Below are 127,014 nucleotides of genomic sequence, written 5' to 3'. Positions count from 1 at the left end.
AGTAAATGCTTGCTGACGGGGTGGCGCATGTGAGGCCGTGCTGTCCATGAGGTAACGCAGGTAGTGAGGCAATGCTGGCCTCTTCAAGTGCAGTTTTTGTTCCCAGCTGTCTTGCTTGGCTGTTGAGCTCAGATGAACACATGCATTCCCAATGGCTTGGCAGTATGGAATTCCATTAATTTATTCTAACTTGTTAGGGAAGGAGATTATAAATTTAAAGGAGAATCTCATTAAAAATCACTTATGACTTAACGACCTTCTGTACTGCAGAAGCCTGACTGGAGAATAAGCTACCCCATCACATCTCCTTTGGCCAAAGGAAACAGGAACACATCTGACCTTGTACACTTTAGTGTTGCCTTCATTTTTTCAACTAATATTTTGTGAACACTCATGAGTTGGCCAGTCCCATCACTTCATGGCATAGATGGAGAAACAGTGGAAACAGTGGCTGACTATTTTCCTGGGCTCCAAAATCACTGCAGATGGTGACTGCAGCCATGAAATTAAAAGACGCTTACTCCTTGAAAGAAAAGTTATGACCAACCTAGACAGCATATTAAAAATCAGAGACATTACTTTGTCAACAAAGGTCCGTCTAGTCAAGGTTATGGTTTTTCCAGTTCTTGTATGGATGTGAGAGTTGGACTATAAAGAAAGCTGAATGCCGAAGAATTGATGCTTTTGAACTGTGGTGTTGGAGAAGACTCTTGAGAGTCCCTTGGACTGCAAGGAGATCCAACCAGTCCATCCTAAAGGAGATCAGTCCTGGGTGTTCATTGGAAGGACTGAGGTTGAAGCTGAAACTCCAATAGTTTAGCCACCTGATGTGAAGAGCTGACTCATTTGAAAAGACCCTGATGCTGGGAAAGATTGAGAGCAGGAGGAGAAGGGGATGACAGAGGATGAGATGGTTGGATGGCATCACCGACTCAATGGACATGGGTTTGGCTGGACTCCGGGAGTTGGCGATGGACAGGGAGGCCTGGCGTTCTGCGGTTCATGGGGTCACAAAGAGTCGGACATGACTGAGTGACTGAACTGAACTGAACATGAAAGTGAAAAGTGAAAGTGAAGTTGCTCAGTCGTTTCCAACTCTTTGTGACCCCATGGACTGTAGCCTACCAGGCTCCTCAGTCCATGGAATTTTCCAGGCAAGAGTACTGGAATGGGTTGCCATTTCCTTCTCCAGGGCATCTTCCCAACCCAGGGATCGAACCTGGGTCTCCCACATTGCAGGCAGACGCTTTACCGTCTGAGCCACCAGGTTGGCACTAAAGTCAATCAGCCTGTGCTCCTCACTGTGCTCCAAGACCACTGTTCAGCTGGAAGAGTAGAGCCCTGACAATGGTATGAAGTGATAGCTGTTCCCTGAAAAGCATAAATATGTCTTATTTAAATTCTTCACTAATAGTTTCAGATTCTAAATCCAAAATCCAGTGAGGTAACAATTCTTCCAGATTAGAACTGTCTGCTATCCCCTAAATCCTACTGGAACTATCAAGAGAGGTATGATATGTCTAAGGTTATTCCTGGTGATGTTCCCCATGAAGAACACTTTGTTCCACTAAACATGGTCAGGCAAGGATTTTTACCCAGTTTGACAGGAGAAAATTGAGATCACAGGTTAACTGGCAGCCACGTGGCATATGAGTATCTCGCATGAGGGGTGGGGGCAGCACACAGATGGATTATCTAACTGTGTGGTGAGACTGCAGACCACAGGTCAAGTACCTGAGCATGGGGCTTTAAACCCCAAGCTAAAACCATTTCAGAGCCCTCTGGGATACCTGCTGGCAAGTAAGCTGAGGATGTACACAGCAAATGTGCTTGGTAACAGTCCAGCTGGGGAGTGGTTAAAGTGCATTTATTTTCTTCTATATGTGTTTCTCTCTTTACAAAAAAAAGGAAAAGGAGAAAAAGCCTCCTGCCTTCCAGCACCCGATGTCCACTGGGCTTAGAGAGGGTAGAGCCGGGGCTGGTGCCCTAGGAGAAGGTATAGGAGTAGAAAGCAATGGCATTGGCGCTGTAGTCCATGGGGAGGAGGTGCCCAACGTGCCTGGCCCCAAGGCTGGCTGCGCCCAGGGCGGAGGAATGTTCAAGCTTCAACAGGGTGAAGCCTGAGAAGGAGTTCTGAGCCTGGATCTCTCTGCCTTGGGTCAGCGCCAAAAGGAAACCTGGAGGAAGGAATGCAGAAGACAGAGCTAAGAGACCAGGAAAAAGGTGGGGCAGAGGGAGGCAAAGAAAAGAGCCAGGCTCAGAGGCCTCCTGCGGGGACCCATGTGCCAAACCCCTCACAGATGGCGCAGCAGGCAGCGGAGGCCCAGGGATGGCTGTGGGAGACTGGAGCCCACGGCCGCCCTGCCACCTGGGGGTTCCATCGGGTCCCAGAGCTACTGCAGTGTCATGAAAACCACACAGCCACCTAACACAAGCCACCCTCTGCCCTTCGAGGTAGGGTTATAATGACTGGGCTGTCACGACATGCTGGTCAGAAGCTCCGACTTCAAGTTAGATCTGTCTTTAGTTTTTAAAAGGCGGGGCTTATTTACTAAGTCCTAAAAGAGTTCGAGGAAGCTGGATGGGACAGTGAAAAAAGGCTCCCTGGAAGAGTGAAGGCTGAGGGTCTTGGCCTGAGACATCAGTAGCCTGCCCAGGCTTCAGGGCCCAGGTCTCAAGTCCTCCCCAAGGCAGGCAGTTTGCCCAGGCCACCCACTTTCCTGCCCCATCCCTCGCCCTTGCTCATCCCCACAGGGCCCCCCAGCCTATGCTCACCTTCCTTCAGCAGCTCCCAGCTCTTCCACACAGAGCCCACACACAGGATGGGAAGGCCCATCTCTCCCTGGAACAAGACCTGGCGGAAAGCAGAAATAGAAACTGGGGGCGACCAAGCCTCACCAGTGCCAGAGGGGGCAGTTTTTTAGAACCAACCCAACCTACCCTAGACACTCTCCCTCTAGCTGAGAGCCAGAAGGTGGACTGGAGGAAAAGGAAAAAAGGGAGGAAAACAAACTCATAAAGGCAAGGGAAAGAAGGGAAAGGAATAATGGGTTGAGGAGCAACAGAGAGCAAGGAAAGAAGGGAGGGGAAGGGACAGAAGCAGGACTGAACTAGTCACAACAGCACAGACCCCACAGTCGGCCAATCTGTTACATATACACACACCACGGGACCAGCCTTGAAGGGCAGGCACCAAGCCAAACCATTGTTTGGTTACAGACTTCCCACAGAATTTTCCGCATACCCTACATTACTTTAGAGTTGTATCCAGTTTACACAGAGTTTGATGGGACAACCTCATCCTAACAGGAAAGAGCCAGATCCGGGTCAGCAGCTTCCCAACCTCCGATTCCCCCCTTAACTCACCGGGTCAATCTCAGGCAACACTGCCACCACATGTCTGCCCAGCATCTCCCCAGCCTTCCTGAAGATGTAACGGGAAAGGGGGTCTCCCTGCTGAGCACCTGGGTGGGAAGAAGAAAGGCAGTGGGTGAGCATCGAGGGGGCTGCCACCTTGTTCACCCACCTTCTCCGCGGCAGGGCAGCCACTGGGGGAGAGCCGATGGCTAGCAGAGGCTCAGTCAGGAGTCGGGGCTCGCCTGCTGACCGGTGGTAAGCCAGCCTCAGGCGGGCCTCTCGTCCTCACTGCCCCTGCCCCGTCCAGGGACTTCCACCCTAGAAGAGTGTCCTGCACAGAGGTGGCTCACTCCAGGCACTCAAGAAAGGGTACCCCCCCCCGCCCCCGCCCCGGGCAAAACACTGGTGCCTGGTCTGTGCTCTTAACTTCACCGAGTCATTCAATCTGTCCCTGCGGGTTTCTCAGCTCTGGGAAGCCAGAACTTGAACAGCCAGCTGCTACTGCTCTCGGGGCCCCCCACCCACCTCCAACAGTCTGCTGTTGGTCAGCCCAGCCCCTTCCTGGCTCTGCTCTGAAAGGGCCTCAGGCCAGCAGGATCTAAGGGGGCCCTACAATGCCCTGAGGCTGCAGGAATCAGCCTCGAGGAAATGAAGGCAGTGTGGACCGTACAGGGGAGAAAAAGCAATGTGCAGACACATGAGACCTCGCTTAACTTCCCCTGATAACCAAGCAAATATGCCTAACCTCTGTGTGCTCCCCTAGTACTCTGGGTATCACTGGTTAAAAAACAAAGTTATAGATTTTCCCAAAGGATAACTGCTTCATGAATGTCTCAGATACAGACATCCAGCCTGCACAAGCCCTGACAGCTGTCAGGAAGAGAAACAGGCAACATAGAACAACTGTCCACACAACCTGAGCGTCCTTCTGCTTCCACCCTGTGGCCTACCAGAGCCAAGGCCCATGGCGGCAGAAAATAAGGTCACTTGGTCAAAGGCACACGGACTTCCAATCCCCATCTGAATCCTACTCCATCCTCCAAATAGGGAAGTCTTTGCAGAACAAAATCAGATAAAACCCTGCCCCATCTCCAGTACCTTCTGCAACTTTCCGGCAAAACCCAGCAAACCTGCATTTATCAAAGTCCCTGTACAGGTGGGTGAGGATTCCTAGCCGATCTGGCACCTGGGAGACAGAGAGGGCACAAGACAGTCAGCAGAGGCAAAGGGAAATTCCCAGCTGGCCCGCCCAGGTGGCCTTCCTGCTGTCTCTCCTGTTAGAAGAGCTGGAGTAATATCTGCTTAAGCTTGAGAGAGTAGGATTGGAGCTGCGTCGTTTGAGAAAAGTTCTGTCTTCCCCAGCACGGCCTCTACTCTCTTTAGGGGTCGCCTGAACACGACGCAGAGCAGCCTGGTCTCACCAAAGAGTGCTCTGTAGTTCTTCAGGTGCTGACGACTACTGCTCACCACACCTCTCCCTTAAATGGCACAGGGCAGATCAAAAAGAAACTGATTTCTTTTCCCCACATGTATTTCACCACAGGTCCATCTTCTATCACAACAAACTTACACACCTGTGACGCCTTTGAAGGTCCCAAAGAATGAGGGACTCCCTGGACAACATTACTAAAACGGAAGGGGGGGGCACTAAAATTTGAGCATGTTAAGCATGTTACACGCCCTCGGTCAGTTAATCTTTGTAACGACTTAATGACTAAAGGATGAGGGAGGGAGGAGCAGACATATTAGTGGAGTTCAGAACCAATCTGCTGGGTCAGGTGAGACCCCTGCTTGCTCATAGGGCCCTCAGCCAGAGAGATGTCTAGCAAATAAACTGATTTCCCTTCTCCTCTCCCCACCTCCACCTCTAGTGCAGCTAAAGGCAGCTGCTTCCTAACCCACTGCAAACGAGCACAGCCCAGACAAGGGCAGTCAATCCTGCCGCCCTGGGTGGGAGGCTGTACCTTCCCAAGAACTCTTCCTGCCCACCTCTTTAACAGGCTCTCCTCCCTGACCACACAGGCCAGAGGTGGCTCACGGTCCAGTGGACCTGATCAGACTGAATCTGCTGCCCCGGGTCTGTGTGCGCTGGCTCCCAATCTCACCCTGCACCTCTCCTTGCAGCCTAAAATGGCATCTGCCTTCACCTCCCCACAGAGTCTAGCTGCCCAAGGATGAAGTCTAGCTTGGCCCCACTCCTCATGCCTGACACCCTCGGGGAAAGCAGCACCCACCTCATTCTGAATCCTGTCCCCACTGACGACTTCTCCATCCTCCAGCTCTGACCCACAGTTCACCCCGACTTCCCCTGGCCCACCCAGTCCCTCTCCCGAACCCACTCCTGCTCCGTCTCCCACTGTCCTATCCACACGGGCATGTTTACTGGGTGCAAGTACCTGGAAATAGTTGAACATGGCTTGTTTGACATAGCCAATGTCATGAGGAGCCGCCTCTAGGTTGTCGATGGAATCAAACACTATTTTCACTGCTTGGTGTGCAATCCAATAGGCTGCAGAGAGCAGAGAGGACTAAGAAGACAGGGCAGTCTCCCCAAGTTCACAGGGAAGGTCAGTCAGACCTAGACAGGGTTGGGTATTACAGAGAATTAGGTGCCCCGATTCCCAGCCTGGGGTCCTCTAATTAAACTGTATCTGATCCATAGAAGGGAAAGCTGGGGTGGGGGAGACAGAACAGGTTAAGCTGTGTCACTTCCGCTCCCATCCCCAAATAAAGACCGGTCAGCCAGCTGCCCCTCAAACCACTGTCGTCACTGCCAGGAACTAGACCCTAACGGCCTTCATGAACACGTTCACCTGCTACCTATAAAGAGGTGACGGTGGAAGGAGTTCCCATACCCCTTTCCCGCTAGCAGACTAGCATGCATCTCGTGACTTCCACGGCCTTAACCTTCATCGTGTCAGTTCCCTCCAAAGAACTCCAAAGGTCAACGTAGGTAAGCAACAGCTGTTATGCTGAGGCATGGATCTGAGTCCAGGGTGCAAGTTACTGCTGAAGAGCAGGGCCTGCCACTAACCCAGCATTTGTATCTCTACGATCTTCGTCATTACCCTGTGCTCAGATTCAGGCGCTGTTCCCCCAAGAGTCCCCAGGGGTCTTCAGGCTGAGGGGAGAGGAAGATGGGGAGTGGTAGGGAGGGAAGGTCCAGGACCCTGGACAGGCCCAGTCGGCGGGAGCTCACCTGAGCCCTCATCTCCCATCATGTGGCCCCAGCCGCCACAGCCGCTTTCAGAGCCATCGGGGTTGATGAGCCTGCAGTTGGAGCCTGTCCCAGAGATGAGCACAATCCCACCTGGAAAGGGCACAGGAGGCTCAGTGTGGCTGACTCTGCACAGAGCTCAGAGCTTCCGACTGACGAAAGGACAGACAGAAACCAGCCCAAGCAAAGGGATCACCACCCAACTTTGGGGAGAAAACCCAGCCCAGCTAGTTTCCTGCCTGAAGATGGTGGGCCTAGGTCTCAAAAGAACTCCAGTCACATAGAGCCCTTCTCCAAAGAGGAATCCAAGTCTGTGTCTCCATGCCCAGCCAGCCTTCAAGTGACTACCTGCTTTACTGAGTCCCTGCCATGTGCCAGGGGTTGTGTGAGACCCTGTTCACACAGTGCTACCCATTCAAGGCCCTAAACCACCTTAAGAATACAATTATCCCCATTTTCTAGATGAGGAAATTGAAATTCAGAGAGTTCTGTAACTTCTCCAAGATGGTACAGCTGGCAAAACAGGCCATCTCATGATCCCATAGCTTTTACATTCCCAACAGAGTGCCTCCCAGTCTTTTCAGCACTGGCTGCTGTCCCCAGCCAGCTTCATCACTGCATGGCCCATTCCTCCTCTGCAGTGGACTCCTGTGTTTGACTCCTGTCTCACTTCCTATGAAGATACCCTTCCTGCCCTCCCTCCTCTGCCCAGTCCTTGCTCTAGCAAGCTTCTGCTAATGAAAGGAGTGGGGGCCATGGTGGAGGCTGCTCCCCAGACATTTGCAAGTCAAGTTCTGCCAGCTAAAGGGGCTTCCCCAAGAAAACCAGTTTTCAACCTCACCCCTCCCTCCACCTCCTCACCATCCGGCGTAGCTGTGGCGATGGAGCCGGCGGCATCGGTGGTGATTAAGTAGCTTTCACTCACGTAGGGAAATCGGTCCCTCAGCTCCTCCTTCAGCATCCTCACCGCGTCCTCCTGATCCCCACCGCTCAGGGATAGGCCCTAGGCCACGCGGGAGGTGAGCGAGCAAGCATAGGCCCAGACCCAGCTCCTTTCTCAGCCCCCTCCCCTCCTGATGACTGCCCCTGCTTGCTACAGCTGGGCCTTCCCTGTTCACGCAGCCCAGTTCTCCTTCCTCCTTCCTCAGAAGGCTGAGGCTGCAAGAACCGGGACTGAGCATGGACAAGCCAAGGGATTCAACACCGCCAGGTTTGGAGCTGGGAAGGACAACAGCACCCTTAGAAAAACCAGGCAGAGGACCAAGCGGAGAAGAGAGGAGCTTGGTTTGGAATGTGTGGCATTTGGCCAAGCCTGCAGGACATCTCACGAACACGTCCAGGGACAAGCCAGAGCTACAGTGACCTGAAAGTAAGCTCTGAGCCAGGAATATTAGCTAACATTTAATCAGCGCTCATGCATTAGGCTCTGTGCGAACCACTTTGGGATGTATCATGTCATTTTACTTTCCCAGCAACTGAGGTAGCTACTGTTATTTGCATTTCCCAAATGAGGAAACTGGAGGCTTAGAGAAGATAAGTAACGTGCTGAGGGTCACCCAGATGTTAAGTGACAAAGCTGGGGTTCAAACCAAGGCCTCAAGGCTTTCCAAAGCCCTGTGCTCTTCCAATCCTGTGGCTTGTAGGTGACAATGCAGCCACAAGAATGTACGTGTTTTTCCCTCTGCAGTCACCAGACTCCTCAAGTTCACTCACTGTCTCAGCGTCGCTGTGACCTAATTCCCAAGCGCTACCCAGACTCACCAAGCTTCGGAGAGGAACCAGAGGATCCACCCCTGCTTTCCGTTTGGCCCTGTTCACCATCTCGTTGATCCTCTCCACGCACTTGTCTGTCCCGATCAGCTGGCCCCAATCAAGGGAAGGAGGCGTTACAAAGGCAGGCGTGACCTGTGTTGCCCCAAAGGCTGCTAAGTGAGCCCCCAGCCACCACCTTAACAGGAGTTACAGAGAATAAAACCACAATCCAGCCCACTGGTCCCCTCAGTGTGGCCTTTACCCAGTGGTTTGTGCTGAGTCCATCTGCTTCTGCCAGGATCTGCCCATCCTCTGAGAGTAAAAGGACCTTGGATCGTGTGCCTCCCCTAGAGAACACAAGGGGGCACTCAGTCTTAACTCAGAAAAACCTGCAGTTAACAGCTAAACCTGTGCAGTCCTTGTCACAGGCAGAGCCCAGTGTAAGGGAGATAGTTTCAGCAAACCCAGTTACCACTCCCAAACCTCCCTCTGTGGCTGAGTGACTGCTATGCTCTTGGACTTCCGAAATGCAGTTCCCATTCAGCTTCCCTCCGGGGCATCCTACATATCCTCCAAGACCCTTTGCCTTGAAACCCCTGATGTGTGGCCAGCCACCACAGCTCCATTAGCTCAGCCGTGTCAGTGCTCCCCACCCCACCCACCCCGGGCTCCTCTGTATTAGTGGGTTAAGCTGTTTTCCTGTTTGCCTCTCACTAGACTACAAGTTCCACGGGGTCAAACTCTGGATCATTTATCTACCCTCAACTTGGCACAGGTAGATAAAAGGAACGGCAAGTCTCTCTACTTCTCTCACAATAGCTAAAGGTTGCCTTTAGCAGCTTCAGCTGCCAAGGTCTTTAAGTCACCCTTGTGAGAGACACTGACAGATGGGAAAGAGAGTTAATACCTGCTTAAGCAACTAAATGGTCAAATGCTGGGACATGGTAGTTTGGAGGGAGGTCTGTGGTGGTGTGATGTATGTTTCTTTATTGATCAGTACTTTTTCAGACTATCAGAAGAGGACACTGAAGACCTGCTGATCAAACTCAAAGATAACACCAAGTTTCAAGGGGTAGTTAATGCATGAGGTGGCACATTGTCCCCAAAGAACTTAGCAAACTGGAAAAAAGGTTTAATACGTTACATATTAATAAGACCAGGATGAACACAAACTTCTGTACTTAGTTTAAAAAACTGCAATAGACACAGGGCAGGAGAGATTGATCATAACCACGCATGTGAAAGAGAAGACTCTGGGGTCCATGTGTCTGCAGTGAGATGTGACTGCTATAGAAGCAGTTCAAGCTCAGATTAAAAAATGCTCTAGCTCAGACAACAGCCACTCTCTGCTCTGATCTGACACACCCAGATTCGTAGAACTTGTCACTGGCAGGGGATTTTGGCGATCATTCTGTTCATTGCTCTTCTCACTTCACACATGTGGTAACTGAAGCCCAGACAGGGCAAAAGTCTTACCCATGGTGATACCAAGGAGAAAAGTTATTACAAAAGTCTGGCAGACAAGCTTCCCAGCAGGAAATATGCAAGAACAAGAGGGCTGGATCTAGTGTGAGGAGCCTTAAGTGACAGTAAGAACGGGGAGGATTAAAAAAAAAAAAAAAAGAAAAGAATGGAGGGTTTCAGACATCAGTACAGGCTAGCACTCCGACCGCCCCAGCTTTAGTCCCCGAGCGCAGTCCGTCTCTTTGCAACCCTATGGACTGTAGCCCACCAGGCTCCTCTGTCCATGGGATTCTCCAAGCAAGAATACTAGAGTGGACTGCCATTTTCTCCTCCAGGGAATCTTCCCAACTCAGGGATCCAATGCGTCTCCTGCAGCAGCAAGTGGATTCTTCACCACTGCGCCACCTGTGATGACCCTTAGATACCAGATACCTTCTGGCAAAGCTCACTGTTCCGGATTCCACCACACTCCCGCTCCCCACCCCCACTCCAACAACTTCACACCTGACACCTGCTCTGCAAAACTCTCGGGAGCAGGAATGGAAAAAAAAGAGAGCTGCTCCAGCGGAACTCCGGTGGAGTGGGTCTTTCGTGCGAGAAAGGGGCGTGTTTCCTCACAAAACACAAAGGACCCACCCCGGCGTGTGGCCGTGGCAAACAGTGCCTGCAAAGTACTTGACCGCGCACCCAAGGGCACCGCTGCGCCTGCACACACTCCTTCTCCGCAAGGCCCCAAAGCCCCAAAGCCCAGGTGAGGCATGGACCGAAGCCTCACTGAGGCGGGAGGTCACCAGCCTGCCGGCCCGGCTACGGCCTTCCTTTCGCCCCCTCTCCTCGTGCCAGAGTGGCCCAGGACGCCCCTCCCGGCCTCCCCGCTCCGGACCGCACTCACCCCTCTACGCCCCCGTACAGCGTAACCATGCTGCTGCTACCGCCACCGCGGAGCCCGCCGTTCGCTTCCCTCCCGGCTGCGATTCGCTCCCTCCAGTCCGCAGGGCACCACTCCGCGTCACGTGAACGCCGCTGCGGGCCAGCTGACTCCCGGCGCGCGTGCGCGGGGCGTGGCGCCGCGGCCCGCCCTCAGCCCCGGAGCGGCAGGTCCCGCTGGTGCACCCGGCGGGACAGTGCAGTCAGCGGCGGCGGCTGCAGCTTCCGTCCCCACCTCCTGGGCTCTGCTTCTGGAGACGGATACGGGATCCCAAGTGCAAGAGCCCGAAAAGGGTATTCAGGCCAGACCCCACCCCCAGCCCCAACCCAGACCCGTCCCCGCCTCGCTCGCCCCTCGCTGCCCGGAAGGTGGTGGCAGCTCCGCCTCGCGCATGCGCAAAGCTTGGGAGCCACGTAGACTGGAGGTGAAACTGATCTTGACGCCGGTCGGCAGAGCACCTTCGCGGTGTGGGGTCGCGGATCCCTGGAAGTCTTAAAGAATTATCGCACTGGTCAACTCAACACATGCCCAACGATGGCAGAGTCACACCATGCGCCCATGAGTACCCACGCAGACTTTACACTTCACTTGTGTGAATATTCGTAACCAAGAGTAACTAGAAGCTGCCTGGAGACCGAGAAAGCCTTCCAGGTTGTCCTTGTAAGCCGAGAAGGGAGCGTTCAGCGTTTGCTGTCTTACAGAGAAAGTTGGGTTCTTTGTGGAGGCTACTTGGAGGCTGTAGTCTGCCAGGCAAACTAGCAGATTTGGTAGTTTTATCTGCCCTTTGGCCTCCTCTCCCCCACCTGTTGTGCGTTGTGTATCTGCGTTAGGCAGGGACCTAGCCTCCGTGAACCTCCCCTTCGGCAGAAATACCTGCTTAACCATGAAGAGCAAAATTCTGGCATCAGTAAGACGACTCCTTAAAGATAACACTTATTCTTGATAGGGGGGTCACATGTCACTTAGATCTGGATTCCGTAAACTGTCAATAATATGTCATTTAATGTACAGCTGTCTTACAAAAAATTTGTATTATTGTGCTTCGACTTCTAACAGGTGAAACAATTCTTAGAGCTTTCTGAGATGCTCTTCTTGAGTTATAATCGTCAAATTTGGCTCGAATAAAATTTTCCATTTCTTTCTTAGATCGACTGATTGTTTTTTTGTTGTTGACAGGTTTTTAGAAGCCTTTTGTTACCTTCCAGCCACCACTGAGCTCTCTCTCTTTATAGGGGTGGAGACAGAGAAAGGGAGGTCGGACGGGGACAATACCAGTCAGGTCTGGGAGTCAAGCCGGAGCACCTGCGCACCTCCGTGGGAACCTCCAGGCGGTTCTGGGCAGCAGCTTGGGCTAGGAAGGCAGTCAGCTGCCACTGGCATCTCTTCAGGAACATCAGTCTAGGGAGAGGAGCTTTGCAGGGCAATTCTCAAGCTGCTGCTTCTGCTGCTAAGTTGCTTCAGTCGTGTCCGACTCTGTGCGACCCCATAGACAGCAGCCCACCAGGCTCCCTCATCCCTGGGATTCTCCAGGCAAGAACACTGGAGTGGGTTGCCATTTCCTTCGCCAATGCATGAAAGTGAAAAGTGAAAGTGAAGTCTCTCAGTGGTGTCCCACTGTTAGCGACCGCATGGACTGCAGCCCACCAGGCTCCTCCGTCCATGGGATTTTCCAGGCAAGAGTACTGGAGTGGGGTGCCATTGCCTTCTCCAATTCTCAGGCTAGCCTGCCCCAATTCTCCACCCCCATCTCCCGGATATGCCTGCTGAGCACTAGGCGCCTCTTCCCCTGACAGCCAACTGGATCTGTTTATGCTTTGAACATTTGGGGCATATGTGCTTTTTAAACTGGAAAAGAGGAGTCTTTTCATTTCTTACCTAGATGGGACTCTGAAACACTTCAGTTTAACCCCTAAGAGTAATTAAAAGTAGAGTCCTATATCATAGAGCATATCAGAGATGGGTAGGATTTTTTTAAGCCCACCTGTATCACTTACATCCATAGTACTTCAGACCTGGAAAGTGTTTATTCAAAGCACACATTTTTAGAATAATGGAAGTAAAATATTCCGGTGAGATTAAACTGGCAGGATTTTTGAAGAGGAAAGTGTAGATAGATTTTGAAAGAACTGTTCCTTTTCATGCCTTGGATCTAGAGCCTTCAGATCTATGTATATTATAATGTTAAAGTTTCCCTTTGTATTTCTTGTTAGAAAAGGAAGCACAAGAAAGGTTTGAATGTAAGAATTGAGTTCACCATTTGCTAGTGGATGACCTTGAGCAAAGTACACAGAATTGCTTATGCTTTTCCTCTGTGAAATGGAGATGTTAAACAGCAACCTACTCAGACTTACACGGGATTTATATATCAAAAGGGTTGTGGAAATCATAACGTACTACATAGATCTTAACTAATTTTTATTGGCATTGCTAACTAGGGTCTGCTGTCCAACAAAGTAGCCGCATGTGACTATTAAGCACTTGAAATGTGGCTAGTCCAAATGAGATGCACAGTGAGCGTAAAATACGGGACAGCCAAGATTTAGTACCAAGACAGAATATAAAAGTATCTCCTGTAATTTTTACACAAGTGACATACTGATATTATTTTGAGATAGTGAATTAAAATGATTTGTTATTAAAATAAATTTTGCCAGTCTGTTTTATCTTTTTTTAATATAGGTACTAGAAATTTTAAAAATTACATATGTGACTCACATTTCTACTGTGTGTGCATGAATGTTGCTTCAATCAATTCAATCATGAATGTTAAGTTGCTTCCAACTCTTTGCAACCTGATGAACTGTAGCCCACCAGACTCCTCTGTCCATGGGATTCTCCAGACAAGAATACTGGAGTGGGTTGCCATGCCCTCCTCCATGGAATCTTCCCGACCCAGGGATCGAACCCACATCTCTTACGTCTCCTGTGTTGGCAGAAAGACTCTTTAACACTCAGTTCAGTTCAGTCACTCAGTCGTGTCCAACTCTTTGTGACCCCATGAATTGCAGCACGCCAGGCCTCCCTGTCCATCACCAACTCCCGCAGTTTACCCAAACTCATGTCCATCGAGTCGGTGATGCCATCCAGCCATCTCATCCTCTGTCATCCCCTTCTCCTCCTGCCCCCAATCCCTCCCAGCATCAGAGTCTTTTCCAATGAGTCAGCTCTTCGCATGAGGTGGCCAAAGTTTTGGAGTTTCAGCTTTAGCAGCATTCTTTCCAATGAACACCCAGGACTGGTCTCCTTCAGAATGGACTGGTTGGATCTCCTTTCAGTCCAAGGGACTCTCAAGAGTCTTCTCCAGCACCACAGTTCAAAAGCATCAATTCTTCGGCGCTCAGCTTTCTTCACAGTCCAACTCTCACATCCATACATGACCACAGGAAAAACCATAGCCTTGACTAGACAGACCTTTGTTGACAAAGTAATGTCTCTGCTTTTGAATATGCTATCTATGTTGGTCATAACTTTTCTTCCATGGAGTAAGCATCTTTTAATTTCATAGCTGCAGTCACCATCTGCAGTGATTTTGGAGCCCCCCAAAACAAAGTCTGACACTGTTTCCACTGTTTTCCCATCTATTTGCTATGAAGTGATGGGACTGGATGCCATGATCTTTGTTTTCTGAATGGTGAGCTTTAAGCCAACTTTTTCGCTCTCCTCTTTCACTTTCATCAAGAGGCTTTTGAGCTCCTCTTCACTTTCTGCCATAAGGGTGGTGTCATCTGCATATCTGAGGTTATTGATATTCCTCTTGGCGATCTTGATTCCAGCTTGTGCTTCTTCTAGCTCAGCGTTTCTCATGATTCACTCTGCATAAAAGATAAATAAACAGGGTGACAATATACAGCCTTGACGTACTCCTTTTCCTATTTGGAACCAGTCTGTTGTTCCATGTCCAGTTCTAACTGTTGCTTCCTGACCTGCATACAAATTTCTCAAGAGGCAGGTCAGGTGGTCTGGTATTCCCATCTCTTGAGGAATTTTCCACAGTTTATTGTGATCCACACAGTCAAAGGCTTTGGCATAGTCTTCACCACTAGCATTGTGCTATTCTATATCCTGTCTCCTAGCCATCCAGGCCAGAGTATTTCAAAGTTGTTAAGTACCTATTTATGAAATAGGATTGATTTAAAGAAGAAAACTGTGTTGAATAAATGACTATACGTTTGTGTTGTACATTAAAGTTCTATAAAGTTGTTTTATGTATCTTTATCTCATTTGATCATTCCAACAACCCCATGAAAATAGCAGATTTCTAACCACATATTAAAAATGAGGAAACTGTGAAATCAAAGTAATTAGCCTAGGCTCACACAAATAAAAGATGTTGCTTAAAATGGGTGTGGGTAGTTACTGTAATGGGAGGGAAATAAAGATGTTGCAATGCAGACAAGTGTTAAGGACTGTATAGCTTTGCAAAGGTTTAGTACCCCTGTGTACTGGCCTTGCAATGCCCCAGCAGCTGCTCCTGTGATGCTCACAAGATTGGTAAAGTCCTCTAAGAATCTGCAAGCCAGTTTCATTCTCTGTCTTCTCTACTTAATCCCCATGACTCCAGGGAGGCCATATTTCCTGAGGAGTGGGGGAGGGTTCAGGTAAAATACATAGTGGAAAAATATCTTACCTCCCAAATCCACTTACGATTTTGGAGCAGGGGGTTTGAGGATCCAAGATACTCAAAAGGGTATGTTGACTGGGTTCATAAAAGCACAACCACATCTGTTTTCACTCAGCTTTGTATTTCCTGGCTAACCTCAGTATCAGGCATATAATATAGAAGGTCCATGAATGGTTTCCAGAGTACTTATAAACTATAAAGCACTGTACCACAAATATGAGAGGTAGTGAATACTACTGTGAACTAAAGACGGAAGCAAGCAGATTCTGCAGCAGAGATGTTTTGCAGAACAAACTGGGGAGAGGAAGACATTTGGAGAAAACAGAAGTGAAATTGTGAAGTGGGGAAGTGGGCGCTGGACAAGTAGTCAGGGGGCCTCAGAGAGATCGAGCCCTAATGTGTCCTACATGGGGAAGTTACCAGGGCATGTGTGACCTTCAGCACTGTGCTTTAGGATAATAAATCTGGCAGATTCCTTATAGCAGGACAAGTGGGAGGGAAAAGCCTGGAGCAGGAAGATAATCAGAAAGCTGTAGCAGTGACTCAGTCAAGAGATGAACAAGGAAGTGATGAGGAGCAGTGATGAGGAGCAGGGCAGAAGTCATGGGGAGGGATTGAAGTTAGGGTGGGGATCATGCTGACCTTGTCCTTTGTTGTTCTAGGATGAGAGCAGAGACAGGCTGGAGTTGGCTTACAGGGAAAGAGAGAGGGGTGAAGGGCTGCCTTACTAAGGGCGGAGGTGGGACTCTGAGGCTGGTAACTGGAAAGCAAGAGCTCTTCGACACCTGTCGGTCCACCAGGAACAATCCAGAAGGGGTGAGGTGTCCAAAGAAGCAAGTGTGGATGATTGTACACAGTCTGCCCTTCAAGCCTCTTCTGCCTTGATCTGAAGCGGTTCTGAAAGGGGGGCCTTAGGTCAAGCCAGCTACCCCAGAAAATCAGGTTGGTTTTCTCCCTCTTCCTAGGCATAAGGGTGTTTATATATGTGTTTATATGCATGTTTTGGCTTGTATTGATCTATATGTAGATATGTATACATTTACATATTTGTATTACTTACTTGTACATGTTCTAAGTGACTAAATTCATCTACAAGGGCATGTATTTGAAATTGTATCTGTATGCATGTTTCTGTATTAGTGTATGTACAGAATTAGCATTTCAGTTCTCAAAGGAACCTAAGCAGTCCTGCACATCTAGGTCCCTCTGAGTAGCTGCATAGATGCACAAGTGTAACTTTGCCCGTTGTGCTGGAGCTGGCCCGCACTAGCTCACAAAGAGCTAATTGTGCATATTTCTCTAACTGTTCAGTGATATGGCATTGATAGCTCTCAGTTACCACGGTGGGAGTATTTACAGCACAGAAATCAGCAAGTTGTACCAATCACATTGTTGTTATTTTTATTTCCCAGAAAGCTGGCTGTTAGACTGTTAGCAGCACACACTGGATAGATGTTTGCCGTGTGTGAGAGCAACGGTGGTCTCTGGCCTGTGTACCCCAGTATACAAGTACATACATGAAAGCATGTCCTGGGTAATGGGTCCATTTTTTTATAGACTACAGACTTAAGGGTTCAAAATGCACCTGTTTTCCTACAACTAAGCATAATTTCTGTCTCAACCCTCCGCTCTTAATCAAGCCGCTTACGGGAGAACTCAGTGATTTCAGGTTTTGGTTTAGACTGACTGACCTCTCGTCCTTCCTCCTCTTGGTTTCCCACACTTGTGTCTAAGGGCCAGGGGGGCTGTGGGTAAGGGCAGCTCCAGGCATCTGCTGAGATCTGAGGTTTTCCCATCAGGGTCTTTCCTCATTTGCATCCGGTCTCCTAACAGCTCCTGAGATTCCCTCGGCCCAGGAAGCATTCAGTTTCCCAGAGCACACTGCCATTTTTGAAACCTATCCTCTTGGCAGGTGTCAGGGCAGGCTCCCTTCTCCTGGCACCTGGACTCTCCCTGCAATCTGCTGCATACAGGAATCCCAGGAGAAGAGAAGCAGCATCGCATCCCCTAACCACAAAGTCCCTGATAAGAAAAACCTTACCGAGGCGGAAACTCCAGAGGTCCGGGGCCAAGATTTGAACCAGTTTGAACCAGTTCTCTCTGACGCCAAAGGCTTTTCCATTCTACCAGATGGTCCAAATTCTCTGTGGATTAGGAGCACTTGGTACCTGCTTTCGGTCATGAAATGAAGTGTTAGTCACTCAGTCGCGTCCAATGAAATGGATTGTAGCCTGCCAGGCTCCTCTGTCCATGGGATTTCCCAGGCAAGAATACTAGAGTGGGTTGCCATTCCATTCCCCAGGGGATCTTCCCAACCCAGGTATCGAACCTGGGTCATGATGGGTGCTCAAATAATTATAGAATTCCCAGGTTCATCATTCGACTTTGCAGCAGCTGGTTCCTCTCCCGACACTATGGTACAACAGGAACCCCAGAAATAAGTGTGTGTGAAGGGAGGGCTGTGAGCTGAACTTCTTCTAGGAAATCTGTCACATATAAAGCCAGTGGTAAACATTCACCAACTCCTGTTTCCCAGTGTGTCCCACTCCTTTATCAGGGTTTGTTCTTTCTGAGCATTCCTAGTTTTCACTTGTTCCTAATCTCTGCTGCTGCTGCTGCTAAGTCGCTTCAGTTGTGTCCGACTCTGTGCGACCCCATAGACGGCAGCCCACCAGGCTTCCCCCGTCCCTGGGATTCTCCAGGCAAGAACACTGGAGTGGGTTGCCATTTCCTTCTCCAATGCATGAAAGTGAAAAGTCAAAGTGAAGTCACTCAGACATGTCCGACTCTTCGCAACCCCATGGACTGCAGCCTATCAGGTTCCTCCGTCCACGGGATTTTCCAGGCAAGAGTACTGGAGTGGGGTGCCATTGCCTTCTCCGCCCTAATCTCTAGTCTGTTACTGTTTTTTTTTTTCTGCCCCTAACTCTGAATGAACTACCTTCTGCACCTATTATCCTTTGACTCTATGCTAATCACATCCTGTATCTGGTGCTTACCTGTACAGCAGTCTCATCACAGCCCACCACTCTTAGTTTTCTCCTTTTGAATTATAAAGAGAAGGCTGCAGGCCCACCAGACTGCCAGACTCAATTACTGAGTTACTGACTCCAGCCTACGACTGTGTTGGAAACAATGCAATAGGAAGAATGCAAGATCCTTACGCCTTTGTTCCTCATCAGACCCCGGACTGCAAGCCCTCATCTTATATACAGCCCCTAGACTCCTTATGGAAAGGGGGCCCACAGTCCTTGAGGCATGAGCCTCCTCCACCGGCTGAGGATTAAAGGCACCTTTCTATTTCCTTCAAACTTTGTCTTTTTATTTGGCTTCCGTGGGCAGAGAAAGCCAAAATTTTGGTGGGCAACAGAGGCAGTGACAGATTTCATTGTTTTGGGCTCCAAAATCACTGCAGACAGTGACTGCAGCCATGAAATTAAAAGATGCTTGCCCTGTGGAAGAAAAGCTATGACCAATCTAGACAGCATATTAAAATGCAGAGACATCACTTTGCTGACGAAGGTCCCTCTAGTTAAAGCTATGGTTTTTCCAGTAGTCATGTACAGATGTGAGAGCTGGACCATAAAGAAGGCTGAGTGCCAAAGAATTATTGCTTTCAAACTGTGGTGCTGGAGAAGACTCTTGAGGGTCCCTTGGACACCAAGGAGATCAAATCAATCAATCCTAAATGAAATCAACCCTGAATATTCATTGGAAGGACTGATGCTGAAGCTGAAGTTCCAATACTTTGGCCATATGATGCAAAGATCCAGTTCATTGGAAAAGACCGTGATGCTGGGAAAGATTCAAGGCAAAAGGAGAAGAAGGCAGCAGAGGATGAGATGGTTAGGTAACACTACTGACTCAATTGACATGAATTTGAGCCAACTCCAGGAGATAGTGAAGGACAGGGGAGTCCGGTGTGCTGCAGTCCATGGGGTTTCAAAGAGTCAGACACCGCCAAGAGACCAAACCACAGCAGTAACAAATCATCCCACTCATTAGCCTATGCAATCACCCAGCCTGTAAAAACTCACCACCTCGTGTTTCCAGGCCTCTTTCATCTTCTGAGATGGCCCACATTCTGTCTGCAGAATGTGTATCTCCCCCAAATAAACCTTCTTTCTCTTTACTGTGGCTTGTTCTTGAATTCTTTCCTGTGCAAAGCCAAGAACCTAGTCCCAGGGACTCATTTGAGACCTGGGAAGTGACCATCCTCTCATGCCCCACACTCTTTCCTGCAAGAGCTTAATCAGTTAAAACAGTCCCTTTCATGATGCCCTGCCTGCCAATCTCAAAGGGCTTCAACTGGAGCCAATCCCTGCTATTTCAATACCTGTTAAGAAATTGGGAGACCAATGGTCTGGTTTGCTCAGGACTGAGGGACTTCATCTTATTTAAAAATAGGATGAGTTAGTCACTCTGTGAAAAAAAAAATCACTCCTGGAGAAGAGTCCTGGGCAACTCTGTCAGTTGCCCCAGTGACCCATGACAGATTATATGGCTCAGGTGTCTTTAGGAGGAGAAATGTTGAGTTTTCAGTTCTATAAAATTGTCTTCCAATAATTTAAGAGAGCCGGATTTACATATCACTGCAATAAGAGAATGAGGTATTATTCCACAGATCAATTCAGCATTGTTTCCCAAATGATGTTTCCTCGAGAGATGTTCATTGGTACTTCCAGAACAGTGTTCCTGTGGTCTTCAAAATATTGAGTCCTCTTTAGTCTTCCTGCCCCACCCTTATCCCGGAGAGTCCTGCTGCCTGTCGATACACTAAGGCTCCGAAAAGCCCCAAAGGAGAACAACCAGTTTCATCCTGTTTAATGGCTCAATAAGCAAGGATAGTTGTGCTGACTTTAAAAAAAAAAAAAAGGCACAACGTGAGAGTTACGAGTTTCTTTATTTCAGGCAAAATGAGGACTGCAGTCCAGGAGATAGACCTTAGATAGATTTGGGAAACTGCTCCAAAGAGGCAGGGGTGGGGTGGTGGGAAGGTCAGTATATATGTGTGATTTTGGGCAAAGGTGGAATACAGGCAATCAAGCATGTATTCTTCCAGAAGATTTCTGCTAGTCCCATGAACCCTTCACTAGCCACGAGGAGCAGTGTCGCCATGATGGATTTTGGAGCTTATCTAGATATGAGGAGACACAAAAGTTGGGCTCATAAAATCAGTCCTAAGAATATCTATCCGAAGATCTGCTCTGCCAGTTTTCCTGGAGAACAGAGTGCCTCATTTCAGCTCTCCACCATGAACTCTTTCAAGGGGGTGTTGAAGGTCAGCAACAACACACGACTTAACCCTTATAGAGGTAGATGGCAGGCACCCACGGCAAGTGCCAATTTGTAGTTGACACTTGTACCAAGGAAGTCTTATCTCACAAGAGGTATTAGGTGCCTAATGTCTCTGCCCCTCCAACACACACACACACACACACACACACACACACACACACACACTCTCTCTCTCTCTCTCTCTCTCTCTCTCTCTCTCTCTCTCTTAATTCCAGTTTGAAAACTCTGGAAGAGAATATTGATCTACAGGGCCATCTATTTTATGGTTCTGGAGGCCTTTTCCAGCTCAGTGATCTCATAGGGTAACCCAGCTGGAAGTGTATTTTCTATTATTCACTTTCTTTCTTTCTCTCTCTAATCATCCGCTGGCATTTGAAAGTTGGGCTTTTCAGCTCTCCAAGCTGCCTCATCCTAGACTCCCAGGTGTACACTGTTTCCCTCTGGGTTGGAACCCCCAGCAGCCCAGGACCATTGCCCAGAGTCTGGTCATCTCTGCTGGAGACCCAAGGCCTGGAGAAGATGGACAAAGCCATGGGCCAGCCAGATGGGCCTTGCCTTCCTCCACGCCTTCCCTTCCTCTTACCTCCTTCTCTGGGGCAGCCCAGAATCTTCCCCCAAATACTGGCTCAGGAAGACCTTGGCTGGCCCCAGCCTTTTCTGAGTCCTAAGGAGGAAGGGCAATGTGACTTTCAGCTCTCCAGACATAGAGCAAGGGCATGACCGGCTTAGGAAGTGTTGCCCAGAGCCTCTTTTGGTCCTTCCCCAACATCTTGCCTCTCTCTGAGTGGTGGAATATATCAAAGGAGGCCATTGGAGTGGATGACCAGATGGGATTTTGTTGCTGTGTTTTTGCAATCATGAACCCCTGAGCTGGCGCACTGAGGGGTGAAATGCAGGAGAGGCATGCTATCACCCAAATATGCCCAGAGTTGTGCAATCCCCTGAGTAGGATAGGTGGGGCAAGGATGTAGACAAAGGTTGTAAGATCTGGCCAGAGTAGCAGGAGGGTCCCTCCTGAAGGAGGCAGGATTTGGGGACGGATTACAGAGTGGAAGGTATTCTAATCCCAAACTGATGGGAGACTTTGGGTCCTGGTGAAAGTGTGAAGGGGTCCAAGATGGGCTCTGGAGGCATGAAAGGTGGGCATGAGGTAGGTACCCCTTTCAGGAGGCCAAGTCTTAAGCTTTCTCATGGCCTGGGCACTGCCCTAGTCTCTACCATCAAGCCTCATTGAGAGGAACATTGTAAACCAGCTCCCACTAAGGATTCCAGTCACTGAGGAAAAGCCACTTCATCTTCCCTAGAACCCTAATGCTGGGGATGGCAAGAAGCTGGGCAACTGCCTCTACTCAATCCCTGGAAAATCCCTAGAAAATCCCTGGAAATGGAGTGCCAGGGACATCTGTATGAACCCTGATAGATGCACGTCAGCAGAGATTGACTGTAGTATTCCAGTTTGCAGGGCTTCCTCTCCCCACCCACTCCCATTAGGGGATGTGCACTTTAAGAGAAACCATGAAGGAGAGCCTCACTGAGCGCTGAAGAATTGATGCTTTTGAACTGTGGTGTTGGAGAAGACGCTTGAGGGTCCCTTGGACTGCAAGGAGATCCAGCCAGTCCATTCTAAAGGAAATCAGTCCTGAATGTTCATTGGAAGGACTGATACTGAAGCTGAAACTCCAATACTTTGGCCACCTGATGCGAAGAACTGACTCATTTGGAAAGACCCTGATGCTGGGAAAGATTAAAGGTGGGAGGAGAGGGGACGACAGAGGATGAGATGGCTGGATGGCATCACCGACTCGATGGACATGAGTTTCAGCAAGCCCCGGGATTTGGTGATGGACAGGGAATCCTGGCATGGTGCAGTCCATGGGGTCGCAAAGCTTCGGACATAACTGAGTGACTGAACTGAACAGGTGAGGAAGAGCAAAGATGGACCTAGAGATCTGTCCCTCTAACAGGGGCTTTTCAGACATTGAACAGGTCATCCTTCACAGATATTTGGGCTTGGAGCCTTCCTCACACCCTTGTCATCACGCCACATGCCCCCAGGCCAGTCCTGTGTGCTGAGCCATCTCTGCACTCTCCCAGGAGTGCGAGGAGTGGGAGCCACCATCAGCAGGGCCGCTGGCCCGGCCGGTCCCCCGTGGCCGGGCATGTGCGGTTCAGCGGCTGTCTGAGGCCTAAGCAGAGGGGACAGCAGCGCCTTTCCTGAGACAAGCGGGAAGAAGGTATCAGCCATGGCTGACCGAGCGGTGACCCAGGGCTCAACAGAGAGCCAATTAGCAGCCACCGCAGTGGCAGTGGGCTTGCCGCGGCTTCCACGAGAAGCCCCATGTGCCACCGGCGTGTCAGCCTGAGTTAGCACCAGGAGGGCTGAGTGGAGTCTGGCTGGAGGCTGCCTGCACTGCGGAGTGTGGGTTATAACACTTCCTCTGGGCTCAGGGCAGCTGGGCCAAGTGAGACGCAGGCGTACGCGTGCCTCTGCCAGAGAGTTAGTGTGTGTGTGTACACGCGTGTGGTGCCTGTGTACACATGTGCGGTGAGTGTACACGCGTGTGGTGTGTGTACACACGTGTGCCGTGTGCAGGCACGTGTGGGGTGTGTACACGTGTGTGGTGCATGTTACCCGTTCATCATCCAGGACTTATGTGTCAGTGTGCATGGCACACCTGCTCACGTCCCTTCAGCATGTTTAGCTCGCGCTTTCTGTGTTTGCGAGAGTTGAGAATTCTAGGATTGAGCAGGGCAAAGTCCCTGCCCTCAAGGGGCTTATGTTCTAGTGGGAGGGACCAAAAAGAAACAAGTAAACAACTACTCTGTGGCCGGTAGAGGAAAAGTGCTAAGAGGAAAGGCAAACAGGAAATGGGATGGTTCCAGTTCAGTCTGAGATCAAGGAGGGCCCCTTGGGGGAGGTGATCTTGATCTACTCGACCAGGAGGCAGCTCCTGACTATTCGGAGCAGAGGGCTGTAGACAGAATGGAGCAATAGGGCCAGAGTGAAGGAGCTGGGGTTCCACTGTGCGTGATGTGGATGGGAGGAAAGGGGAGACCCCACAGCTGGGGGGATATCTGACAGGCCAGACCTGGGAACAGCCCTCAGTGAGAACCTACTTGTCCAACTCAGCTTGCTAAATCCACCCCCACTGTCCAGCACAGCCAGGCCTCCCCGGGTGGACCCCTCAGCTCAGCCGATGTGTCAACAGGGTGGCCAGAAACCAGAGAAGCCACTGCCCACGGAGAGAGAAGAGGGCCCCGAACTGGCCTGGAAGCTGCATCCTTGAGGCCAGAGGCGAGGCTGCTTGTGAGTGCTCTGGCGTAAGGAACCACTGGCAGATGGTGTGAGGGGACTGCAAAGAGGCTGGTGGGGATAGTGGGTGCCCTGCTCTCTCAGCCCAGACTTGGGAGGCCTGGCAGGGCGGGGCCTGGGGAGAGCTGGAGGCCTCCCCGCTCTGCGCACCACCTCCCTGTGGGAAGGGCAGGCTCTAGACCCCAGCAAAGGCGCCAGAGCTGGCTTCAGACCTTGTCTTTCATTCCCCAAACCCAGAAGCCCTGGACGGGAGCCTCGCAGGCCCAGGAGGGGAAGCTGAGTGGGCTCCGCCACAGGTGGCCTCTGGGAGAGGTTGGGTGGACGAAAGGAAAGGGAGGAGGTCGGGGAGCAAAACTGTCACCACAGCAACCCAGCGAAAGGCTTGCTTCGGCTGGGCGGCCTGGCTGGGGTGTCTCAGGGTGACGGCAGGCACGGGGCCTGTGTCTGTCTCCCCGTGAAGCTTTGTCTGCGAGTCTGTGTGTGTATACTAGTGTGTATCCGGTGACTATGTCAGCTTGGGTCCTTCCTGGTTGTTTGTGTGTCTGTGAGTGAGCCCCCCATGCCTGTATGTCTGCAGGTGGGCGCCTCTGTGGACCCTGCAGGTGCCGGCTGTGTGGGGGCCTCTCCGGGTGTGAGTGCCTTTCTGGGTGTGAGCGCATGAGGTGTCTTGCGGTCCATCGCCTGTTAGCCTCTGTTCCCTGGCATGACCCCGAGGCTCTCGGGGAGAAGCTGCCTCCTCCACTCTCGTCAAGGCGGCGAAGACAGCAGCCCTGGGGGCGCGGGACTGCGGGGCTGGCCGGCAGAGACCTGCACTTTAGCTCTGCCATTGCTGTTGCTGTCAGTGACACCCGCTGCTGCGTGGCTGCCAGCCCGGCAGCCCCCACACCAGGCCTGCACTCATCCTGGCCTCTTACTCGCCTCTGGCTGTGGTCTCAGACTCCCGTCCCGGCTGCTGCCTACCCTGAAGGGGCATGGAGTGTGGTGGTGGGGCACGGAGGCGGGTTGGCTAGATGGCAGCTCAGCTGTGTGGGGGGCTCAGAGACTTAAATTTGGGAGGAGGTTAAGAAGTAATCTAACGCTCTGCTCAGTGTATCCATCCCAGTGGCCGCAGCTGCATCTTTCTGCGTTCCCGTTGAACCTGACTCTCTCTGGCCCCTCCTAAGAGTGGCCCCTCACTGAAACTTGGGAGTGGGGAGGGGAGAAGGTGGAGCTGGGAGGGGCAGCGAGGGCCCTGGATTCAGAACCTCTCTAAGTGCCTCGCCCAGGTTTTGACCAGACTGGGTGAGGGCAAGGGGTCGGGGCGGGGGAGAGGCAGGCATGGGTTTCACAGACTGGCGGGGAGGGAAGGCGTCACCAGGAGGCAGTAAATGAGCCCGGTGAGGACAACAGACTCCAAGTGTGAACAGGAGGACAGAGAAGATGGGAGCTAGAATGGGCTGGAGCACTCAGGAAGGCTTCCTGGAGGAGGAATAGTAAACGGGTCTTGAAAGACTGGTAGAAACTGGATGGGCAGAGAGGAGGGGCAGGAAGAACGCTGTGAGTTGAGAGAGGAGGGTCTGTGCAGGGCAGGGGGGCCGGGAGAAGTAGGGTTCCGGGGCTATGACTCAGTGTCTTCTGTGGGAGTGGGGGTAGGGCCAAGAAAACTTCAGGGAGAAGCCCTTTGCTGCGTAGGAGCTGGAAGAAAGGGGAGGAGGAAGAAGGACTGGGCGGCTTGCCTTACATGCAGGCCCCTCCTCGGCCAACATGGCCGCTGGACTACCTGAGCGGGGCGGGGCCTCAAGGCTGCAGCGCCCTGCGCTCTCCTGGGCACCTCTCCCCACCGGGGGCAGCGGCTCCCATCCTGGCTGCCCTGCGGAAGCCTTGTGCAAACAGTGGGGTCTCCTGCGCCATGGGAGCACTTCAGAAACTGCCACGGCCTGGGCCCCGGCCCGGAGTCTAATTCCAGTGGTCTGAGAAGTTGTTAGGCTGTGCAAGTGAAATGGAGAAGCCCCTGACTCTCCATTCAGAGAGTAACCCACCAGGGGGTCGTGGATGCAGCTGCTGTTGGGGAACCTGGGGGCCTGGTAGCCTCCCCCGCTCCACACCCGGGGGGCAGTTAGGACTCTTGAAACCCTGTGTGCCTCCTACCACTAGACGGTGGGGAGGAAGCAGGGATGGGAAGGGTTTTGGGGTCTGGAAACACCAAGTCACGCCCTGCTGACCATACACCCTGTTTTATTTGAGAAGCAGGGCACATCGCTGCTCTAAGCAAAACAGAAGGTCTGTTAGGAAGGATAAGGGGCGATTGGCAGCAGGCCCTCTGCCTTCAGATCTCCATTCCCTTGGACTGGAAGCACCTGGCTCTGCCCATGGCAGGAGGTGACGACATGCAGACCGCAGAAAGTGTGCGGAAGCGGAGGAGGCTGGCATGGGAGGCGAAAGTGTCCCATGTGAGAACGACGGGAAGGAGAGGGCTTGGTGGGGGTAGCGGGGCATGTGTGTGTGAGAGAGAGAGAGAGAAATATCTGGAGAGGCGGTATCCAGAGGCAGCATGTCTGGTGGGAAAGGCATTTTCTTGTACAGCCTTTCTACCCTCCCTGGGCCAGAGAACAGGCCTTGGGCCCAGAACACTTCCTCCCCCAGAGATAGAAAGCCCACGCGGCCTATGCCGAGCTTATCGCCTCATGCGGGAACATCTTTTCCTGCTGGCAGTTCAGTTTGTGCTCCTTTTTTCTGCTTTTACTTACATCCATGCCCTCCTGCAAACCCCCAGCTTTCATTATTTCAAACTCCAGGAAGGAGGGGCTGGGGTCCTTCTACTTCCACGCAAGAGGGGCACACAGAGGCCAACTGGCCTGCATCGGCTGCACCATCACGAGGGCCACCTGCGGTCTGTGAGGGGCCAAGGCCCACTGCTGAAGCTGCCCTTGCTCTTTCTCCACCTGAGAAAAGGCCACTCGGGGCTCGACTGTGTTGTGATTTCCTTGGCGACTCCAGCACCAAGATTCAGGGGACAGAAGTGTTTGGACTTCTGTTCTGGTGGCTGATGCCATGATGATCTTTGCTATCCTCCTCTTAATTGGAGCTCCTCCTGGCACTAACTGGGCTTCCCTAGTGGCTCACACAGTAAAAGAATCTGTCTGCAATGCAAGGAGACCCAGGTTCGATCCCTGGGTGGGGAAGATGCCCGGGAGAAGGGAATGGCAACCCACTCCAGTATTCTTGCCTAGAGAATCCCATGGACAGAGGAGCCATGGCATTGAGTCAGACTCGACTAAGTGACTAACACTTTCACTTTTCCTGGTCCTGGTTACCAGTCCAGGATGATCTGTGGTGAAGCGTGTGGTGCCAGGAAGGCTAGGGAGACACTCAGCCCAGTTTGCCTGTGACTGGGAGGGGAGGAGAGCTGGCTCGTCAGAGAGCTGTCCCTTTTCTTCTAGTCAGGACTCTCTGTCATGGGAGACCACTTGGAGCTGCTTGAGTCACAAGAGGAAGACACTCTGCCTGCAACTCCAGGGCTTTGTAATGAGTAAGGGCCAAGCGAGCGGGGATGGCTGTCTGCTGTCTGGGCTCACGGGGCTGCCTCCTCTTCTTGGAGAGAGCTCCCAGCCCTGACTGGACCTCCATCAACCAGCTGCTTCCCCACAACCCTGCTCAGGAGCTCTTGTGTGTGTGCATGACACAGACAGACAGACATCCACAAGGGTATCAGGTGATGCTTGCCAAGTCCCAGAGTGCTTCCCTCTCCCTGACTTATTCTTTCCTGTCATTCCCCAGCCTCACACCCTTACACATCTCCCTCCCTCAGCCCCGACCAGGCCCTCTCAGTTCTGGTGGCTTAGCGGAAGACAAGGCTGAGGCAATTAATAGAGCCTATTGAAGACTTGTCACTAGAAAGCTCCTTAACTCAGCCACCTGAGTTGGGGCCCCAGGCATGTGACAGGGATGGGGGAGGAGTTCCAGGAACACCAGGGCAGCTGCTTGGGTGGGAAAGGGTTGGGGGGTGCAGCGGTGGGGGTGGCGCATGGGGCAGACGCAGAGCAGGGAAACAGGGTCAGGAGGCCTAGATTATATGAGCCTGTAGATTGTGCGGACGTGGAGTGGCCGTTGTTTTCCACTGTCTGTGGTTTCTCTCTTCCTAGAGTTTTGCTCTGGCTGATCTGCTGCAGAACCAAGGCCCGAGAGATGCGGTGCCAAAGAATAAACCTCCTGACTACCGGGACCATCCCAGGAAAAGTTTTCTTCTTGGGTGTGGGCACCCTAAAGAGGGTGCCCACGTGGAGACCCTGTATGTAACACATAGAGTGGAATGGGGTACCACATGTCCTTAAATCGCTCCATCCCTGACTCCGTGCTCCTCTGGGGTGGGGGAGCTGGCCAGGAAAGACAAGAGCCCACCGCCGGGTGAGAGGACGAGGAGGGAAGAGGGGCCTGGGTCTCCAGCCTGTCCCTGCCTATCCCTGACTTCATGGTGTCCCTCACACAACAACCATTGTAGCCAAGCCAGGCAGGGGCAGCAGAGGCCCGGATGCTGATGTAGCCCCTGTCTCCAATTGTGTGTAGTGTGTTTTGAACTGGCTCTCGATTGAACTAGCCCTGACTTTGGTCCGCTTCAGCTCCTCTGGCTGCCACTAGAGGGCGGCAGTGAACACAGCCAGGCCCGGGGAACTCGCGCTGCACTCCCCAGCCTTTTCACTCCGCGTTTCCTCACCCTTCCCCGCGCGGAGGGATGATCAGGCCCCAGCCACACAACCGCTCGGACCGCAGAACCCACTAAAGGCAGTCCCTTGCCCTGGGTGCGGTGAAGGTGTAATGGTATGAGAGTGTGAGGTTAGTGAAGACGCTGGAAGGGACCAGAGGTGAACAGAGGTGGTCAAAATCAGAACCCCGCTTTGTATTCATTACCTCCTATAAGGATAAAGTAGAGGGACAAGAGGCAGAGCCAAGGCACCAGGCAGCCTGCACGGAGACAGGCAGGGCCCAGCCCATGACCGGGCAGGAGAATCACCCTGAGAGCAAGGGCAGGTTACTGTAAGAGACCAGAGCAAACCACGTGGCTCCGGAGCCACTGTCCAGATTCAAACACCAGCTCCTCAGGTACTAGCCGTGAGACGTTAGGTGAGGTACTGAGCCTCCCTCGGTTTCTCATCTGTAAAATGGAGATGGCAATAGTATTACATCCTAAGCCAGATGTCAGTGTTAGGCGGGTTAAAATATACAAATCACCTAGAACAGTGTCTGGCACAGAGTAAGAACACTATATATGCACTAGAGTGCATTTATAGAAACTACAAAAAGAAACAAAAAGCAGTGATGGTTTTCCGAGAGGAGATCCACCTGCTGTCTAGTTTCCCTAGGGCATCCTCATGAGATATATGGGAATGGATTCCCATACTCCCAGGCATCAAATGGTAACATATGGGTTAGCGAATCAGTAAAAGTTACAGGAGTATGTGTAACATTGGTAAAAATGTATGGCGTTATCAAGGTCTGTCAATATGTAAATCGATAAACCTTTGACTCGACAAATATTTTCACTCTTGGGTTCCTTGAATTGAGCATGAGAGCCCTTCTGCTTCCTCCCATTCCTACTTCAAGAGGCTGGGTTGTTCTTTGTTTTTGTTTTTTTACATCCTGGTGATCTCCCGCCTAAGCACAGGTCCCAAAGAGCCTCCTTGAGCCCTGCCCTGCCTTGTTGGGAAATCAGTTTCTTCCTGCTATCCAGAGGAAATGTGAGTCCTCAACCTTGGTTCCCAGGGCAAGTTTTGGCTTTAAGACGGTGGGGAAGTAAAAATGCCCCGCTGTGGAATAACAGTCCTGGATCAGTCATCTGAATGCCCTTAACCTTTCCCAGCCTCATGTTTCCCTTATCCACAATTCTGGGGAGGAATGGGGGGATACTTTTATTATATTTTCCTCCTTCCTTGGGAGGATAATGCTCAGGAAAATAAAAACTAAGATCAGTTGAGATTTTATTGTACTTCTACTCACTGATACTTCTTTGTCTCAAATACAAAGTATCCAACAGAAAAAACTTGACCAGGAAGTTCCCCTACTGGGCCCATCAGGAGGCCAGATCACGTGATCCAAGGCTAGCTGACTGACTTGTAAGGCACCGTATGCTTTTCTCACAAAAAGACTGAGCAAGGACAAACAATTTGAGGCATCCTAGGAGAAGGCAATGGCAGCCCACTCCAGTGTTCTTGCCTGGAGAATCCCAGGGACAGGGGAGCCTGGTGGGCTGCCATCTATGGGGTCGCACAGAGTCGGACACGACTGAAGTGACTTAGCAGCAGCAGCAGCAGCAGGTCCAGCATACTACAAACATTTACATTTTAAATTTAATTTATAAATAGGTGATATATTTACATATATTTACATAGTTCTGTACTTTAAGGATATACAAAACATACAGGAAACGCCCTCTCTGACTCTTGAACCCAGCTCCTCTCTCTCTGTCTAGGAAGCAAGCAAAGTGACCATTTTCAAGTGGACTCTTCCAGAGATAGCCCATATAAAGAAATATCTATGCAGATTCTTTCTCCTTATTTTTTGGCTTTTTTTGAAAGGGGATCCTCCGATATGGGTACATAGAGAACACTCTCGATTGCTTCTATGGCTGTGCTTCAGAATGCACCAAAACGTACTTGTCCAGTTTCCTATTAATGAACATTTAGGTTGTTCTGGGTCTTTCCCAGTGCTCTTGTGAAGAGCCTTGTAAATAAACACACAGTTATTTAAGGTCACATTTCTTATACACAGCCTTCAGAAATTCTTAACCAGGGGTGTGGGGACTCCTTAGAAGTCAGCAGATATAAAATTCAGGGAGACAAAACTGAAGGACTCTAGAAACCTGGAAGGGTAAAAACTCCCTTTATTTACACTAAGGTCTAACAGAAATTTAACATTTCCTTCCGTTATGAATGCAGCCAACACACTCAGAATAATTGGCAGTGTCTGTGACTTTCTCATCTTACACGATTGAAGGTGTTTTGAAAATATTTATACTCATCCCTTCTTTGTCACTGTGGTAATAAAGGAAAACGGTTTCTTTACTCACCACACTCTGACACCAAATGTGTGGGTTTTTTCCGCACATCAATTTTGTAACTCTCTGGACACAAACTGGGTGCCCTACAATTGCATTCATTTCTGAGACTATCTACCTGGAGTTATTGTCAGACTCCACAGCTTTAAGACCTCGGTCCCACAGCACTTCTTTCAGTTCAGATTCAACCACAGTCCTGGGTCCCTGTGGTACCACACTTCTGTTCCATTTGGCTGCAAAACTAAGGGTCCCACATACCCCACCTCAGATTGGATAATTTCCTACAATGGCTCAGCAAACCCAGAAACATTTACTTATGTTTACCAGTTTATCATAAAGGACATTATACAGGACAGAGATGAACAGCCATACAAAGAGGTGAGGTCTGAAGGGACTGAGTCCAGGAACTTCTGTCCTCAGGGAGTTGGGGTGCACCCCCCTCCCCTCAGGTGGATGTGTTCACCATTCCGAACCCTATACTTTAGAGATTTTTATGGAGGCTTCCTCATGATTATTAACTCAATCTCCAGCCCCTCTCCCCTTCCTGCCGGACAGAGGATAGGATTCAAAGTTCCAAGCTTCTAGGGAATTCCCTCGAGGTCCGAGCTCTCACTGCAGAGGGCCCTGGCTCGATCTTTTTAGTTGGGGAACTAAAATCCCACCAAGTCAAGCAGCGTGGTCAAAAAAATTTAAAAAGTTCCAAACTTCTAATCTGGTGACCAGCCCCCATCCTGAAGCTAACCAGGAGCTCACCAAGAGTCCCTCATTAGAACAAAAGATGCTTCTATCACTCAGGACATTCCAAGGAACTTAGGAGTTCTGTGTCAGGAACTGTGGGAAGAGACTGAATATATATCTATTTCTTATTCACAGGCAGGTAGTTACTAGACTTTCTGTTAGAATGGGTTATGTTATTCATTCATAAAGAGGCATATGTGTGTGTGTGTGCTGTGTGCTAAGTCACTTCAGTTGTGTCTGACTCTTTGTGACCCTATAAACTGTAACCCACCAGGTCCCTTTGTCCATGGGATTCTCTAGGCAAGAATACTGGAGTGGGCTACCATTCCCTTCTCCAGGCATTTTCCTAACCCAGGGATCAAACCTGCATCTCCTGTGGCTCCTGCATTACAGGCAGATTCTTTGCCACTGCGCCATCAGGGAAGTCATATACATATGACTATATCACACCGTTCTCTAAAAATTTTTTGATATCTGTATTTCAGTGAATTTTTTTTTGCTTTGTAATCTTATGTATTTTTTAATTCATGGTAAACTATATATAACACAAAATTTACCATTTGAACCATGTTAAGTGTACAGATCAGGGGCATTAGGTATATTCACAATGTTATGCAGGCATCACTACCAGTCGTTTCCAGAACTTTTTCATCTTCCCAAACAGAAGTTCGGTACCATCAAACAGTAACTCCCTATCACCCACTGTCCCTTCCCCCTCCAAGCAACCACCATTCTACTTTCTGCCTCTATGAATTTGGTTACTTTAGACACCTCAGATAAGTGGAATCGTACAATATTTGTCTGTTTGTGGCTGGCTTATTTCCCTTAGCATAATGTCCTCAAGATTCCCTCATACTGTAGTATGTGTCAGAATTCCCTGTTTTTTAAGGCTGAGTAATATTCCATTGTATGCATGTACCATTTTATCCATTCATCTGTTGAACTGTTTTCTTTCCATCTTTCAACTATAGTGAATAACACTGTTATGAACATGAGTGTGCAAATATTCCTTTGGATTTCTACCTTGAATCAGTTCAGTTCACTTCAGTCGCTCAGTCGTGTCTGATTCTTTGTGACCCCATGGACTGCAGCATGCCAGGATTTCCTGTTCATCACTTATTCCCGGAGCTTGCTCAAACTCATGTCCATCAAGTCGGTGATGCCATCCAACCATCTCATCCTCTGTCATCCCCTTCTCCTCCTGCCTTCGATCTTTCCCAGCATCTGGGTCTTTTCTAAGGAGCCAATTCTTTGCATCATGCGGCCAAAGTATTGGAGCTTCAGCTTCAGTGTCATTCCTTCCAGTGAATATTCAGGACTGGTTTCCTTTAGGATGGACTGGTTTCATCTCCTCCTAGTCCCAGGGACTCTCAAGAGTACTTTCAGTACTTCTGGGTATATACCCTGGAGTGAAATTTCTTGATAACATGGTAATTCTGTTTAATTTTTTGAGGAATCTATATTTATTTTTATGCATGAAAAATGTTCTGAGATAAGAAACATACCAGAGAAGGCAATGGCACCCCACTCCAGTACTCTTGCCTGGAAAATCCCATGGACAGAGGAGCCTGGTGGGCTGCAGTCCATGGGGTCACGAACAGTCGGATACGGCTGAGCGACTTCACTTTCACTTTTCACTTTCATGCATTGGAGAAGGAACTGGCAACCCAGTCCAATGTTCTTGCCTGGAGAATCCCAGGGACGGGGGAGCCTGGTGGGCTGCCGTCAATGGGGTCGCACAGAGTCGGACACGACTGAAGCGACTTAGCAGCAGCAGCAGCAGAGGCCCCTTATACATTCCTTATTCTTTGCATGCCTGTCTCCGCCACCAGATGGGGGCCTTCTTGATGGGCTGCCCTGCTCTTTGCGGCCGCTCAGTTAGCCCTTCCAGAGGTGGAGTAAATTCAGCACCTAATGGATGAAGTCAACAGAGAGGGAGAGAAGAGTTAGGCTTCAGGATGGCTAATCAAAGATGCCCCAGTTTCCATCTGTTCCACTTGTAGAGGTACAACCTGAGGCAAGTAACTTTCCTGGGATCGGATTAAATTCCATCCTGAACCTACAGCCTAGCCTTCAGCATCCTGCCTGGCCCTTGAGAATTTTGTTCCTTTTACCTCCAGGAACAAAAGAAAACCCTGGGCAACCTGCCTGGAGGCTTCTGGTCCGAGGCTGCTGGGGAGGGGTTGGGAGGCCCGGGATCACGCTCCAGGCTGAAGCAGGAGTGCACAGGGAGGGGCCGGAGGTTACCTTTCAAGCTCCGGTACTAGCGCCAAGTTCCGGCCCACCGGCTGTCCCGCCTCCCCGGGGAGCATTGCGGATCTTCTCGGTGCAGGCCGGGGAGCCCGGCGGTCCGCGGGCGCGCGCCGCTGGGGGCAGCAGCGGTCGGCCCTCCGCGCCGGCAGGCGGCGCTAGTCTTGACCCGACCGAGGGCGGCTCTCGGGCCCGGCTGCTCTCGGCGGCGGCGCACGACCGTCCTCGGGGCGGGGACGCGGCGACGGTGGCGGCGGCTCCTTGTCGCCCGAACCGGAGCGCGCAGGCCCGTCCCGGTGGTCGGGGGGCGGGGGCGCCATGTGGTTCATGTACGTGCTGAGCTGGCTGTCGCTCTTCATCCAGGTGGCCTTCATCACGCTGGCCGTCGGTGAGAGTGCGCGACCCGGCCCCGCGCGGGCTCCCGCTCCGGCTTCTGTGCCTGCCGGGGGTCACATCACGAGGGCGCCGGGGCGACCGGCGAGACCCCCGCCCGGCCCTCCCGCCTTCGCAGCCCCCCTCCTGTCCCGCCTGGTCCTGCTTCTCCTGGCCTCAGCAGCCTAGCTGACCGCGGGTCCTTCCAGGAGTCACAAAGTCCACCCCAGCGGTGCCCGGGAGAGGCTGCCTCAGATGCCGCTTGCCCGCGCACCGCCAACCGCTGTCGCGCCCGTCCTCGCACAGCCGGCCGCGCCGAACTTTCCCCGACCCCTACCGCCGCCCTTTCGCCTCTGGCCCTTCGTGCTTCCTACTCTCTCTGATACCCTTTCCCCTCCTGGCTAGTTCCTACTGTTGATCCCAGCTGAGATCTCACCTCCTCTGAGAAGCCCTCCTTATGAGGTTTGATGGTCCGGCGCGCCCTGTTCTTCCCCTAAAGTAGCACCTGTCACACTGGGGTCATCTGACTCCATTACTACTCAGCAGCCCCCGCCCGGCCCCCGCTCAGAGTTGGGTCAGGGAAGGGACCTTGTCTGTCTTGTAGTGTGCTCAGCTCTCAGCCCAGCACCTGGCATATTTGTTGGATGAATGAAAGAAGTTCCCTTTTATTGGCCAGAGGTTAGGTTTGTGCTGAGGCATCAAATACAGGTTTCCATTCACTTTTATGAAATCTCTTCTTGGTTGCCTTGACAGAGTTTTACTTGTGACTTTGGAGGGTAACACACGGGTTGTTTGGTTTGTTCCTTACCTCATGGACTCATGAAAGGTTGGGTGGGACCCAGCTGCAGATAGAGGACTGATCAGGATGGTGGGAGTGACCCTGGCTAACGTTCTCCCTGCTTGCCTTGCTCTCCTCCCCGCTCCAGCCGCCGGACTTTATTACCTGGCCGAATTGATAGAAGAATACACAGTTGCAACCAGCAGGATCATAAAATACATGATCTGGGTAAGTGACAGCTTTCCCCAGGTTCTCCCTCACTCTTGACCTGCCTCAAAAGGAGGAAGTGGGGGAAGTTTGGCCTGGGTGATGAGACCCCTGATCTTGCCGTTTCCTGAGGGTACCATCCCCCACCTCCCTGCCCTGTACCTGGTGCCCTGTGTCTGCTGTCCTGGTCCTAGGTCTTCCGGAGCTTCCTTCCCCAGTGGCATCACTTCACTGCAGGCCTTGTTCTTGGTTCCTTAAGGTGAAGGCCAAGTGCCTGCTCTGTGTTGACAGGACCATGGCTTTGCCTTTGTTTGATTATCTTCAGTGGTCTTAGCCCCTTGCTCTGTTCACAGCATTTAGAACTGAGAGGAACCTTAAGGACAGTTTTGAGTACTTGTTGGACCAAGTGACTTGTTCTAAGAGGGAGACACCGTCCCTGGCACAGTCCCTGCCCTGCTCAGGGCTCATGGAAGGCTTCTCTTCCTGAAGATACAATCCTTGCCATCGGTGTCAAAGCCACAGGAGAGACTGCTGGTGGTTTCTGCAGGTGGAGGAGAGGCTGGGGAGGGGCTGGAGGCACATTTGAACAGGAGGGGTCCACTGCCTCTCAAATCCCCTGCTGTCAGCAGCCGCTTTCTCTCTGGCATGACCTGGGGTAGGGAGTCAATGGTGGAAACAAGACCACAGCTGTCAGCCCTGGGTTCAGGGACCCAGCTCATAGGTGTTGGTACAAGAGTCAGTCTTTCATTCAGCTAACTGCCTGCCATTTGTTATGCACTGACAGCTATAAGTCCCTCAGAACTGTGGTTTTCAAACTGCAGGTGTGATTCATTATTGGGTTGTGCAATCAATTCAGTAGGTCATTATCAGCATTAAAGAAAGGAGGGGATGGAAAAGACTAGAACTGAAATCTGAACTTTGATCACATATATGTGTGTGTCTTGGGGTCACAGTGTAAGCTGTTTTTCTTACTGTGGGGTGCTGTCAGACAAACTTTGGGATTAAAAAGCGCTGCCCTTTGGGAGCCGAAAGGCTGGTTGGGGAGGTCAGATCTGTGGCTGTGAAACAAGGAAAGACTCAAGCGTGAAAAGAGTGTTGCCTGAGTAGCCCAGGGGTTAGTGAGTCCAGGAAGGCTGCCTGGAAGCAGCTCCCTGCACTGTGCACCTCCGTTGTTCAGTTCTCCACAGCTGTGCTGATTGGCCTCTACGTTTTTGAGCGCTTCCCTACCTACATGATTGGCGTGGGCCTCTTCACCAACCTTGTCTACTTTGGCCTCCTCCAGACCTTCCCCTTCATCATGCTGACCTCGCCTAACTTCATCCTGTCATGCGGTGAGAGGGGACGGAGTGGGAGGGACAGCTGAGGTGGGATGTGCCCAGCTCCGTCTATGGCACCGAAGGGGGAGGCAAACCCCTGAGGTCCTCCAGGAGGCCAGGCCGGTTGGAGGTTGGGGCTCTCACATGTGAGGAACCGAGAGCCCACGCTGGCTCTAGTGACTAGAATTTGGAGGGCTGGGATGATCAGAGAGGAATGGCTTTCCTGGGGCAGGTGGGGTTTGGAAGATTCGAGAAGGGAAAAGAAGTGGGTCGGCTGAGTAGTTACAGCCCTAAGAAACCACTTGGCCAGGAAAAGCCCAGAGCCTTTCCCCGGCCTGCAGGCAGCGCCCCATCCAGTCGTCTGGCCGTAAGTCATGATTCAGGTGAGCTTCATGGGGCTGCGGGTCTTCCTGCAGACAGCTGCCTTGGGGTTGACAAACGTGTTTGGAGGACCCTGGCCTTCCTGCCTTTGCTCTGCCACCAGTTTCTGACCTTAGCGTCTCCATCTGTTCAGTGATATTTGGGAAAGTCATTCAGCACATAGATGCTCTAGTTATTTCTGGAAAAGGTTCTAGACAGAATCTGGTTACCAGGATTGCCTTTTCTCCCTTCAATTGTTACTGGTCATCATACCCTTTTGTCAAGATGTCAGATGGAATCGGGGTTTCTTAGAGCTACTTTTCTATTTCTGTGAGAGAACCTGGAAAGAAACTGTCATTCATAGGAGGGCATGGTGTTCAAGCCAGGACTGAGTGCCTTGGTTTGATTCCACTGAAAGATTTGTTCTGTGGGGGTTGGTGTGAGGTGTCCTTTCTTGGACACTACGCCCCTCTTGCATCTTCCTAGGTGGGAGGGTGCTCTCCACTCCCCCCACACCCCACCTACAATGGCATGCTTCCTTGGCTTCCCCTTGTCACTCCCTCAACTTGCCCACTGGATGCCTGGGGGAGTTGTTCTGAAGGCCTGGGGGCGTGGGGCACCCTGTCTTCCCGCAAGCCCTTGCCCTAGAGCATGGCTAGGCCTGGCAGAGCTGTTGTCCCTGCTGTAGAAGGGGAGTGGCAAGAGAGGAGAAAAGAGGAAGAGCCCGTGCTGTTGCCAGCGAGCTGTATGTGAGGGGTGTTGGGTTTGAGGGATGTCTACCCTTCACTTCACCACAGTAGGAACGCCTGTGTCTGAGCAGTGGGTCCCCAGGATCTCTCTCTGTCTGAATTCGGCTGCACACGAAGGAGGTGTGTGGGGCTGCAGAACATACCAGTTCAGATCAGCCAGCCTTACCCTGGGGCAGGATGAGGAGAGACCCCCGTTCCCGGAACTTTGAGGAACCCTGAGACTGCACCGCAAAGCATCCAGCAGATGGTGCCCTTTATTCCTGAGGAGTGGGCGCCTCTGTCTGCGGAGCCTCCTCCTGTCTGGGGGGGACGCAGGAGCAAGTGCTCGGCCGTGACTTCCTCCTCCCCCACCGCCCAGGCAGAGCTCTCTTCAGGACTTAGGGCCGCTCTAGACCAAGTCATTTGGCACGGTGCTTTGGGCTGTGTAGCACTGAAGTCTCATTTTTATAATTCAAGGAGTTTTTTTAATCTACTTCTAATTTAACTCATACACATTTGGCAGTGGGCAGATGGGGGCTCGTTCTTTCATTTTAACAGATGGGACCCTGAGTGCTGGAGAGTAGTGTGCTTGGCCCAAGCTGTACTCTGGGTCGTGTGTAAAGTCGGGACCAAGACTTGGCTTCCTACCTCCGGGGCCTTGTGAAGGCTAAAAGTCTATTTATGTCCTCCCTGAGACTGACTGTGACTCTTCATTCCCTCAACAGGGCTAGTGGTGGTGAATCATTACCTAGCGTTTCAGTTTTTTGCAGAGGAATATTATCCTTTCTCAGAGGTAAGAAGTCTTCAGTATGTCCTCAGACTACTAACAGACACAGCAGGGGTAAAGGGGATTTGTGTGATTTCTTTGTGAATTCGGCTGTGATTTGAAACTGAGACTGTTCAGGGATAGCACATTAAAAAATAATAATATAGATGATTTTAGAAAGCTGTGTGAGGAGCAGGGACTGTTTGGCTGAGGAAGAAGGGCACTGCTGTCTCCCAGTGAGTCCCTTGGGTCTCTCAGGATCCCAGCCTGCCATCCTAAGGTCAGGAAGGGGGATGGGGTGACCTGGTCTGATGCAAACCTCACAGGGCAGGGCTGGGCCACAACCTTGAACCCTGCTGCTCTAGTTTGCACCCTGGAGAAGAACAGGGTCGCTTCTCCAGGAGATACAGGTCGGTCACGGTTTTGCCTTCCATGTACTTCCTTCGGTTCAGAGGAGTTGCTGGTCCTGGTGACCAGGGTTCAGGGATTTGGGCCTGAATCGTGGTCATCTTCAGTCTCCACTTTTCCCACTGAGTCTTCTCCATGTCTGGGGCTGTCCTGTCTCTGCTTCCTGGGCCCTGGTCCCCTTGAGAGATCCCATGTGGGGGCATCAGTGTGGACTTGACCAGCTTTCCAAGATACACAGTGACCGCTCCTGGACTGGCCTTGGCACCTCCAGGAGCAGCATCTTCTCAGTGTCTTTGTTGCCAGGTCCTGGCCTATTTCACTTTCTGTCTGTGGATAATCCCGTTTGCATTCTTCGTGTCGCTATCAGCTGGGGAGAACGTCCTGCCCTCCACCATGCAGCCAGGAGGTGAGAAGAGGGTGGTGGGAAGGGGTCATGGTGGGAGGACACCAGCAAGGCCTGAGCTGCTGGGGGAGCTAGAGCCCACCCTGTGATACAGACAGTTGAATTCTGGGTGGGCAGCACTGTGTTCACACACACACACGTACACACATTCATCTCCCTGCCTATGTCTCCACAGATGACGTGGTCTCCAATTACTTCACCAAAGGCAAGCGGGGCAAACGCTTAGGGATCCTGGTTGTCTTCTCATTCATCAAAGAGGCCATTCTACCCAGTCGGCAGAAGATATACTGACCCCCTGGGGAGGGGATGCTGGCGCAGGAGTCGGAGAGTCAGGCCCCTGGGCCTTTGCACTGGGTGGGGGCCGGGAGTTGGAAGGCACCTTCCCCCAGCCCTGGCCCTCCTTCCCGCCACTCCCCTGGAAGCCCTCATCCCCACCCTCCTCAGGAGGCTCAGCTCAGGTCAAATCTGATACTGCTGGAGGCTGAGACCTCAGAGGCTGCCAGGGAGGAGTCAGGGCCTGCTTAGCCAGGAGGCCGCCACCCACCTGGGTGCACAGAAGCCGAGCCCCTGTGGCCCTCCTGCTCCCTCCTGTGATCGGTCAGGAGTTCTGGCTCAGCCCGGGCAGGTAGTGCCAGGGCCATGAAGCTGAAGGGCAGACAGTGATAACTGCCAGTGGGCAGATGGCCGTGGGAGGGGCTGTGACTTAGCACTCGCAAGAGAAAGTTTTTGCTGGTGAACTGTGATTTCTGTCCAAGTGCTGATTCCCATTTGAATAAAGATTCTAGGTGGCACTGTTTGCCTTAATACCCTGAAAGTTCATCTTCCTTTCTTCCTGCGCACCTTCCACCTGGACTGGCTTTGCTGCACCAGGGCTCTTTTTCCATGTTTGGGTCTTGCCCTTCCGAAGGGACCGTTCTTGTGGCCCATAGTGGGAAGGTGACAGAGATGAAGAGCCGAACCTGCTCGGGGGATGGGGAGTGGAAGTGGAGGCAACCTTTCTTAATCCCCTTCTCTCTTCTTCCGTCTCTTCTTTCCCTGGGGCTCTGTGACTGCCAGGCTGGGGGCAGAGAGGGGATAGTGTGGGACTGGGTTAGATTTTTCAGGAGAACATGTATAATATCCTATTTGTAAGTCTCATCCTAGGGAAGAGGAGTGGTTTCTGGCTGATTTCTATCTCGGGCTTGAGAAGAGACAATAAAAATTGGCTTCTAGGCAGCCTGGACTAAAGCCTGTTGTGTAAGAAACTGGTGGTGGGAGAACCTGTTTGTTAATCTAAGAGCACACAGGGCCGGCCCTCTCTTCTGAGTGGTCATGGCTCCTAGGAGGTGATTGTCTTCTAAGAAGACAGGCCAGGTCCTGGGCATAGGGCAGCATTTGTCGACCTTGCACTCCAACTCTAGTGCCTTCCAAGTACTCAGCAGTATGTATGGGAATGAAGTCCCCATGGGAGCCATTACCGGCATGTCCTATACCTCACAGCAGAGCAGGCAGGTGCAGAGATGGGCAGCACACCTCTGGTACCTTTCAGCCACTGGGAAGACCTCTGTGCTTGAAAACCTTATTTCTACCTCCTGCCTCCAGTCCCACCATAGCCCTTCATTTCCTTGGCTTTTGTATTCCCTTTCTCTTAAAAATAATCAACCTTCCCCTTTCCTGGGGAGGAGCAGCCATTCTGGCCTCCTCTCTGGCGCTGAGCCTGCCAGGCCCTTCTGTCCTCTGCAGACGAGGCTGGCCAGCAGCTGGCCTTGCTGTCTCTTGCTGGCTGTTTCTCTCTCACTCCAGTGGCGGCTTTGCCCTTCCACTCCACTGCTCGTGTTCCAGGGGTTGCCAGCAGCCTTGTGCTAAGTCCAGCCGACCCTTTTCACATCTCTTTCTGCATCTCTGCAGCGTTGGGCAGATTTCATCACTGCCAGCTTCCCAAGCCCTTTTGTGGCTGGTTCTCCCTCTCTGCTCCCCTCCGGGCCAGTGCAGACTGCCCCCCTCGCCCTGTGCACACAGTTCTGTCATGGGTTCCCTGGAGGAGCCCGTCCCTGCTCATGGCTTCAAGGAATTGAGAGCTGACCTCCAGCCCCGGTATCCCTTTTGGTCCTCTCAACCACAGTTCTGCTGCCTTTGGGCACGCAGACAAATCTTGTGGCCCAGATAGCATTTGCTGCTGTCCTCTGCAAACCTGCCTTTTTTGGGTACCTGCTTTGGCCCGAAGATCACTCAGGAGCCCAGCCAGACACCTGGTTTCTCTTTCTGCCCAGACATCTAACAGCTGTCAAGTTTACCTTCCTAACCTCTCTATTTGAGCCACTCCCACGGTCATCAGCTTTCACCTAGATTATTGTGACAGCTTCCTTTGGCTTCTCTGTCCCACAGCTGGAGTTGTCTTTCTAATGCATAGTTGATCCAGTCACTCTCTGGCTTACAACCTTCCATGGCTCTCCACTGCCCTCAGGATAAAGTCCAGACCCCGTAGCATGGCTTTTGAGACTCGTGGTGTCTTGGTTCCTGCTTGCCTCTCTGGCCTTGTCACTAGCCACTTTGCACTCTGAATTTCAGCCTCCTGTATCCAGAAATGCCCTGTTGCTTCTCCTTCATTCTACTCACCTGGGTACCTTCTCTGTCAGTTCTCAACTTAAGACTTCACTTCCTCCAAGGAACTCTGAATGTCCCGTCTCCCTCCAGCACACCACACAGATGACTGGTCTTACTTGCCTGCTGACTGCTCTGTCTCCCCACTAGACTGTAAGCTCCTTGAGGGCAGGGACTGTCCAGTTTTTGTATCAACAGCGCCTAGCTTGGCACCTGGCACATAGAAAGTACTCAATAAATGTTTGTTTAATGAGTGATTTGCAGTGTCGTGTACAGGGGCTAGCAGAGGATCCAGGCGAGCTTCCTGGAAGAAGTACAGGTGCCTTCAGTTTCCACCTGAAGCCACAGGACCTCCCTCCGTCCTCCATATAGAGACTGCCTCTATTTCTTTGAACTGCAGAGACCCCAGTGGCAACTGGGATGAAGGAAGACCAGCGTGGCAGGAAAGCCATCGGCAGGGTGATGCTCTAGCCTTCCTCCTCCCTGTTCTGGAAAATTTAGAATGAGGCTTAGAACCTGCAGCTGCTGCTGCTAAGTCACTTCAGTCGTGTCCAACTCTGTGCGACCCCATAGACGGCAGCCCACCAGGCTATCCCGTCCCTGGGATTCTCCAGGCAAGAACACTGGAGTGGGTTGCCATTTCCTTCTCCAATGCATCAAAGTGAAAAGTGAAAGTGAAGTCGCTCAGTCGTGTCCAACCCTCAGCGACCCCATGGACTGCAGCCTTCCAGGCTCCTCCGTCCCTGGGATTTTCCAGGCAAGAGTACTAGAGTGGGGTGCCATTGCCTTCTCTGAGAACCTGCAGACTTAATATGAACAAGAGGCAGAATTTCGAAGTGGTCCCTCATCCTGGGATCCTCACCCCTGGTGAGCTCTTTGGGGTGGGTGGGGGAGATGGGGACACCAAGGTGTCACTTTTCCAATGCCAGGGCCCAGGACAGAGGGACCCCCACGCTGAGCCTTGGGATACTGCCCTAACTTCATCTCCTGGGGGAGATTCCTTTGTGGAGAGAAGGGGATCTGGGGTCTGTGGGGGAGGAGGCTGCCAGCCTTGAGCTTGAGAGTGGGCAGCCTGTGGGCACTCCCCCTTCCTCTGCATCCACACAGAATCACCACACCTCAACCTTCACTGATCAGTCTCCAGTGGAGAGGCTACCAAAGTAAGTTTAAGGGAGGGGTGGTTTAGGGGAAGGCAGAGCAGGGAGTCCTTGATGGGCTCGCACAGCCGCCAGGAAGGCCTCGTCGAATGTCTCTCGCAGGTTCATGCTCAGCGTGTCGGTCCAGAAGCTGCCGTCACCCAAGTGCCGCTTCCGGGGCACCTCTTCCATAGTGACAGAGCAGAAGCCCTGGGGCACCTTCATTCTGTAGGGCCTTACCGAAGGGTATAGCTCGCGGATTACCACTTGGAAAGGCAGCTGGGGCACAGGCGCCACCTGGCGGCCGGCCACTGTGCGGAGGTCCGCGCCACCGTGCCCGTTGGACCTCACCTCCACGAAGCAGCGGAAGTCGCGTTCTGGCCTGGGGTCGGGATGCACGCCCAGGCGGACACCCTGTGGGTAGCCAATCTGGGCAGTGGGGGACCTGGCGGGGTTGCTGCTAAGATTCCACACCTTGGGCCGCCTGACCGTGGGCGGCTTGTAGGTGGGCGCAGGCCTCACCAAGGGCAGATTGGGCTGCTGTATCTGTTGCAGGCGCGCCTCCGGGGAGGGGTGGAAGCTCGTGGGAGGCCACAGTACCCCGTCCTTGCAGGTCTTGGAGAGGGCAGTGGCCCGGGGCGGAGCACGGGGCTCTCGCTGAGCGCTGGGTATTAGGGACTGGTCTTGGAGTAGCAACTTGTGATGGAGCCACTTCTTGAAGTCAGCTTCTCTCAGAATTTGGTGCTCCTTCTGCAACATCAGAAAGCACAAGATACTTCTGGACAGCTGCTCCCCCTGTGTTTCTGTGAAAGCAGGCCCTGTGGCTGTAGCCCTGGAAACCTCGGGTCTAATTGAGCAGATACCTTGCTGCCCTTTGCGAGCCCAGAGTCTGATGAGAGAAATCCCTGCTTTGTGGGAGCCCTTGTTCTGATGAGGAAAATACTGCCTGGAGGGGCCCCTGGCTCATGTGACAGGAGAGCCTTTCCCACAGGGGAGACCTCCAATCAGATGGAGACTCGGCCTCTGCCCTAGGTGAGGTCTCTAGCTTGAGTGGGGAGACCCAATCCCTGCCCTATGGAAACGCTTGAGGCTCCTGCATCCCCCATAAAGGAGTTCCCAGCCTGCCTTAAAAGTTTCTGGTTTGATGGGGGGAAAAGGCAAATGAGTGGTACAAACTTATCCTTGACCCTGGAAGGAGAGAACAGAAAAGTCTGGAAGGCCAGCAACTGGATGGAGCGAATCTGAGCAGGCTTCTTGGAAGTGGAGGCCTTGAGCAGTCAGGGTAGAGAGAGAGACAGTTGGCTGGTGCTCCAGACTGGATGGCGATGCTCTCTGTCCTTGCTTCCACTAGAGCTGAACCTTCACCTTGTCACAGAACCACCCCCTTCCCCCTTCCCTGTCTCAGTGTCTCAGTTCCCAGACTGTTGCTAAGCAGTCAGGTGGTTTGGAGACTGACCCAGCTTCAGAGGTAGGCCCCCTGATTAGGCTAAGCCAATCATCATAATTCCATCAGCCTTGCCCCAGACTTCAGTCAGTCAGCACATGGCTTTCCTTGAGCTGTAGGGATTGGAACAAGAATGCACAGGTGATCCAGTTGAGGCCAATAAGAGATAAGGGGAAATCTTCAAGGGGCTTCGGGGAAATTTTAGAGACACAGGAACAGATGGGCTTTGCCTCCTCTGGATACACACATAACTGTGAGAGCTGGGTGAACCAACAGAGGGTATGACAGGGAAAACGAGAGGAATGCAGCTGGGACAGAGCTGAAATACCCGAGTTTGCCAGCCCCAAAGCCCTCCCCACCCCTGGATCTGCTTAGGAGTCCCAGCATCTTCTTTTGGAGTTTCCTGGTTCTTGCATTCTGTGTAGCTATACCTAGTATTAAAATCCTTTACTCTCCTTTTCTGCCCCAGTCAGGGTCTGACATTGATCTGGGCCCCTGCCAAGTCTCTAGCTTGTCAGCCTCCAGCTCACATCTGATTCCTCGTCTGTTCTGAATTTGCACTTCCTGACGTATACCATGCTCTCATGGGCCCCCATGCCCCTCCACAGGGCTGTCTGTTCCTTCTACCAGGTCAGCTCTTCCCCGATTGTTCATATGGCCAACTGCGCCCACCTATATAGACTCTTCAGCCTTATCCCTCCGGCACCCTCCTGGGCTCCCTCCTCAGAGGAGGGGGAGGCTCTTTCCGGATGGGACCGCTTCTAGCCACTGTTCTAACTAACCGCACACGGGAGTCATGCTCACACACCTGGGTCACAGCTGATGCCCGGCGCCCCTGCCCGCCCTCCCCCTTACTTGATACTCAGTCAGGTAGTCCTCCTCCATGAGGGCCAGCTGGTCCTTGAGCCTCCTCAGTTTCCTCATCTCATGGGCAAAGTCCTTCTTGTCCCGCTTCCACATGGCATCTTTCAAGAACCTGGTGCCAGGGCGGGGTGTGCCATTCCTTCAGCTTTCCCCTGGGCTGGGAAGACTGGCTGCTGCTGAGGGCCGGGGCGAGGGTAGGGGCGCCACCAGAGATGAGGTGAGCGAGACGGACCACCCCCCCGTCTGGCCAACTACTTCCCTGGCGGTGAGAGAGGAAAGTGATCACCACCTTTCTGCTGAAGGGCTAGGACCTCGAGGTAACGCTAAACCCCAGGGATGAGGCCCTGTGGAGAGCCCCAGGAATAGCATCTTGGAGAGGGGTTCCCCTCCACACACTCATCCTTGGGTGAGGGCCCTGGGGAAGGGTGGCAGATGGGGGCAGTTCTCACCCCTCACCGGGCACAGACTCGGTGGTTCCATATTTTGCAGTAGTCAATGGGCTTGCAGCCTGTGGCATCTTGTGCGTGGACGTTGGCACCTTTCTGCACCAGGACTTTGACACAGCTCAGCAGGCCCTCGCGGGCTGCCAGATGCAGAGGTGTGGAGCCATTGCACGTCTGACTGGAGGGCCCCGCCAGGGAGAAGAGGGGAGAAAGGATGAAGGGCATCAGATGGGCAAACCAGCTCCTAGGTCTGCCATGCCGCTAGTCCACTGGGTGACCCTGGCATGTCCTTTCTCTCTGTACCTCAGTTTCAGCTGTTGAAGGAGGGTTTGGACTAAGTGAACAGCAAAAGTCTGATTATGGAGTATGTGACCATGAGGACCTTACCAAAAGGAGAGCTGGGTTGGCTGGAGTGCAGAGACCATGAACCTCATCTCCTCTTTAACCACCCAGGCCTCCTCCCCCTTCCCCAAGCCTGGCCGTGGCCCACAAGGCCTGCGTGACCAGGGCCCTCTTCCCCCTCAACTTCGTCTTCTGACCTTGCCCCATTCTCTCCCAACATGGCCTTGGCACCTCTGCCTGGAATACTTTGCCCCGGCTCTTCACCTGGCCGGCTCCTCTCAGTCCTTTCCTTAGAGGTAACTGCCCGTTCCCAAATAGGTCTTCTTCTTGTCCCCTTTACTCGCAGCTCCATTACCCTTCATAACTGCTTACCACTCTCTGTCATTTTGTTCATCTGCTTGCTAGTTGACTAGCCACCCCTACATTAGTATGTCTCCTTTAGGAGGGCAGGGACCGTGGCTGTTACAGTCACTGTATTCCTCAATTCTGGCCCAGTGCTCAGCACATTAGATGCTGGGTAAATATTTTGAATGAATGCAGTCTCTCTAAGCCATCCGTTCACTTTCTCAATGATCACAGTAGTCTCATGTGATAGGCATTGTCATCCACCCAAATTTCAGTTGAAGAAACTGGGGCAGTAGTTCGTAAACGCTGCTGCCAAATGAGAAACAGCTGGGGCTCTTTTGCACCTTCAAAGCCCGGGCCACATCCCAGGCCAATTAAATGACAGACTCCTTTGGGTTGAAACACAGGCATTGGTATTTTTGAAGCTCCCCAGGTGATTCCAGTGTACAGACAGGTTTGGGAACCAGAGCACTGAGACTTAGGCTTGAGTGACTTGCCTGAGGTTTTTCTGTCTGCTGGCAGGCAGTGAAACCAGGACATGAAGTAGGTCTGCCCTCTTTCAAAGACTCCCAGCCACTACCACGTGACTGCTTCGTGTGGGAACGAGTTCCTGGCACCCCACAGCTCCTCTCTCTCCGCCTTGACTCCTCCTGCCTGGATGTGGGGTTCTTATCTGCCCAGCCTGCCAGCCCCTCTCCCTACACAGGCTGGACTCACGTGTTGAGGGCCGCCCCTTGCTTAATCAGATAGTGAATGCAGGGGAGGGCCATGGTCTTGTTGTCACCATGGATGACAAGGTGCAGAGGTGTCTGGCCATTGTTGGTGGGCAGGTTTACGGGAAACTTGTACTCCTCCACCAAGACCTGCAGGCATGCAAGCTTGCCGCTCTGGGCTGCAAAGTGGATGGCAGTGAAACCCTGCGGGGGCCAGAGGAGATGGAAGTGGTTGAGCAGGACTGGGCCCTGGGTCCCACAACCTAACCTAGAGAGGATTTCTTGGGATTACCCTCACCTCTTCTCTGCGCCCACGGGAATCCCACGGTTCCCTTTCCCACTCCCTTATCTCGCTCCCCACAAATTGCCCTACAGACGGTACGAAGGTGAATTAGAACCTTCCACCCAGAAGCTCCACTGTCACTCCTTGCCAGGTAACCACTGTGTGCGGAGCTCTTTGTAGGGTGGAGAAGACTTCGGTTGCTGCCCCTGCACTCCAAGGCCTTACCTTGTCATCGGCCACGATTTCGCCACAATGCCGATTTAGACAGAACCGCAACCATTCCAGGTTGCCCAATGAGGCGGCGAACAGCTCGTAGTAGCTTCCTCCGATCGCCCTCTGTTCCCACTCCTCGGTTAGACTCATGGAACTGGAGCCGGCGCGGGGAGGAAGGTGGGCGTGAGCCTAGAGGCCGGCCCAGGGCGCGCCGGGCGGCAGGGCGATGGGGAAGTGACAGTCGTCAGGGGCCCCGGGCACCTCTTGGGAGGTCAGCCCGGCCCGGCCTGAGCCCTCCCCTCCCCGCCCCGACGCCCGCGCATCACGCCCGCGCCCACCTGCGCCGCCGGACAGCCGACTCTTTGCGGGTGGTTGAGCCCTTCTTCGCCAGTTGCAGGTGTACGTCGCCGGAGAGGTACCGCCGCCTGATAGGTGCCGCCGCCCACCTGACGAAATGCCAGCTCGCGCTACGGGCGGAGGCCGGCAGGCGCTCCAGGACTAGGGTCGTGGTGGAGGGGCGGGACCTGGGCGCCTCCCTGGCCGGGTCACCGACCAGCTGGTTACCCCCCGCCGCGGCCCCCGCGTCCTGGAGACTCGGCATCTCAGCACCCCACACGGAAAGACGAGTAGCTTTTGTTTCTGATTATAAAATTAATAAGTGCTGATTGTAACAAAACAGGAGGGCAATGAAGATATTAAAAATCACAACCCCATTACCCACAGAAATCATGATCTATTTCGCTATATGTATGCATATCCTATCCGTGTTCCTGCCTCTTTTCATTCAGCCTTATACAATGAATTAGCTTCCGTTGTCAGTCCACATACTAAACGTGAATTATGACGCAACCATAGACCGGCATCATAATGGATGCGCTGCCATTTCACTTGTGATATCTGGGGCTTCCTGGTGGCCCAGTGGTAAAGAATCTGCCAGCAATGCAGGAGACGTAGGAGACGCAAGTTCGATCCCTGGGTCAGGAAGATCCCCTGGAGGAGGGCATGGAAACCCTCTCCAGTATTCTTGCCTGAAGAATTTCATGGAGAGGACCCTGGTGGGCTACAGCGCATGAAGTCGCAAAGAGTCGGACTTGACTGAAGTGACTTAGCATGCACCCTGGATATCCAATTGTAGCTGTAGAGGTAAACACTCCCATCAAGGGGGAAAAGGAAGCCTGAAAGACCCATTCTCAGGAGATAGGAGAGAGAATGCCTGCATCTTGAGAACAGATTTAGAGAAAAGCAGGAATCTGAGTGCTTTATCACATTGTGGGGGTGGAGATGAGTCTGCACCGGCAGGTCAGAGAGCAGGTCATGTCTCTTCACCAGATTTCCAAGTTGTGTGCCCATTGTCTTATCTGTTCTCCAAAGTACTCTCAGGGAATGGGCCAAATTTGAATGAATCCTTTGCTTCAGTCTCAAAGCAGTTCCAAAGGATCAACAGAACTGTAGCTGATCTGGTGTTCTCACCTATCCAATCCACTGCATCTCTCAGAGATTGGAGGTTACATGAAGCTTTCAGCACCAGGGAGATGATTTAATCAGGCTAGCACCTGAGTATCGTGCTTAATTTCAATGATCCCATAAGGGATCTAAAATGTAATTCCAATGTCTCTTGAACTGCTGAGAGCTGGAGTGAGTTTATCTTAAATCTCTATGCCTGGCTTTCACTTCTGGAATGGAGCACTCTGTTGACCTATTGTCCTACATTATCAGTGAAGATTATTTTACAAACCAGTTGTCAAAGTCTCTGACATTTTCCTAAGGGCATACAGCAAATAAAGAAACTTATTCAAGAAAATCTACTCAATCTCAGCCAGAACAGTGCGAGTCTGTAGCACTTAAGCAGCAACCTGCTCCTTCCCTCTTCTCTGCCCATCTCAGAGCAATGCCTGAAGCTCTGATCCAGGTGGGTATGACCAAGAGAATGGGCTTCCTTTCCCTCTCAGCTCCCAGTCGAGACATAGGATATCTCACTGAAAGAAGCAGGCTGCCAGCATCTCACCAGTGCCTCCTTTCTCTGTTCCAAGTGGTGGAGGCTAAATTCCTGGTGAGTGTGTAGCCAAGAGATTGGGGCTCCCTTCCTCCACCTGGCTCTTACTGATGGGACAAAGGCTTGACTTCAGGCATGGCAGGCTAAGAATATTGATCTCTTTGTCTCAACCTGCATGCTCATGGGGCAGATGCTCTGTGTTGGGAGAGAACTGGAGATAACCCAAATGTCCATGGACAGAATGAAAGGCTACCACCACTGCCCAGAACCCTGCACACGAAGCCAGATGTTATTCTAGGAGATGAACCACTTTCCTTGCCCTCAGTTCCACAACAGAGACTCAGAGATTATGTCTAGTCAATCCACAAAAACTGAGAACTGTGAAGCTCTTCTCTAAGTCACTGACTTCAGGGAATTCCCTGGCTGTCCAGCTCCACGCTTCCACAGCAGGGGGCATGAGTTCCATCCCTGGTTGGAACTAAGATCTGGCAAGCAGCACAGTGCAGCAAAAAAAAAAAAAAAAATTCATGAACTTCATTTGAAACAGAACATGGGGACATTCAAACTTAAGAGTGCTCTGAAAGCAATGGAGATTTGGGTGGCAAGCAATTTAAAACAAGCTGTAGGCCAGCTAGTTTACCAGAGAGAACCAGGGAAAAGGAAAGCCTAGAAGAGCCCTCATGGGGTCTGAACAAACCTCAAAGACTGGCTTTAAAAACTACCTCCACAAAGGCGCCCAAGTCTAATTGAATCAGACCCTAGAGTAATGTATGTCCTACAGCAACGAACAGAGCAATAAGCTGACAATTAGTGGAGCCTAAAAGTTGGGTATGATGCCAGCAGAGGCAAGCCGGTTTAACAGAGAGCTCAAGGAAAGAGACAGTCTCAGAGAGTTCTGCTATAACTCCTGCCATCTTAGAGTTATTGTGCGTATATCCAGGGCTGCATCCTCTGAGCAGCACATCAGAGGCTTCACAAAGAGGGGGGAAATACCAAAATAATCCATCCAAGACAAGGAATAAGCAAGCAAACAGCAACAAACAAACCTTGGGGAGTGAGTGAGTGAGTGAGTGAAAGTCACTCAGTCAGGTCTGATTCTTTGTGACTCCCATGGACTATGGCCTGCCAGGCTCCTCTGTCCATGGGATTCTCCAGGCAAGAATATTGGAGTGGGTAGCCATTCCCTTCTCCAGGGGATCTTCCTGACCCAGGGATCAAACCTGGGTCTCCTGCATTGCAGGCAGATTCTTTACCATCTGAGCCACGAGGGAAGGGTCGAGAAAATCAGTATCCAGAGTTGCTACAATATATTACTTTAGAAGTCCAGTTCTCAACAAAAAATTATAAGACATACAAGTAAACAAAAGTAGGGGGGAAAAGCATACAACAGAAATTGTCTGTGAAAGGACACAGATATCAGATATAACAAACCAAGATTTCAAAGCAGTTATCAGTGTCTTCAAAGAACTAAAGGAAGCCATACTAAAAAGTAAAAGTAAGTATGCTAATGTCTCATCAAAAAAGGAATATCAGAAAAGAGAAATTATTAAAAAAATCCTGAAATTGAACAATACAATAACTGAAATGAAAAATTTACTAGAAATTCTCAAGAGTAGATCTGAACTCACAGAAGAAATAATCAGCAAACTTGAAGATAAGCAGTAGCAATTATGCAATTCCAAGAACAGAGATAAAAAAGAGTGAAGAAAAATCATCAAAAAAACCACATAATATATATATGGGACATCACTATGCACACCAACATACACATAATGGGAGCACCAGGATGAGGAGTGAGAGAAAGCAGAAAAAATATTTGAAGAAGTGATGGCTGAAAAAGGCTTATCTACACATTTAAGAAGCTCAACAAATTGAAAGTAGGAAAACATAAAGAGATTCACCCAGGCAATCATACTAAAAATTCTGAAGACGAGAAAAAAATTCTGAAAGCAACAAAGAGAAAAGTGACTCACCACATACAAGGGGATCCCACAAAGATAAGCAACTCACTTCCCATCAGAAATAATAAGGCCAAAACACAGTGAGGTGGCATATGCGAATACTGAAAGAGAAAAACTATCAACAGGAATCTTATATCCAGAAAACCATCTTTCGAAATGACGACAAAATAAAGACATTGCTTACCCTGCTTACTGCAACTAGAGAAAGCCTAGTGCAGCAACAAAGACCCAGTCCAGCCAAAGATAAATAAATAAATAAATAAATAAATATTTTTTAAAAAGTTAATTGTATAAAACAATATATAATTGTATTATTGGGCCTATAACATATAGAACAATAACAATAATGACACAAAGAAGGTGGATGGGAACAAAGCTGTGTGGAGCAAGAAAATAAGTAAGATTTTTAACTTGAATCCGCAGAGATTCAAGAGAATCTTGAATGAAGAGAACCAGAAATGGTAAATTAGAAAACAAGTATAACAAATCTGTAAATATATACTGTTCTCAGCTTCTTTAAAGGACATAAAATTACATAAAGCAATAATTAACAATGTATTGTTGCATATATAATATATATACAAATTGTAATATGTATAATAATATTACAAGAAAGTGGAAGAAAAATAGAGATATATAGGCTATACAGGATATAGAGGATATCCAGTATCTCCTTGAAATTAAATTAATATAAGTCTTAGATTCTGCTAAGATGAGATGTATATAAGTCCTAGAGAAAACACTAAGAAAATAAAAAACAAAAGTTTAAAACATCAACAGGATTAAAATGGTAGGCTACAAAAAATTCACTTATTGTAAAAGGAAACATTAAAGGAGGAACAGGGAAACAATAATGACAAAAGACTTGACACACACAATAGTGAAATGGCAAACGTACATCCTAACATGTCAGAAATAATATTCAATGTGAAAGGATTTAATAATCCAGTCAAAAGACAGAAATGATCAAACTGAATAAACATTGAGATCCAACTATATACTGCCTGTAGGAAGTATACTCTGGATTCAAAGATACAAATAGGTTGAAAGTAAAAGGAGAAAAGGAAAGAAAAAGTTGTATTTTGCAAGCAGCAACCATAAGAAAGCTGGAGTGATTCTACTAGTATCAGACAAAATAGACTTTAACAAAAAAACTAGCACTAAAACTAGTACTAAAACCAGTACTCTTGCCTGGAAAATCCCATGGACGGAGGAGCCTGGTGGGCTGCAGTCCATGAGGTCGCCAAGAGTTGGGCACGACTGAGCAACTTCACTTTGACTTTTCACTTTCATGCCTTGGGGAAGGAAGTGGCAACCCACTCTAGTGTTCGTGCCTGGAGAATCCCAGGGACAGCGGAGCCTGGTGGGCTGCCACCTATGGGGTCGCACAGAGTCGGACACGACTGAAGCGACTTAGCAGCAGCAGCAGCAGCGCTAAAGAGGGACAATTCACAATGATAACAGGGTCAGTCCATCAGAAAGATATACCAGATATGCAGATATGCAATTAACAACACAGCCCCCAAAATATGAAGCAACAACTTTCAGAACTGAAAGAAGAAATATACAGTGTAACAATAATAGTTGGAAGCTTCAACACCCCACTTTCAATAGTGGATAGAACAAGGAGACAGACAACAACAAGGAAACAAGACTTGAACAACACTATAAATCAATGGCTTAACAGACATCTATAGCACTCTCCATCCAAAAATAACAGAGAACACATTCTTCTCAAGTGTACATGGAACATTCTGCAAAATAAATTTTGTCTATAAATTAGGCCATAAAATAAGCCTCAATAAACTTAAATAAATTTAAATTATACAATTGTGTGTTCTCTGACACACAGGAATGAAATTAGCCATCAATAACAGAAAGTTAAGAAATTCACAAATATATGAAAATTAAGAAACAAACTTCCAAATAACAAATGAGTCAAAGAATAAACCAGAAGGGAAATTACTCTGAGTGAATAAAAACAAAGGCACAGCATACCAAAACTTACTGGATGCAGCTAAAGCAGTGCTAACTGGACTTTTAATAGCTGTAAATGCCTAGGTTAAAAAAGGAGAAAGATCTCAGACAAATCTAAAATTCCACCTTAACAATGGAAAAAAAGAGCAAACTAAACCCAAAGCAAGTAGAGAAAAGAAAGATTAGAGTAGAAATTAATAGAATAGAGAATAGAAAACAATAGATTAAAAACCTAAAAGATGATTCTTTTAAAAGATCAATAAGACTGGCAAATCTTTACTAGACTGACCCAGAGAAAAAGAGTGAAGAATTAAATTACTAAAACAGGAATTAAAGAGGGGTCATTATTACAAGCCTAACAGAAACAAAAAGGATTACAAGGGAATACTATGACCAGTCATTTTCCATCTATATAGCTTAGATGAAATGGACAAATTATTCTTTATAAAAATTTTTTTTAATTAAAAAATTTTTTTCTTTTTGGCTACACCATGCAGCTTGTGGAATCTTAGTTCCCTGACCAGAGGCTGACCCCAGGCCCTTTGCAGTGAGAGCATAGAGTCCTAACCACTGGACAGCCGGAAAATTCCATGAAGTGGACAGTTGCTTAGGACAAAAAGTACCAAAATGGACTCTGGAAGAAATGAAAACTATAAATAGAACTATAACAAGTAAAGTGATTCAGTTAGGAATAATAAACTTAAAAAAACTTTAAAAAAAACCTTAAAGAGAAAATTCCTAGTTTAGACTTGGTGAATCTACCAAACATTTAAAGATGAATTATTACCGATTACTTATAAACTCTTCCAAAAGTAAAAAATAAAAGAGCAAGGAATTCCAACTCATTCTATGAGGTTGTGTGTGTGTGTACACTCAGTCACTTAACTGTGTCCTATTCTGTCGCCCCCATGGACTATAGACAACAGCTCCTCTGACCATGGGACTTCCTAGGCAAGAATACTGGAGTGGGTTGCCATTTCCTACTCCAGGGGGTCTTCCCGACCCAGGGATCAAATCTGAGTCTCTTGCATCACCTGCATTGGTAGGAGGATTCTTTACTGCTGCACCATGAGGTTAGTATTACCCTTATACCAAAATCAGACAAAACATCACCAGAAAAAAAACCATCCTACAGACCAATAGCTCTTGTGAATATGCAAACATTCTCTACAAAACACTACCAAACAGAATCTAGTAATATGTAAAAAAGACTATACACTATGACAAAGTGGAATTTATGCTAGGAAAGCAACATTGGTTTAACATCTGAAAATCAATTAATGTAATTTATCATATCCATCGAATAAAAGACAAAACCCATGATCACGTCAACAGACCAGAAAGAACATTTAACACTGCTTCCCGGTGGCCCAGTGATTAAGAATCTGCCTGTCAGTGGGTAAGGGCCAAAGGTTCAATCCTTGGTCTGAGGAGATCCCACATGCCTTGGGGCAACTAGGCTAACCACTGAGCCTGCACTGTGGAGCCCGTGAACCGCAACGAAGGAAGCCAGTGTGCCTAGGGTCCGTTCTCCACAGCAACAGAAGCTGCCACAACGAGAAGCCTGTGCTCTGCAACTGGAGAAAGCCCACATGCAGCGACGAAGACCCAGCACAGCCATGAGAAACAGATAAGCCTTTAAAGAGCGTAACAAACTTTTCACAGAATCCCACACCTCTTCTAAAGTACTCAACAAACTTGGAATGGAAAGAAATTCCTCAACCTGATAGAATATCTGTGTAAAATCCACAGCTAACATTATACTTAAAGGTGAAAGATTGATTTCTCTTTCAGATCTGGAACAAGACAGTGATGTCTGCTCTTTCCTCTTCTAGTCAACATTGTATTGAAGTGTCATTATAGCCAGGGAAACGAGGCAAGGAAATGAAATAAAAGACATCCGTTCAAAAGAAAGAAGTAAAACTATCTCTACGAAGATGATATGATCGTGCATATTGAAAATCTTAAGGAACTTGGTCTTGGCAAAAGGATGGACATACAGATCTATGGGATAGATCTGGAATCCAGGGAAGAAAAAACCCCTCATATTGTCAACTGATTTTTTAAGAAAGTGGCAAGATAATTCAAGGGAGGCGAGAACAGTCTTTTCAACCATGGTGCTGGGGCAACTGAATATCCACACGCAGAAGAGTAAAACTTGACCCCTGGTACCGCTTTGTACCATGACAAAAACTAACTCAAAGTGAAGGAAAATATAAATGGAAGAGCTAAAACCAAAACACTCAGAAAAAAAATTTTAAGGGTAAAGCTTTGTGCCCTTAGATTAGACAATAGGTTCTTAGATATGACATCAAAAGAAACAAACAAACTGGATATTATAAATTAAAATCCTCTGTGCTTCAAAAGATGCCATCAAAAAAGTGAAAGATAATCTACAGAACGAGAGAAAATATTTACAAATTACTGATTAAAGACTTGTGTCCAGAAAATAGAAAAACTCTTAGAATTGAACAATAAAAAGACAAAAAAAAAAAAAGGAATCCTCATTTTAAAATGGGCAAAACATCTGAACACACATTTCTCCCGAGAAAATATACAAATGGCCAACCGCACACACGAAAAAATAATACGCTCAGTATCATTGGCCATCAGGGAAATGCAAATCAAAATCAAAAGTGAGATGTCATTTCATGCCCACTAGGATGGCTATTGTGTCAGAAAGACCCAATATCTGCACAGCTACATACAAAAGAATCAAACTGGACTCACAACACATAAAAAAATAAACTTTGGGTGGGTTAAAGGCTTAAATGTCAGACCTGAAACTATTGAACTCCTGGGAGAAAATAGGCAGTATGCTCTAGGACATCAATTTTAGCAATATTCTCCTCGGGCAAGGGACGCAAAATCAAAAATAAACAAATTGGGTCTGCATAAATCTCAAGAGCTTAACACAAAAGACTGCTTTGAATGGGAGAAAATATTTGAAAATGATAAATCTGATAAGGAGTTAATATGCAAAATATACAAAAACTCATACAACTCAACATTTTTAGAAAAGACATTTTCTCCTGATTATAAAATGCTGCGTAGAGGACCTGAATAGATATTTTTCCAAAGATGACAGATGGCCAACGGACACATGAAAAGATGTTCACATCACTAGATATCAGGGAAATGTAAATCAAATTCACAGTGAGAGCTCACCTACAGCTGTCAGAATGACTAATTTCAAAAAGACTAAAAACAACAAGTATTGGCGAGGATATGGAGAAAAGGGAACCCTCAGGTACTATTGGTGGGAATGTAAATTGGTGCAGTCAGTATGAGAAACGGTACAGGGATTCCTCTGAACATTAAAAACAGAACTACCACACAATCCAACAATTCTACTTGTGGGTATTTTTCTGAAGAAGACAAAAACACTCATTCAAAAAGATATGTGCAACCTTATGTTCATTATTTAGTCACCAAGATATGAAAGTAACCTAAGTGTTCACTGACAGATGGATACAGGTATGGTATATACATATGTATACTTGATGGAATGTTACTCAGCATTAAAAAAATAAATCTTGCCACAGCATGGATGGATCTAGAAGGTATTACGCTACGTGAACTGTCAGAGAAAGACAAACAGTGCATGATTTCCCTTATATATCTAAAAAAAAAAAAAAAACCAAACAAGAAAACAGCAACAGACTTTAATAGATACAGAAAACAAACTTGTGGTTGTGGGGGGAGGGGGGGGAGGGGGATGGTGGGGGGGAGGGGCAGATGAGTGAAATACATGAGGAGATTGAGAGGTACAAGCTTCCAGATGAAATAAACGAGTCACAGAGATGTAATGTACAGCATAGGAAATATAGTCAGTACTATTGTCATAACTGTATATGGCGACAGATGGTAGCTAGACCTTCATGGTGATTATTTTGTAATGTATAAAAATATCAAGTCATTAGATTGTACATCTGAACCTAATATAATATTCAAAGTTAATCATACTTCAATTTAAAAAAGAGAAAAAAAAAAAACTGTTGAGGACTTCCCTGGTGGTCCAGTGGATAAGAACCCACCTGCCAATGCTCGGGGACATGGGTTCAACCCCTAGTCTGGGAAGATCCCACAGGCTGTGGTGCAATTAAGCCTGTGCACTGCAACTACTGAGCCCACGCTCCGGAGCCCCCAAGCGGCAACCACACAAGCCCTCAGCCCCAGAGCCTGTACTCCACCACACGAGAAGTGAAGTGCAAGTCACTTAGCCATGTCCACGTCTTTGTGACCCCAAGGACTGTAGCCTGCAGGCTGCTCTGTCCGTGGGTTCTCCAGGCCAGAATACTGGAGGGGGTAACCATTCCCTTCTCCAGGGGATCTTCCCAAACAGGGATCGAACCCAGGTCTCCCACACTGCAGGCGGATTCTTTATCATCTGGCTGCCAGGTAAGCCCACAGAACAAGAGAAGCCACCCCAAGGAGAAGCCTGAGCAGTGCAATGGAGAGTAGCCCCCATTTGCTGCAACTAGAGAAAGACCACACAAAGCAGTGAAGACCCAGCGTAGCCAGAAATAATGAATAAATTAAAAAATTTAAACAAATTTCTAAAAAAAAATAACTTGAGGATATAAAGAAATTGGAACCCATTTACACTGCGGTAAAGCCACTAACGCGGGCGGCTGCAACCGGCGCACTAAGCGCGGGCGTCTGCCACCGGCGCATGACGCGCGCGCCGCCGAGAGGAGCTACCCCATTTCTGAGGTCAGGGACAGAAGCCGTGAGGACCCCATGCCTGAAGGGCGGCGGCCAAGAGGAGTTACCCCACGTCCAAAGTCAGGGGCAGCGGCTGAGAGTGCCAGGCTGCGACGGTGCAGGAATGGCCGAGAGGAGGTACCCCGTGTCGGAGGTCAGGGGCACTGGCTGAGAGGAGCAACGCCACGTCCAAGGAGCCGTGGCTGCGCGGGTCCAGGAGGGCCTAGAGGAGCTATCCCACGTTGAAGGTCAGGAAGGGCCACGGTGAGGAGATACCCTTCGTCCAAGGTAAGGAGCAGCAGCTGTGCTTTGCTGGAGCAGCTGTGAAGAGATACCCCACGCCCAAGGTAAGAGAAAGCCAAGTAAGATGGTAGGTGTTGCAAGAGGGCATCAGAGGGCAGACACACTGAAACCATACTCACAGAAATCTAGTCAATCTAATCACACTAGGACCACAGCCTTGTCTAACTCAATGAAACTAAGCCATGCCCGTGGGGCAACCCAAGATGGGAGGGTCATGGTGGAGAGGTCTGTCTGACAGAATGTGGTCCACTGGAGACGGGAATGGCAAACCACTTCAGTATTCTTGCCTTGAGAACCCCATGAACAGTATGAAAAGGCAAAATGATAGGATACCAAAAGAGGAACTCCCAAGGTCAGTAGGTGCCCAACACGCTACTGGAGATCAGTGGAGAAATAACTCCAGAAAGAATGAAGGGATGGAGCCAAAGCAAAAACAATACCCAGGTGTGGATGTGACTGGTGATAGAAGCAAGATCTGATGCTGTAAAGAGCAATATTGCATAGGAACCTGGAATGTCAGGTCCATGAATCAAGGGAAATTGGAAGTGGTCAAACAGATGGCAAGAGTGAATGTCGACATTTTAGGAATCAGCGAACTAAAGTGGACTGGAATGGGTGAATTTAACTCAGATGACCATTATATCTACTACTGCGGGCTGGAATCCCTCAGAAGAAATGGAGTAGCCATCATGGTCAACAAAAGAGTCCAAAATGCAGTACTTGGATGCAATCTCAAAAACGACAGAATGATCTCTGTTTGTTTCCAAGGCAAACCATTTAATATTACAATTATCCAAGTCTATGCCCCAACCAGTAACGCTGAAGAAGCTGAAGTTGAACGGTTCTATGAAGACCTACAAGACCTTTTAGAACTAACACCCAAAAAAGATGTCATTCTCATTATAGGGGATTGGAATGGAAAAGTAGGAAGTCAAGAAACACCTGGAGTAACAGGCAAATTTGGCCTTGGAATGCGGAATGAAGCAGGGCAAAGACTAATAGAGTTTTGCCAAGAAAATGCACTGGTCATAGCAAACACCCTCTTCCAACAACACAAGAGAAGACTCTACACATGGACATCACCAGATGGTCAACACCGAAATCAGATTGGTTATATTCTTTGCAGCCAAAGATGGAGAAGCTCTATACAGTCAACAAAACCAAGACCAGAAGTTGACTGTGGCTCAGATCATGAACTCCTTATTACCAAATTCAGACTCAAATTGAAGAAAGTAGGGAAAACCACTAGACCATTCAGGTATGACCTAAATCAAATGCCTTATAATTATACAGTGGAAGTGAGAAATAGATTTAAGGGCCTAGATCTGATAAATAGAGTGCCTGATGAACTATGGAATGAGGTTCGTGACATTGTACAGGAGACAGGGATCAAGGGCATCTCCATGGAAAAGAAATGCAAAAAAGCAAAATGCCTGTCTGGGGAGGCCTTACAAATAGCTGTGAAAAGAAGAGAGGCGAAAAGCAAAGGAGAAAAGCAAAGATATAAGCATCTGAATGCAGAGTTCCAGAGAATAGCAAGAAGAGATAAGAAAGCCTTCTTCAGTGATCAGTGCAAAGAAATAGAGGAAAAGAACAGAATGGGAAAGACTAGAGATCTCTTCAAGAAAGTTAGAGATACCAAGGAAATATTTCATGCAAAGATGGGCTTGACAAAGGACAGAAATGGTCTGGACCTAACAGAAGCAGAAGATATTAAGAAGAGGTGGCAAGAATACACAGAAGAAGTGTACAAAAAAGATCTTCACGACCCAGATAATAATGATGGTGTGATCACTCATCTAGAGCCAGACATCCTGGAATGTGAAGTCAAGTGGGCCTTAGAAAGCATCACTACAAACAAAGCTAGTGGAAGTGATGGAATTCCAGTTGAGCTATTTCAAATCCTGAAAGATGATGCTGTGAAAGTGCTGCACTCAATATGCCAGCCAATTTGGACAACTCAGCACTGGCCACAGGACTGGAAAAGGTCAGTTTTCATTCCAATCCCAAAGAAAGGCAATGCCAAAGAATGCTCAAACTACCACACAATTGCACTCATCTCACACACTAGTAAAGTAATGCTCAAAATTCTCCAAGCCAGGCGTCAGCAATATGTGAACTGTGAACTCCCTGATGTTCAAGCTGGTTTTAGAAAAGGCAGAGGAACCAGAGATCATATTGCCAACATCCTCTGGATCATGGAAAAAGCAAGAGAGTTCCAGAAAAACATCTATTTCTGCTTTATTGACTATGCCAAAGCCTTTGACTGTGTGGATCACAATAAGCTGTGGAAAATTCTGAAAGAGATGGGAATACCAGACCACCTGACCTGCCTCTTGAGAAATCTGTATGCAGGTCAGGAAGCAACAGTTAGAACTGGACGTGGAACAACAGACTGGTTCCAAATAGGAAAAGGAGTACATCAAGGCTGTATATTGTCACCCTGCTTATTTAACTTATATGCAGAGTACATCATGAGAAATGCTGGACTGGAAGAAACACAAGCTGGAATCAAGATTGCCAGGAGAAATATCAATAACCTCAGATATGCAGATGACACCACCCTTATGGCAGCAAGTGAAGAGGAACTAAAAACCCTCTTGATGAAAGTGAAAGTCGAGAGAGAAAAAGTTGGTTTCAAGCTCAACATTCAGAAAACAAAGATCATGGCATCCGGTCCCATCTCTTCATGGGAAACAGATGGGGAAAACAGTGGAAACAGTGTCAGACTTTATTTTTCTGGGCTCCAAAATCACTGCAGATGGTGACTGCAGCCATGAAATTAAAAGATGCTTACTCCTTGGAAGAAAAGTTATGAGCAACCTAGATAGCATATTCAAAAGCAGAGACATTACTTTGCCGACTAAGGTCCGTCTAGTCAAGGCTATGGTTTTTCCTGTGGTCATGTATGGATGTGAGAGTTGGACTGTGAAGAAAGCTGAGTGCTGAAGAATTGATGCTTTTGAACTGTGGTGTTGGAGAAGACTCTTGAGAGTCCCTTGGACTGCAAGGAGATCCAATCAATCCATTCTGAAGGACATCAGCCCTGAGATTTCTTTGGAAGGAATGATGCTAAAGCTGAAACTCCAGTACTTTGGTCACCTCATGTGAAAAGTTGACTCATTGGAAAAGACTCTGATGCTGGGAGGGATTGGGAGCAGGAGGAGAAGGGGACGACAGAGGATGAGATGGCTGGATGGCATCACGGACTCGATGGACCTGAGTCTGAGTGAACTCCGGGAGATGGTGATGGACAGGGAGGCCTGGCGTGCTGCGATTCATGTGGTTACAAAGAGTCGGACACGACTGAGCGACTGAACTGAACTGAACTTACATTGCTGGGGGATGTACCATGGTGTAGCCACTTTTGGAAGTAGCTTTGCAACCTGGTAGTTCCACAAATGGTTACACAGAGTCACCATCTGACACCCACCTATAAAAACATACATCCACACAAAAACTTGTATATGATTGTTCATAGCAACACCATTTATGATAGTGAAAAAGTGGAAGCAACCGCATGTCCATATATGGATAAGTAGATAAAAGGTGTATCCATACTGTGGAATATTACTTAGCAATAAAAGAATGAAGTACTGACACATACTACTACATGGATGAACCTTGAAAATATGCTAAGAGAAATCAGCCAGACACAAAAGACCACATATTGTATGATTCCATGTATATGAGTTGACCAGCATAGGCAAAGCTACAGAAATAGGAAGATAAATGGTTACCGTGGACTAGGGGAAGGGAAGGGGTAGAAGGAAGGGTTTGAGGAGTGATAACTCAGGCTATAGGGTTTCTACTTGAGGTGATGACGGTGTTCTAAAATTGGTTGTTGTTGTGATAAATAAAATAAAATTCATATGGAACCACAAAAAAAAAAAATAAAATAAAATAAAATTGGTTGTTGTGATGATTGCTCAGCTCTCTGAATACACTAAAAGTTGTTGAATTGTACAATTATAAATAGGTAAATTGTATGGCATGTGAATCATATCTCAATAAAGCTATTAGTAAGTAAAAACAGCCCTGTGCCCTGTGGACTCCCAAAAGCTTTCCCTAAAATGGCTATAAATTGTCTTGGGGATGGCAGTTTTATTCTCAGGGCCTCCTTTGGTGTCAGCTCGTTTTTTTTGATGTGGATCATTTTTTAAGTCTTTTTTGAATTTGTTATGATATTGCTTCTGGTTTTTTTTTTTTTTTTTTTTTTGGTGGGAAGGCATGCAGGATCTCAGCTTCCCAACCAGGGACTGAACCTGCATCCCCTGCATTGGAAGCCAAAGTCCTAAGCGCTGGACTGCCAGGGAAGTCCCTGGTGTCAGCTCTTGATCCAAGAGTTCCGGCCTGGTTCCATAACACACTGACCCAGAAATGAGACACAGCCTTTTGGTGAAGATCTAGCTTCCCAGCCTTCCCTGCCTTTTAGGAATAATTCATGACTTCACTGTAGATGGGACAGAGGCGGCAGGAAGGGAGGGCATTACAGAAGAGTGGGCAGTTTTCAAAGGAGCATCAATATCCTGGTTTTTAGGATGCTCTTCACCCATTTCTTAACTGGGGGCACTTTTCTTCAGGCTATCTCCCCAGCACCTCCCCTAGAGCAAACCAAATTCCTTCCTGGCATGTCTTAAGCAGACATCTTTTGTGGCCTTAAGACTGTGCTTTCTATGGCCCATGACCTCATATTCCTAAGATACCTATCAAGATACTTTTTAAGGAAGATAAATATTTCCCTAAGAAGAATTATGTTGTTATTGGTTAAGACACTAATGTGTTTTTTCTTTTTAAGGTAGAGAGAATAGTTTAATGAACCTCACGAATCCATCACCCTCAGGTCCAACAATCATCAATGTTTTACCAATCTTGTTTTTACATGAGATAAATTCTTATGGGATGGGGGCTAATTTTAAAATACAGATGCTCCTATCAGAACAAGACAGAGAATACAGGCTTAACCACCTTCTGGTTCTCAATTCGGGGAATCCAGGGAGAGGACTGGAGCGTGGGAGCGGGCTCCTCTCTCCTCATAGCCCGTGGCGGGCTGAGGGAGGGCAGGGAGTTGGTTAAGGTGTGTGGACCATGAGGATGGGACGGACGAAGGCGGTCCCTGGACCCTGCCCCGCGGCCAGCTTGCGGGCGGGGCTACAGCGCGGTGTCGGCTTCGGGGTCCGGCGGCGCCCCCTCGCGGGAGTAGAATTCATCGATGATGTTCTGCGGAATGCGCTTCAGCATTTCCTTGGGAAAGATGCGCAGCAGCTTCCAGCCCAGGTCCAAAGACTCGAACACCGAGCGTTTCTCGTACGGACCTAAGGACAGAGCAGGAGTGTCATGGGTGTGTGTGTGTGTGTGTGTGTGTCTGTCTCTGTGTGTGTCTGTGTGTGTCTGTGTGTGTCTGTGTGTGTGTGTCTGTGTGTGTCTGTCTGTGTGTGTGTCTGTGTCTGTGTGTGCGTGTGTCTGTGTGTCTGTGTCTGTGTGTGTGTGTGTGTCTGTGTCTGTGTGTGTGTGTGTCTGTGTGTCTGTGTCTGTGTGTGTCTGTGTGTGTGTCTATGTGTGTCTGTGTGTGTGTCTGTGTGTGTGTGTCTGTGTGTGTGTGTGTGTGAGTAAGCCGGTTGCTGCCTGAGTGCCCCCAGCGCCTCACCCTGGTTGATGAAGTTCTTCTCAAACTTCTGCAGGAATTCCAGGTAGAGCAGATCCTCGGAAGTGAGCGCCTCCTCCCCCACCACTGCCTTCATGGCCTGCACGTCCTTGCCGATGGCGTAGCAGGCATACTGGTGAGGGGGGCGAGGGGATCAGCAGTCACGGCAGGCTTCCCGCAGGAGTCCCGTGTTCCCCCATCTGATTGTGCGTCCGGGAACCCCAAAAGGGGAGGGATCGTTTGCCAGAAGAAAAGCTCGATATCCAGCTAAGGCTCCAGCCTCCGGCCTCTGAAACCAGCTCCCCACCAGCCCGTGGGCTCACTCCTTACCAGCTGGTTGGAGACATCTCCATGGTCCTTTCTGGTCATGCCCTCCCCAATGGCGGACTTCATCAGCCGCGACAGGGAAGGGAGGACGTTGATGGGGGGGTAGATCTGCAGGGAGCCGAAACAGGGAGTGGCAGAAGCAGGGCCCGAACTTTCCCCTCCTTCCCACCTCTACTTGTCTTCCCTCCCTCTGTGGTTCTCCTGAGACCGGTCCTTATTCATCCCACGGAAAGATGGACTGGTCACACCCCTCCCCCTTTATCTCCCACAAATCCTGGGGCTTGGGTATCAGTTCAGTTCAGTTCAGTCACTCAGTCCTGTCCGACTCTTTGTGACCCCATGAATCACAGCACGCCAGGCCTCCCTGTCCATCACCAACTCCTGGAGTTCACTCAGATTCACGTCCATCGAGTCGGTGATGCCATCCAGCCGTCTCATCCTCTGTCATCCCCTTCTCCTGCCCCCAATCCCTCTCAGCATCAGAGTTTTTTCCAGTGAGTATACACATGTCTAAATGTGTGTGCCTAGAATGGAGGGGGAAGTTCATGAAAGTCTAGCTATTTCAAAACTTTTGATTATTATTGAGATGAAAATGAGCTGAAACTTAATAGTTCTTAGCTGCAAGGAAAGAAGCTGCCAAACAAAGAGGAAACAGTTATGGGGGTGACCTTTAACCTCAGATGGGACAGGCATATTATCCACCACCTACTTTTGTCAGTTACCTATTGTTTTTGTTCAGTAAAGCAAACTACTGGAAAGAAAAGAGAATTGGCATTTATTTTGTATCTATGATCCGCTAGATGCTTTCTATATCTATATATACTTTTATACTGTATACTTTTTTGTTGTTTTGGTTTTTTTGGGGGGGTGCCTATACTAGGTGACATGTAACCAAATATTGAAACTGTGCCCCCTAGCAATGGAAGCATGGAGTCCTAACCACTGGACCACCAGGAAATTCCCACCAATTTATTTTGTTCTCCACAATGCAACTGTGTGATACGTATTATCATTCCCATTTTACAGATGTGGAAACTGAGGATTAGAGACATGAAATGATTTTCTAAAGATCCCACAGCCAAGGAGGCTGGACTCCACCCAGACTTGTCTTCTGTCTGGGGACCAAACTGTCTTCGTGGGGATTAGCTCCTGTTTGGGGTTAGCCTTGCCCGGCCCCTCCTCATTCACTAGAGGTGAAGTGCAGTGGGAAGCGGCATACTGGTTATTAGTCACTGTCTTTGGAGATGGTGGAGAGAGTTGGAGAGGGGACGGTACCTGTCTGTTATGAAGCTGTCTGTCTACATAGATCTGTCCCTCTGTGATGAAGCCCGTCAGGTCTGGGATTGGGTGGGTGATATCTGCAAGGAGAAGCAGTGGAGAAGCATAGATGGTGCTCAGGTCTCCACCCACCCAGGGCCATGTAGGTTCTGTTCCCTCACAGGAGTGGGTGACAGGTGGAGGCAAGGAAGGGACAGTGCCTACCCTGCTGGAGGAGTGGAGTTCCTGTGCATCCATGGAAAGAAGCATGGGTCCTGTCAGTGTCTGGGTGGGACGGGAGGGCAGGGGACTGCAAGGGGCAGTGGGCAGGGAGGTGGCTCACCGTCATTGGGCATGGTGAGGATGGGGATCTGAGTGATGGATCCACCCCGGCCCTCCACGCGGCCCGCCCGCTCGTAGATGGTAGCCAAGTCAGTGTACATGTACCCGGGGAAGCCTCGGCGCCCAGGCACCTCCTCTCTGGCAGCTGAGACCTGCAATACCCGTGGGCCTTGGGGTAAGAGGATGATACAAGGAAGGGGCATGGGGGGTTCAGTGACCATGAGGAATGGGGTGGGGGTGGGCCTGTGTGGGCCAGCTCTGGGCTCATGACTAGGGGGGCTGAGCCCGACCCCCCTCGCCAGCCAACTCACCTCCCGCAAGGCCTCCGCATAGGAGCTCATGTCCGTCAGTATGACCAGCACGTGCTTCTCACACTGGTAGGCAAGGAACTCTGCTGTAGTCAGTGCCAGGCGCGGGGTGATAATTCGCTCGATCCTGCAGGTACGGCCAATGGTTAGAGCACCTGTGGGCCAGGCCTGTGTCCATTTAGCCCCCGTGCTGCGTGGAGAGTGAACTTGGAAGCTGGTACAGTGCACAGCAGCAGAGGACTGGGGAAGATGAGCCCTAGACCCTAGCTCCCAGGTCCAGGCCATGGTTCCTGGGAGACTGGGCCCTCAACCACATCCTGCTGTTCAAGGTGGGAACAGGGACAGAGGCTGGGACAGGCAGGCAGGGAGCTGGGTGGAGGGCCAGGCAGGGCCCGGAGGGCAGATGGCGTGTCAGAGCTCAGCAGCTGGCGCTCTGCATATCCGCTCTGCATATCCCTCCCCGAGGGCACCTGGGCTTGGGTCAGCCAGAAGGCTCCCACTCTCTGTGTCCTCGGGGTTCCTTCCTTCCTGTTCCCGTCTCCGTTCCTGAGCACACGTGCGGGCCATACACTTGCCTGCCTTGCAGCACCTTCCCCGGTGAGCGCTCCGGGGCCCTTCCTCCCGCTCCAGACACCCAGACCCCGGGCCCTGTGCCCGTGGCACTTTTCTTTAGGATACCATCTGGGCCTCCTGCACTCTGCTCCCTAGTTTCTGGAGTACCTTCAGCTCCCAGGACAGTTTTTGGTTATTGGTTAGGTTATTAGTATTAGGTTATTATTAGTATTAGGGTTTTTTTTTTCATCACCCAACCTACAGATTTAAATTCACATTTTCTCAACTTTTAAATGGCAGTTTTTCTAAGCAAATGTTTTAGGGAAATACCTCTTTAGTGGTGACCTTGTGGAAGCAAGTCTAAGATGAGGAGCCCTGACTTGGGGCAGTGGCTGGAGGCAGGTTGTAGAGAGGGTGGATGGGTTGCAGGCAGCCAGCAGGCAGTGGTCTGGCTCTCGCTATCTCCTCCTGCACTGTCCCCACCTCTTCCCCAGCCTCACTTTCCCCATCTGGACAGTGAGGGGTTGCTCTCCCAGCTCTGGCGAAGCCTGAGACCTGGGCTCCGGGTCTTGGAAGGGGGCAGGGCCTGCTGCCTACAGGTAGTGTGGGTGCTCACGTGGGGTCATTGGCCAGGTTCAGGAAGAGGCAGACGTTGCCCATGGTGCCGTTCTGCTCGAAGTCAGACTTGAAGAACCTGGCTGTCTCCATGTTCACCTGGAAACACAGGGAAGGCTGGAGGCGGGGCCAGGCCCCTCCCATCTCTTCCAGTAAAGCCTATTACTATAGGAAAGTATAGCTACTACCAGCTATCAGTCAGTAGGGTCTCATCAGAACCCCAGAGAGAGGTTCAGACGTCAGGCTGAGCTGCTCGGTGTCACCCTGCTCCTCACCTGACCCGCTAAACCTCTTGTTCCTCTGAGGGCCCCTGGGTTCCCCATCCCGAAACCATCTTTTCTCCCCTAATTTCCTCCTTTCCCAGCTCCCCCAGAATCCTCTTGGGGCTGCTGTGGGGGACACACTGCCCAGCCCTCATTCGCGCTCTTGCCTCTATCAACAGACAGGCCAAGTTCTCAGCGAGAAGGATAATGCCTCCCCCCTTAGACTGGGTATGCCTGGGGCCAAGGGGCCAAGGGCCCACCTGCCGCCTACAGAATTTGCCATCTGTCCACCCTCTCTTACCCCCATGGCTGCGAAGACGATGGCAAAGTTGTCATCATGATAGTCCAGCACGGCCTTGGACTTCTTCACCAGCCCAGCCTGGCGGCAGATCTGGGCGGCAATCTGGGGACAGAAGGAAGGACATCAGAACTGGAGCCTGAGCCGGCGCCTCCGGGTGCCACTGAGAAGTGTGGACAGGGCGATGCTTAGTCCATCCTCCTGCTGAGGCCTTAGGTGGGAGGAACCCAAGGTCACACATGGAAGGGCTACCCTGGGTCCTGCAGCCACTCCCAGGGGAGGGGCTGCCCCAGCCCAGGGTGCATCTCACGAAGAGCAGGGTGGAAAAACAGTTCCAAAGAACAACTACCTACCTCAAATTTGGGGCAACTAGGTCCTTCAGAACCCCCTGTCCCCCCGCCTCATGCTGGGATGTCTCTGGGGCTGGTGGTGTGTGCGGTTACCAGATCCAGGATGAGCATGTGTGTAGGCAGAAGGCAGGGACACTTAGACCTGTGCAGCCCTGAGGCCCGGAGCTGCCCCAAGACAGCTGCCGATGGCCCTAGCTCTGCTGGCCCCGCCCGCTCGGCACAGGAGGCGCCCTTGCTGGCCCACGAGCTCTGGCCTCTGCTCCTTCCCTTCCCCTTGGTGGTGCCTGCAGGCCCCATGCAGCCCTCACCTCATTGTGGGGGAGCCCAGCTGCTGAGAAGATGGGGATCTTCTGACCACGGGCAATGCTGTTCATGACGTCGATGGGCGAGATGCCTGTCTCGATCATCTCCTCGGGGTAGATGCGGTCGTGGGGGTTGATGGGCTGGCCTGGGAGATGGCAGTCACAGGCCCTGCAGGAGGGTTCAGGCCCTTCCCCGTGTACCGCCCCCAGCCCTGTCCCAGTAGCACTGCAGGACATGATTTTCTTCGATGATGGAGACGTGCTCTAACTGCGCTGCTCAGGATGCAGGCCTGGCCACCTGTAGCTACTGAGCACGTGCAGTGGGGTTGTGACATGAAATTTTATTTCATTTGAATTAGTTTGTATTTAAATAAAAACCACAGCCCATTGCTCTGTTGGATGGTACCAGCTAGGCACGTTAGAAGTGGCAGAGGGTCTTGGGCACGTGGGAATTTGCACAATGATGATGGCATTTTATAGGAATGGGACGTGAAGTGCCGCTGGCCCCGGACAGGGAGGCCTCTGCTGCTGTTGTGTCTCACCTGATCCGCCTGTTGGTCTGACCAGTCCTGGGGGTGAACCCTGGGCAATATCTGAGGCAGAACTTCCAAGTGTGAGGTGACACAGGCTGTGACTGGGGTGGGAAAGGTGGTTGGAAGCTGGGTCCTGAGAGCGGTCCACAGCCTCACTTACCGTTGATATCCAGGAAGTCCTCTGCCATCACCACTGGCCCCTTGTCAATGGGTTTGCCTGAGCCGTTGAAAACCCGACCTGGGGGTGGGTGAGGGGGCTTGGAGAATGCTCAGGACCAGCCCTGGGTCTCGCACTGCTGCTCACCCTCCACACCACCACCAGCTCCCACCTGTCCCTCCTGTCCCAAATGCCCCATGTCCCCCTGCCCTCAGCCCTCTGTGACCCCCAGGGAGCTGGCTAAGTGACTGTCTCCTTGGGGGCCTTCCCTCCTCTCCTGGAAACCTTTACAGGCCAGACCTTGGCCGGGACAATGGCTCTAATTAAGGGCGTGTTAGAGCTGGAGAGAGGAGAGAGCCAGGGATGGCAGATCCTGGGAGAGGACTGGGGGATGCACAGTTCACTCCAGCCTGATCCCAAACGTCCTCGTCCTCTAGTTTACTGAAGTTGCCTTCTTCACGTACTGAACACTCAGGCCCTGAGTGCTGGCTGGGGGTCAAAGAGAAGGCGCAACCTCTGACCTCACAGGGCTCCCAGGGGAGGCAGACAGGTAGGGAGGCAATGACAGCGCGGTCTGTTAAGCACTTGGTCAGGGACGCTGGACTAGACCGACAGAGGGGCGCTCCACCCCCCAACCCTACCCCTCACCCAGCATGTCCTCTGACACTGGGGTCCGTAGGATGTCCCCTGTGAATTCGCAGGTGGTCTTCTGGGCATCAATCCCAGAGGTCCCTTCAAACACCTACAGGATAAGAGGTTAGTTACTTTAATAGGGGGTTTGCTGGGGAGAATGGGGCCTCCCACTCTAGGCTCCCTTTGTGTCCAGCTCTGGGCAAGGTGCTTTCAGGGAAAACAGGACATTTTCTGCTTTTGGAGTTTATGAGAGTGTGGACACTGTGGGTTTATTCATTTATGCAACCAGAAACATCTTAGTGACACCACTTACCTGCACAATTGCCTTGGTCCCAGACACCTCGAGCACTTGCCCACTCCGCTGAGTCCCGTTGGGGAGGGTGAAGTTGACAATCTCAGCATACTGGGCAAACTGGTAGGAGGGGAGAGCAGCCCAGAGTGACAGTGAGGCCAGACAGTGAGACAGAGACAGTGAGACACTCCTCCCTGTCTCCCCCCGAGCGTTCCCCAGTCTCAAGCACCTTTCTCCCATCTTGTGCCCAGACACTCTTGGAAATGAACTTGAGAGACTGGTTAAGTGGAAAGTTTGAATTCTGTTTGCAAGGCAGTATACTTGGGTGGGTAGGATCACTGACTTTAGAGTTGGAAGACCAGGGTTAGAATTGAAACTCTGAAACTTAGAAGCCGTGTGACCTTCTGGAAGTTACATGATGTCTCTGAGCCTTACTTTCCTCATCTTTAAAGTGGGAATAATACTAACCCCTCTTTCATAGGGCTGCTGTGAGAAGGAATATATACTATATAGTAAGTCATTATCTGGCACTGGGACCTTGTAACAGCTCAATAGTTATTATGGCTGTTTAGGTCTCCTGACCATTGTTTCTGCCCCTGTGGACTAATGATGAACGCACTGGCAAGGTGCTCTCCTTGGCTCCCACGTGTCCCCATCTACCAGTGGCAATCTTTCCCTAGTCACGGGGCTGGGATCAACTCATGTGTAGTCCTCACAGTCTTCAGGAATAAAAAGAATCAGGCAATCACCTCTCTCTTGGTTAAGATCAAGTGAGGTATTCATTCTTAGTGTTAGAATCAGGCCGATATCTGGAATATATAAAGAAATCTTACAACTCAACAATAAAAAGACAAATACTGGACTTTCCGGGTGGTCCAGTGGTAAAGAAGCCGCCTGCCAGTGCAGGGGACACAGGTTTGATCCTTGGCCCGGGAGGATCTACAAGCCATGGGGCAACGAACCCCGTGAGCCCCAACTACTGAAGCCCGCACACTGCAGCCCATGTTCCGCAACAAGAAGCTAGAGTACCGCAACCAGAAATGAGCCCCTGTTCACCACAAGCAGAGAGAGCCTGTGTGCAGCAGTGAAGACCGGGGGCAGCCAAAAGCTCATTTGTTAATTTAAAAAAGGTGAATATGCCATTTTAAACTGGCAAAGGATCTAAATAAACATTTATCCAAAGAAGATATACATATGCCCAACTAATCAGTCATTGAGCTTGCCTGGTAGCTCAGCTGGTAAAGAATCTGCCTGCAATGCAGGAGACCTGGGTTCAATCCCTGGGGTGGGAAGATCCCCGGGAGGAGGGCATGGCAACCCACTCTAGTATTCCAGCCTAGATAGTCCCCATGGACAGGGAAGCCTGGCTGGCTACAGTCCCTGGGGTCACAAAAGAGTTGGACACGACTGAGCGACTAAGTAAACAGCACAAACTAGTCATTAAAGAAATGGAAACAATGAGATAGCACTTCACACTCATGACTCTGACAAAGACAGACAAGAGCACGTGTTAAGGCTGGGGAGGACCTGGAACGCTCAGACACTGATGGCGTGATGGCAAAACTGTGCGGCCACTTTAGAAAATAGTCTGGCAGTTTCTGAAAAGGTTAAACATAGAGTTACAATGTATCCCAACAATTCCATCCCCAGGTGCATACCCAAGAGAAATGGGAACACATATCCACACAAAAACTTGCATGTAAAGGTGCATCCAGCGTTATTTATAATAGGCAAAAAGTGAAAACAGCCCCAAAGTCCACAAACTGATAACTGGATAAACAAAGGTGGGTATCCATGCAGTAGAATACAAGTCAGCTTTAAAAAGGGATGAAGTACTGATACAGGCTACAATACGGATGGACCTTGAAAACATCACGCAAAGTGAAAGAAGCCAGACACAGCAAGCCACAGGGGACGTGGCTCCATTGACACGAAATGGTCAGACTGGTCAAATCCACAAAGCAAAAAGATCAGTGATCGCTGGGGACTGCGGAGAAAGGATTGGGGCGGCAACCAACAGGTGCAGGGCTTCTCTCCGAGGCGATGAGAATGTTCTGGAATCAAGCAGTGCTGACGGTTGCACAAGTCTGTGTATAGACTAAAACCCACTGAACTATACACTTGAAAAGAGCAGTGTTTATAGTATATAAGTTATAACTCAACTTAAAAAACGATCAGTCTTTCCCTCCAGGATCCCAGATAGGCAGGTGGAGGGCCGCCCGGGGGGAATCCCCAAGCTCTGCTGTCTGCATGTGCTTCAGGAGCTGAGTTCTAGAGCAGGCTGTGAGCTGGCTGCAGAAGCTGGGCTGAGGGGCAGCCCCCCGCCTCTAACCCTGGTCCTCAGCTCTGGTCAGCACCAGGAGAGCTAAGTCCTCTGCCTGCGACTTCTGCCAGGGGAGGTACTGAAGAGAGTATATAGCGTCACCCGGCATCCCTCACCTTGCTGCCCATCCATCTTGCTTCCTTGATTCACTTCAGGGAATGTCATAATCATAATCCAATAAAAACAAACGATGAAAAGACAGTGCCGCTCCATGCAGTGTTTCTAATATTCTGGGAAATTAAAGCACTCCTTTAAATTACTCCTTGGACATTAGAGGAAATCAGAAGTAAAATGACAAGAGAAACAAAAAATAATAAAAAGGACAGCACTTCATGCCACAGCTGACAGCAAGCTGTACAATGTTTTCTGACCATGAGCAAAGTAAGGTAGAAGCCGATAACAAAAAGACAGTGAGAAAAATCTTCCTATGTTTGGAAATTTTGAAACACTCTAAACATCAGGTTAGAAAACATTTAGCACTAAACAAAAATGAAAAACTTTTTCGACACATATGTGACACATTTAAAGTTTTAAATGCTTATATTAGAAAAGAGAAAAGGCAGAGGTAGTTTTGAATGTATGCAACGTGAAAAGTCAGAAAAAAGTAACAGCATTAACATTCCAAATAAAATTGAAGAAATAATAAAAGGGCAGAGATCATTGAAAAAGAAACAGATACATAATAGAGAAGATCATCAAAGCCAAGCTGGTTCTTTGAAAACGTAATAAAATAGACAAATTTCTGGCAACACTAAGAAAAAAGACTTGAGTAAATGTTGCAATAAAAAAAGTCAAAATTAGCTGTACCAATACTATTAAAAAATAATTTTAAACTTAGGAATAACTTCATGCAGCATTTCAGATCTTAAATGAATAAATTTCTTGAAGAATATGAATTAAATCCAATGAAAAACAAAATAGAAAGCCAGGATACACCTATAATCTTCAAGATATCAGATAAATAACTTAAAATATTTCCATGAAGAAAACATGAGTCCCAGATAATTAGTGAGTTCTAACAATCAAGAAACAAATAATTTGAAACTTACTTAAGCTCTTCCAAAGACTGAAAGAAAAACTCGTCTTAATTCATTTTATGAGTCAAGGATAATCGATACAAAATAAGATAATGGGAAAATTATAGGTAATCTCAATCAAGAACATATATGCAAAAATACTAAGCAGATATTAGCAAATGAAATCCAGCAATGTACCAAAAAAGACCAAGTTACAAACAAACCAAGGAATCAAAGAAAAAATTAAAAAAAAAACAAAAAATGAAGATAAGTGCACACTCACACAAATAAAAATTAAAAAGACTAAGCTAGGATTATTCCAGGAATTCAAAGTTAGTCTAATATTAGAAAATCTACTAATATGTTTACCTTATTAATGAATTAGAAGATTAAAAAACACATTATTTCAACAAGTTTTAGAAAAAGTTAAAACTACCCACAATTGAAAACAAAAACAAACAAAAAGAACAAAACTATTCTTTGAAAACAGAATAAAAGGGGAATTCCTTAACCTTAAAAAGTAGCCTTAGAAAACTTATAGAAAATAATATAATGTATAAAACATTCTCTTTAAAAATAGAAGCAAACAACACTGCCTGCTATCATCATTCCATTCAGCTTTATTGGAAGAACTAACAAAAGTAATAAGATGGAGAGAAGATAGAGATTAGAAGAAAACAAAACTGTAAAATGAAAAACTCCCAAACCCCAAATCTAACAGATAGTATCCCCGAAGAAACTATAGACTAATTTCTCTTATAAATACAGATGCAGAAATTATAAATAAACTATTGGTCAGTCAAATCAAATAGTATATTAAATAAACAACTATGACCAAGTAGGGTTTATTCCAGCCACGCCAGCTTAGATCAACCAGCCTTTGGGAATCAGTCAACATTTCAAAACATTGTTCACAATAATAGGGAGTTTGTGAACCTAAAAGAAAAATCACATGGGATTATCTAAATAGAAGCCAAAAGGCTTTCGATATAATCCAGCAGTCGTTTTCTAATGTAGTTCTATGTAAAATAGGAATGGAAGGTAACTCCTTGCATACTAGACTATTTACCAAAGCCAGCATCAATATCTTTGTAAATGGTAAAATGCTAAACCCATTTCATTTCCAATAAAATCAGTAATGCACAGAGAGAGATGCTTATATCACCACTGTTACATAATATTGCTTTGGAAATTTTAGTTTATATAGTAAGACAAAAAAAAATTTGAAAAGTATACTAAACATAAATAATGATCTGTTTTGTCTTTTTAGAATTTTCATTTTTTTAAAAAATTATTTTTTAACTGAAGAATAATTGCTTTACAGATTTTTACTGTTTTCTGCCAAATATCAACATGAATAAGCCATAGATTGTTTTTTGAAAGGTTCAGAAATGTTGAAGAAAGGCTGTGGAAACATTCCAGATTATAGAAGGCTAAACAGACATGATGATTAAATGTGATAGCTGGCCCTAGCCTGAACCCTATTCCAGAGGGAGAAAAATGCTATAAAAGACTTAGCGGGATAGCTTACAAACTGGAATATGGATTGTAGATTAGATAAAAGTATCAGTGTCAATTTTGTGTTGATAACTACTGTGGTTATGTAAGAGTATATCCTTATTCTTCAGAAGTACACACTAGAGTTTTGGACATAAATTATCCTCTAAAGCTCTAAAGAAAATAAAAACAAAAATACATACACACACACATACACTCAGAGCAAATGCTAGAACAAATAGGTATATGGACATTCCTTGTATTATTTTTATTTTTGTAACTTTTTATAAATTTGAAATTGTTTTAATAAAAAGAAAAATTAAAGTATGCCAATGGAAAAAGAGACATGATTCCCTTTATTTGCAGGTGATATTGTATATTTAAAAAACCTCCAGAGGAGCTAGTTAAAAATGAAAACAAATAAAAACAACCCCACCCAGAACTAATAAGAAAACTTGGCTGTATATAAGATAAATATATAACTATCAATCTCAGATTATTTTCCATTATATGTTATTATAAGATTTGAATATAGATCTCTATTATACAGTAAATCTTTGTTGCATAGCTATTTTAAGTAGCTTGTACCTGTTAATCCCATCCTCATAATTTATTTCATAATCTGAAAAATAAAATAAAATGGAGTCACTCTTGGTTTGTGTTCTCTTCATTAAGTTTTATAGCCATGACTTTTCTTCTGTGTATGTTTGCTATACCTCAATTAAACTTAAAACAAAACAAAACCGAATCACTTTGCTGTACATCTGAAACTAACACAGTATTGTAAATCAACTATACTTCAATTTAAAAAGAGTGTGTTTCTCCCCAAAAGAATCACAGAATGTTAAAAGGGATCATTCAACAAAATGTATGCAAAAAGCAAAAAAAAATCATTCTCTCTCTTTTCTATTCCAGCAATAAACATAAGAGGAAATGGAGAAAAATATTTCATTCACAATAGGGTCAAAACGCATGAAATATCTGGAAATAAATTTAACAAGAAAAGTACAAGAAAATAATAAAATCTTACTAAAGGACAGAAAACAAGCTCTGAACAAATGGGGAGCAACAGTGTTTTCCAAAACAGTATGACTTACTATCATAAAAATTCAAACCTTTTCAAATGTATAGAAATTCAATGCTTCCCCAATGGATTGTTTCTCCTAGAAGTAAAAAATGATCTTAAAATCATTTAAATGTTTGACAATATCCAAAAGCAGTTATGGAAAAGATTGGGAGTGGAGGACTTGCCTTGTCAGATATTAAAACATGCTCTGAAGCTACTGTTGTCAAGTGGTCAGTGTTGGTGTGAGGGAAACAGAGATGTGGGAAGGCTACAGTTCAGAAACAGAGCCCAGAGTTTAGGAGATTACTGGAGAACAAATGTGGCATATGCGTTCACAGGAGAAAAGAATCTATTGTACGAATGGCTCTAAGATAACTGGGTATCTACTCCCATCATAAACTCAAAACAGACTCCAGGCATATAAAATTTTAAATATAAAACTAAAACAAAACACCAGAACTTTTCTTCTTTCCCTTCTTACAGAATAATCTAGCTGAAAACTGGATAAGAGAGACGTCTTTAAGGAAGATAAGAAATCCAGAAGCCACAAACAAAAAATAGAAATCTTTGATAACATAAACATTTGAAATTTCTGGATGACAAAGATACCATCAGCAAAGGTGAACAATGAACAAAGCGAAATGTACAACTCAATGCATTGGAAGAGTTCACGGAGAAGGAAGGGAGATGCCAACAGAGAAAGACGCTCAACTCCCCCTAGTCATCAGGGAAGTGCAGCTAGAAGCAAGACAGAACTGGTCTTAGCTATTAGGCAGAGTTACAGGTGAACACGTTCAGGGATGAAAAGACGCTAGAAGTGGGTCCTCTCATGTATCATTGCCTTGCTGGACAAGCAATTTTGCTCCAAGTTGTCAATATCTATATAAAAAGAAATATACACTTTGAACCAGCAGTTCTATTTTGAAAGAATGTATCCTGCAGCAATAAAGGCGTCCGTATAAAAGGGATATATATTGCTGTACCATTTGTAACACCAAAACCTGGAAACAGGCGGAATGCCCATCAGAAAGGAAGTACATCACAGTATGGTCATACCACAGGAAATCCAAACCACAGTCACTATCAAAAAGGATAACTAAAACCTACCACATGGAGGAAATACTCCACACATTTTAAGAGACTAACAAACACCAACATTCATATTTAGCATGCTTGTATTTGCCCACATATAGGATCTTTACTTGGTTATCAAGAGGTTGGGAATACAGAGGTCAGGAGCAAATAGTTAACTTTGTGTTTTTAATTTCACTAGTTACAAAAACTAGTTACTAGTTTTGTGTGTGCATGTAATTAAAATGTAAAAAAAGGTTGGGGGGACTTCCCTTCATTGCAGGGGGTGGGGGTTCCATCTCTAGCCGGGGAACTAAGATGTGGGAGGTGCCCCGTGAGGCCAAAAAAAGAAAAAGAAATGGAGACATATTCAAGTACAGTGATGTGGCTGTCACCATCATTACCATCGTTATATCCCCTGCTGTGCACAAGCCAGTGACCGTAAGGGCCAGGGAAGAGGGGTGGACGGCTCCGTTCCCCAAAGGGGTGTGAGCAAGACTGGGTCCTCTTTCCCAGGGCACCCCTCTGGGGTGGAGCCTGAGACCGGAGGCTTCCCAGCTCTGACAGTAGCTCTGGCTCGGGCCCCTCCTTGTCCTGTGAAGAGGATGCCAGGAAGGCGATCTTGCTCTCCCCTCAAGTACCCTCAGATCCCGCGGAGTGGGGACCCTGAGAGAGGGAGCTCGCTCCGAGGGGAGTGCTCTGAGGTCCGCTGGAGGGACCGGCTTTGGCTTCGCGACCACAAGAGGGAGCCCGAGAGCAAGGACTAGCGGGGTGGGGGCCGGGAAACCGGCGACGCGCATCCCGGCTCCTTCCCCTCTCCTGCTCTCGGTGGGCCTGCGTGGCCACTGGCCTCGTTGTCTGTGGCGCAGATGGGAGGCTGCTGACCTCAGGAGGAAGATACTGGACAGAGCCCCGGCCCGAGTGGGCCCAAGAGAAGACAGGCAGCTGGGTGACAAAACCGATCTTTGTGCGTGTGGGTCGGGGCGCGGGGCGGGGGGAGGGGGGCGTGGGGGTGAGGGAGAGGGGAGAGGAGCTGGCGCGCGGAGTGGCCCTGAAAGATGAAACAGCAGAGACAATGAACTTTAAGCAGCAGGAAGGTTACAGCCAGACAGAAGGAAGAGCTGTCAGAAGCATGGGGAAGGCATGGAGAGTACTGTCCAGAATCCTTTAGGAAGAGAATGCCAGTTACTTATTTGCGGGGAGGGGTGGGCTTAGCCACTTAGAGCAGGGTGTGCAGCGAGAGAATTCCAGTGTGCAGCAATGAGCTTGGATTTCTACCCTGTTTCCCAGCCACAGGCCTGATTCTCTCAGTTGGTTACTAAGAGGATTGCAGGGAGTGTGGACAGTTCAGTGCAACCCTCCTCCTTCGCTGCAGATTCAACCCCGACCCCAGCCAGCCAGGGGGCCGGCACAGGGGCCTAGAAAGTTCCTAGCAAGCCTGGCAGGATGTGTACAGGGTGTGCTGCCTCCCAGACCTCTGCCCCTGACAACACCCAGTGCAGTCTGGGGACTCCTCCTTGGAGACTGTTGTCTGAGCTGATACACACAAGCTTTTTCCCTGAAGTTTGGGAGCTGCCACAGACATCTGGAACCAAGTCTGGTAGATAAGGTGAGTCTCAAATAAGGGCCAGTTGGAAACACAGAATATAGGCACCAAAGATCCTCCAGAGCAGCGGTTCTCAGTGTGGTCTGGCCCTCCAGGCAGCAGTAGCTACTGGGAACTTCTCAGGAATGCACATTCTTGGGTCTCAACCCAGGCTGCTGACTCAGAAACCACTGCTCTAGTGAAATCTCTCTAAAGTATTCCAGGCAGGTGGACGTGAGATATCCAGACTCCTGTTTAATGCTTGCAGAACCTGTGCACTTGTGTACGAGTGTACGTGTGTGAGTGTATGAGTGTGCTTTTGTGAGATCAGGTCTTGGAGTGTGGCTATTCAAGAATCTAGAAGAGTCCATTTTATACTTGATAGAGATGTAGCATTTTCTGGGTCACAGACCCTAGAAAATCAGATTAAACTGTGGGAACTATGCCCCTCCCCTTCAGTGCAGAGGCATATGACTATTTCCTTAAAAGGTTTGTGTGCATTCTCCAAGCCCTTAGCACCTGGCCAATAACTTTGTATTTATTTTTTTCCAAATGGAATCTTAGTTCCCTGACCAAGGATCGAACCTGGATCGCTGCAGTGAAAGCACTGTATCCTAACCACTGGACCACCAGGGAATTCCTAAGAAAATTCTTCCCACCAGCTATTTTTCCTTTTGAGGAAGATGGAAGCAGAAAGCATTGTTGCCTGTGTGATTCAATTTGGGCAGAAGGTGGCGCTATAGAGACAGAATTATGGCATTTTTGCCCAAGCAACTCTAGAACAAGGGATGTGAGACAGTGGAGAGAGAGGCATAAAGGTGCCTTCTCCATCTCCTGCACTTCTGAGGCTATCAACTGCTGGTTCCTTTCCTTCCCTCTGCAAGCCCAGGGTTCTCTGAGTCTCTCCATCACCCAGTTACTATGTTCTGCGAGAGTTACGGATGCATCCAGGAATCTCAGGATCATAGCCTGGGATCTATCTCCAGTTTCATAGTCCAGCCCCAGTTTACAGCTGACAATGGGTGTCTACATGGACACTGACTCTCCTTACCACGCAGCGTCCTGTAGAGACTGACAGGTAGGGAGTGTGATGGAGCTGGGCAAGGGAGCAGGAGATTCACTGACTATTTAATCAGGCATATCAGCATATCCTAGCTCTTCTCGAGGAGGAATAATAACAATACATTTATCTGACTTGATCCCCCCAAAGCTCTATTGTCCGTTAATAGATGAGGAAACGGGTTCACAATCCTAGACAGATGGTTCTCAAACTTCAGGGAACATCAGATCACCTGGATGGCAATGAAAAAAAGCTTCTGGGCCCCATCCTCAGAGTTTCTGTCAGTCTGGGGTAGGGCCCTAGAATCCGTATTTCTAACAAGGTCCCAGGTGGTGCTTATGCTGCTGATCTAGAATTGACAGGTAGTTAATAGAAAGGGGGGGGGGGATGATCTGGGATTAAAATTCATGAAGTCTGAGTCACACTGTTTGACCCCATCACACTTCTTTCCAGGACATCCCCAACACTAATGGGCCCAACTGTGATGTCCATATGAGCTTGGAATCTGTTTTCCAGAAATGAGTGGGTCTGATCTTTTTAAGGGCCAGATTTTGACAGGCCCATAATCAGTCATGCTCTTAAATTCATTCATTGATTCACTCACCCTTCCTTTGAACAAACTGAACAAGCATGATGGGCTGAGTGTTCAGTAAAAGTGCAGTGTGCAGCTCTGGGAGCCCGGGATTCAAAAACGCCATCCAAGTCCAATTGTGGGGGTTAGGGAGATTTGGTCACCACATACGGCCAGCTGGTGACCAAATGCCTCGATGGATGCTGCTGGCAAGACAGCACACAAAGTCAACAGCAGGGACAAGCTCACTGTCCAGAAGGCTAAGAGAGGCTTCCAGGAGAAGGTGAGCCAGAAGAAGCGGGGAGGAAAAGGTTGTTGAGAAGGCAGAGTATGTGCAAAGGCCTGGAGACATCAATGGGAGCTCCACACAGAGACAGTGTGGGTTTCTAAGTGGGGAAGGGAGAGTGATGAGACGTGGAGAGGTGTGCAGGACCCTACCAGATGGAGGGTCTGTATGGTGAAGGCATGGGGGGCCCTAGTGAATTAGGAGTAGGGGAGGGAAGGGGTTGGGACTGCATGGTAGAGGATGGGAGGGCACTAGGCTGGGGACCCAGAGGCCACGGCTGTGAGAAGGGAGCAGTGGGTGGGAGAATGCTGAGAGACTGGGGTCCAGGAAGGGAGGAATCAAGGATGCCGCCCAGATCCAGTTAGGGTGTGGGTGACATGGGGTGGGAGACAGGGGTGGAATTCACAGTGGGGGAAGCAGAGTGACCTGGGAGCTTTGCAGGGCTCTTTGTGTCTCGAGAATCCCCAGCCTCGAACTCAGAATACTTCCAGTGTCTGCCATGGTCCTGCAGTTCCCAGGGATACCAAGTCACCCACACCCCCCGCCATGAGGCATACTTCACTTTCCACTCCAGCTGCTGGCTCCCAGGCTGAGGTATTCCGAAGACCTTTGAAAACCTCCAGGTCTGGAGAAAAGTTAGCTGCTATCCCTCTGCCAGCCACTTCCTCCTCTTCCCTTTAAAAAAAATCCCTGAGCGACTGGTGGGAGATTCCTGCCCTGGGAGAAGTTAGATACAGCCATTCTCCTGGTGAAGAAAGAGGTGTGATAGCCCAGTAGGCCCTGCTGATGGCTGGTAGGAGCAGGTCTCTTAAAGGCCAGGGTGGGGCCCACAGAAAAAGTGGAGGAGGAAACCCTGGGTAACTGAGGGTGGGGGGATTAGGAAGAGTGGCATGGGCACCTGGGAGACCCCTAAGGGCAGGGCAATTTAGAAGAAATCAGTGCAGGGGCAGTGAGCACTAAGATTTAATTGTCCCTGGGAAGAGATGGAAATCTTACCTTGACCTGGTCCAGCACCACCAGGGGCCCATTGACGCTGCACACAGTCCTGTAGGCTGGGGGGAGGGTGGAGGCGGGTGAGCGTCTCACACTGACAGACAGACACGCTCACACACACACACACAGAATCATCCTCTGCCTTCCCTCCCTCTAAGCACCACCCCCACTGCTCTCGGGACCCCGGCCATCAGGATCATTAGCTGTGACAGGGCCAGCCACCATTGCTGTAAGGGTCATGCCCCTGTCCGCAGGGCCCCCGCTGTCTCGGACACCTGCAGGAGGCTGGGGGAGGGCCAGGGCCAGGGCAGAGGCCTCCCCTCCCCTCCCCTCCGCAGCCAGCCAGAGGTCTTTCTTATCCCTGAGGCTGCTCCGGCCTCAGCCCCCACTCACCCACTCCCTCCTCTCTGACCCACAGCATTTCCGAAAGCTGGAGATTCGATAAGAGCTGCCCTCTCTATCCCCCGCCCCACCCCTGGCAGGACCACACTCCTCTCCATCACGCACACTGACTGGGCACTCTGTGTGTGAGTGGGGTGGGGTGTCCAGGCATCAGGGAGAAAGGCCAGCAGGGCCCTGCTCCTCCATGAATCTGGGTTCATCGGGTGCCTGTGGGGGAGGGGAGAGAGCCGAACCACAGGGGAGGACGAAGCAGACCATCCCCATGCTGGTGGCTGGAGAGACCCGAAATGGGAGAGTGAGCTTGGCTCACAGGGAAAGATTGGGCAGGACATCATGAAATATTTTCTGGCTCCAGTTCTGGGGACCCCAACAGGGGAAGCGTGGACTGGCAGGCAGGAAGCTTGCTTGGTTCTGTGAGGGGCTGGCTGAGGGCCCCTGAGCCCCATCCCTTACCCAGGCTCCTTTCAAAGTGCCAATGAGACAACTGGGCGGAAGGAGCCTGGCAGGGCGGGATGGTTGGGGGTGCCTTCGAGGTCGCTAGGTCACTTCCAGGCTGGAAGGGCCTCCGGTGGGAGAGGAGTCCAGCCCTTTTCTCAACAGGCCAGGAGGATGGGGCCCAGAGGAGTGGGAAGCCTGCCCAGGGTCACAGACTTTTGTGGCAGAGCAGGGCCTGGGCCCCCCACCCACCTCATGCTTCCCATCAGACCACATGGCTCCCAGCCACCTGCTCTCATGGTTCCAGGAAGCTGGCTGCCCAGCTGCTCCGCCAGGTGAAGCTAAATGCCCCAGCCTATGCCCTCCCTGGTCTAAGGCTCAGTGGTCAACCCCTTATTTTTGTGAGATCTAAGTTCCTTTCCCAGGGACTTGGGCTAGGAAGACCAAGTGTGCCAGGGGATCTTTGCACAGATGTTTGCCTGGTTCTCCTGAGCAATTAGGAAAACTCAAGAAAGAGAAGTTCTTCTTGGACTTGGGCCCTGAGCCAGGGCCCTCCCTCACCTTCCTGCCCTCAAACCACCACCCACCTGAACCATCCTCTTCTCCTTTTCCCATCTTCCATCTTAGCCAGGCCCACCCCAGTGGCACCGGGAACCAGGCTCTAGAGAGGGCTGCGCCCTGGAATCCTCAGCCAGCGCTCCCTCTCTCTGTGGCCTTCCCATCAAGCAAGCTCTGGTATCTTCCCTCTTAAAACCATGTCCTCCACCCCAATCCTCGTCCAGCAGTGATGATCACAGCCCAGCCTCACACAAGCCTGGCTCCATTGCCCTCTCTTCCTGCTGTCAGGGAGGATGAATGGGGTGTGGCTTCGTGGAGGCACCCCACACCTCACGCTCCAGCATGGCTCTGCCCTGGGAAGGGACGACAGCTTGGATGTGTTCGCCTCCGCAGCTCCCTGGAGGCCCTGCCCTAATCGCCCCCCTCGGACCTCCTCCGACCTCCTCCAGCTGCTCCTCAGCCTATTTTCGTACCTTTGGATGCTGAGACCTCAAGATGGTTACCTGGCTCCGACCTCTCACATCTGCCCTCCAAGCTCTGCTTCCCTCCCTCTCTCCTTCAAGCCTGACATCAGAGGCCTTCTCAGTACCAAGCTATGCAAATAAAGGAGGCAAATAAAACCTGGAGCCTACAATTTAAAAGGGGCCAGAGTGGCTCAGATGGTAAAGAATCCCCCTGCAATACAGAAAACCTGGGTTCAATCCCTGAGTTGGGGATCTTCCCCAAGTGGGTATGGCAACCCACTCCAGTGTTCTTGCCTGGCGAATCCCATGGACAGAGGAGCCTGATGGGCTAGAGTCCATCGAGTTGCAAAGAGTCCGACATGACTCAGAACTAAGCACAACACAAAGAGGAAATAATTGCCAACTGCTACAAATGGAAAGAGCAGGGTGGGTGGGAATGGGCTAGAGGAGGCAGCTTGCAGGAAGAGCCATTTGAGCTGAGGCTCCAAGGTCAAACGGGGTCATCCAGGCAGCCCCCAGAGAGCTGTGGCATCACCCTCCCCACCAAGAAAATCACCCAACAGCCACAAATGCCCTTCCTGGCCAGGTGGCATTTTGCCCACATCCTCTGAATTACCAGGACTGTGTGGAGTGGAGAGGGCTGGGGAGCCCAGCGAAGAGAAGGTGGGGGACTGCGAGGACAGGGGACGGAGCATGGGGCAGGGAGACCTTGCAATTCCAGGGAAGTGCTGGCATCTTACTGGCCTGTGGAGAAAATACCAAGGCCAGCCTGAAGAAAGATGAAGCAGGGGAGTGTGCGGGGAGGTGGGGGTGCAGGAGAGGAAGAGTGCCCCCCAGCAGGTCCAGAGATCCTCAGGGAGTCATTTCTAACTCTCTTTCAATTTCCTCCCTTTGTTCACAGCTGGCTCCCCCCAGTTTCACATCTTGGTGATACCCAACATCTCTACCTGCGGAGGGGAGGAGTGGTGATGGTCACAAAGAAGGGAGTGATCTGGATGTGGGTCTGGGGGAGCCAGGCAACGTGCTTTGCCTGCGGTGGGGCTGGGAGCTCCATCCAATTTTCAGTTCCACACAGTATGTCTCGACGTTCCAGCTCATCACAGCCCCATCCACAAGCTCCCTTCCCAAGCTTCTGGCAGGCCTGGAGCTGGGCTCTCATTGCTGACTGAATACAGCACTGGGGGGCGTCCCTAGTAGCTCAGCTAGTAAAGAATTTGCTTGCAATGCAGGAGACCCCAGTTCAATCCCTGGGTGGGGAAGATCCCCTGGAGAAGGGATAGGCTACACACTCCAGTATTCTTGGGCTTCCCAGGTGGCTCAGCCAGTAAAGAATCTGCCTGCAATGTGGGAGACCTGGTTTCGATTCCTGGGTTGGGAAGATCCCCTGCAGAAGGGAACAGCTACCTACTCCGGCATTCTGGCCTGGAGAATTCCATGTGGGTCACAGAGTCAGACAGGACTGAGTGACTTTCATATGGCATAGCAGATAATCCAGTTATATGGCCATTTCCATCCAGCCTCTGGTGATTGGCTGCCTTCAAGGCCTTGCCCTTGACTGACCAGATCCTTTCCCTCTGAAGCCCCACAGCTGGCACCCAGGAGAGAGTCCTGCTTTCCAATTTGTCTCTTACTTGAGGCAGATCGTGTCTCTCCCCTCAAACTAGGGGTGTCTCCTCTGTCGGACTAGATAGTGTCTTTTCTTAGAGCCTTTCTGGTTTGGACACAGCCAAGGTGGTGGCTGTGCAACAAAGGTGTCCTTGATTGGAAGCCAGGCCTTTTGTCTGCACCCACGCCCAACTCTGACTGTGTGCATTGCATGGAGTGGCAAACTGAGGCCCAGGAAGTCGACTGATTTCTCCTAGGGCCCACCACAAATCAAGACAGTGTCTGGTGATGCTCAGGCCTTAGAGCCCCTACCCCAGCCCCGGGGCATGCCCCTGACCCCGGAGGTGCTGCTGGAGGCAGGGGTTGAACCAGAAGACCCCTGAGGGGCACAGGCCTCCAGAGACTTTGCAGACACTCCCTCCAGCTGCTCTGTCTACCCCCTCTCCATTGTCCCAGCTGACACTTCGGGTTGTTCTCTGGGCTGCAGGCCCCTGCCTGCCCCCACCTCCCCACCGCCTTCCCCGTCAAAGGCTCAGCGGGGCTCCGCTAATTAGGGCCGGCCCGCCACACCTGCAGCGTCCTGGGAGCGGACTCAGGCGGGCGCCCAGGCGTGAGGCCAAGGTGGGGGCAAGCCTGGGGCAGCAGGTCCTGCACCTCCTCCCTGACCCCCGCTGGAGGGATTAGGGGAGGGCGGGCAGGGGTTGGGAGGGTTTTTAGAATCAGCCCAAGACCCTGAGCGGTGGAACTCTCTCCATGTCACCTCCCCGGCCCTTCGGTTGAGGAAACCAAGGCGGCCAGCGGTTTGGCACTCAAGTCCCTAGGCAATCTGACCTGGCTCCAGCCCTCCTGCTAGCTGGTTCGTCCTAACCTTTGCCCCGGCTGTGCGCCCCGACCTGTCTCCCTGCCATCTTCTGCCCCACACAGTCAGCTAAAGCCCCAGGTCACCTGGGGTGCAGAACAGCTCTAGCTCTGAGGAAGGCAAAGGGGTCCCAGGGTGGATACTGCCGGGTCCCTCCCCATCCTGATTCCACCCCACTCTTCTTTCTGACCCAGTCCCCTCCCTCAGCCACTGCAGAGAAATCACTTTTGATGCCTCAGGCCTCTTTAGTCCACCTCCTCCTCCAGGAAGTCTTCCCCTGGACTCATCATCCCCACTCATGGCCAAGTGAGCTGGGTGGCAGGGAACCAGCTGCCCCATCCCCTGTCCCCTGGCCCTCTGGTCCCCCAACTCTCCTCCTGGGCTCTTTGTGTCTCCACAGGAAGTTCTCTTGCCTGGACGTGCTTAGAGTCCCTAGGTAGGGGGCGGAGGGCAGAGAGAGACACAGGAGTCCAAACCCCCAGGGAGAAACAAACCCTCCAGGCTTCCGAGGAGGAGGGGGCAGTTGGAGGAAAGTGCAGAAGCACGCTGAGGAATCCAGCCTCCCTCGGGTGGGCTGCCGGCCGGCCCGGGCCCCTGGGTGGGTGCTGGGAGGACACTGGTGTGCGGCAGAGGCGCAGGAGTGGCCTTTGTCATCGCAATAACATCTTTAACACAGGCGGGGAGCGAGGGGCTCACCCTGCGCTGACCCGTGACTCTGGGTCGGCTGTTGGGTGTGAACACAGTCGCCTGGGTAGGGGCCCCATGGCGTGGACTAGGGGGATGCTGCTGCCCGGGCTTCCAGCCCCGGGTCAAACCTGGGTGTTGCCCGTTGTGCCAGGGCTTGTCGACTATAAATAAGCCGGCTGGGAGGGGACTGGCGGGAGGGGATCCTGGGGTAAGGTTGCACCCTGGGAGGGCACATTCCAGGAAGGAGGAAAGGGAGCCAGACCTCAGACCCAGCGCTACTCAGCACCCAGGCAGCTCTCCCATTCTCACAGGGGGAGGGGGAGGCCATCACAGGGCCTGGACAAAGGTCAACCAACTCTGCTCAGGTCTCCAGGTCTGGGCTCGGACCCAAGGGGGGCCTCGTCACTGCACATTTCTGGGCCTTGGTGACCCCAGCTTTGCCCTAGGGGAGAGTCTGGACCTTCATCTTCCTCGGCCCTCATAGCACCTCCGTGATAAATCTGACCCCACTCAGCTTCTCCTTGGCTGGGGTTTTCCACGCCCCTCAGTGCCCCCACCCGGAGCTGCTCCCCGAGCCCTGGGCCTGGTCATTCCGTTCCGCTCTCCATTCTCCATGGTGTGGGCGTGCTGCACCCCAAACCTCAGCTGCCCTGGTGGGGCTGGCTGGCTACAGACGGAGGGGTGGCTGTGTTAGGCCAGAATCCCCCCATACACACCCTCTTGGGAGCCTCTGGCTCTGCTTAGCTGGTGCCGGCCAGGCCGGTTTACTCCAGTGAGCTGGGTGTCTGGGAATCCAGTAATTTGCCATACCAGACCAGGGAATGTGACCTTGGACAAGGAAAGATGATGGGCGGGGGTGGTACGGGCTTCGGCCCTGGGGCCTTACCAGGTTTTTGGCCCCAGACATCTGGACTTGGCCCACGTCTGCAGGACAGGCTCTGGAGCCACCCCCAACCCCCCTTAGAAGCTTACAAGGGTCTATCCAGCACCTACAGCCCCCACACCTGACACCTGGGTGTGGATCCCCCTCCCCACCGGGAGGGGATCCTGGGGTAAGGTTGCATCCTGGGAGGGCACATTCCAGGAAGGAGGAAAGGGAGCCAGACCTCAGACCCAGCGCTATTCAGCACCCAGGCAGCTCTCCCATTCTCACAGGGGGAGGGGGAGGCCATCAGAGGGCCTGGACAAAGGTCAACCAACTCTGCTCAGGTCTCCAGGTCTGGGCTCCGCTCTCCACGGTGTGGGCCCTTCTCCCAGCCGCTCACACACAGGCATGTGACATCATCCGAGCACAGTCATCCACGTTCTCCCTGTGAGCCCACATGCTGGCACACACACCCCCTCACCCGCGTGTACAAGCATGCACACGCTGTCTCACACGTTTCCTTTCTGATGGTACACACTCTCAAGCTGTCACAATCATATTCACACACATATATCATCCAAGTGGAGATGGGAGCACACACACCCCCCAGGCACAGCCCTTCCCCAGAATGCACACACCACGAGAGAACACACACGGGGTCACACGTTCCCCATCCTGAGAATGCACACAGCTCCTCATGCTGAGTATTCTGGGATGCATATGAACACACCCCAAACACATTCACACAGGGGCACACACGCATGTTCTTGGGAGCAGTTGGGAGCTCTCTGTGGACTTGGGATCACAGGAAGGTTCCTGCAGCTACTCCGCTGCCGCTCCTCTGGGGTACCCTGGGCTGGGGACCTCCATCTCCCCGCCCCGCCCCCCCATCTTTGCCACCCCGCAGGACCGAAGGCCCAGGTCTGGGTCCTCCTCTGACCCTGAGGCTAAGGAGCAGGGCCTGAGGACGCAGCAGTCCACCCGACCACACGGGCTGGGGGTCATACTCACTGACGCGGGGGTGGGTGATGTAGTTTCGGGTGACCGCCTGCACGTGTTCTCGGGCAGCGCCCAAGCTCGCACCTCCGCCAGGGAGACCCCTGGGCCTACTGTCTACTTCCGCGGCCATGGCGAGGTGGCGGGCTGGGAGCGGGTGCCTGAGCCTCCCACAGCTCGGCCGAGCTGGAGCTGGAGAGAGCCGGCCGGCCTCCTCGGGCAACCACCCCTCCTTCCACCCTCTTCTCCTCTCCCAGGGTTGACTGTAAACACGGAAACCTGGCCCTTTGGCTTGGAGCCTTCCAGATCTGGGAGGTGCCCTGGCCACCTGGGAGGGGGAGGCTGGGGGAGGGGCAGGGGCGGGCTACTCCCACCTCCGTCAGTCGGTGTCACGCTCCTGACCCAGCCCTGCAGCTGGTTTGAACTCAACCCCTTCCCCGGAACCTCAGGTGCTGCTACAGCCTAAGCCCCCCACATCTCCTCCTAGGCTCACCCCCACCCCGCCCCCACCCCCCAAAGCCCATTTCCAGCAGCCTGCCATCTCCTCAGGTCTTCTGTCTTCCCCAAATGCCCTCTCCCTGCCCCATGCCCCCCTACCCTGACTACTCCTGGGTACCTCTTCCTCCTGCAGAATTCCATGATCACCTCTGTTTGAACATCTATAGATCATTCTTGGGCCAGCTTCAGGGCCACCTCCTACAGGAGGCCTTCCCTGGATCCTCCAGCACCGTGGATTCACCACACATCTGATCTCTTCCTATGTCATGCCGTTCTGGGGACTTGTCTCATTGCCACCTGGGGCTGTGAGGCCCTAGGAGCTCAGCCTGTGTTGCTCATCAGACTTGTGTCTTCATAAACCTTTCTGTCTCATAATACCGAGGGTTCCCTGAAGACCAGCTCACCTCTCCCTCTGATTACACTGTCTCACCTTATATTTCACCCCCAGGGTCCCAGGCAGCAGGTCTCCCCTGACTTTTTCAGCCCAAGGCAGAAAGTACAAATGAAGGGTCCCTCTTCATGCCTGCTGGCAAAAGAAATTGTCTCCTGGGGTGGGATGGGGGGGCGGGAACGAGCACAGGTCTGCTGCCTGGCACTAGGGGGTGGCTGCTCCGGTGACCCGCACGTCTCCTTCCAGACTCAGGATTTCCTGGCATCTCTAAACACCTTCCCAAACTACACTGCCCTGCCGTGGGGATGGGGAAGCAGAGCTAGAGCTGCCTGTCTCTCAGCATCCCTCTCTGGATGACTCCGGGCAGTCAACCTGAAACCAAATACACTTCCCAGAGAGACTGGAGCTGACTTTGCTTGCCTTTTCTTCCTCAGAGGCAAAATCTCACCCTGCATCCGAGGACTGGAGAACCCACTGCAGGATCCTGGTCCCTCTCACAATTCCTAGTCTTTCAAAGAACTCTCTTGGGTTGGGGTGGGGAGTGGGTGTGACTTTGACGGGCAGCACTGGGGTAGATCTCTGAGGTGGTCAACAGCGCTATATCATATTTGTGGTGGTAGTTTTACAAATCTTACACAGATGATAACGTGACATAGAACTACACACACACGCATACAACCAATGTCAGTTTCCCAGTTTTGATACTAAACTGCAGTAATGGAAGATGCAACCATTGGGAGAAACTGGCTGTAGGGTACATAGATTTCTCTGGACTATCTCTGCAAATCCCTGTAAGCCTACAATTACTGCAAAATTTAAAAGGTTAAACAAAAGTGTCTTATTTAACCAAGAAAAAAAATTGAAGTGCTTCGAGTTGGGGTGTTTGTGATAGGCAGGTCCTCTAAAGCATGTGGGATCCTGCCTGGGTTTACCTGTGATGCCCTCTCTCTGGCTTTCTGGATCCTCGTCTCATCTTTCATTGGTCACCCTCTCCAAGGACTTGACATTCCACCTCTACAGTACACATTTGAAAGAGAAGCTTGCAAAGGGCAACACTTACCAACAAAAGCATGGAGTTGAAAACACCTGGGTGGGAGCTTGAATTGGGAGCAGGAGTCATGTGGGTACCAGATTCCCCGGCTGTGAACATGGCCCCAGCTTCTGCCTCTCCCATCAGGGAGACCAGTAGCCTGATTACCTCCCCTGGAGGGGCAAGAGAGGGGATTGAGGCAGTGGCGTGCTGTGGGGACTCCATTTCCCTTCTTGTCATTGTTTTCCTTTTATTTCAGTGAGAGGCACACGCACACACACTGCACTCACACACACACAAGCTGCGGGACCAACGCTGTCCACTGGAGAGTCTCTGAGCTGGGGGTGGATGGGGCAGCGTGTGTGGCCACCCCTTCTGTCTCTGGGCCCAGGAGGCAGGGCTGGTGCTGTGCTTGGGGACTCAGTGTCACGCAGGGGATGGAGACTTAAGCGCTGGCCTTCTTGCTACCGCTGCCGGGGCTGCCCACTCTCCGATCCAGCCGGCTATAGGGCTCGAAGGCCGAGGAGCCCAGTTCGTAGCCAGCAGGCAGGTCCAGGAGCGGGGTGGTGGAAAAGCAGAGCACCGGCGGAGGGGGCGGCAGTGGGGACGAGGCTGAGGTCAGCGGGTTGAGGTGTGGGGAAGAGTTCCTGGGGTCACCCAAGGAGGTGCCCCTGTGGCCGGCAGGCAGGCCCGGTGGGCCGGGGGTCAGCGCCAGGAGGCTGGGGGCCCTGGGCACGGACAGCAGCCGGCCGTGCTCCAGCAGCCGCAGGATATTGGAGGTGGCGAAGGCCTTGGACGCCGAGGAGGATGCCCGCTTCTCCAGGTCTCTGCTCTGGTCTTTCTTCTGCTTGGTGCGGCGGTTCTGGAACCAGACCTTCACCTTGGGGCAGAGCGAGGGGAGGGGGCAGGGAGTCGGGGGGAGCAGGGAGTGGGGGGGGGGAGCAGGGGTGCAGTGAGAGAGGGAAGAAGAGCAGTCAGGGTGTCGTCAGGATCTTCCCGCCATCAGCCTGGCTAGGGGACCAAGAGACCCTGGCCCCCCACATCACCGTACCCCTCCACCCTGACCCTTGGATGGAGGGAGGGCACAGGTGAGGTTCGCCTCTTGGCCCACGCGCCTTTCACTCTTAGCCACCCCCATTTCCTCCTGTCTCACTCCCCCCCGACCCCAGCCCACCTCTGAAGGGAGCTCTCTAGCCCATCTGGCCATCCCCCTATTTGAACCTCCCGGAAGCCCCCTCCCACCCCATCACCTATAAGCACCTGTCAACATGACACTGAGTATAAGAGGACGTGTCAGGATGGTGAGGGGCACTTCCAATGGCCACATTCCCCAAGCTGGGGACAGAGCGGTGCCAAACACCCCCATCCTAAATGGAGCCACCAAAGCGCAGAGACCTTTCTCAAGGCTCATGAGAGGAGGAGGACTTGCCCTCTGCCAGCACCAGGCGCCTGGCACATAGCACTCCAACCCCCTCCTCCTCTGCAGAAGGAAAGGAAGGCAAGGCTGGGGGGCAGGCGAGCTCAGTGGTCAGTTCTGCGGGCCCCTCACGGTGATGGGATTTTCTCCCCTCTCTGGGGAAGGACAGGGTGCTCCCCCAAGGAGGCAGGTTGGGAGTCCTGAGGGGGAGGGACCGACAGTTGCTCCCCAGTTGGCAAGGCTGTCAGCTGCTGCAGCACCCAGATCCATGTCCCCAGGAGCAGAGAGGCTCCCTTGCTCCTGGCTGGGAGGTTCCGGAAGGCTGGCAGCTGGCTGGGCAGTGTGCCAGCAGAGGACCGTGGAATGGAGGGCTGGGAAAGAGAAGCGTGGAGAGACCCGCTGGTGTCCTCCAGCCTGGGACTTGAAGGAGAGGTGGGGGAGAGGAGCAGGGCCGAGAGAGGATTAGGGCAGAACTGAGCCTGCTTGGGAGAAGCCTACCAGGCCCCCTGTGGGAGCAACTGACCCTCCAGCCAAGGCCTCTGGCCCTGAGGCTCCTCAGGCCCGAAGGTGCCACCCTCCCTGCCCTCCTGGCCCTGGTGGGGGAGGGGTAGCACACTCCCCACTCCTTTCTAGAGGGCTCTTCCCCTGCACGTCCCTCCAGCAGTGGGTCATGCCTGCTCTGAGTGGAGGAGAGGGGAGAAGAAAAGATCTGAAATACATATGAGTTGGGTGTTTTCAGCAGGATTGGACTGCTTTTCGGTAAATGAGAGTGAGCAGGGGGCTAGGGGATCTACCTGAGGCTGGTTCCTGCATTCACTCACTCGCTCATGCATTCAGCAGACGTGGACTGAGCATCCAATCCCTGGGTTGGAAAGAGTCCCTGGAGGAGGGCATGGCAACCCACTCCAGTATTCTCGCCCGGAGAATCCCACGGACACAGAAGCCTGGTGGGCTACGGTCCCTGGGGTTGCAAAGAGTCGGACATGACTGAAGCTACCTACTGCGCACAGCACATGTGCCCGGCTCTGTTCTAGGCTGCAGGATCCTTGCTATGTAAGGTGGACAGGGTTGAGGGGGAGAGACAACAAATACAAGCAAACAGGTGTGGCTGTCGGTGGCAGTAAGTGCTTTGAGCAGCATCTCTCAAATGGTTTGTGGTGAGGAGTCACTTTTTAATGTTTCCAATCTGCTGTGGACCAATACTTTCGTAAAATACAATTAAAGTGAGTTATTAGAAAAACTGCTCTGTATATTTCTAAACACGTACTCTCCATTTCTGTATTAACTTGGTATGCACAGACAACAGCTGTGGCTTGGCACTTCGGGCACTCCGATGGAGAGAAAGGGGGCACAGGAAGGAGAGGAGAGGCAGGGAGGCAGTGTCTTATCAGTGGGGTGGCAAACAGGGCCCCTCTAAAGAGGTGACATTCGAAGCTGATATCAGTGAAGGGCAGTCGGGAAGGACGACTCAGCCAAGTCTGGCTGAAGGATGTGACTGTTAGTCACACTGGAATTTGACTGCTCCAGGAAGAGGTCCTGCCAGATCCTTGGGGATGTGGTTCTTTGTGTCACTGTAATCCTTTCCCCTGCTGGGAAGTCATCTGGGTTCTCAGCTAGGCACCACCCCCAGGGACCCTTGAGTTCCAGTTCTCATCTTTAAGATAAGGACAAAAATACCTGGGTTGTGGCAGAGATCAAACACAAAATCCCTGGGGCCCACCCTCGTGTGAGGTGACTGCTCACCTTCCCGGTTCCTACCTCTGACCTGGAGGGGGAGGACAGACTCAGAGGCCATGGCTCCTTCCCTCTGGGCCTTGAAGATGCGGCAGGAGAGAGACTGACCGCTCCCCGCAAACACAGGGCAAGTAGGCATGAAGGGAGCGGCAGCAACGGGGCGCCACCCACCGCAGGGAGCTTTCACAGGGGCCTGTCCTATCCCGTCCTGGGTGTAACAGGGAGGGGAGGGCCTGCCCAGAACAGCACCTGGTACACAGCAGGCGGTCGGTAATACATTTGCCCAAAAGTATGGGTGAATATATCTTCCCACTGGTAAAGAGTCCACCTGCCAATGCAAGAGGCCTAGGAGACAGCTTTGATGCCTGGTTGGGGAGATCCCCTGGAGGAGGAAGTGGCAACCTGCTCCAGTATTCTTGCCAGGAAAGTCCCATGGGCAGAGGAACCTGGCGGGCTATAGCCCATGGGGGCACAAACAGTTGGAAACGACTGACTGGCTGAGCACGCACGCACACGCATGCGTGAACATGCTGAGAATTCCACAGAATTCTAGCCATATAAACCTGGCAAGTTAATTAGTCTCTCTGAGTTCTGAAATGGGAATAATATTACTCATAAAGTGATCTTTTTTTTTTTTTTTTAGTGTTTTGACTGCGTCGTGTGGCCTATGGAACTTAGTTCCCTGAGCAGGGATCAAACCCACGCCCCCTACATGGGAAGCTTGGAGTCTTAACCATTGGACCACCAGGGAAGTCCTGAAAGCTAACTTTCTATCAAGATTAGATGAGTTAATGAATGTCCCTGCTTTACATTTTGAGCACGTTATTTAATTTCTGTGTGCCTCCGTTTCCTTCTCTTTAATATAAAAATAATAAAGAGCCACTCTGTTGTACTAAAGAAAAGTACACTTAACTTTTGTCCCTGGTTCTTTGTCCAGAGCTTTTTGAGGTTCATAACCAGCCCCCTCTGGGCGCACCTGAGTTTATGCTAATGAGGTGACTCAGGGTGGACCCCTCGTTTTAGAATGGGGGTTGGTCTCAGAAAGACCAGACCTGTAATTAGAGGGTTAGAACTTTCATTCCCTTCCCTCCAGGAAGCATACTGGGGCTGGAGACTGGGTTATAAAGACTCTTGAACAATGACGTTTCCTCCATGAACTCTCCCCTCTACACCTGGTTCTATGCATCTCTTCTATACGCCTATTTCTGAGTTATATCCTTTATAATGGGGTTTCCCTGATGGCTCAGTGGGTAAAGAATCCACCTAGCCAGTGCAGGAGATGCAAGAGACGTGGGTTCTTCCCATGGAGCAGGAAATGGCAATCCAGTCTAGTACTCTTGCCTGGAAAATCCCAATGGACAGAAGAGCCTGTTGGGCTACAGTCCAAAGTGGTCACAAGGAGTCGGAGATGACCTAGCACAGCATATATGCATGCATCCTTTATAATAAATACATTTGTAGAAGTAAATAGAGTGTAAGGAGTTTTCCTGAGTTCTGTGAGTCATTCTAGCAAATTATCAAATCTAAGGAGAGGGTGTGGGAACCCGCTTTGTGTAGCTGGTCATAACCTATAGCATGGGTGTTACCTCCAGGAGTTAAGGTCAGAACTGAATTGAGCTGTATTGTTGGACACCCAGCTGGTACTGGAGAACTGGCTGCTGTTGGCGTGGGAACATACCACATAGTGTCAGAAGCGGTGTCAGAAGAAAAACCTCACACCTGTTCTACGAGCTTGTGGCGAGGGCTAAACGAGTTAGAACACATCTAGCTCTTAGAACAATGCCTGGCACACAGGGAACTCTCAGTGTTAGTAATACTGTATATCGTCTGCCAACTCCAGGACCAGGGGAAGAGGAAGGAGGCTGGTGAGAACAATCAGCTGGTTGAGGGTTCTTTGTGGGTCCATGGTGTGCCCAGTTGCATGCTGGGCTCCCCAAGGAGGCCTGAAGAGCAGACGTGCCCTTCAAATACATTCTTGTTTTGGGGAAATGCATACAGGTTGGTGCCCACCACACCATACCACACCACACACACACACCCCACACTTTACAGGTCAAGCCATGTGGAACAGGTCTTGCAGTGACGTCAAGAAGCCTCAGGGAAGGCTTCCTGGAAGAGAAGGGACTTGGCTTTGACCTTAAAGAACAGATAAAGGTGGCCTGTACTGGCGGGGCAGGGAAGGATGAGGACTGAGGAGGAGTTTTGCTCACTTGGGCATCTGAGGTGCCCTTGCGAAGAAAGTTTCAGAGGTGGGGAGTTGGGGGGTAGACTACGTGAGGCAAAGGGAAATTAGGCCAAGCAGGAGGAGGACCCTGTGCCTACACCTCAGACCCTGGTCTGAGGGCGTCTTCCTGACTCCCTCTACGAGCTCTGTCCCGCCTGGCCACTGCAGGCCTCCTGAATGAAGCCTGGCTGTCCAGCCCAGCTGAGCTCAGCTAGAGAGAGGGCCCGGCTGCCCCAGGCCATCTGCTGGGCTGTTTGGGACTCTACAAGGGCGGCTTGCGAGAGAGCAGCCCCTCCCAGCCGTGATCCAGACCTCACTGCCATCCAGACCTCACTGCCGGGTTGGGTAGGGGTGCCAAGGGCACCAGCAGGTAGTATGAGGAGAGCCTCCCCAATCCTCCCCAGACCCATCTGCTTCCTTCTCCTCTCCTTCCTCTCCTCTTCCCTTCATGCCTCCTGGTTTGGCCCTTTTTATACATTTATTGGTACCTCAAGCTCTTTACCTGTAGCTAGACTTAGAGTCTCTGAGTCTTTTTTTGACAAGCTCCAGCGTGGTTGCCCAGTATACAGGCAGCATAAAGGGACCAAATTGCTTGTCCAAATCCTAGTTCTGGAACTTATTCGTTGTATGACCTTGGGTATAATAACCTCTCCCGGGTGAAACAGGATATTACTGGTTGCTACAATCACAGGGTTGTAGGGGTTAGCAAACTAACATAACTGACTTGGAACAGTGCCGTGGCAGAGTGAGTATTGGGGAAGTATTATTATTATTCTACTACCACTCTTTTGTGGACTGCATTGCACGCCCTTACAGGATTTTAATTCCCAGGCCAGGGATTGAACCCAGGTCACAGCAATGAAAGTGTGGAGTCCTAACCACTGACCCCCAGGGAATTTCCCACTACTACTATCATTATTATTTAGATCTATTAGTTTGAATAATACCGCTCCAATACTTTGGCCACCTGATGCAAAGAGCCGACTCACTGGAAAAGACCCTGACGCTGGGGAAGATTGAGGGCAGGAGAAGGGGGTGACAGAAGATGAGATGGTTAAAGAGCATCACCGACTCAGTGGACATGAGTCTGAGCAAACTCTGGGAGACAGCGGAGGACAGGGAAACCGGGCATGCTGTAGTCCACCAGGTCACAGAGTCAGACACAACTTAGTGGCTGGACCACCACCACCACCACCAGTCTGAAATGCCTCCATTCACACAGAGTAGGTGCTCAGGTTACAAAAGTCTTTCCTTTGGGTCGGGCAGACCACTGCTAAGTGCTAAGCCCTACCTGGGTGAAGGGGGAGTTCAGACCTTTTCTCTCCAACAAGAGGTTCTAAGGCTCACTGGGATGAAGGGAGGATGGGAAAAGGCCCAGAATGTGGAAACGAGAGGTCCCCAACCCCCATTTGTAATGCCTCATCTCTTTCCTGAACCTCTGCTCCCAGCAAGCCAGCCCTGCCCCATGCCTTTCTGCAGGCTCCCTCCTGCACCAACAAACACCCCCTTAAGCCACTCCCTGCATCTTGAATGTCCCTCTCTCCTATCTCTCTGGCCTTTCCCCAAATTCCATCCAAAGGGCCTGATGGATCCAGAAGTGCCCCCCAACCCCACCCCCACTGGCAAATGCCAACTTTCTCTTGTCAGCACTGTGTTTATCTGCTCTGGTCTACCAGTAACTTTAAACCTTTCCCTCATAGATGTCTGAACTCCAAGCTGGGTTTCCAGGCAGCAGCCCATGGGCCTCACACCCCAGGGCGCTCCTGGACTGCCAGGGTGGCGGTGGAGCAGGCTGGCCCTGCCCGTTTACCTGGGTCTCCGAGAGGTTCAGCTGGCGGGCCAGCTCAGTGCGCTCACGGCCCACCACGTACTGGCAGCGCTGGAACTCCATCTCCAGGCGGTAGAGCTGCTCGGCCGTGAAGGATGTGCGGGTCCGTTTGGGCCGGTCCAGGTCCAGGCCCTTGGGCAGGACAATTTCTCGGATGGTTCCTTTGGCATCTGCGGAGGTCATGAAAGGAGGCAAATTAGCTCACTAGTTAAGGATGTAACCCCTCAATGAACATCTTAATTAGAGGCTGTGTGGGACTTTCCTGGTGGTCCAGTGGTTAAGAATCTGCCTGCCAATGCAGGGGGACACAGGTTCGATGCCTGGTTCACAAAGATCCCATATGCCTCAGAGCAGCTGAGCCTGTGGGCCACAGCTACTGAAGCCTGGGCACCCTAGAGCCTGCGCCCCACAACAGGAGAAGCCATCACAATGAGATTCTGAGCACCGCAACTGAAGAGTAGCCTCCTGCATGCAGCAACGAAGACCCAGTGCAGCCAAAACCACAATAAATAAATAAACAAAAAAAGAGGTAGCATGATCTGATGGGCAGCTCCTCAGTTCTGGGCCTAGCTGTGGGACCTCTGACAAGCTGCTTACCCTCTCTGGGGCCAGCCTCCTCAATCACCCAATGCAGTACATTGTGTCTAATAGGTATATGTATGTGAATGGGCCTGGGTACAAATGAAGAGTTTATCATGCAGCCTGGGCAGAAGGGACTCACTCTGTCCCACCCAGGGGACAGAATAAGAAACGAATGTAAAGAGAAAATACCAAGTCCTCAAGAGCAGAGGAAAGGATGGTTTAGAATTGGATATGATCAATCAGATAAGGCTTACTGGAGGAGACGTCCAGAGCCAAGTCTTAAGCCCTGTGTGTGTGTGTGTGTGTGTCTGTGTGTGTGTGTGTCTGTGTGTGTGTGTGGTAATGCATGGGTGCTCTCTCTATCCACAGACTCTCCTGGGGTCCCTGAAGAGGCTCGCTGGTGTGGGGTGGAGCTGGGATCCCCAGGAGGAGCCTGAGGACCACTGCCACCACATCAAGCTGCTGGGGTGCCTTCCAGAAGGGGAATTTCTGCCACTCCCTGTGTGCTGAGTCCTGAATATCCGGGCCACCCTCCTGGCCCCTGGACCAACGTCATCCGTGCATGGCATCTCCAATATTTTGAAGCCTACTTAAGAGAGGTTGAAAAACCTGCAGCTAACATTTGCCAGATAGTTCCACTTAAAGAAACTCAGCTAAAGCAAAATTTCCTGGAGGTGGGAGGGCAGATTATAAATATATACATCAGCCTTAAGTACACGGGCAAAGATGATCCATGTTTGAGTCACACACACTGATGGCTTCAAATATAGTTATTACAAAAGTTTATGTCAAAAATTAGAGTGTGGAAATATGCAACATCGTATTCCATGTGTGTGCTCATGTCCGACTCTTTGCGACCACATGGACCATAACCCACCAGGTTCCTCTGTCCATGGGATTCTCCAGGAAAGAACACTGGAGTTGGGTGTCATTTCCTACTCCAGGAGATCTTCCCAACCCAGGGATCAAACCTGCATCTCCTGTGTTTCCTGCCTTGGCAGGCAGATTTTTTACCACTGTGCCACCTGGGATTTACCAAACCTTCGCCGACACATGCTGTTGATAATAATAAAGCTAAACTAACAGTAATTTGCCACTACGAAGGAAGATTAGTGTCAATGGGGAAATTACCAACTCAAGGCAGCCCTGACCAGGCACAGGTAACAAAGCAAGCCTCCAAGGTTGCAGGAACTTCACTTCTCTCCAGAGGGCGTACACAGTGAGAGTTTGCAATGTGGTCAGAAGCTTTAGCAGCCTTGGCTGCTCATAGTAATAGCTGACACCTCTGCAATGCATGCTCTGGGCCAGGCACCGTTTTAAGTGCTTAAACCTTCCCCATGTCTCAGTGAAGTTGGAATTGTGATTATCCCCATTTTAGAGATGGGAAAATGGAGGAACACATTATAAGTAGCTACCCAAGATCATACTGACAGTGTTTAAAAAACTCTAAAAACACCTTCATTTTACTTGATGAATACCCTCTTTTAGCAATTCTCAGTGATTCCTTAATAGGTTATAGTGAAGAGATAGGTTATAGACGTCATGGAAAGAAAATGGAATCTTCCGACAGGCTCATCATTGCCCTGGAAGATGTAGGAAAGGAATTGCATTTGGGAGGTGCTGTCTGTCAAGAGGCTCCTTGTGAGCCATAAGAGTACAGAACCTAGTTTTAGAATCCCTGTTCTAGAGGGTGAACCTGAGATCTCTCCCTCCAAGTCCTGTAGTATATTTTACGAGACTGGTTCTGCCTACCTCCTACTAGGGCCAGTTAATGTTCCCTCCTCCAGGAGGTACTTTATTTGGCTGCATTGGGTCTTAGCTGTGGTATGTGGGATCTTAGTTCCCTGACCAGGGACTGAACCCGAGTCTCCTTCACTGCAGGGTGAATTTTTATGCACTGGACCACACAGGGCAGTCTCACTCCAGGGTGCACTTCGGCTCTTCATAGGCTCCTGGTTCGGCTCACAGGTCACACCCCCGATCTCAGAGGTTCAAACACCTTCATGTTCTCAGTCAACCATCAGGGAGAAGGGGAGCCTGGGGATGCAGTCATGGCCCAGCGGCTGTCCTCCCCCACCACTGGGCTGGCGTTTCCAGGGCGCTGGGCAGGACATGGATGGGAGCCTTGCTCTTGGCGGGTTGGTAGAATCAGGCTTTTTTGGACAACTCAAGCTTCCCCCCTCCAATACTTTCTACATTCAAAATGGTGGGTTGATGTTTGTGACCCCATTGTGACTGGGTCCCCTTTGCTCAGGTTCTACTGTTTCCAATTGTGAAATCAGGCTCAGAACTTTCCTCACAACACCCAATGAACCCATCTCCAAAGGCATGGATTTTATTAAAAGTATCTTGGGGGGTGTGTAGAGGAGAAAGGGTGATGGATGTCATATATGGTGCTGGAAGCTTCACATCCTCCTCCGGGTGAGCCTCTTGGAGCCCACCTGAAGCCCTGAGCTTGCTCCTGACCACTGATGTCAAACCATACAGCCCTTCCCCTCCTTTCCTCCTTGTAAAGAAGCTAACAGGGGCATTCCTGCCTCAGGGAGCAGCCGAGGGCAGCCCTCCTCCACAGGGCCAGGACAGGCAGGAGCATGGAACAAGCATCTTAGACTTGTCCCCAGATATCCCCAAAGTGAAAGTCGCTCAGTCGTGTCCGACTCTTTGCGACCCCTTGGACTATAGCCTGCCAGGCTCCTCTTTCCATGGAATTCTCCAGGCCACATACGGAGTGGGTAGCAGTTTCCTTCTCCAGGGAATCTTCCCAACCCAGGGATCAAACCCAGGTCTCCTGCACTGCGGACAGATTCTTTACCTTCTGAGCCACCAGGGAAGCCCAAAGGGCCATACAAATGAGCACATGAAGAGAGGTTCAACATCACTAGCAATCAGGAGAAAACAAATGAAAACCATGAGAAAAATGATTAGAGGAGCAAAAATGAAAAAGAGTGAGAGCGCCAAAGGCTGGTGAGGACGCCAGGAAACTAGATGCTGCGTTCATTGCTGCTGGGAACGTAACATGGTGCAGCCACTCTGGAAACTGACTTTTAGGAAAGTTCCTAACCTATATTGACCATGGAACCCCGGAATCTCATTCCTGGGCATTTAACTCAGAGAAATGAAATCTTAGGTTCACATCAAACCTACGGGGGGTATTCACAGCAGCTTTATTTGTAACAGCTCCCAAATGGGAACAATCCAGGTGTTCCTCAATGGGTGAATGGATAAACAAACCATGGTACAACAATGACTATACAGACACAACAATCTGGATACATCTCCAATTAAATTACACTGAGTGAAAAAACCCAAGGCAGTCCTTCAGATTATGTACTGTATGATTCCGTTTATATTACATTATCAAAATGACAAAGTTGTAGAGGTGGCAAACAGATGTGTGCCGCCAGGGGTTAGGGAAGGGAGGCTGTGATTACAAAGGATCATGTTTCTTGGTGGCGTCAAACCAGTTCTGAATCTTGATTGCAGTGGTGGTTATATGGATCTGTAAGTATAATAAAATGTCACCGTACTATATATAAAGAAAAAAGTGTATGCAAAAAAATGGGTGAAATCTGAGCAAGGTCATTAGTCTAGTTAATTATATTGAATTAATGTCAATTTCTGGATGTCGGTCATGTATTATAAGATGTCACCATTGTGAGAAGCTAGGTTGTAGATACATGGAGCTTTTCTACTGTACTTGCAACTTCTTGTGATTCTCTTACAATTTCAAAATAAGACATTAACAACAACAACAAAACATGCCAAGAGGTTAGAATGATGTTTTGTCACAGAAACTGAGAAATCTGTTTGTGGAAAGAATACAATAGCAGCTGCTCAAGTGCCTCTGCGTTTCACTCATAGTTTGTAAGATGATTTAGAATGATACATAAATAAATCTTTGTCATTTCAAAAGTTATGCTGTTATTTTAGTGTTTACTAGAACAAATTTAAATCTATGATTTTACATATTTAGCATGAAGCTAAAAGTGGACATTTCGTTTGAAAATATACAATGTTCTTTCCACAAACAGATTTGTCAGTTTCTGTGACAAAAACATCATTCTAACCTCTTGGCATGCTTTGTTGTTGTTGTTGTTGTTTGCTAAAATATTAAGTAAATAAATGAAACATGGATATAATAGAAACGGTAATGGTGGGATTCAAATTACTGAATATTGGGAAAAATGAAATAAGGAGTATACAACTAGGGCCATGTATACAGAGTGACAGAGTTTATGATAAAGGGAACATTCTATATGTCTAGTCTCTCAATGCAGTTAAGTAGATTGAGGACCATAAATTATCCATTTGGAATAAAATTAGGTTAAACTCATGTCTCACACCATAAAGAACAATGTTTCTAATGGAATAAAAAGCAAATTGTAAGCTATAAAATGATGAAGGCATTACAAGAGAATATAAAAAGCTATTTTTATAATCCTAAGCTTGGGAAGAGTTTTCCAAGCAAGATGCAAACCTGGAGTGTAAAGGAAAAACAAAGGATGTTATTCAACTATATTAAATCTAAAAACTTTATATGACAAAAGCATCAAAACCAAGATAAAATACAAAATACGTAATTGAAAATCTTTTTTAAGACGGCCAAGAAATAATATCCAGATATATAAAATACAATTAAGAGTAATTATTTTAAAAAGGGCAATAGTCTAACAGAAAAAATGGTCAAGTAATTTTTGTGAGCTACTCACAGAAAAGATATCCAAATGGCCAATTAATATGTGAAAAGATGAACACAGCTTCACAGTAATCAGGATAATGCAAGTCTAAGCAACAATGGATACTTTTTTATCTCCCATAAGATCAGAGAGACATCAGTAGATGATTAATAAAGCAAAGACGCACTGTTGGTGACTACACTCCCATTAACTGCTGGTAGGACTATAAACTGTCACAGTCTTTTAAGGCTGCATTTGTCAAGTTTATAGAAGCACATAACTATTGCCCCAGCAATTTTATTTTAAGCATAGATTCATGTGCTCCAAGGTATACATAGGATGTTTGCTGCAGCACTGTTCAAAATGTTGAAAATTTGAAAGCATCCTGAGTGTTCCCCTTAAGGGATACAGATGAACAAGTTATGATACATTCATGTCATTCATATTTTACAAAATATCATGTAGCTAAAAGAATGAGACAGTATCCATATAAACTGACATTAAGTGAAAGAAAGTAAGTAGTACTATCCCATTTATGTAAATAAAACAACTGTGTATATTCAACCACTCAACATAAATGTAAAAAATGTTAGTTGCCCAGTTGGTCCGACTCTGCAACCTCATGGACTGTAGCCTGCCAGGCTCCTCTCTCCATGGGATTCTCCAGGCAAGAATACTGGAGTGGGTTGCCATTCCCTTCTCCAGAGGATCTTCCTGACCCAGGGATTGAACCCGGGTCTCTTGCATTGCAGATAGATTATTTACTGTCTGACTCACCAGAAAAGCTGTAATAAATGCCTGCTGCTGCTACTGCTGCTAAGTCTCTTCAGTCGTGTCCGACTCTGTACGACCCCATAGATGGCAGCCCACCAGGTTCTGCCATCCCTGGGATTCTCCAGGCAAGAACACTGGAGTGGGTTGCCAGTTCCTTCTCCAATGCATGAAAGTGAAAAGTGAAAGTGAAGTCGCTCAGTTGTGTCCGACTCTTAGCGACCCCATGGACTGTAGCCCACCAGGCTCCTCAGTCCATGGCATTCTCCAGGCAAGAGTACTGGGGTAGGGTGCCATTGCCTTCTCCAATAAATGCTTACTATGTGCCAAATAGTATTCTTGTGTTTGAGGATATAGAAATGAGCAAATTTGACAAGGTCCCTATTCCCGTAGACCTTGTACTGGGGAGAGAGACAGATAATAAATTAAAAAATGAATATGTACAGACTTCCCTGGCGGTCCAGTGGCTAAGAATCCTGCCTTCCTGTGCAGGGGATGTGGGTTGGATCCCTGGTTGGGGAACTAAGATCTCATGTGCCGTAGAGCAACTAAGCCTGAGTACTGCAACTACAGAAGCCCACACATCCCAAGGAAGACCCAGGGCAGATAAACAAAACAAAAACAAAATCAAACCAAAAAATCTAATACGTAATGTAATGATAAATACTGTGAAGAAAATAAAACGAGATGTTTCTGACCTTCTCCAAATAGCCAACATCCAATAGTCAGTGTTTCTGTGCTTGCTGTTTTAGCTAGGACCAGCAGAGGAGACTGCTCATCAAAGTCAAGCTAATGGATAAACCAAGGATGCTGCTCACTAGTGTTTCCAATTCCTTCCAAGCACACGGTAGGATTGCATTCATTTTCTGCCCTTTGAAATCAGATATGGCCACACGATTTGTTTTAGTCAAGAGGAAGGGATGCAGTCACTTTCAGGGAACATGTCAAAAGCCAGGTCTTGATTTCCCACCTCCCCTTCTCTCTACTGGGATGGTCACAGAGGCAGAAACCAAGCTGGAGCTTCATCAGCCTGGGTTTCTGAGTACCAAGACAAGCCCCTGCCCACTTGTGATGGACTTATCAAGGACTTAGAAATATATTTCTTTGTTAAACCTCTGAGATTTGAGGTTGTCCCTGCAGCAAAATCTAGTCCCTCCTACTGACAGAGCACTTTTCCCTGAATTGTTGCTTTTCTAGGTGGAGTTGTGTGTGTGTGTGTTGGGGGGGGGGCACCAGGAAGGAGGGAAAGCTTAATTCCAGAGCCTATAGGTGGGTAGGGTCTTGTTAGGGTGAAATGCATGAGTCTAAGTGGAATGAAGGCTGAGTTTTGCTGTCCTTCAGGTCTCCTCAAAGAGGGGTGAGCCTCAGGGGTACCAGGGAGAGTGAATTCCACCCAAAGATCCTTTGCCACAGGAGAGGTGGTGACTTCTGCCTGATTACAGATAGCTAATGCTCTTGACCTCCAGCACCAAAAAGGACCCTCTCCCACTACCTCTCCCAGTAAGCCCTCTCAAAGCCCTACCCAGTCTTCATCCAGGTAGCACCCAGGTAGTTCCTTTACATGATAAGCTGTTAACACACTGATTTTTAAATGTAACAATGTCCTTTCTGCCTTAATCTACAAATGAAATCTAATCACTATGAAAATTCCTTATAAAAAAACCCTAATTCTCCAGTTTACTGGAAACATTGAAAATGGAACAGTTGAGAAAAAACGTGCAAGAATGAGGAGAGATTCTTGCATTACCGTCACTGCAAAATATATTACAAATCTACAGCAACTAAACTGGTGATGCTGGCACGCGAGTTATGAAGCAATTCCATGCCTATATGGGGAACTGTGATATTATCAAGATGAAATTTCAAATTAGTTGGAGGAAAGACAAGATTACTCAAGACCTGGCTTTTGGACAGTTAGTGCATCATCTGGAATAAGTCATTTATCTCACAGTGCATGCAAAAATATATACAAGATGGATTAAAACTTTAGAGGTAATAAATAAATCTCTGAAAGTGGAATAAAAACACTGATGAGTTTTAAAAAATAAATAACAGATTTGAGTACCTAGAGAAAGAAACTGCGGCAGGATGAGAGTTAAAAGAAAAGTGACAGGTTGGGAGACTATTAATAATACATGAAAAACAGCCTTAATGTCTAGTACACACACAGCCTTTATAGTCTAACGAATAAAGTCAAGCAGTCTAGTAGGAAACTGAACAAATTATATGAAAGGGTTACTAAGAAAAGAAGAAATACTAGTGGCTAATAAATATAAAAAAATACACTCAGAGGGACTTAGAGAAAATGAAAGTTAGAATAGAAAAGAGATAAATTTTTTTCAGATACTTTATCAGACTGGGAAAATTGTACTGGCAAAGGTGAGCGAAAATAGGTTTTCTCAAGCTCTATTGGTGAGAATACAGGTTAATAGAGGAAAAGTTTTTCTTGAAGGACAATTTCACAATGCCCAGCTAAATTTAAAAATGTATAGTTCTTTTGTTTCAGAAAATTTAAAGAGGTTTCTACCCCAGAGAAATATTGTATATTTCATCAAGAGCCACTGTTTGTGGCAGTTTGTAAGAAGGGGTGGGAGAGAAGAAAAGCTGAATGCTTTTCAATAGCAACACTGTTGATGAAGCCACAGTCCTGCCTTTGGCTGTTATGCAGACATGAACAAGAATGAGGTACATCTTCATATCCTGACCTGAACGCTACGTGAAAACAAGCTCATGTGTACAAGCCCAGTTTTATAAAGAACAAAAGGTAACAGCAAGCTGCGTGCACATGTGCTTATGCCCACACAGAATGCAATCTGGCAGGGCGGACACCTCTCTTTTCTGTTCACACTGTGGAGTGGAAGCTGGTCAGGAAGAAAGCGTTCCCCGTCTTAGTTCATGTACTTCTTTATTATTTGGTTTTGCAAAGACTGTCACAGTCTGCAAACAGACTATTTTAGCAGTGTGCAAAAAATCCCCCTTTCATAATATATAGCTTACATATTTATGCTTTCAATTACTAAAGTAAGTCTAGGAGGTTGTATCTTGGGAGTGAAGTACCTTGGGTGGGGTAAATGAAGAGTTTTCAACTTTCACTTCATTTCAGCCTGAATTGGTTTTATAATTAAAAGAATATTTTATACTTCAGAAATAAAGACATGAGAGAGAAAAATAAAAGACAAATTATAAACTCAAAAATTGTAACATATACTGAATTTTTGTAACAAAAAATTTAAGAGTATTCTAAATATATGTAACATATACATTATATGTAATATATGTAATATAGTTACCTTTGGTTGGAGAAGAACTTTCTAGTTGAGAACTAAAACATAGAAGCCCCAAAAATTTGAGTCATAAAAAAAAAAAAAATCCCAATTCACAGCAAGGTTAAAAAAGAAAAAGAAGAAAAAAGAATGAAAAAGATCTGGGGATGTTTGCAACACATGTCACAGAAAACGGGATCATTTTATTTCTATATAAATATACTAAAATATGTGTATATTTGTATGTCTACATATGTTCATATATGTTATATATTTATGTAGTCTATAAATAGTTTACAACTATAAAAAAACAATGAGTAAGCCAATAGAGAAATGGCTAAGCCTATGAATGAAAAATTCACAGAAGAGGAAATAAACATGAAAAATAAGTATATGAAAATACACAACCTGACTAGTAATGAAAAACACCAATTAAACAAGATCTTTTTTCACTTGAAAAGATTTTTCTCTAAAAGACTAAGTACATCCTGGGTTGGGAGGATGTGGGGGAGAAATGGTATATTTATACACAATCTCCAGGAGTATAAATTAGTACCTTTTGGTGTTTACAAATATCAATCACAATTTTAAGTGTATATACTTGGATTTTAAAATTTCACTTCTAGGAACTTACCCTGTAATTATATGCATACCAGATATATGAAATGATGTTTATTATTCTAAAATTGTTATCATGAGAAATTTCAAACATACAAAATGAGAGAAAAGAGAGAAAAAAGAAAGTATAATGAATTGTGATATACCTATCCTCCAGCTTCAACAATTATAAACTCAGTAACAATCCTAGCTCTTTTATCTCTCTATAATTTTAAGCAAATCCCAGTCACCATATCATTTCATCCAGAAACATTTTTATAAATGTTTTTATAAATACTTTTATAAGTATCTTTAAAAAACAATCACAATAATACTGTCACAATTAGAAACATTAACAACCATTCCTGAATATAATAAAATGTCTCACTTGTTTTCATATTGTCTCATGAGACTTTTTTAATAAATCTGTTCAAATTAGGATACAAAGCATTGAAGCATTGTTTATAATTGTGAAAAGCAGAACCATCCTAAATATCCATCATCAAGGGACTGGTTAAACAAATGTTATTATATGTGCATAATATAGTATTATGCAACTGTTAAAATAATAAGGCAGTTCTAGATTGAAAGATATCTATTAAATGAAGAAAAGAAGTTTGCAAAAAAACCTCACTCTTGCAATCTATAACTTATTTATGTTTTTCAATGTCTAGGGAAAGTTTGGGAGATTGCATCCTGGGAGTAGAAGTGTATTATGTGGGGGGAAATGAAGAACTTGCAACTTTTACATGATATAGCAAAACGGCATGGATTGGTTTTGTAATTAGAAAGAGATTTTATACTTCAGAAAACAAAAGACATCAGAAAAAAATTAAAGGACAATTTTTAACCCCCCAAATTGCAACATATATTGAAAGCAATGAGCCACTGTCCACAATACAGCATTTCTACAAATCAATAAGGAAGGAATATTTGAAAATTAAAATGGTCACATGAAATGAATTAATAGATAGCAGAAGAAGTACAACTGGCCAATAAACATGAAAAGATGCTCAACTTCACTGATAGTCAAAAAAATAAAAATTAAAATGCCAGTGAGGAACTTCTTAGCAAAGATGTGTAAGATATATAATGTCTAATATGGGGAGAGGGCAAAGGTGGGGGTCTGAATTGCTAAACTTTTCTTCCCCTGAAAGAACAATTTAACATCTATCAAGATAAAAAGTGTGAACTGTGATAGCAAGACTTGGGGATACAAGTACTTTCAGGCATTGCTAAGGGGAGTAGGTACCATCTTATTGAGGACCCTTGAGCATTATCTCGGAGAAGGCAATGGCACCCTACTCCAGTACTCTTGCCTGGAAAATCCCATGGGCAGAGGAGCCTGGTAGGCTGCAGTCCATGGGGTCACTAAGAGTCAGACATGACTGAGCGTCTTCACTTTCACTGTTTACTTTCATGCATTGGAGAAGGAAATGGCAACCCACTCCAGTGTTCTTGCCTGGAGAATCCCAGGGACAGGGGAGCCTGGTGGGCTGCCGTCTATGGGGTCGCACAGAGTTGGACATGACTGAAGTGACTTAGCAGCAGCAGAGCATTACCTTTCAATTTATAAACACAGGTACTCTTTGACCCAGTAACCTACTTTCAGGAACTTCTCTGACAGATAAGACCCACACATGTGGAAATGACCAAGGGACAAGCATATTTAATGTAGCATTGTATATAATAACAGAAGATAAGAAAAAAGCTAAATGTCTACCATTAGGGCACAGGTGGTATAACATACTTTATGGTCTACCCAGTCTCTAGAAATGGAATACTATGTATCTGTAAAAAACTAACAGAAGTTCTTTATAGCCTAAGATACACTGGTAAGTGAAACTAGCAAGGTGCAGGAAAATATATATAGATACCACCATATGCATAACAAGCAAAAGGAAGAAAAAACAATGTACTGGCTGACAGAAGCATAGGAATGATGTGGAATAACATATTGGAAAGCAGTAAATAATGGCTGCCTTTGAGCCCGGTGGGAATTGGAGGATGGGGAAGAAGGATGGGAAGGAGATTTCTCATGTGTACTTAAAACAACTTTTTGATGTTTGAATCAAATGAATTACTATTTTAAAATTAAAGGAAACACATTTAAAATGTGCAGAGTGTAACTTTTTTCCACATGAGTTTTCAATCAAGCTTTTAATGAAAAGATCATAAAATAACAATATCTCATCACTGTACATTAAGACTGCAGGCTCTGAATGGAGAGATCAGTGACCAGCTTTGACACTTGAGGGCTGTGCACCTGCAGCTCTGACCTGAAGCAGCAATTCCACTGCTAGGAATCTATCTTTAGGAAACACTCAAGGGCTCAAAGACCTGGGCATTGCGAGTTCATTTCTCAAGCTCTCAAACTTTCCCCAGTAATTGAAAAAAAAATTAATATGTAAGTTATATATTACAAAAGCAAGATTTTCTGCAAATTGCTATTTTTCATTTGATAAAACTTATTCAATAAATATCTTTCCATCTAGAAGTGCTTTCATTATTTTTAACAACTGCATTATGCAGCTATAAAATGCAGCTATAATAAAATTTTATTTAACCAGTCCCTTGTTGGATATTTAGATTGGTTTTACTTTTTCACAATTACAAAGCTTCAATGTACCAGAGGAAAACAACAGGTACATCCTTCTAGAGGAGCACTGTGCAGAAAGGGAACAGTGTGAAATGGCTGGGTGGAAAGGATGGGGGGGGGGCGGGGCTGAAAAAAATTTTTTTAATGGTAAGTTGCAAGACAGCTTATGTAATGTGTATATAAGAGGGGAGAAATCTACTGATGCACACCTGAAATTAGGAATGGTGGCTATTTCTGGGAGCTTTCAACCACCTTTTTTTCTTTAAATCTTGAGACCTATTGCTTTTTTTTTTTCCTTAATGTTTTTTTCCATGTGGACCATTTTAAAAGTCTGTTGAATCTGTTAAAATGATATTTCTGTAAACATTTTGGTTTGTTTTTTCACAGGCCACCAGGCATGTGCGATCTTAGCTACCCTACCAGGGATGGAACCCGTATCCCCCCCTGCATTAACCACTGGACCGCCAGGAAAGTCCCCGTACTGCTTTTTGCATTTAAATGCTCTACCTGTTTTGTTCCCATCTATTTTGTGAGCGTGGTCTTACTTCTTCGCTGGGTGTCTTCCACCCGTTGAGCCCTGGCTGCCAGCAGCTCTGCGGTGGGCGGTGGGACAAACAAAACACAACAAACCTAACTTTAATCAGCCCGTTATTTCGAGCTCCAACCAAGGAATGGAGGCCTGTGGAGTGGGCGGGGAGAGGGCGCAGATTTACCTAACTATTAATATTTCCCTGGTTGGCTCTGCAGCGGAACCTCCCCCAAGCAGCTGCGGAGAACCGGGAGACTCACTACCGCCCTCCGGGCCCCGCTCTTGCCCGGCCTCCTCGTCCAGACGCTGCCTGCCTCCAGACTGCCTCCGCGGCTCTGGGGATCCAAAGAACGAGTAAAAAGAACCACATTTGAGCGTTTTCAGGTTTTATATTTCAGTGGCCCTCAAAGTTGACGATTGCACAAAATTCCAAAAATAGGGCGCCGTCAACTTTCTATTTTAACAATTATTCTGTGCTCTGGCATCATCACCGTTTCATGTAAGGAACGCCTTTGTAACGTCAAAAAATAAGGAGGTCACTGCAGGCCAGACGTTCTTCCCGGGGAGGGCGTTGCGGCCTCCTACCTAGTGAAACACGAGATTGGTTTTGCTTCCTCTAATTCGTTCGGCAGATATTTACGGAGTGCCTACTGTGTGCACACGGAATGCGTCTGGAGAGATCGCTAGGGTTTGGCGGGTGCGGTGTCTACCTCCTACGTGGTCCCTGCGCGGCGTCTAGGGGACCCGGCCCCAGTACCCTCCTTCCTTGACTTATTCGCCTACATCGCTCCCTCGCCACCCAGGCCCTGCCGCCAGCACGGCGGGCCAGGAACCTCGCATGTCCCGGCTTTCCAAATGGTCTCAGCGCCAGCAGCCCCACCGCGTTGGTCTGGCACGTAGTAGCTCAGTCGCTCAATCGTGTCCGACTCTGCGGCCCCGTGGACTGTGGCCCACCAGGTTCTTCTGTCCATGGGGTTTTCCAGGATACTGGAGTGGGCTGCCATTTCCTACTCCACTGGCACATAGTAGGTACCCGTTAATGTTTGTGGAATCAATCAACTAGCAAGCGAAGGGCAAGATCATGGGAAAACGTGGGTGAGTTGGGTCAGGGGATCGTACTGGGGTTGGGGGTGGCAGTAGCGTCTCACAGGCGCGCCCCCTTCCCGCCCCATCCTTGACCCGCCGCGCTCGCAGCCCTGGCTTTTCCAGGTTCGCCCACTCTTCAGCTTTGTAGGCCAGATTGCGTCCTGGCGCCGCCTCCCCTTTTTGCCGTGTCCACTTCCACGTTGGCACCCCTAGCCGAGACCCTCCAACCTCCCTCCTGGATGCGGATGGAGCGGGGCAAAACAGGCGCACAGACCACCCGGGTCCCGGGGACCCCCGGGTCGGCCCACTAGCCCCGGCGCCCTGTGTCAGAGGTTTCCACACCGGGTACGCAACTCCCGGTGCTGTACCGCTGAGAACTCGCTACCCACCTTCCGAGGAGGGCCAGGCCGATCTTTAGTTTATGCTAAGCAAACAGGAAATAAAGACAAAATGCTTATGCTTCCTATACCGTCCCCCACCTCGCCGCCCATTTAAAATACAAATCAAAGAGCGAACTGAGAGGGAGCTTGGGTTCGGCCCCAGACGTGAGTCGGGCTAACTGAGGAAATGGCGTCGAGCCAACGCGAGCCTTAGAAGCCCTGTCTCGCTACAGGGGGTGCGCAGTTTCTGCGGAGACTCAACGTGTTTCGTGGAGCCGAACAAAAGTCCAGGGACGCACGCTGCAGCAGTCCGCTCCCCCACCCTCCAGTTCCCAGTACCCACCCACTGTCCCAGCCTCCCGGCCCGTCTGAGTCTGCGTCACCCGGGGGCCACCTAGAAGCTCTGACCTTTCAGGTGCGCGCGCGTGCGTGTCTGCTGCGCGCGGGATGCTGGCAGCGGGTCCACAGGCACCCGAGTTCAAGAGACTACCCAGGGCGGCAGCACTAGCTGAGAACCCGAGGAGCGCGGAAGGCCCTTCACAGCTCCCAGAAAATGAAAGTGTGCATGCAAGGCACACCAACAGGTGTATAGGTCTGTAGGTCTGCTTCTGGGTGTGTGTGTGTCTAGGGGGTGGGGTGGGAGCATGGATATCAAGTAAAAAATAAAGACCCAAAATGATAGGGGCCACATAGACCCGCCTTGAGAATGTGGGTCCTTTCGCCAAAAACAAAGCAAAAGGAAAAACATAACAAATACAAAACGGAAACAATCCTAGGAAAATAAAAAAGAAACCTAATACTCCCCACAAGCTCCCAAACTAAAACTAAAACCAAAACCCCCAAAGCACAATTTCCTGCATGAATCATTTAAAGCTTTCAACCGCTGCCTGGGAGGAATGGTCCCGGTTATCTCTTAACAGACTTATGTTGAGGCTCCAGTCCCAAGGTCTGGTGCCCGGAGGGCCCAGACACAGGGACTTGCAATCCAGCGGCTCCTTCCAATAAACACTCTGGGTCAGCGACTCCATGGCCAAGACATCCCATCTGGGGAGGGGGGTGGGGTGGCAGGTGTGCCCTTGTGGAGCTGCCATGCCTTGGGTGGGAGGTGAGGATGCTAGGTCCAGGTCGAGTCATCCTGAGTCGAGGGACTGCTGTAAATCCAACTGGAAAACAGGTGATTCCGGTCAATGATGAGCCCAGACCTGGCTGCAGAAGGGGTTTGTCTGTTCCCTGGGTTGCTACTAGCTCAAGCCCCCAAAAGGCTTGGCCCCTTGCCCAGCATCTTCAAACATATCTGCAGCGTCCAAGGCTCTGCCTGGTGTATGCCATTGTGCTATTTCCACCAATACATTTTTGCAGCGCTGGTCCAGTACTGCCCTCAATTCTCAGGGGGCTAGATGCCGCTAAATTCAATCACCCCTTGCACCAAACTCACAACCACAGAGGGAATTGTTCAGCCACAGCCAGAGGCCCTGGGCAGATCCATCAGGATCCCAGGCGAAAACATTTCTGCTAGTGGGTGTTGGTGCTGCAGGGGTGAGGGGGGTAGTCATTCATTCAGTCCAAGGATTCCCGCAGTTTTCCTGTCTGCCTGTTACCAGAGGAGGGGTGCTGAGTCAGGCCCAGGTTGTCACAGGTCTCAAGGTGCAGGAGTGTACTGGGGGCGCCTCTGAACTCTGCCTGACTCAGGTCTAGGTGGCAGTGCAGAGTTGAGGACGCCCGACTGGGGTTTTGAGACTGGTAGGTCAGAGGGACGCTTTGGGACCAGCACTAGGCATTGTTCATAACATCTGCTGGGTGGGTGAGGCTGGTGGACGGCCATTCCGGGATCTGTCCAGAAGCGTTGCTGAATTGACTCTGGGTCCATGTGAGAACCACCTAAGTGCATCTGCGTGTGCAGATCTGAGCATGGATTGTGAGGTTTGGGAGTTTGGGGTGAGACTTGTCCTCGACGTTTTGATTGCAGGGATCCCTGCTCCACCGAAAAGGCAGTACCATTCAGGCTGCAGCGAACTTGGAGCTGCAACTCTTTCCACCTGCTTCCTGCCCATGGCTTGTCTTTTCCAAATGTTAATATAAAACAAAAGGGTCTCCCACCCCTTTCCCTCCCCAGTCAATGGGCTGTGCATGCAGAGGTGTGGGGCACCGAGGTGGCTTTAGGGCCCCTGTGGATGCCTAGCTGTGTCCTCAGTGGAGTGTTTGGGGTGCCTGTTGTGTGCACACTCCTGTTATCTCAGTGCCTTGCTTGTGCCCGTGTGTGGCATGAAGCGGCCTCCATTTTGAGGCAGGGGATGTAGCGGGTCGGCCTCCCTGGCTCCCTGACCCACATTTTGCAGAGGCAGGGAAACTTCGGTGATTGGTTGTGCGAGGGTTCCTCGAAGGGGATTGGGGAAGGCCGTACTGTGTGGTCTGCAAGGTGGAAGTGGGCCTCCTTTCATCAGCCAGTCCTCGTCCCCTTGGCTGCTCACCTCTGAGTGCTTTACACAGCCTCTGGGGCCAGGGGTTGTGGTGGGGGAGGCCTCTGAGGAACGAGGCCCACGGCCTGAAGCAGTTTTAGTCTCCTTGGAGCCCCCACCCCTCTCATTCCACAGAATATTTATGGAGATCCCGCTGCTTGTTTGCAGTTTTATAGACAACATCTCTGACCCTGAGCACGGGCACTCAAGGAAAGAGCTATGCTTTCTTCTTCGTACAGATGAGGAAACTGGGTCACAGAGAGGCAAAGAAACTAGTTCAACTTCAAAGGGCTGTAAGACTTGTATTCCAAATCAGCTTCACGTAATTCCAGCACCAGGCCTTTCTCTTACTCCTCTGCATCTCGGGTCTCCCTCAGCAGGTCTGCTACCTTGGGGTGGAGCCCTCAAGGGAGCAAGGGCAGAGTGGGAAGGAGGCAGAAAAAAAGGACTCAGAGAGAGTGGGGCTCTTTCCCAGAATCTTCACCCCGCCAGCAACTTAACAATGGACATGCTAACTGCCTACGCTCCCCCATTTTATGGTTTCCTCCACAGGTACTTCAGGAGGATAGATCCTTGGAGGTCAAGGGCAAAATGTACTGTCTGTCTAGAGCACACTGGAGGGACGTTCGGTGAGGGACCAGGGTGCCACGAACGTCCTTTCACCGGTGCAGGGCCTTTCATCTGACAGAGCCTCCGCCCTGGGCCCACTGGGGCCCGGAGTGACGCAGGTGACTCTGGCTAGGAGGGATTAGCGGTAAATGACGTCCCTGGTATCTGAGGCCTGTAATAACCTCCTTGTCGTTAAATGGAAAAGGACAGAGAGATTTATGTGGGCCCTGCATTTACCTTTTATCGCTTTTAAGAGAATAAGTGCCTCCTCTGTACTCTCTTTCCATTATGTTGTCTGCGTGTAAGGGCGCTGCGGTATTGCCTACGCGAATTTGGGAAACTGCACCTAACAGTGCCCACTAGCTGCCCAGCATCCAGCAGGGGGTCCAGGGACTGCTCCTGGGTGGGTGGGCTCCTGGAGGGCATCATTTTTGATCCTACCTTCTATGACTCAACACCTGGGAGTTATGTGTCATTGCACGCAGACACAAAATCTATTCCATCTGCGTGGAGTTAGAACAGGAGGGATGGTAGGTGGGCACAGAACCACAACTGTTTAGGCGGAACGAAATGAAAAACCCACAGATGAGGTGTGAGGCGGTGAGTGTCCTTAATCTGGGAATGTGGGTTTAGGAGGCTGATTTCTCTGTTTCTGGAAGCCTTGCAGATTTCCTTAACGGAACTCCAAACTGGCTGCTAACACCTTGTACACAGGACACCCCACAGTCTATAGAATGGATCTAATTTAATCTCAAGTGCCCAAGAGAGCCACACACCTGTTGGAATCCCTGCTGGTTGGGGACCACCTCCCCATGCTCTGTCCTTTGACCCCCAGAGCCTGGCCCTGAACGGCACTGAGTGACTATACCTGGCCTGGAGCTTCCTGTGTTTCCTGAAGACCAGGGACCCCGAGTCTGTGTCCAGGATGGCCACCAGGCAACTTCACACTGGGCTGCCTCCATGCTGTACCTTTAGCCCCCATTCCCAGAGTCACCCAGATTCAGCAGCTGTGGGGAAGCTGTGAGCGACCAGGCCAAGGTGTTTCCCTCTGTGTGTGGGTAGCCCAGATCAAACTCGGGGGTCCTAGTGCTGGTTTCCCTTCCCTAGGCGGTGGCCGAGGAAATCAGCTCCGGCTGATTTTTTTCTAGGCCTTCAGGCTCGCAAGAGAAGCGATCAAAAAGAAAGGGCGAGAAAAAGGCAGCGGGATTAACCGAGGGCAGCCGTTACCCTCGAGTGGCCTCTTTCCTCCTCTGGGTCTCCCAGTCCGGGACTCTGGGATGGTGGGGGAAACAGACCTCGGGCTTCGCCGCGGCCTAGGGACAGGCTTAAGGCAAGACCTCGGAATCCCCTTTCTTCTCCTATCTCGCTGCGCCAGGGCCGGATCCGGCGAAAGGCGAGCTGGGCGTGAGGCTGGCTTTGGGGGCCGGGGAAGCCGCAGCCTCGCAGCGTGGAAGCCAGGCAGAGCCGGGCACTCGGATTCTTGCAGGAAGGGAAGGCAGGGAAGGCGAGCTCGGCGGAGGGAAATGGCCGGGAAATTAGAGAGGAGGGCGAAGGGCGAGGGAGAATCGGAGAGACGAGAGAAGCCAGGCCGTGAGAAGGCCGCGCCGAGAGCTGGCTGGGCCCCGGCGCCGCGAGGAAGTGGGAACGGCGAGAGCGAAGCCCCGGCGGGCGAGCGCGGCGCACGCCGCCCTCTGCGTTCCGGCGCCGTCTCCCGGGAGCAGGGTGCTCCCGCGCGCCTGCGAGGCCGGGACCGGGAAGCGGGGCTGGGCAGGGGGCGGGGAGGCGCCCGGCAGCTGAGCGGAGCCGGGCCTTCTCCCGCGGTTCCGGGCGCTGGTCCCTCCTCGCCCTGACCCCGCGGAGCGCTCGTGACGCTTTTCTCCGCACCCGCCGAGAGGGTCGCGGGGCGGGGACTCGGCTCTCCGTATCCCGCACTCGCATCTCGGTCCCCGCCACGGTAACCCGCCCGGGTGAGACTGGAGAGCTGAGCATCTCAAGGCAGTGAAACGGGGATCTCTTCCGTACCGCCCGCCGCTTTGTCCCTTGCACTCAGCTCAATGTCCAGCACACAATAGACCCTCCAAATAATGTTTACTGAATGAATGACTGGACGACGATCGTCTGAATGGATATAGGACTTGGGAGGTGGCGGCTGCAGGGAGGTCGGAGGCCCCGGTGAGGGAAGGGAGGGGAGTCCAGGGGGCCAGGGCTTCGAGCCGTCCCTTACCTCGCACCAGGATGCGGCGGCAGTGGTCTGCTTCGCCGAGCCCCGGCTGCCCGTCGCTGTCGGCGCCGCTCTCCCTGGAGCCCGCAGGGCTGGAGTCGGAGGTGCCGGCAATCTCCCTGGGGCTGCGGCCGGCCGCATCAGCGCTCGAGTCTTCTGCTCCACCGCCCTCCCCGCCGCGCCCGCTCTGCGACTCCCGGCGTGCCGGGCCGCGGTCGCGCTCGGCGCCCCCATCGCCCATGCCGGCCGCCACCGCCGCCTCCGCCACCGCCTGGCCAGCCTGGGCCGGCCAAGCCCGCGCCTCCCCGCCCCTCGCGCCCCCCGCGCCCCCCGCCCGACTCCTCCCTCTCTGGCCCCGCCCCCGCCCGGCCGCCCCACCCCTCCCTGCTGATTGGGCCCGAGTCGGGGTTCTCTGTCTCAGCCGCGCCAGGGAGTTGCGTTGAGGATGGGGGGGTTGTCGGCCCTCCTCTTCCACCCGTAGTCTAGCCGCACGCCGAGCCCGGCAGAGGGAGGCCGAGGAAGCCCTGGGGTACCGAGGAACTCCCTGCATCCCTCCTAAAGTTTATCAACTCCCTCCCCCAGCTGCCAGTCTGCTCTCCTCCCCACTCCCTTCGTCCCCTGGGAAGCGCAGTCTTCGCACTCCGGCTTTTTCAGCGGAATCAATAACCAAAGTGCTCCAGGAAGGCGACCCCAGCGAGACCGAGCAGAAAACAGGAGGTTGGCCTTGCTCGAGTACTTGGCGGGGTAGGGGGCTGCTGGGGGCTCAGGCCTGGGATTCAGTGGCCCCCCACCCCCCAGATTCATACCTCCACCCACACTCAGGAACATAGCCCCTCCCGGCGCTCCTGGCGGAGCAAGGCCAAGAGCGTGGTAAAAGAACCCGAGACAGCGAGGCAAGGGGACAAGGGGACGGTCTGCACTCGCCGGGGAGAAAAGACTGATTGTAGACCCATAGCCGGGTTCCGGAGCCGGGAGGGTCGAGTGAGGCCGAGACTGTGGTAGGCTGCAAAGGCCCGGGGCCCCTGCGGCTCAGAGGCCTTCAGAAGCGGGATCGCACCCCTAGACTGGGACAGAAGGTGAAAAATCTCCCTAGCTCTCCATTCCCCGACTCTCGGCCCCGCGGAGGTCTACCCTCCTCAGTCCCGAGTCCTGGCCCGCCTCACCAGGCCGGGGAGAGGGGAAAAGCGGAGGTGACCGCGGCTGGAAGGCGGGCTGGGCTTCAGGCGGAGCAGTGGGGTCCCTGGACCTTCCGAGCCCCAAGCGCTTTGTGAGATTCCCAGGGTTCTCCTGAGTCCATCTTCTCTTTTGACAGCGCCAGGAGAGGCCAGGCCGGATTTCCCTTCCTTTGACTCAGAAAGGGGCTTGGAAGAAAGATTGAGAGACCTCAGCGAAGATGTGTATGCAAAAGTGTGTGTGCGCGGGGGAGGGCCACGATCCCTTCCCCTAAAACGCTAGAACAGCAGCCGGCTTCCCCTTTGGGCCCCGCGTGCAGCTGTGAGCGAGGGTGCGTCGGTGTGTCCAGGGGTCCGAGCAAGAGCGTCTGGGGGCAGCGCCCGCGGATGTGCCGGGTGCCGGTGGCCGTGGGGCGGCCGAGTGCGTTGCTCGCGCAGCCCGCAGGAGTCCCGGAGCCGGAGGAGCGGGTGAGTGAGCGTGTGAGTCAGTGCCTTAGAGGATGTCAAGTGTGCATGTGAGCGGTTGAGTGTGTGTCTGTGTCCAGTCTCGAAAGTCCCCAACGGAAAGCGAAGTGGGCGGGGCGCACCAGTTATTTAATTGGGTGATTAATGGCGCTTCCCGGCAGGGTTTGGGACAGGAAAAAAGGAGGGTAAAGGGGGCGGGCAGGAGAAAAGGCCTGCTGGTCCTTACTAACGGAAAGGAGGGACGGATGGAAGGAAGGAAGGAAGGAAATTCTGCTACAAGGTAATTTGGGTTGGGGAGGGGAGCGGCGGCTGGAGCCCAGGGTGTAGGGCAGGGTGTGCAGAGCGAGAGCAGCACGCACCCGCTGCCAGGCCGAGAATTTGTGGTGCCCTGACTCTCAGAGAGGGAGAAAGGAGGATTAGAGTTACAGAAGGGCTCTGGGGAGTGTAACCCAGCGGGACCCAACCCCGCTGGAAGGACGCACGCCGCGTGGAACCGGGAGCCCTGCACTTGCATTCGGTCCCCCGGAGCCTGATGTCTAGAGGAGATGCCAAGGCCCTCCCCCCCCCGCCCCCGCTCCCCACGACGGGCCCGGGCGCCTTCCTCCCCAGCCCCGGATTACGCTGGTCGCTTGATCCAGTCCGTCATCTTCGCTCCGCACGTCAGTCTTTCTCCTCCGTGATTCCCTAGTTTATTTTTATTATTCAAGTAAGACGTGTCCGGTGTAGAAAAATTCTAAGCAGAAAGCAAACATTCGGTGGGAATCTTCCCGGGCCCCCAAATCCCTTCTGTTCCCTCGGGCCTCTTAGGAGGAGGCCAGGGTTTCTGTTCTAAGAAAAAGCCACCTGCTGAACCCTACGGGTTTTGTTTGTCTTCACTCTAAATTGTATTTCCTGAATGGTGGCTTTCTGTGCCAGTAATTTGGGTCTCCGTTCCAGTGTCCTCTTCCAAAGTCAGCAGAGGGGTTTTCGGGAGTGCGTTCACTCCAGGGGAAGCCGGGTCCTGCTCCCGGAGATGCCGGTGGCTTCCCAAAGGGTCCCATGGACCCGTGTCCATGGAAGTCGGGCCGCCTCCCCTTTCCTGTCTACGGGGAGAGCCCGGCAAGGAGCATGGGAGGGGGCTACAGACCAGCTCCAGTCGACTCTTAGGAGTTCGAAGACTTCCGCTCCGGCTCCTTCTTTCTTCTTCCCTCTTGGCAGTCTGAGGTCTGGCGTCCCGCAGGAGTCCCAGCCCTCTCTACCCTGCAGGCCTTGGAAGTGGGGTCCCGGCCTCCGTGATTGCGTGCGCGGGAATCCAGTGAGGAACGTAGAGCTTTTGCGCGCTGAGGCACAGTTTGGGTTGTGGTGGGGGGGCGGGTGTGGGTGTGAGTGTGGGGTGGGGGTGGGCTGTATCTCCTCACCAGCCTCCTCTCCAGACCAGCAGAGACCTTGGCCGAGCCGACCCGGGAGCCTGGGTGGCCCTTAAACCCAGGCTTTTGAACCGGGGGCTACCTAGCGCCCTAGCTCCAGCTGCCCGCCCAGAAAGCGAGTCCTGCGGGGCCACGGGGCTCCTCCCCGCGCCCTGCCGGACTGCTTGCCTCGAATCCCAGCGGAGGAAGGATGGGAGAGGTGGACCACGAAACAGGATCCTATACAGGAAGATCGGCCTTGCTGGGTGTGTGTGTATATGTGTCTGTGTGTGCACATGCGCATGCCTGCAGGCAGGTTGAAACACTGGCTCTGCTGGGACCTTCCTGCAGGCTAAGTGGGATGCAGAGCTCCAGAAGTTCTGAGTCTGCCTTGTGGGAATTTTCAAGGATCCCGGATTCCTCACCTGCCAATGGGGACCAGGGGGGCCATTGTCCTGCGCCTGCTGTCTCCACCCTCATCGCTAGTTTCCAGCCACACTCTGAACATTTCGTCCTGGCTAAGACACCAGGAACCCTGAGAATTTCCTCCACCTCTCTGCCCCCACCCCACCCTTTTCATAAAGTGATCAGAGAACCTTAGCTTGGGAGATGTGGGATGAGTTCAGAAGATAGAAGGCAGGGCGATGACCTAAACTGCTTTTTCAAGAGCTCTGGTCCCGCCATGGCTGAATGTAGACAGACCCCAGGTACTGATCCAGCCCTTCCTGGGGTCTAAAAGGCCCCCACAACTCAAGGCCCAGCTCAGTTCACACTAGAGTCTCCCTTCGGCCTCAGCAGGTCTGGGGAATTAGTGACCTAGGGTGTTAGGGGATGTGCAGGTCTGGGCACAAACTGCTGAGTCTTGAGCTGGAGACAGGTGACATTTTGCCACTAGGAGTTCCTGGGAAACGTGGTGGGTTCAGGTTCTCCACTCATAGATGAGGGAGTATGGAGGGGATCCTCAGGAAGGGGCCACCAACCCCAGCTCCCCTCAGATACCCCTTAGGACTAGGTTTTCGGAAAGTTTCTTCAAGGAACCCCGTGAGTTGGGAAAAGAACCCCCTTGCCTGGCTCAGTACCATAAGTCTCCGATTCCTTCCCACTCCTCACTCTGTGTCAGGGAGTGAGCCCATTCTACTTTTTCTCCAGGAATATTTCAGTCCCTCCCCATCCATCATCTCCTTGCCTTTTGGTGTCTCAGTGGGTGAGACTGACTTCCGGAGCCTCTGTGCTGAGAGAGCTGGGGCCCAGTCACCTGTGGGTAAATAGTGGCCCTTTCCCACCAGCAGCTAAAGAATCCACCTGCAATGCAGGAGACACAGGAGATGCAGATTTGATCCCTGGTCAGGAAGATCCCTGGAGAAGGAAAATGGCAACTCACTTCAGTATCCTTGCCTGAAAAATCCCATGGCTAGAGGAGCTGGCTGGACTGTGGTCCAAGGGGTCTCAAAGAGTCGGACACCACTGAGTGACTATGTACACATGTGTGAACCCAAGCTCAGCATCAAGGCTTTCTAGGTCAGAAGTAGGGTTCTAGGGGAGACGAGGTGTGTATGTAGGTGGGTGGGCGTCAAAGCCTGGGTTCCCCCAGGAGCTACTTATACCTGTCTGCCCAGGTCCCCGGTCCTCCGATGCCAGTTGGCCTGCAGCTCTGGTCTCTGGCAGGAGCATTCGACATCCTTTTCTGGTGCCCAGAGCCTGGGACCTCACAGGTTTGGTCCTGAGTCTGGTTGTTCCTCCATCTTTCATATCCCTTGGGTGCTCTGGCAGCTGTACAGGCCAGGTCTCCAGGCCTGAACCTCTGGTCCCAGCTCATCCCACTCCCTATGGCCTTGCCCTTGCTGAGGCTGGGGCCAGGCCACTCCCCCAGGTCTGCTGGGGAGCCTCGGTTGAGCTTGCAGCCAATTCAGGTGCCTTCCCTAGCTGGCTTTCTTTCCCATCGCTACCAAGCCACTTCCCGCCCTCAGCCTGTGCATCCCTCCAGCACATTCCCCAGTGCCTATAGGCTCGAGGGGTCTGGCTTCCTCTGCCCTGTCTGGAGCTCCTGTCCACCTACCTCCCGGTTTTGGGACCCTACCCAAAGGTCTGTGGGAGATCCTGGGCAGCACTTGCTCTGCCCCTAGGGAATCCAGTCACTCAGGTGATTGAATCTACCCAGCCATGACTGCTGGAACAGGGGTTCCCCTATAGCTGAAGGGCACTGGGTATCTGAGGTGAACAAGGAGGAGCATTTGGCTTGCACATTCAGCTGGGGAGCACAAGACCCAGCTTGTAGAAAAAAACCCATTCATCCCTTCCTTCCCTGAACCCACCTGTACCCCATCCTACATACCTGGGAGCCAGACCTCTACACCTGCACATGAAGGAGGGAGTTACTGTCCACCCTCAGGTAGGAAGGGATTGACATTTTAAAATGAGAGAGATGGGATATTCTTGTTTGTTTTTTTAAATAATGAGATTATTATTTTTGTATCACAATCAGGCGTATCTTTCCTAAGAAGATCAGCAGTGCTGGAACCCAAGAAGGGCAGTTCTAATGATAAGATGCTGGGACAGGCACTGGGGGCAAAGCGAGGCTCTTCATATTCCAGTGCTTAGACCCCTCCTAGATCAGTAACCACCCGCAGGCTCAGTCACTGCAGTGTCGTTGACTTATTCCAGGCAATGCAAGATGACTGAGGCTTGTCTGCGCTAGATGCTCTCTGAGTATTGTGTAGGGAGCAGGACCCTCAGGGTGCTAGAGGTGCCCTTTGTAGGGGTGGAGGTTACGCGGTATGGAGAAGACGGACCCCAGGGGGCTGGGCCTGGAAAAGAGGGACCCCAGGGGGCTGGGCTGGGGCTGAAGCCCAGGTGGGTGGGGGAGACCCCTGCTGCTCCACCACCTCCGGGGGTGCCTGTCCAGCCAACTGGCACTTTTCTCCCTTGTAGCACGTTGTTGCCAGGTCCAGGCCACTTGGGTGGCTGCTGAATCCTTTTCCCCACCCCTGCCTCATCTAGTTTGGAGTCCTGGCATAGGGCCTGGACTCCTGAAAGCACCTCCTAGGCACAGCCTGGACAACACCTACTCCACTCTGTCCTCTCCTCTGCTTGGGCAGGGATCCCAGCCATCCCAGCCAGGCTGCTGAGCCTCCAGCGCCATCAGGATCTTCCACCCACCTCAGCCCTGGTATATCTCACTGATGTCCTTCCTGAGCCTGTGAGTCCAGAGCTGCTCAAGGGGAGCTGCGGGTTTGGCCAGATTGTAAGCAGGGCCCCCTGGAGTGACCCTCATCAGATACCTACCACAAAGAGCAGTTTGGTGCCAGCAGAGAGCTCTTCCCTTGAAGAAGGCCTTGGCCCAGGGCCAAGAAGGCTTAGGGGAGGAGGCAGAGGAGTTCTGAACACCTGCCCTGTATTAAATTATCTGGAAAACTTAGGCAAAGTTGTGCTTGGCCACAGACCACATGGCTTAAAGTCTGGTTCCTTGAGGGCTCCCTATATTTGAAAGTCTTCCAGGTGAGACCTTCTTGTAAACCACTGAACTGGGCCAAGAATGGGGGAAGCAAGTGTTGCCTGCCCGCTGAGAAAAAGGCAGGAGGAAGGGTCTGGATTGGTCTTTATGTTGCAGATCTGTGCCACGCTTAGTCGCTCAGTTGTGTCCGAACCCCATGGTCGCAAAGGGTCTTCTGTCCATGGAGATTCTCCAGGCAAGAATACTGGAGGGGTTTCCCATGCCCGCCTCCAGGGGATCTTCCTGACCCCGTGATCGAACCCAGGTCTCCTGCGTTGCAGGCAGATTCTTTACCACCTGAGCCAATGGGTAAGCCCTAGTAGCAGGTCAGGGAATAAGAAATGGTTGTTTCTGCCAAGACCTCTGGTGCAGTAGGGGGAGGGGAGTTAGCAGTGCTGGGGGCAGTTTTGTGGAGGGGATCAGAGAGGGTGAACAGGCCTGGACAGGGTACAACTGGACCCAACCTGAAGTGTCCAACTTGATCTGAAAACTCCCCCACCAGTTCAGACTCAGGATTATTTTGGGTAAGGCCACCCAGGGGTGAGGGAGGGGGCTTGGTAGGACTGGATGGGTGTCTCGAGGTTCTAGGATAAGAAATTGGATTTGGGATTTGAGGGTCTTCTTTTCCCATCTGCTTTCTTCCGGACAGATTCCACCAAGAATGGTTACTTGACTTCCTGCATCTCTTCCCCAGACAGTTCTCTGTGACTCTTCCTTGCTCTGTGCCCCTCACCTGAAGGTTTTGCAGCCTTTTCCTTCTCCATTTGCTTCTTTTCTCCTTCAGGCTCTCCAGCATTCTCCCCTCTCTGGGTCATGCTCCTCGCACTGCTCTCCTCCCCACCAGGCCAGCCTCTGGAGCACAGCAGTCTCCCTCCATCCCCTCTTCATCCTTCCGCCCACCTCCTCTCCCTCTCCAGAGCCCTCATTTCCCCTCTTCTCTTAGGTCCTCCCCCTGCTGCAGGGGAACACCCTCTTCTACTTGTCTGTCTTTGGAAATTAGGATCCTGACAGGCACTCGGAGTTAAAATCAATGAAAAGACACCAGAGACTTGAGAGAGTCTGCTAAAAAAAAAAAAAAAAAAAACCCAAAAACTCCTTTCCTAAGAACCCTTCACTCCTCCTATGGATCCTGATTTTATGTGGACCATCCCCTAAGATGAGCACCTTCATTGGTTTTCTAGCAAGGGACATGTGGCTACCTTCTGAAGGTGTGCTCGGTACATGCTTTCACGAAATAGTCACAGCTCGGAGCGTGGCAACTCGGATGCTCCATTTTGAAGAGAAGGAAACCGAGACCAAGATCAAACAGTGGATTCAAACCTGGGTGCTGGCTCTTGGGGCTCTGCCAGGGCAAAAATCTCTTCTCTTCACCCTTACTTCACAGTGAGAACCGGGCTCCCCCCTAAACATAGATAAGTACTCTCTGGGCCAGAGTTTCAAGGTTTCCGTCCCCCCAGCACAGCAGCTGAGAGGCGCTTTTGGATTGCGAGGCAAAGCACCCTCGCAGGAAGCCTTAGCCTCTGTGGAGACTGGAGGAAATCTAGACTTGGAGGGTGTAGGCTTTGGAAGAGCACAGCCCCACCTGATGTGGACAGTGGACTTAACCACCCAGAACCCTGTATGTGTTATTTTGTTTTTGCTGTTTCTCAATAATAGCTTTATTGAGCTATTATCAGTATATCATCAATACATTTACAATTCAATGGTTTTTGTATATTCACAGGTATACCAAAATACATTATTTAGGCACAGCTATACAATGTAGCCATCACCGCAGTAGATTTTAGAATATTTTTGCCACCTCAGAAAGAAACTTGTTGGTGATTATAATTAATAATGTGCTTAGTTGTGTCTGACTGTTTGCAACCCTGTGGACTATGGATTGTAGCCTGCCAGGTTCCTCTGTCTGTGGGATTTCCTGGCGAGAATACTGGCATGGATTGCCATTTCCTCCTGCAGGGGATCTTCCCAGTCCAGGGACAGAATGCATCTCCTGCATCACAGGCAGATTCTTTACTGCTGAGCCACCGGGGAAGCCCTTATATATAATTAATAAAACTGTATTGTATATTTGAAAGTTGCTAAGAGTTTATCTGAAAAGTTTTCATCCTAAGAAAAAAAACGTAGCTATATGTGATGATGGATGTTAATTACACTTATGTGGTGATTGTTTTGCAATATATACAAATATGGAACCATGTCTTTATACCTGAAACGGATATACGTCAGTTACATCTCAGTTTAAAAATGAAAAAAAAAAAAAAACTTGTACCCTTTAGCTATTACCCACAACTTCCCATCCACCCCCACCCCCTCAGCCCTAAGCAAGCACAAATCTACTTTTTGTTTCTATGGATTTGGCTATTGTGGAACTTTCATATATATATGGAATCATATAATACATGATCTTGTGTCTGGCTTCTTTCACTTAATGATTCGAGTTTCATTCATGTTGTAGCATGTATCAGAACTTCATTTTTTTAAATGGTCAAATAATATTCCATTGTAAGGTTATACTACATTTGTTTATCCATTCATTACTGATAGACATCTGATCGTTTTCATTTTACCTGTGTGAGAATGTGGGGGCTCCCCTAGCTCAGGGTTTCCTACTTGGCCAGAAGAAAGAGGAATTTTTCTGAGAGCAGATGAGGGAAACTGGTGAAGCTCAGGGAAGAGCCTTCCATTGACTGCGTGTCCCCACCTAATCCATTTCCTTCTGGATGCATCGTTTCCACTTTTGTCTAAAGAGGGGAGGCCCAGGCAGGACTGGGAAGCTTGTAGGAGTTACA

The 127,014-nt window shown here is 50.1% G+C and overlaps 5 protein-coding genes and 1 long non-coding RNA gene across 6 annotated transcripts; 1 reads left to right on the top strand and 5 right to left on the bottom strand.

Annotated features, from left to right (window-relative positions):
* Positions 1-1,846: 1,846 nt before the first annotated feature.
* Positions 1,847-11,121, bottom strand: NAGK (N-acetylglucosamine kinase). The gene is made up of 10 exons (XM_069583638.1): positions 10,683-11,121; positions 8,589-8,673; positions 8,336-8,434; positions 7,436-7,577; positions 6,557-6,667; positions 5,754-5,866; positions 4,456-4,543; positions 3,367-3,464; positions 2,776-2,854; positions 1,847-2,177 (listed from the first exon to the last, which is right to left on the bottom strand). The coding sequence occupies exons 1-10, from the start codon at positions 10,709-10,711 to the stop codon at positions 1,987-1,989; spliced, it is 1,035 nt and encodes a 344-aa protein (XP_069439739.1). The 5' UTR covers positions 10,712-11,121; the 3' UTR covers positions 1,847-1,986.
* Positions 11,122-30,783: 19,662 nt separating this feature from the next.
* On the bottom strand, positions 30,784-34,615 carry LOC138437078 (uncharacterized). Its single transcript, XR_011255758.1, has 2 exons — positions 33,963-34,615; positions 30,784-33,626 (listed from the first exon to the last, which is right to left on the bottom strand). It is a non-coding gene; the product is annotated as an uncharacterized lncRNA (long non-coding RNA).
* TEX261 (testis expressed 261) lies at positions 34,116-42,140 on the top strand. The gene is made up of 6 exons (XM_069583639.1): positions 34,116-34,353; positions 35,264-35,343; positions 36,500-36,653; positions 38,452-38,519; positions 39,204-39,306; positions 39,479-42,140. Exons 1-6 carry the CDS (start codon positions 34,284-34,286, stop codon positions 39,592-39,594), a joined length of 591 nt encoding a protein of 196 aa, XP_069439740.1. The 5' UTR covers positions 34,116-34,283; the 3' UTR covers positions 39,595-42,140.
* On the bottom strand, positions 42,112-48,267 carry ANKRD53 (ankyrin repeat domain 53). Its single transcript, XM_069579552.1, has 6 exons — positions 48,005-48,267; positions 47,679-47,820; positions 47,175-47,374; positions 45,784-45,948; positions 45,319-45,439; positions 42,112-43,769 (listed from the first exon to the last, which is right to left on the bottom strand). Exons 1-6 carry the CDS (start codon positions 48,265-48,267, stop codon positions 43,050-43,052), a joined length of 1,611 nt encoding a protein of 536 aa, XP_069435653.1. The 3' UTR covers positions 42,112-43,049.
* Positions 48,268-63,390: 15,123 nt separating this feature from the next.
* On the bottom strand, positions 63,391-89,157 carry ATP6V1B1 (ATPase H+ transporting V1 subunit B1). The gene is made up of 14 exons (XM_069583637.1): positions 88,835-89,157; positions 81,952-82,007; positions 70,502-70,600; positions 70,204-70,297; positions 69,559-69,636; positions 68,872-69,011; positions 68,217-68,318; positions 67,654-67,751; positions 66,489-66,612; positions 66,179-66,329; positions 65,854-65,936; positions 64,582-64,686; positions 64,255-64,384; positions 63,391-63,922 (listed from the first exon to the last, which is right to left on the bottom strand). Exons 1-14 carry the CDS (start codon positions 88,950-88,952, stop codon positions 63,759-63,761), a joined length of 1,542 nt encoding a protein of 513 aa, XP_069439738.1. The 5' UTR covers positions 88,953-89,157; the 3' UTR covers positions 63,391-63,758.
* Positions 89,158-90,962: 1,805 nt separating this feature from the next.
* VAX2 (ventral anterior homeobox 2) lies at positions 90,963-118,001 on the bottom strand. The gene is made up of 3 exons (XM_069586345.1): positions 117,714-118,001; positions 97,924-98,111; positions 90,963-91,618 (listed from the first exon to the last, which is right to left on the bottom strand). The coding sequence occupies exons 1-3, from the start codon at positions 117,949-117,951 to the stop codon at positions 91,184-91,186; spliced, it is 861 nt and encodes a 286-aa protein (XP_069442446.1). The 5' UTR covers positions 117,952-118,001; the 3' UTR covers positions 90,963-91,183.
* Between the last annotated feature and the right edge of the window lie 9,013 nt (positions 118,002-127,014).

Source organism: Ovis canadensis, chromosome 3, assembly GCF_042477335.2.
Source record: "Ovis canadensis isolate MfBH-ARS-UI-01 breed Bighorn chromosome 3, ARS-UI_OviCan_v2, whole genome shotgun sequence".
Taxonomy (NCBI): domain Eukaryota; kingdom Metazoa; phylum Chordata; class Mammalia; order Artiodactyla; family Bovidae; genus Ovis; species Ovis canadensis.
The sequence above is the reverse complement of the archived record's forward strand: the minus strand, read 5'-3'. Positions and strand labels throughout refer to the sequence as shown.

Coding starts and splice junctions, on each gene's coding strand:
- NAGK (XM_069583638.1), bottom strand. CDS start 10,711: ATGGTTACGCTGTACGGGGGCGTAGAGGG. Junction 4,544..5,753: donor CCATGTTCAACTATTTCCAG/GTACTTGCACCC, acceptor TCTGTCTCCCAG/GTGCCAGATCGGCTAGGAAT. Junction 2,178..2,775: donor CTGGGAGCTGCTGAAGGAAG/GTGAGCATAGGC, acceptor TCCTTCCTCCAG/GTTTCCTTTTGGCGCTGACC.
- TEX261 (XM_069583639.1), top strand. CDS start 34,284: ATGTGGTTCATGTACGTGCTGAGCTGGCTGTCGCTCTTCATCCAGGTG. Junction 35,344..36,499: donor TCATAAAATACATGATCTGG/GTAAGTGACAGC, acceptor TCCGTTGTTCAG/TTCTCCACAGCTGTGCTGAT. Junction 38,520..39,203: donor AATATTATCCTTTCTCAGAG/GTAAGAAGTCTT, acceptor CTTTGTTGCCAG/GTCCTGGCCTATTTCACTTT.
- ANKRD53 (XM_069579552.1), bottom strand. CDS start 48,267: ATGCCGAGTCTCCAGGACGCGGGGGCCGCGGCGGGGGGTAACCAGCTG. Junction 45,949..47,174: donor CAAGGGGCGGCCCTCAACAC/GTGAGTCCAGCC, acceptor GGGGCCCTCCAG/TCAGACGTGCAATGGCTCCA. Junction 43,770..45,318: donor ACTACCTGACTGAGTATCAA/GTAAGGGGGAGG, acceptor CTGATGTTGCAG/AAGGAGCACCAAATTCTGAG.
- ATP6V1B1 (XM_069583637.1), bottom strand. CDS start 88,952: ATGGCCGCGGAAGTAGACAGTAGGCCCAGGGGTCTCCCTGGCGGAGGT. Junction 82,008..88,834: donor CATCACCCACCCCCGCGTCA/GTGAGTATGACC, acceptor CCCTCCCCCCAG/CCTACAGGACTGTGTGCAGC. Junction 64,385..64,581: donor GAGATGTCTCCAACCAGCTG/GTAAGGAGTGAG, acceptor CCCCCTCACCAG/TATGCCTGCTACGCCATCGG.
- VAX2 (XM_069586345.1), bottom strand. CDS start 117,951: ATGGGCGATGGGGGCGCCGAGCGCGACCGCGGCCCGGCACGCCGGGAG. Junction 98,112..117,713: donor CCGCCGCATCCTGGTGCGAG/GTAAGGGACGGC, acceptor TGACCTCCGCAG/ATGCCAAAGGAACCATCCGA. Junction 91,619..97,923: donor TGAACCTCTCGGAGACCCAG/GTAAACGGGCAG, acceptor CTCTGCCCCAAG/GTGAAGGTCTGGTTCCAGAA.